Below are 144,179 nucleotides of genomic sequence, written 5' to 3' on the forward strand. Positions count from 1 at the left end.
TCTATTCCACAACAACCTGTAGATTCTTCCCTAATCTAAGGAAGTATAGACACTAAAGACTGAGTTTGCACTAGCCTCTAGGACGCTAAGAAGTACAGCATAAACTGTCATTGAGTGGGAAATGTTAAGGCCTTTATGTATCAACAGAACAAAGTTTATTTATATATTTTTTAAATTTTTATTGGAATCTAGTTGACTTAAAATGTTGTGTTAGTTTCTGCTGTACAGCAAAGTGAATCAGCTATACATATACATATATCCACTCTTTTTAAAATCCTTTTCCCATATAGGTCATTACAGAGTACTGAGAAGAGTTCCCTGTGCTATACAGTAGGTCATTATTAGTTAACTATTTTATATATAGTAGTGTGTATATGTCAATCCCAATCTCCCAATTTATCCTTCCCTTCCCCCCTGGTAACCATAAGTTTGTTTTCTACACCTATGACTCTATTTCTGTTTTGTAAATAAGTTAATTCGTACCATTTTCTTCGATTCCACGTATAAGGGATATCATATGATATTGGTCTTTCTCTGTCTGACTTGCTTCATTCAGTATGACAATCTCTAGGTCCATCCATGTTGCTGCAAATGACATTATTTCATTCTTTTTTATGGCTGAGTAATATTCCATCGTATATATGTGCCACATCTTCTTTATCCATTTATCTGTCAGTGGACACTTAGGTTGCTTCCATGTCTTGGCTATTGTAAATAGTGCTGCAATGAACATTGGGATGCATGTATCTTTTTGAATTATGGTTTTCTCTGGATACATGCCCAGGAGTGGAATTGCAGGATCATATGGTAGTGCTATTTTTAGTTTTTTAAGGAACCTCCATACCGTTCTCCATAATGGATTCAGTTGACAAATGTTTGCCAGTGTGAGTTGCTTTACTGCAGTTGCCCACAGGGAAAGCTCCAGGAAGACTACACCCCAGAAAGTCTATCCTCTGTTCTTACTGTAATTAGAAGAGTATAAGTGGCTTTCAGTATGAGGCAGGCCTTGCCTGAGCTCCTGGCTTGTACATCTTGTTTCTGGAGAGTAATTGTCTCTGCCGCTTTGGTTGCTTGTTTTGTTTTATTAGAAGCAACATGATATAGAGAAAAATCTGCAGGGACTTGGTTTCCTCTCTGTGTATTCTGAGGCAGTAGCTAAGGCTAGAAGTGGTGGGAATGAGGACCAGTAAATATAATCTCTCATTGTTAGTTTCCCTTAAAATGCTCCAAACATGGCTGTAACCAGACTCCAGCCTAAGTGTTCATCTCTGAACTTTTCAGACTGGCTATTCTGGAAAAGGCTATTACAATTATTCTAAACTCATGTTTAGAATTAATTATCCCCTTACTGAGTACCAGTAAACGTCCAACATTGTACTGGGGGGAATGTAGGGGTAGTATAACAAAACATTGCAAGAGATCATCCATCTACCAAAGATGCGTAAACCATGTAGTGGCGTGTATTAGACCAACCTGAATTTGAATCCTGGCTCTATAATTTACTAGCCATCGGACATCATTTAACTTTTCCTGGCTCGATTTTCTCTTCATTCATCTAACAAATATTTTTGAGAATCTGGTATGTTCCCAAAACAGCACCAGGCACTTTGAAACAAAAGTGGAAGTAAAATATCTATTTCATTAAGGTATGTGAGAATTAAGTGAGATAATTAAAATAATATGAAATAAAGAATTGAATATAATATATACTCAATAATGTTAGTGGTTATTATCATTATTAATTAACAAATATTTATTGAGAACCTATTAAAAACCAATCACTAGGCGGGGGCCACGGATGGACAGGTGAACAGTGACAGGCGATGAAGAAGCCATGATGGGCATTAGCAAGAGAGAAGACTGCTGAGAAAGGGAGGGTTTTGAGTGACAGGAGAGGACTTAGATGTGACCAAGGAACTCTCAGGAGGTGTAACATGAACATGGCGTTTGAAGAAGAGGATTCCAGCAACCAGAGTTGGCTAGACTGCCGTGAGGGAAAACTGGTTAGAAGCCCATCCAATAATCCAGGAATTCATCAATCCAATCTAGAACAACACTGAGCAAATTGAGAGGAAGAGACTGAACTTCAAAGGCATGATAAAGGAAGGAGGGGCTAATGAGGGTGAGGTTTGATGAGTGAGTGCGTATAAATGTCACGTAAACAAGCCAAGACTGAGACAGTAAGCATACAGCCTCAAGCTTTGAAGAATAAAGATACATATATGTATAAGCTACATTTTCAGTCGATACTGAGTACAGATAACACTATTCAATGATGTTTTTAACAACTGTTAACTATAAAAGTAATACCTGCTGAAAGTAAATAATAATAATATCTAGAAAGTACAGAAAAGTATTCAGAAGAAAGTTAAAATCACTTGTCATCCTGCTACCCAGAGGGTCATAGGACCCCCATTAATCCAGGCATAGAGTCAGTCTCCGGGGACAGAAGTATATGGGAAATCTCTCTCTCCATTTTGCCAAAGGGCAGGACATCACCCTACCCCAAACACTACCTTATGTCTGAAACTTCTTCCCATTGATCAAAACTGCAATTTTTAAAATAAGAGAATGAACACACCTATTATCTGGAGAAATTAAGCACAGGTGTTTACATGTGTGATTGTGGGCATGCATTTGAGTGGTATGAGTGTGGCTGCGTGTGCGTGTCACATGCACACTTGTTCTCCTTAGTGGAAGGGAAAAAAATGAAGCACTGTTTACCTTCTTGTCACCAATGAACAGAATTTTCATAAAATATTAATGATATTGTCAAGGCAAGTGTGCTGTGGCTTCCTTTTGGCAACGACCAAGGAACATAAGTTCAGGAGCCAAAGTTTAATGTATGAGAGGAAAACTTAGAATTGGGAAATGTAATCCATTAACTTGAGTTTCCTTTCGTGAGGGAGGACCAGTGAGTGCACCTTTTGAGAACCACTAACGTGGTTATATGTGTCAACCTGGCTACGCCACAGTACCCAGATATGTGGTCAAACTTTCTAGATGTTTCTGAGAAGGTATTTTTTAGATGAGATTAACATTTAAATCAGTAGACTTTGAGTAAAGCAGATCTCCCTCCATAAAGAAGGTGGGCCTCATCCAGTCAGTCGAGTCACTTTACAGGAAAAGACTGGTCTCCCTGGAAGAAGAGGGAATTCTGCCAGCATAGCCTCTTTGGACTCGAATTGCAGTTCTTTCCTGAGTCTCCGGCCTACCGGCCTACTCCACAGATTTTGGACTTGCTAAACCTCCACAATTACATGAGCCAACTCCCTAAAGCATATTGATCAAGAGAGGGATTAACATATACCCACTACTGTATATAAAACAGATCGTCAACAAGGACCTACTGCATAGCACAGAGAACTCTACTCAGTATTCTGCAGTAACCTATATGGGAAAAGAATCTGAAAAAGAATGGATATATGTATATGTATAACTGAATCACTTTGCTGTACACCTGAAACTAACACAACAGTGTAAATCAACTAGGCTCCGATATAAATTTTTTAAATTTATTTAGTTTTTAAATAAAAATTAAATTTAAAAAAAAGAGAGAGAGGAGACAGATAGGCAATAGATCCTGTTTGTTCCATTGCTCTGGAGAACTCTGACTAATACAACTGAGTTTAAATATTTATTCTGAGCTCTGAAAGAAGCTGAGGCCTTTACCAAGGTGTCATAAAAAGGAGCAGAGTGTGTGTTTCCATGGCACACCTTCATTCCACCCTCAAGGGACTATGCTGGGCATAGGATGAGGTACAGTCTCCAAGGATATATGCTTCCCAAATGGATCATTACCAAGGGTTCCCCCAGATTCTGTTTCTCCTCCTCAGTTGATTACTCAAACTTCTGTTTATGCAGGGAACCATCACGGGAAGCAGTCTGAAGTGTTTCTTAGCAGCCACCTTCAAGTGAAGAATCGAGGCTGGAGGCTATGTGCCCTGCTCTCAAAGAGCACAATAAAACTGCCTCAGTTGACCCACAGGAAGCATGGGATGTTCTGATGAACCAGTTTTTCCAGAAAGTTCAGGGCTCACCAGAAATAAGATCTTTTTGCTTCAACCCTTATTGTGGAAAATCTTTATCAAGCGTAATCATTTCGTTTTTCCATTAAAATTTACTTAACGAAGTACAAACACTACCATTAAATCTTTCAAAATGGAATCTCTGGCAAGATCATTGCGTGATCAATCTCCACCTCCGTTCTTCTTACCCAGCACTACTCAGATTGGCCTAGGTTATAATGTAACCCAGGTCTGCTGTTGCACATTTACCTTGAGGCACTATGCCATTCCCAGAATTAATCACAGATTCAGTTACATACAAATCTTTGTTTACAAGAGAATCGTGAGGGAATTAGACTGTTCTCCAGTCTTACAGCTCTGTGAAGGCTACTGATGGGGAAAGGAGAGACTAAAGAGCCTCCACAGTGCAGGAGTCTGAGAGCATGGCTGCAGCATTATCTCCCACATCACAACACTGGGAACCTCTTCATTCCCACAGAATTTTGTCCATGCTGTTCCCTCTGCCTGGAATAGCCTTTACTGGCTTTAAAGAGAATTAAAAATGGAACCCCTTCCACTCTTACATGATTCTTTAATGCCATGTCTTTGACCATCAGTGTTAAAGCCCACATTTTGAACACTGATGTGGAAGAAACAGTGTAGAATGGACAGGGGGACTGAATTTGAGCTTGGTTTGCAAGCACCTCAATTTGTTACATTAAAACAAGTCACTTTTCTATCCACCACTACCCCACCCCTCGTTTTTCTTATTTATAAAATGAAGACGTTGGTCATTTCACTCTCAGAGAGTTTATTATCTTTTTTATGTGAAATAGTTTACCTTTATCGTCATTTATTTTCCAGACTTTGATTCAACCAACAAAATGTTTGGAGCCCATACCAAGGTAAGCCCTGGGAGTAGAGCCGTGGAGACGCCATCCCTGCTCTCGTAAAGTTTATCATCTTCCTTTCTCCCCTTAGTACTTTCCCCTTTTTTAAAACTAGAGTGAATTAAATACCTAGCTTATTTGTTTCAAAAGATAAGTGCAATTTAAAGTATATTTGAATCCCGAGCTTTGCAAAACTCCCCACGCCTCCCAAATTCCACACATCAACGGTGAAGATTGCGGTGGCAGTTTCCCAGACGGCCACTAGAGGGCGCGCACATTTTTCGATTCCGAAAGAAGGCGTTCTTTGGGTACTTGCCCCTGACATTCGGAATTGGTGTCTCCTTTCCTCACTTTCTTTTCAACTTGGGGCAATTGTGGTGAGCCCTTAGGCTCTCTCACTCCACCACGCCATCCTCGCCCCATGCAGTGACTCCTCATCTGCCATTACGAAGAATTCTTTTGCTACCCAAACCACAAAAGTTTTGCTTCTGACTGTTCTCAGCATTTGCCCTTTTGACATTTTAGAAGAAATAAGATCCGAGTTTGATGTTGAAAAGAAAGCATTGATTTCTTTAGTGGGAGGATTTCTTCTCCCTATTACTGTTTTCCCTAGCTGTGGGGGAAAAAGCGCCTCTAAGGATTTAAAGCAGTTCCTTTGAGCTAAAGATCTTTCTGAGGGCTAACAGAGCTGCTTCTGAGCAGATCTTTTGGAGCTGACATTGGTCCCCTTGTTAAGCAGCCTGTCGTATTTTTGAGGCCCAGCCTTTTCCTCTGAGTTTTACATTCTGAATTGACCAGACCTTGATCTCAGACATTGGAGAATACACTCCCAGACCAACCCTCCTCACAAACTGTGAGCCAGGAGACAGGCCCAGTAGTTTACCCCAAGTTCTTTGCCTGGTGGGTGGCCCCAAAGCCTTAAACCTCACCCGTTATTTGGTTCCAAAGTCCTCTTACCCCCAGATATCCATCCTAAGCTTTTCGTAGGAGTCAGCACTGACATTAATGAAATAAATTGTAAGTCTGCCCCACTGCACATGGATATGAGATGAGCTTTTGAATGAGCAACTCTGCAGTTGACATGGGGAGGACTGGGAATGTGGCTCGAGCAAAAAGAGTGGGGGTGGGGTGGGGCTTCCCTGGTGGCGCAGTGGTTGAGAGTCCGCCTGCCGATGCAGGGGACACGGGTTCGTGCCCCGGTCCGGGAAGATCCCACATGCCGCGGAGCGGCTACGCCCATGAGCCACGGCCGCTGAGCCTGCGCGTCCGGAGCCTGTGCTCCGCAACGGGAGAGGCCACGACAGTGAGAGGCCCACGTACAGCAAAAAAAAAAAAAAAAAAAAAGAGTGGGGGACAGGGTCTTGCCCACCCCTTTCTGTGAATCTCAATCAGCAGCCTGCTCTTTAAGGAGATGAACGACTTTTTTTTTTTTTTTTAAGAAAGGTGTCAGGAGTCTTCTGAGACTGCAGCTTTATGCAAATACGCTACTCAAGAAGAAGGCTTTAGGGGAGAGTTATTTATATCCCTCAGGCATTACACATGCAAAAGGTGAAACTGTGAATCTCTGCATTTCCAGGAGTGGATGTCCTCATGCTGAGCACATCCTTGCTACTTTGGTGGCACATAATTCCCATATCTACCTGTCAGGTTGTTCCAGGCAGGAGACTACATAATCATTCAGTCATTTTAGAATGACCCTGTATGTTTCTCTCCAATGGGGCTTCTTGACCTGAACTTTTCCTAGGGATTAGATTTACTACCACCTTGGACCCTCTAGTAATAGGTGCATCCATCTCTTTTTCTCCTAAACAGGTGCAGGATCCAGTCATTACATCGTGTGGCACACTTATTGCCCTTTGGCTTTCATGTTGACTCCTGGAATTAGCCAAGAAAATGGCTATTTCCCTAGGAATTATTGCTCTGTTGCTGGCTCACCCTGCCCAGAAATCTAGACCATTCTCCATGTTGAAGTATACAGTAATCACTTCAGGAAATTGCTTTCCCTGTTGGAAACTGAGAGCTCACATCAGAATGTTTCCACAGCACAGCTGATGATAATTACGACTCACTGAAATTTCAGTTTTCTTTGATTGTGACATAAAAACTGGGACATAAATTAAAACCCAATTATCCTTTAAGGGTAATTGGGGTTATAAAACCAAGAGACTGTGAATCAGTGTGTCGATAGTGCAGGAGCCCACTGTCGGATGGAACGGTATGCATTCTGTCTCCTGAAGCAGCCTTCTACATGAAATGGTTGGGGATAAGGTGATCTGTTCACACGGCATGCCAAAAGAGCCCATCAAACTGGGGTACAGCCTTGGAGAGGGCAGTGAGCTCCTAGGACATCTTGGAACGATTAAAACAAGGGAGAACTGCAATGGGAAAGTCACAGCCTTTACCTGTGAAGGTGCCCAGCGGTGGACCCAGGCACCCAGCACCAAGATTCAGCGGGTACCTGACTCTGCACACGTGGAAATGGCAGATCTTTCTACGTGTGAGACAATCTACGTTATCAAAGTCCATGAGAGGAAGTTGGACTTTTTTTTTTTTTTTTTTCCCACGAAGGATGTGATCTGCCAAAGCTGTGGGGGAAAAAAAAACAGATCTTCGGTAAATCAGGTCCTAAGTTAAATGTGTGAAGGGGAGATAATTAAAGGAAGTCTTGGATTATTTTCGAAGTACAGGAATTGCCCACACTCCTACAGATGCCTCCCCGACCACCTCTTGATGGTGCATATTTGTAGACTCTTTAGGTCAAATCGCATCCACTGAAACTTCCCAACTTTGCACCCCAAAGCCTCTCATGACACACCCCTCCTCCCCCATCCTGGATTCTCAACAGGGTTTCACTTCCCTGTCTTTCCAGAGAAAGTGTGCACTTTTCGTATTTTTAAAAGAGCACATACCCTCCACATGACAGCAGTTTTCCTCTCTGTCTCTGCCACTTAGCTGAAAGCCCCTGTGGGGCCTTGACTGTGATGCATGTAACTGGGCACACAGTAGGCACTCACTAACTGATGCTGAATATACCGCACCATTAAAATGACATCACTCCGAACGTCTAACTTGTCTTTCTCGAAGGTAAACACTGCCACAAGTTATGAATCACAGAGAAGCCTTGAGCAAACTCAACCCCCTTTCAAAACCAATTGGGTTTTCCTTCGAGGGCACTCACCCCTGCAAACAACTTCCTGGCCACAGGACAACATAGAGACCCAGACAAGGGTTTCCAGCAGACCTCTGTTTTGAGTCGATGCGTCAATATCACTGGGTCTCCTGAGAATCACGAGAAAGAGAGGCAAGGTCCAGACTATTTCCACCGTCCCTGGGGAGCCATGCCCCGACAGACCTCTAGGGAAAGTGGGATGTCCGACCTGGGCTTTTGCAACCTTATTTCATAATCTACTTTCTTATCTCCTACTTCGCAAAACCGAAGAGAAATTGGTGCAAACTATATCGACAAAAGATCAGAACTTGATTCTCAGTGGCAAAGGCAAGTATACATTATAAATAGCAAAACAGCTGGCTTGGACCATGTTGCCGGCCACTCATCCAGTTGAGAGATTTGAATGACATCATAACCCTTGAGAGGGTATTGCTAGCCAGCTGGTGTTATTTAGAACACACAAAAACTGGAGAAATAAAATGCACTCATGTGCGCACGCGCGCACGCGCGCACACACACACACACACACACACACACACACACACACACACTCAGGTTCAAGTTATGCAGAAAAATATGAACGACAGGAAAATCATTTTCCCCTCAGGTGCCCTTCCCCTGGGGTGAGGTTGGGGGTGAAAGATTTTATTATTTCAGTTGGCTTTACAGCTCAGCAGAATCTTTGCCCTGTCGTGGGCAGAAAGCATTAGACAGTGTCCTAAAGGGAGCCAACTGCAAAGCTGCCCGCCCCTTTCCAGGTTCTAGGAAATGAGATCATTCCCCTCACTTGGCAACTAGGACGAGGGGTCATCCCAGTGCTGTCTTCCAATCTAGTTTACCCCAGACATTTGAGGGTTAAAATTGTAGGGTATGTTTGAGATGGTCTTTTTTTCATTTCTTCTTTTTTTTTTTTTTTTTTAATTTTGCGTTGGCTCTGGAATATAAAATTGCTTGCCCATCCTCCAAGTGTATTCCTTTCATACTGGTAAGGTGTATTAGCAGATGTGTGTGTCTTCCTGCCCAGTAGAAAGTTAATCAGAGGACAGCACTGGTATTTTAATGTCTGCTCACCCTGTCACTAACACGCATTCTTTTAAGGGAAAAAATGCTTCTGTGCTCTAGTTTTAAAATGCAAAGGTATGATGTTATTTGTCACCATGCCCAAAAAAGTCCTTACTCGATAACTTTGCCAGAAGAGGGAGAGAGAGAGAAGGCAAGCGTTCCCCCAGCTGTTTCCTGTCTACAGTGTCTGTGTTTTGTAGATAAATGTGAGGATTTTCTCTAAATCCCTCTTCTGTTTGCTAAATCTCACTGTCACTGCTAAACTCAGAGCAGATAGAGCCTGCGCAATGGAATCAAGTCCTCAAAATTGAAATGTGACATTGCTCTCAACATCTCCCATCTCCCTGGATTTCTTTCTGCCTCATTATTCCTGCTAACCAATTCATTTCCAGACTTTGCACTTCAGAAGCAATGGGAAAAATCAGCAGTCTTCCAACCCAATTATTTAAGTGCTGCTTTTGTGATTTCTTGAAGGTAAATATTTCTTACTCTTTGAAGTCATTGGGGAATTTTCTTTAAACTGTGTACTGTTTGCTTCTGCTTAGAGATGTTCTTCACTTTAGAATTTTCATTGTTTCGGCACTGGGAGTTATTTATAAATTGCTGAATATGCAATGCTGTGGGATCTGAAAAAATAGCTCCGGGAGATAAATGCCTTTGCACAGATATCTGTATGAGTAAAAACTATTGCAAGGTACTTACGCTAAATCCTCCACTTCTGCAGGGCTTGAGTGGTGTCATTATAGAAGATTCCTTTAAATCCTGTCTATGGTTAAGGGCTATAGAGCATGGATATGAACTTTTGGATTTTTTTTTTTGCAGGTGCAGATGTTTTATTTTTAAGACCATGTTCGTGTGTATGTAGGACTGTGTGTGTATGTATCTGTGTGTGTGTAACTTGTCAGGACTTTTATTACAAGGCATGCCACATATAAAGAGTTACATTTTAAATGATATTAAAGCTTTTAAATGTGGTCTTTGGAGCGAAGGTCCCGGAACTCTCTGCACTTACGCCCAGAGAGTCAAAGTTAGAGTGAAGTTTACTTTGCTCTTCTGAAAAAGAACTCCTTAAGAACTCTTGCTGACCTTGCACATTCGTATAATTTAAACAAATGCATACTGTATATGGAAAGCGGAAACTTTCTAGCAACTGCTACTCCAAGTTTTTTCTTTTGAAGAGGATTCTCAGGGGCGAAGTCTGGACTTGGGGTTTTGTGTTGTAAAACTCTGATTTTATACTCGGTGTTGTAAAGTCTCTTTAGGTAAATTTGGCTGGCGTTGTCGATGCACTGATTTCTCGTTTCCAATCACTGGCCCTAGTTCAAGTTTCCATTCTCAGCAAAATTATATCTCTCAAGACTTGTGTTTTTCCAATTTGCAAGCACTTTTAAGCCGCTGTCACTGGCTCCCCGATGCAATTGCCTGAGGGCTCAATTCATAAAACGTCCCTACCGCTTAGTACGGTAATCATTTGCTGCTTTCAAATACTCCACCACTAGGACTTTTCTTAGTCAAGTAAGTGGCTTAGGAGTTAAGGATACATCCTTGTCAGGCACCTGATTCTGCTACACTTGAGATGCCAAGATGCATGCCGGCTACCTTGCTTTTAAAAGAAATGAAGTCAGTATACACATATGCTATGTGGTCTGACAGCTGGGGGCTTCGTCTCCCTGCTTAGATGATCTTAAAAGAGGCTGTGGAGTGTTATCTCTGCATTAATTACAAGTTTGGAAAACTCCAAATGAACTTTCCATGTTGTGTATGCTGAACTGTTCAGAAGTAGAGCTAGCCGTAAGTTGTTGCTTTTTCCTGTACTTGGAGCAGGAAGTGGTTTGAGGGAGCTACGTGGTCTTTCAAACGTAATTCAATGAGTAAAGGTGTCTGCCAGGCAGAACTAGCAAGCTGATTGTACTCTGAGTCTCAAGATATTTCCAAGTGTTTGAATCAGAAGGAAGAGGGCACAGGAGAGGACTGAAGCTTGGGTCACTGTCCAGGGCGGCTACTATAGGCACACAGTGGAAATTGGGGGCTTGATTTGGAGGAAAAGATTGACTCGAATCCCAGCCGTGCAATTTGTTCATTGTCGGAATGGACAAAAGGCAGTTTACCCAGGCTCATAGCATACCTGCCTGGGTGTCCAAATGTAACTAGATGCTTTCACAAACCCCACCCACAAAGCAGCACATGCTTTTAAGTCCTCAGTTTATTCACATCAGTCTCATAATACCCACCCTGACCTGCTGTAAAAGATCTGGAACAAACAAAAATGGTTACACCTACAGTGAGTATTTTCTTATGACTATTGCCCTCAAATTTTGCTGGGCATTTTTATTGTAGCCCAAACATCTGGAATCAATTGATATTCCATGTATTTAAGATAAAAAGAAAGGTCTTTTAAATTTTGGATTTGTGAATGATTTTTGGGAAAGAGTGCTCTGCAATTTTTTTCTTTTTTCTTTTCTCTTTCTCGTTCTTCCTTCCTTTCTCTCTCTCAGATCTTTCCTTTCTCTCTCTTCATTTCTTTTGTGTTTGGAAAAATAAAAGGCCCAGGAAATGATGAACATATGGGGCCACTTGTTTCGAACTTTTAACTCCTAAGCCGGTTCCTTATTGTTTTCTTTCCGGGGAACATAATGTGATAAATTCTCTGGTTCTCTGTGGCTGTACTGGACTGTTCCCTGAACTAAAGGTGAATGCACTAGAGGTTCTATCTTGTCCTAGAACTGTAAGTGCTGGTATTTATCTTAGAACATAACTCAGCAAAAAAAAAAAAAAAAAAAAAAAAAAAAAAGAAAAGAAAAAGAAAAAAGAGAGAAAGAAAGAAAAAGAAAGGAAAAATCTGTAAAAAATAAATCTTAAATGCTAGAGATTTTTATGTATTGCTGGGTTTAAATGTGTCATATGAAATAAATAACTACTAAAATATAATTTTGACCTCTAATGAAGTTCTCAATTCACTAAGGCTATAAGCTGAGTACCTTTTCCCCTGGATTTCACAAGAACTGAAGAACTTGAAGGCATCTACAGCTGCAGGTGCTTGGCCTTAAGCATCACTATTAAATCAACAGAGAAGGAGGGATGGAGAAATAGGATTGGCAAAATAACATACATTCTAGAACTGACCCATTGCCAGAGTGTGGGGTATGTTCAGTGAGATCAGTTATGAATTTTCTCTTTTGAAAAGGGCAAGGAAGTCCAGTTGGGTTGGACTGGCTGAGATTTCCACTGGAAATACTGAAAGGGAAAACTCCCATCAATTATTATTTTATAAATAAGAAAGATAAGGATAGGATGACTTGTTTCTAGCCGTCTCCGTGGCTTTGGCTACATGGGGGTGGAGGGTTTCCATGGACAGGTCCTATGGAGAAAATGGAAGAAATGTTCCATCAAGCTTTCACCTCCTCTTCTATTTTATGTCCATTATTTATGAGGATTTGCACATAGAGGAGGCTTTTCACCTTCCACAGTTTTACAAGTATTAACTGAATATTTACATTGTGTTAACGAGAGTCAGGGGTTTAGGGGGTTTTTTTTCTCAGTTGCTGAGCTGAAAGCCTGGCCACAAAAATGGAAATCTTAATTACAATGATGGAGCAAACTTTGCCACTGATGTAGACAGCCATTAAGTTAAGAGTCCATGGAGGGCAAGGAAGGTGGTTGGAAAATAAATGACTGAGTCTGTTTCTCCAAAAGTGATGGGGTTAAATGGACCTGCCACCACTGGGAGGTTCAGAAAAGCCTCTTTTCATAATGATAGCTTCCAGCTTAACTACATGACCTTTTGATAGGGTCCCTCGCTTAACATCCTGTCACTGACTCTGCTGATGCTGCTGAGAGCGAATGCATCTGAAGGGGGGGGGAAGCTACTCACCTTGGGAGGCTTCCTAGAAGAAACCACATCTTGGCGCCACAAGTAGCAACATGGAAAAACTTAATGCTCACCTTCGCATTGTTTCTACTGCTGAGAGCGAGGACGGAGACCTGAGCCACAGGAATCCTGCTTCTGGCAGGGCTGCCATTTGGATGTCTATCATTTGCTAAGTGAAGCCAACCAGGGGTTCCTGCTATAAAACGGTTACAGTGACACATAAGTCCCTCCAAGAGATGAATTCCTGTGACTTAAAAAAAAAAAAAAAAAAAGGCTTTTGCAGGTTTTGAGCCCAGTGCCCTGTTCATGGAGGGCACAGTCCACACGTGTGTTGATCTGATATTAAGCTCACACGAGGGGCGTTAGAATGAAGAAGGCGTGGGGTCTACTTAGCATAAGCCAATTTCCTTCCTAAATTTCCTCACGTTCCTGATTTTATACTTCTACTTGTAGTTATTAACTGCTGATCTTCCCCAGGTAAGAAATCTCAGTCTCTCTTTCTCTGCCTGTGTTGCTCTCTGTCTCTGTCTCTCTCTCAAGTGGAAAAAAAAAAAAAAAAAACTGTGATGATATATAGTATTTGCACAAGTTCTTTTTCAGCTGCAGTAAATTCTCTTTAATCAGTAGCTGGGGAATGATGTTCTGGTTAATTTAATATTCTGGTCGATAATGAATGCACATGTTATCTGTGGATGGCCAATCTTGAGAGAACTTAAATGAATAAAACATATTTGGCCCCAAATCTGGACCGAGCACAATTTAACCTTTGATGATTCCCAAGGTTTACCAGGATCTCTGAGCGGTGTGGGATCCCACTGCTATAATAGCATCTTTCACATTCACATAGTAAATGTTTCTAGATATTTTATCTCACTGAATTGTAATAGGAACCCATAGAGAAGGCGTTCAGGAAGGACTTCCCCAAGGTTCCACAGTAGAAAGAGGATTAAACTCAGGTTGCTTGATGCCAAGACCTGCTCAGTCCTCGCTGCCCTGCGGTCACTCACACACCTTGTTGCACTTCGGAGCGGGTAGTTTTGATGAATGACAGGAATGGAGAGCTGAGGGTAAAGGCGCCCCTGCCTCACCCCCATCTCCTGGCAAGGACCCAGGAGGAAGCATGACCCTCCTTCTGCTTCTTCGGCAGGTGAAGATGCACATCACGTCCTCCTCGCATCTCTTCTACGTGGCCGTGTTCTTGCTTACCTTCACCAGCTCTGCCACGGCTGGACCCGAGACCCTCTGTGGGGCTGAGCTGGTGGACGCCCTTCAGTTCGTGTGCGGAGACAGGGGCTTTTATTTCAGTAAGTAGCCTCCTTCTCACTGCTCTGTGGATTTACAACCGCAGGGAGTATGTGAAGAACTGAATGACTGCCCACGGCTGGCAGCCGTCCTCAGCCTCCGAGATTCCTCACCTTAAAGCGAGCCTAGTGTTTCAGTGGGGCTGTGGCACGTTTTGCAGATTTCAGATGGAATTTTCCTCCTTAGCAGTTTGTCTTTTAACGACTTCCCACTGAGCTTTCCTGCAACTATGCTGCTCTACCCTCACTCTTCCATTCCTTCCAGTGGAAAGGTGTGACAAAATGGCCCTGGAGGATTAAGGTTTCAGTTTTTGAGATCTGTGAGTGCACGTAGCCACATATCTGAACATGTAGGGCTGTTTTAAACTCTAGGTTATTTGGAGGAAACTAGGAAGGTGGACTTGGGCAAAGAATGGAGGGGCCCTTCCCAGATGTCTCCATGCGATATGAAATCACCAGGAACACACAGAAGGTGAACCTTGCTGAAAGGCACGTTTGCAAATACACAGGCTCTCACTCAATGCAAACTGAAATGTTGAATTAATTCGCCCTCCATTCAAACTGACCTTGAGTCTCTGTTATTGCCTTCCCTTGACATCGCTCTTCTCTGGGGCTCTCCAGTGATGTCTCCATCTGGAAAAGGGTTTCTGACAAGTGCAAGGTCACTTATCCCATAAGTAGGTCTCAGGTGATTAAACAGTCAATAAAAAGTAGACAGCCAAGTCCACGCTTGCAAATAAATAATAAACACAAACAAGAGTCTGTGCTACCTAAGGGAATAGATCATTTAAAGAACCTACCTCAGAGGCATCTGTCTCATTGTATACTACAGGACACTGATGGGAAGCCAGACGCTCCTTCTGTGTAATTCTTTGGAAGTTTAGAGAGTTTCAGGAAACTGACTCTCAGGTCCTCAGGACCATGAATCATTCTTAGAGGTTCATATCGCTTAAGTGTAGACAGCTTACCTCAGTTACCCACTAGGCTTTGAATAGCTCCTGTGATGACTCACAAACTTCAAGTCTCTCTCATCTTCTTCCCAGGAAGGGGTGTGTGTGTGTGTGTGTGTGTGTGTGTGTGTGTGTGTGTGTGTGTGTGAGAGAGAGAGACTGGAAGGAGGGGTCTGTGTGTAGCAGTCCGGGATGAGTACGGAGCATGGGAAGGAAGAGGCTGATAGGCGTGTTGATGGTCTGTACTCATTGTAGATTTGGTGACAAATAGCTTTTCAACAACTAGTGACAGAAAGTGAGAAGTGCTTCCTACTCTTTGAATGGGCAAATTCCCACTCTCTGTTTCCAGCCAATGCTTTGAGTGAATTCATTTATTTTTCTGGCAATAAAGCGATTCTATCCCATCCTCTGTTGCTATGCAGATGAAAGCCTTCATTGGGTGAGTGCTTTTCAAATAGCAGGCTTGTTTTACCTTCAGAATATCTTGAGGAAGGCAAATGTGTCACATCAACGTCACCCAACGATGGGCTGTCATTATTCTTTACTTTTCTACTACTGATCCACATTTTAAAAGATGGATAAGTGTTTCTCACTTATTATGCCCAAGAGGATTTTTTTGTCTTGATAATCCATTTGTGCCATTTCCTTTTACCCAGTTCACTAAGTGATTGCCAAGCCCCCAAGTGTCTTGTGTTATGTGCCAGGTTGAATTGTGATGTTCAGTGTGACATGCTCCAGGATTTCCATGCACAGTGCATGGAAACTGGATCTTTTATGACTGTGATGCTTGCATTAAATGATTGAAAATGAGAATGGAAAGAAATAACTTGGTCCCAAGTAACCATATGATACTTATATATGTTCACACAGATAGTTAAGAGTATTGGACAACTGTGATGGAAACTGATTTCAACGCACTGAAAGGCATTCTGTTACTCCAAGGATCAAAGTTTAGCAAATGTGTTTTAATTCCATTTTAGTAACTTGAAAGGGGAAGGTTCTACATGGCAACTCTTAATGCTTAGAGTATGACTTTGGATAGAAAGTGGTTTTACAAATTGTGTTTTATTATTATTGAGAGTCTAGGTTTCATAAGTTCTGCCTTATAGAACTCCATGACTTAATGTAAATTATTTGTCTGACATAAACCCTCACGCACCAAAGTATTCTTATTAACTTTCTAGTCAACCGGACTAGCCTTTTTGCCCAAGAGAAGTTAACCCCTTTAAATTCTTTAATTCAAAACATTGATGGAGCATCTGCTATGTGTAAGACACAGTACGAGGCATGAGTGAGATACCTAGAAATGAACGAGAGATTAACTTTGCCTTCAAGGAACTCACAGTCTAGTTGGGAGATTAAAAAAAATAAGTATCAATATTAGCAAGTGTCATAGAGAAAACTAATCATGGAAGAATAGATTATAGTCCTTTATGCTTTTCCTGAAGACTTTTTCCCAGTTTTTGAAATCACCTAACCCAGATCTGCCCTCTCAATGGGCTCCTTGATACCAAAGGCCATATTTATTTACCACTGAATCCCAGTATCTAGCTCAATGCCTGGCTGATATAGCTGCAGCTCTAATTTGATTGCTGGACTGGCAGGACTGAACTGAACGGAATCCAGCTGAATGGGATGGCATGACTTGTTTGGGACCTTAGTCTTCAGAATCATCAAGAATTAGGTTCGTCAGGCACTTTGGACAATTCTCACCTCATATTTACCCACCTATTTGATAAAACTTTATCTTTTCTCAACTGAATACCGTGTATACTAACAATGACGTAGAGGCGGCATTTTGGTCCTCCCCAAGCTACGCTGATGGTCTGTTTTGTGTCTGAGCCAATTATTCTTACAGGCATTAACTGTTGTCAACAAATTTTATTGAGTTTCCTTTTTGTCCCCTGAGATTTACTGTGTGTGGAGAAGTCAGCTCTAAGCATTTACAGCCTTTGAAATACTTTTTAGAGGAAAGCAGTCTTCCCTACCTCTGTCCTCTGCCAATCGACTCTTATTATATTTTTTACCCTTATTTTCAAAGTTTTATTGCGGGTGTGTGTTTCGTTTTAAGCCACTTCAAATCCATTTTGAATGTATGGATTTTTTTCATAGTGGAAGGGGGTTTCTGATCTTAGTTTGAAACACAAACATCTAAAAGAAAATTGCCTCCATATCTATCTTTTTTATTGGGCTGGAACATCTAACAAGGAGAGTTTTTAACCCTATTAGAGACAGAACTGTTGTGAATAATTTTTTTTTGTAATGCTTAATTTGCATAGATTGACCCAGTGTTGTAAATCAGTTCCTATTTCTCTACAAGCCCAAGTTCCACTAGAGCACAGGGGAAGCCACCTTCTGGATTATTTGTTTTGTGAACATCTTCCCAGCATAAGTGAAATAGTTCCTCTATAATAATGCAGCTTCCCCAGACATTTTATGCAATGAAATTTGCAAAGAAGAGCTAACTACTGATTCTTCCCTACATATCATAGTAAGAGAGCATATCAACCAGTTTCATACTTTCATAGTCTTGGGAGAAAAATGGTGGCATAATGGAGCTGGCACACTGGGAAAGAGCTAGCTATTATCTTACCAGATTGATGGAACCCTCATAGAGAGCAGCTTGTTATAACCTCGCTGTGCATGGAACAAAGCAAGAGGAAAAGAGCTTCAAGTGAAATAGGAGAAGCTAAGCTTGCCATAGATATAATTTTTGACAGTCATGGTGATTAACCATTTTAACATGCGCTTTAGAGGCTTGTGGAATTTCTCTCCTTGAAGATACTTTAAAAAATGACGGACAACCAACCACCTTGGATGGTTTCAATTAAGAGCAACCAAAAGAAAGCGAGTTTCTGGGGTCCTTTTTAGTTTTAAGAGTCTATAAACAGTCCCTTAAATAAACTGTATATGCTTTACCTCGGCGGTCCGGGAAAAAGGAGAAGTAAATCAATTAGAAAGGAAAGTTGGATGCCCTTTTGGCTATTCCAGATTTATAGCTTTTGTAAAACATACCTCTAATGCATAGTTATTAAGAACAGGTCTGAATAAATGAATGGCATTCTTCATGTGTTAGAACATACTGTTTTATAAAGAGTTTAAGTAAAACTTTGCAATGAATTTCATTGTTATTGATTGCAACAACCTTCCTAGATCGAAGTTATTATTATTAACTCAAGCTTCTTTCATTTGAAATATAGTGCTCAGAAAACTACTCCCAGACCTGTCATTCATTAGCTGTATGACTTTGGCAGGCATTTAAACTTCCTGAGCCAAAATGTCCTTGTCTATAAAACAAGGGGATTTTGTTAAAGTAAATGACCTCTTCTAACTTTAACAGACTCATAGTCTAGGTTGTAATTAACAAGGATTTGGTGCTATTCAAGAAAGGAGAACCTTGGATTTAAACAGTGACCGAAGGACATTTAGACTCCTTTATCTTCTCCACATAGTTTCTTTTCCTCCCCAAAGATAGGAGATCCCACCTACTTAAAGAAAGAGGAGCCAGCTTCTTTGTTTTATTTTGTTTTAAGCTGGGTTCCAACCCCTCGGGGATGAAATTGAAGCTTAGACATGACCAAATACATGCAAGTCATCTGGCCAAAGGAGCACACACCTCATGAAAACAGATTGCCATTTTTCCTTACTAGGAAAGACGAGCTGACAGTTTTCATCTTTACATTTTCTCACTCTCCTGGACATGAGGATGGTAAGTAGTTCATTTTTTAGCTGCCCTTTATTAAATTAGAGGGGGCAAATTAGAATCTATAGGTTTCTAAACCTTGAGGAGAAGCCTTTTCCCAGCCTATTGAGACTGCCTTTCCGTTAAAGGGGAGTGCACCACTGGGGACACCCAAAGACACACTCCCCCACCATTAGCACTGCTGCCAGTGGGGCTGGATATGAGCTACACCATTTGCATTCCTTGGCTTGGCACCCCTGAGACAGCCAGCCGTGCATTTGTATGACAGCTGGTCAAGCTTTTCTCTTTGAAACTAACTGGAACATGTGGGATTTGACCTTGGCCCTGGCCTCATTAGCACCACTAAGCTAATAGGCCACAGATATTCTTAAAGAAAAACAATGAGTTTTTTTATTGACCCTAAGTGCTTTGCTACTATTTAAAAATGCCCAAGGGGACCAGTCTGGGCAACCAAGGGACTGCTAAGAAAGTGATGATTTCTGTGCAAATTCAGAAAATAATTTGCATTTTCCTGACATTGTAATGCTCTTTGAGACCTGTTCTCCCTGATGGATAATTACAAGAAGCAGGAGAGGGAAGGATTCAAGACCAAGCATTGGTCTCTGTTGCAAAGAATCCAGGGTTTGAATCCCGGCTCTGAAACTTACTTGGTGGGTGGCACTGAGCAAGTAACTTAACCTCTTTTTTCCTCAATTTGCTCATCTATAAAACGGGGCCTACCTCATAAAACTGGTTAATACATTAGAACATATTAAATTAGAATTCCGCCTGGCACATAGTAACCATCATAAACACATTAGCAATTATATTTATTTACTCTCTTCTGGCATCATTTGCAGAGTCTATTGCAAAGGTAGAGGTATCTGGGCAGCCCAATTCATTATACACTCATTTCTCTCTACAGGGGCAGCTGATAAAACCTGTTGCTAGTAGTAGCAGTTACATAGTAGTTTCAGTAACACAAAGGACGCCTTATGTTTGACTAGTATATTCACTTTTTCAAAATCCAGCTGTATCAGCTCTCTCCCTTTGTTTTTACTCCAGTCTTAGACGGCAAGAATTATTGCTTAATCGGACAAATGAGAAATGTGAGACACTGAGATTTTGTGACTTACCTCACTGGGTGGATCCAGAACCAAAGTCGAGGTCTCTTGTCTCTAAGAAGCACGTTCATCTGGCCATTCACATTGTTTAAAGGTCCAAAGTGTTATAGCACAGGGAGGTGCTTCCCAAAATCCCAGGCTTCTCTAAGAGATCAAGAGCAGGAACCCCTCAGTTCAGTGTGAATTCTGAACACTTCTTTGAAAGGAGGCTTGAGGGAGACATCCATGTAATGACGCTACATTTTACCTTCTAGAAAAACTTAGAAAATACTAATAGAATTTCCTCAGGGTGTACAAGAAAAGCTTCTTTGAGTAGAGGCTGGTGCTGTTCAAGACCCTTCACAGACTGGGCTGCCCTCAGACAGAACACTGCAGCTCACCTGTGAGGAGGAGGTTATGCCTATGGTCTGTGGGACCCTCTCCTCTGGCCGACTTCAAGTTTTCTTCTTTCTCTGCCGGCAAACCTCACGTGCTTTAATTCTAGCATCTATGAGTTCTGCTGGTTTTTCTCAAAGACCTACTGAAGAAAAGCTGTTTATTGGACCAAGGATCGTTCTCTGGGTGCTATAAGAGAGGTGGTAAAGGAGAGGTGGTCACAAGGCACCATAGGCCTGAGAGTGAGCCAGGCAGGAAGAGTCTTCCCCAACTTGGCCATGAAAGGAGCTGTGGGAGCAGCCAGGGGTTTGGATGTGAGGCCCCCATCTGTGCAGGTGCCCCTCAACCAGTTGCTTGAAGACCAATGGTATCAGAAGTTCTCAGATCTTCAGTGGTTGGCAGGGGCGTATCTCCATTTTGGATCCAAAAGATAGTGTTGGTGTTCTCCAAACCCTGTGGGCCTCCATATACCTAGTCCAGACATCACGTACCATGCCAGCATTCCTCAGGACCTCTGTAAAGAGCCGACCTCATCCCTCTAGCAGACTTTCTTCTGATTTCACAGCCCATACCAAAGAATTAGACACACTGCAAACAGGCACGAGATCTCTCCCAAGGAGATTTCTCATTGTTCTCAATAATGGGCTACAAAGCCTTTCCTCTTTTATGCAGCCAGAGTCTTTGACAACCAGAGTAGCAAAAAAATTGTTTCTGCACTGAGTTGTTGCCCTGGCAGAGCTCCATCCTACACCTCTCCATGAAACATCAGCAAAAGCTCTTACATCACAAAGAATTACTTTTGGTTGCCTGGAAAGTTCAAACCCCCAGGCCTTATTAGCTGTTAGACTAAGGAGATGACAACAGAGCATTTCACTTGTCTTTATCTATATGTGAGATCATGTTTAAAACATAGCAAAGAGCTGTTATTTGACATGCGATTCCGTAACTGCAGCAAGTCGTATGCCTATTTAATGCATTGTTTAGTCTCACATTGGCTAAAGCCACTTAAAGAAGCACTTGGCAAGCTCTGGCTCTTCATTCTTGGCATAGCTGCCCCTCTTACTTTTTCACTGAACCTTAAATACCAAGAAAAACCGTTCGCTTACTTTACATCTGGCATGTTGCTTTATGCAATTGGCCAGAACTTTTGCACGTGGCCCTCTGCATTTGTCCTAAGGTAATTAATGGCTTTGCAATATTTGATCAGCAACAGCATGGACACAAAGAGAAGTTGTGCAACCAGCAGAGACCACACGGTCTTTTAAATGAAAACCTTTTGCGTTAAATGCTCAGGCGTTCTGTGGGGCTAAGGGTTTCCATGCCCCCCCAAACAGCAACAATAACAACAACAACAGAAATGGGCAAGCTGAAGCCCCTGGGAAGACACCCAAGGAGCTGATTCTTGATCAAGTATACATCTCTCTAATAAAACTACCTAATTGTTTAAAGGAAGTAAAATTGAAGATTGTTGTAAGCTTGGAAGCCCTTGAAAAATAACCTAGTCAAACATCAGGAGTGAAACTGAGAGAGAAGGGACATGTCCAAGGCCAGGCTTCTAATTAGTGGCAGAAGTAGGAGATATTCTTGATTCTGTTTCCTGATTCCATGTGGTGTTCCACCTTTAGCTTCAATGGACCATGCCTATGTCTAAGCTACCTGGTAAATTTAAATGATCAGGAGAGGCCTCCAATCAAGCTCATCCAAATGAACACAGATCTTGGTGGTGCTCTCATTCCGATAAATTCACCTGAGACTGAAGCTCACACCGTTGTTCCCCTGCTGGAGAAATTTGTACAAACTAAGGGGATTCCCTGCCCGCTTCCCATACAATGCGCTAGGCCTTGCAATATGCTTCGGGCATTGCAAGTCCACTTCAGGTCATGATTTAGACTATTATTGTATGCTATATTATTCTGACTCTTTGGTCATTCTCTCCAATGTCAACTTGGGTAGAACTGCTTTGGAATGACTTAGCAAAGCTGTGCTCCTGGAAAATCTGAAACAGCCTGACGAGTCGTTGGATCAGCTTTTTTACTGGAGATTTCTCTGACAGCCCTAAGCCAAAAGAAATTTACACCTGATTTTTTTGCAGATGTCCAAGCAAATATTCTGTGAATCTCCTCAGATTTTCCTCTTTCACCCGTGGTCTTTTTGAGGTAGTAGAGAGGCTGTCGGAAGGCGCTTTTAAACTTTGAGAATCTGTTAGTCATGGAGTCAATTCTGTGAGTATTTCTGGGAAGATGGTCCTACCTCTGTGCCATTTACCTTGATGAAATGGGTCTTTCGTCAGAGGTGAGTGATGAAGGAAGTCTGTACTGAGCCAACCCACGTGCAATCAGTTCCTGATTATCCGTGAAACTGGGGAAAGGAACACCGAGGGTGAGAATTCTGGGTTCAGCTGATTTGGGGACACTGTACATTTCAGCCTCCTCATTCCTCCTTCCTCCCTGCCCCCAGCACCAGCCCTTTTGTGAGACCAAGTGGCATGTTTTAAAATTCTACTTTATTCTCCTATTCACCCCTCATGTCCCCCAGCAGTGTCATTGGCATTGGGATTTCTCCACCTCAGCACTATTGACATTCTAGGCCAGATAATTTTTTGGTGGGGGAGAAGGACTGTCCTGTGTATTGTAAAATATTTGGCTTCTACCTTCTAGAGTCCAGTAGTCCCCTCCTCCCAGTGTGACAATCAAAAACATCTCCAGACGTTGCCAAATTCCCCTGGGGAGTGGGGTGCAAAATTACGCTTCATTGAGAACTACTGGACTCCAGAAGAAAAGCAACTAGAGAGATGGGAAAGCCATGAGTGAAGGTGACACACAAACTAATTATCAGTCACTGGTTAATGGGGTCTATGGTCCATTGCCCAGAGTAAAGCAATGAGAAGAGTTACTAGGGTTTTGAAGCCTTCTCTATGAAAATAAAAAGCTCTTCCTCTAGGCCATCAAAAAAGGTGTTTGTGGGTCCTCCCTTTCATCTGATAGCTGTGGAACTCATTTATTTTAGTAACAGCAGTAAGGGAAGGCAGACATGATGTAGAGCAAAGCTGTGTGCTTAGAAGTTTGATTGTGACCACCTGGAACAAAAACAAAAAAAAGCTGGTTCTCTTTGACCTCAGTATTTGCGGCTCTTCCCTTCTTGGTCATATAATAAATAAGCTCTCAATTCAGAGTGAAAAAGCCTGGTTCAGAGGAAAGGGCCACAGTTTTCCTTTTCCCTTCTTGTGTCTTCCCTATCTGAGTATCATTACAGTCATGTTATTGTCTATAAACAGTCCCACCAGAAAGTAGAAAGAGAAGATCAATGAAGTTATTAGTTTGGAAATCAGAGGTTCCACATTTGGGCCTCGCCCAGCTCCCTCAACAGCTCTATGACCTTGGAGAAGCCACTTAATTTCCTTGGGTCTTACATTCCTCATCTGTAAAGTAGGAATAAAAATATTATACCTCAAGGCTTTGTTAAGGCTCAACTATAGAGGGGCTTGGAAACTGAAAGGGCAACCAAATGTGTTGCTATTAGTGGACTGAATTGAATACTCACCCTGCCTTGCCCCTCTAATCACCATCCACAAATTAGTTCAGTGGTTTGACTTCAACTTTTAGTGACATTGAACCATTAGTTCAATGGTTCCGCAATAATTTTAATCTAGAAAAGCTACTTTGGCAGTGTATCTTCTGAACCTTATTAACTAAAAATAAAAGAATGCTGGTATCTTCTATTCACCTATCACTTTGCATTTAGACCACCCAAGAGTCTATTAATGGATCTTCAGAATGCTTACGCAGTATTACTGTTTATGTCCTCATTGGAGGAAGCAGAAAATAGATGGGACCTATCACTTTACCACAATGAGCTTGCTTAAAGAGTTAGTTTCCACACAGTGGTGAGATAGTCACTGAGGTTATCACACATAAGCAAAAGATTTCCATTCTCCCAAGTCAGCTATTGGTGATTTTTGCTTGCCCTCAAAAAAGCAGTATTCAGCAGAGGGAATGTACTCACTAATCAGAAAAGTCTCTTTGTACTCTCAGGTTGCCCATCTAAACTGCTTCCTTAATCACAGCCTGACTTAGGGGAATTGAATTTTTTTGTTTGAGCATGGCCTTGATGAAATCAAAATTGTGAGTTTCATCACCATATGCACCCATGACCATGTGGTTCTTCTATCCCACAGGCTTCACATCCAATGGCTCCCAGAGATACATTTGACATAGAAATCACAATCAAATACCAGTTACTGCCACCATGAATTTTCATCCTCTCTCTTTTGAGCTCTTTCAGAAAAACAGAGACTAAGTTTTAAAAGTTGTTTTCTGTCCTCCGCAGCATCCAGTGTTGGGCACTTAATAAAACTTCTTGACTTGATGTTAAAAAAGGCATTCCAAAAGCTACTTCCTTCTACTGGTCCCCAGGATATACCCCATGACTATCCATTTGCTACTGCCACCGTTGTGGATCTGAGATTGAAGGTATAGAAGAAAAATGTCTATTTGAGGTGTCATCCCTTGGGACTCCTTCACTGTGGCCCCAGTGAAAACTTATCCTAGATCAACAATAAGCTAATTCTAGTCAACAGGGAGTCTTCAAGAGCTATTACACGAGCCCACACAATAGATTCCACCTATGAAAATGGTTCTGAGAACAGAACCTCCACTCAATTCCTCTCTCTTATTTCATCTGAGGCACTCACACTAAAAGGAAAAGTGGTAGGCAAGGGAAGGTACATAACAAATGGTACATCCCGGGTAAATAAGCCCCAAGGTAGGTATAACAACCAGAGCACCAGCCCTCAGAGAACACAAGTAGTTTCTATTTGCCAAAGTAAAATTGAAGAATTGGAGAGCTAGAAAGAACCATATAGAGCAATCTGGTCCAGTGTTCTCCCTTCCCAGATGAGGGAAGCGTAGTCCAGAGAAAAACGTGATGTGCATGAGGTCACAAAGCATGCTGGTGGGAAAGCCAGGACCGTAATTCAAGTCACCTCACCCTCTGTCTAGGGCTCTTTGCATAGCAGGACATTTTAAACTTAACCTTGATAAACTCATAGGAAGGTAGCATAGCAACCACAGTCCATAAACTCAAAGTGAACAGCTATGTCATATTCTTCTGGTGTCATGCATCGGAATAGTCTTTGAAAATTTAAGCCCTTAACCGTTCATAAGAACTTTTTTTCCAATTTTTATCACCCATTCGATAATTTCATCAAGTCTCTTTATCCCAAATCTGACCAACCTGACTGCAGGACTGTGGATCTTCATAGACTCTAGTAGTTTGATGGTTTGGAGATTTAAAACAAAGAAGGAAAGGACTAATTCCTTTCAGAGGCCATTTTAATTTAAAGTCATGTCAGCTGGTTGACCGGTTGATGCGTTTTGTATTGCTTGTTAACTCAAGAAGCTACCCAAAACAAAAGATATTGTCGATGCATTATTTCTGTCTCTAAACATTCCTGACTGACTAGTCTTCCATGAAGGCCTTCCATGAAGAAGCTTAAATTTTCCTACGTATTTTGAGTTTTATGTTTCTTTCCATTAAAGTTTCCAGCCGTTCATAGACATATTTAGTTTGGCAGAAGGTAGTGGTGACTCATGGAATGAAGAAGTTTGAAAGCAAAGCTACTGAAAATGGATCTAATTTCTTTTTGGGGTAATTTGGGAGCGAGCGATTGATAATTTGTCTAATTTTTCCTGGTTTCATCAGCTGCCATACTGCCAAATATTTGTTCCATATGGATGCTTTGTTATTCCTGAAACATGTAACGAATTTCAGCTGCAACTATATCAAATTTGGTCAAAGGGTAAGACTATTGTTGGCTCATTTTCTCATTGTTTTTGGCTGGACACCCTCAATCAATGGCTATTGAGTGAAAAAGCAGGATCATATTGAAACCATTTTCAGCATGTTCCTTCCTATGGATCCAACCATTTCACTCTGGGTTTGTCAAGCACAGCAAATGTTCCTTATTAAAGGGATGATTATGTTTTCGGCATAGACCCACTGCCAGCTAATTGCATTCACCTTATAATTCCACTCAATTTGGTATAGAGGAGATGTTTTTGGCTCTCCAAAGATTCCCTCTCCTCTGATCCTTGCCTCTCACTATGGAACAGATATTCGGGGATAGATTCTGAGAAGATCAATGACATACACCTACGGTAGGCACTGTTTCAGGTTTACTTTAAGATAGACAGCCTGTGGGCCCTGAGACATAAGAATCGTAAGACTTGTAAAAGGTATTCATGCCACAAATCTGGCTGGCATTTCTGTAGATTACTAAGTGCTTTGCATGCAATTATGGAGAGCTCCCTTACCAGAGAAATCAGACGAGGATTCAGTAACATTGCACAAAAACACCATCATATGTAAGTTATAGACACTGAAGGACTTACTTCTGGCTGGTTCTGAAGTACACACTGATCATTTAGCTTCAAGGTCATTCAGTGGGTAATTGGCTTCAATCAATAAAAATGATTTCAATGCTCCCCCATAAAAAAATTAGCAATAATAAAGAACAGAGAGGGGCTTCCCTGGTGGCGCAGTGGTTGAGAGTCCGCCTGCCGATGCAGGGGACGCGGGTTCGTGCCCCGGTCCGGGAAGATCCCACATGCCGCGGGGTGGCTGGGCCCGTGAGCCATGGCCGCTGAGCCTGGGCGTCCGGAGCCTGTGCTCCGCAACGGGAGAGGCCCGCGTACCGCAAAAAAAAAAAAAAAAAAAAAGAACAGAGAAGTCTATCTCTTAGAAGAAGCCAGATTTTACTGAAGGCCAGGAAAGTGTTTTGTGGCAAGAAATAATCTCTTATTAATAATGGGAAAATTGGGTTTGATTAACAAACGTTACAAGGGACACCCGTCAATGTCACGTAGTAAAAATCCAGGTTAGTGTAGATGGATCTAGAGCCCTGCTACTCAAAGCCAGCTGAGGGCTTGTTAGAAATGCAGAATCAGGGGCCCTACTCTCAACTAATTAAAAGAAAACCTGCATTTTAACAGATACCCAGGAGATTTGCATGCACATGTGGTTTGAGGAGCCCTGGTCTAGGGAATCGCAGGAGATAGCAGGTACCTGCTGATAGGTGTCTCTCATCTGTTAACAGAGAGAACGCAAAACAGTCAGAGCTGAACTTTCACTAAAGATTTGAAAAATGGTGTTGGGGCCAAACCTGCTTGTGGTCATTAACAACATATATGCTGATTCGACAGTATCAAATCCTGATTCTCTCAAGTTGGTGGAGTTTTTCCTCAGAGGAAGTATAGAACTGCTCCAAGCATAACCCCATGGCCTGACCTTCTGTGAACTGGAAATTGGAACTCCTAATTGCTGTGGCTGCAGTTTCCAAACCCATCACTGGGGCCAGGAACTGAGATCCAGGCCTTAAGATCTTGCCAGTTTCTTTTTCAATAGTTACATTTTTCAAGAACAGCCAAGCAAGAGTCCTTAAAAAAATTATTTCTAATTGCGTTGAGTGGAGAAATGCGCATTTTACTCATATCAAATTGCTTCCTTTGTCATCCTCAGCCAGGTTCTAGTATTATTTCTTATAACTCTGAGTTGATTAGTTCCATTAGGACTCCTATTGGGATTTAAGAGAAATGATTTTAAACTAAGAAAAAGTGGGTTTCTGTCACCTACTGGAACGTAAAGGGTAAACTTTAAATCTGCTTTTCAGAGACATCTGGTTCCCCAGTTGATAGCCTTCACTAGACCCCATTCTAGAACTGGGTGATTTCCCCAGGCTGAACCCATTAAAGAAGGTCTGGTCATTTGAAAGACACGGCTTCCTCAGAAAGACATTATCCTATAGCAGGGTAGGTAGAAGTGAGAGAAGCCCAGTTTGTAACTTCTCTTCTTTGAATGACACTAGAAAAAAAGGGGGGATCTGAACTGGGGAGTTAGGGAATCTCAGATTTACTCAGAGCTCTTCCACTAAATAACTTGGTAAACTGGGTGGTTAGTCTCATGGGTCTCCAAACCTGTTTCCATTGGAACAATGACATTAAGATGAACTAAGATGTTCCACTTCCAAAATGGGATTATTGGGGTCTGTTTTCACAATTTTCCAGGGGCGGGGGAGGGGAATAAGCCATAGATAGAGTTTTCATACTTTTTTCACATACATTTTTCTTAAACTTTAAGTACTTGCCACCTCTTAATTGTATTCAACTCAAAGATAAGGTAGTATTGGACTTAGCTCACAAATATATATTGAATTTGTTTAGACTTAATCCACTGCATTTTAATACAATGCCCCTGACTCTTTGGCACTCTACCCATTGATAGAATGTTGACAAGATAATTTCTAAGACCTTTCCAGAGCTATCATTTATTGTTGTTTCATGGAAATCTCTAAAATCCTTTAGGAAATCTAACTGGATGTGGAGCTTAATGTATGTTTCTTTTCTTTATTAGCATTTTTCTTTCATTACTTTTGTTCAGTGCTTTAGTAAAATATACAGAAGTAAAATTATAGCACTAACTAACCAGTTTAATTGTAACATCATCGGCTAGTCATGTGCTCTGTGCTAAAGCAATACCCAAGGGAGGATGTAGCCACGCCTTTAAAGAGGTTTCATAATAGCAATTAAGGACCCATTAAATATCAATCAGACAACCCCAAGCTTGACTCAGAAAGGAATGAGTAAAGCACAGCCCCTACCCTCATGGAGTTAATACTCTAGAGCAGATGTCACAAAATGGTGCCAGACCCTACTCCCACCCCACCTGAAGCTAGCCAACAAACATGGTTTGTTTGACCCAGTTTTAAAAATCAAGAGGTTTTTAAATCAAGACAAAGATTAACAGATTCTCTTGAAAAATTGGGTGATCTAACATTGCTGGCTGGCATTCCTGAATGGTAGCTATTGGCTAAAGCCTTTTATGTGCCCCTCCAGCTCACCACAGTGATTTACAGGCTTTCTTTATACATTTATGTACCCATATGGCCTCAGCGTACATTGATCTATGCCACTCATGTCCCAGATATGCAAGATCTCTTTGGATATTAATCATACACCCTCCTCTCTTATTCAGTTCAACACTCATTTATTGCCTTTGTACTATCACCCAGGCACTAGGCCAGCCACTGCCAATGCACATGAGTAAGACACAAATCTTATCTTTAAGGAACTCCACGGCTCTCCTCAAACATAGCAAGAGTATGGTTCAGGTAGAATTTAAAAGGCAACCAAGTCCTCCTGGTAAAGGAAAAGCCCAAATCTGAAAAACTGAACTAAATTCAATAATTTAGAGATTATCAAAGAGATATTTCTTCAAGAGCAAGTGAAGTTTTTGGTCAGTGACCTTGTAAAGCAGGAAAGGCCAGGTTCCCAGCCAGAGCAATGGACAAGTTATGCAATCACTCTGAGTGTTTAGGACAGTGGAGACCATCAAACCCAACTCTTCAGACAAAGCAAGTTGTAGCATTGTAGTTTGTTTTGCACCAAGATCCAGAACAGCTGTTACCAATTCGCTGGAAGATTACACATGTGTCCCTCCTTCCATTCCCATCATTATTTAGGTCCTCATCACTCACCAAAACTATTGCAACAGCTTCCTCAATGATGGCTCTGTGTCCAATATTGCTTGACACCAGCCATCCCACCCATGAGATTAATCTTCCTAAAGCACAGTCCTAATCACTTTATCCCTCTTCTAAACAATTTCCAGTGACCATCCGTGGCTAAGTAAATTGAATCCAAACTCCCCAATTTGACAGTAAAGCATTTTATACAAGGCCTCTATCTAACTTTCCAATTGTATTTTTGTTTGTAATGTTTTGTTTCTAATGTCTAACTAATGTTTCCCTACAGTGGTGCTCACTAGATTGGCACATGCTTTCTGCTTTACCAAAATCCTCACCACTCCCTACTACCTTACTCTGGCCCACTTTACTCCTTTATATGACTTGCTTGGCTCTGATAGGCATCCGAGTTTTCATATGCCCCCTACATATTCTAATATCTGACCTAGATGTCTTACTACCACATGCTTTATTTTCCAGGGCCTTTCCTTCTGTTCTTCTCTCAAATGTCACCTCTTCTGTAAAGTCTTCTACCAGATGTTAACTCTCTCTCCTCTGAGTAGCAATAATATTCCTCTAACCACACTTACCATCTAACCTATATTGTGTTTTTTTATTCAGCGTTCTTGCTTTATACCATCTGGCTGACTAGAAGCTCCTTAAAGGTGAGGGCTGTAAGGTCCCACACACTCCCTTGCACACAGACGGTACAGTCTGTTTGTATGAAATTAATTAAGTTATCCATTTTCCTTTGGCCTTCCAGGTCTAGATTAGTTGTGTGTACCCATAAGAAGGCAGTAACTCATCTGAAATGCAGACATGGCTGAGTCAGAAGGCTCCCGTGGACTTTCAGGCATTTTCAAGTAGGGAGTGAGAAATGCTGGATCTAAAGGAAACTACTGAGGGAATTTAGGTAAACAGAACATGATCCTTTTGGTTGGAAGCTGGCTGTGATCTTCAGATTAAATCATTATCGCACATCTCACAAGAAGCATCAGCAAACCCTTTAGTCAGAATTACAGGAGTCAATCCATTCCTGGGGGGCCCAGCTGAAATACTGAATTGAGCCAGCACCAGGTAGAGCACAAGTACCCCAGAAAAAAATGAAACAGAAGGAGCTCTGCACACTGCTTTCAGAAATGTCTATTTCTAAAGTTACCGCATGCCCAGAAAGGAGCTCTCATTCCTGCTTGCCCTGGCGGAAGAGCTGTCAACAAGTTACAAGGTTATGGAACCAAGACTCGGTGACTTCAGAAATAGATCCAACTTATTAGATTTTGATCGAAATAACCAGTTGTAAACTATGGACTAAAAAGAAGAAAGCCACTCTTCTTAAATGTAATTTAATTCAGCAATGTCTTATGGACAACTGTGTACCCGGGATAGTGCTAGAAATCAAGAGCTAGAAATAGTGCTAGAAATCAAGAGAAAACTGAAATAAGAAAGCCAGTGGAGACAGCTAGTATTAATGGGCACCTACCACATTCTCAAAGTGTGATATCAAACCTGTCTTAAGGTTGCCTTCAACCTGGTTAAGAATGCAACTCTTACCCATGTGTAGGAATTGTCATCAAAGCAATCTGATAGCAATCAAATAGATAATAATATATAAATACGGCATTCTTTTTTTCTATTCCTCTGGGACATGGCAGATCTCAATACATGTCTACAAATGAAGACCAGGGATTTTCATTTTCCTCTCCCTATCTACTATCCTGTGAGGTTTTCCACTGATGTTTAAAAGTAAGGTGGAATTTGTCACCTTCATGTACCTTCTGTCTGCCTGGGTCCTTGACTAGGTAGAGGTATGGATGGGTTCTGTTGCCAGAGAGGCCAGAAATACTGTATGAACAAGGTACTTTGACTTTGAGTTGATGGAAAGCTCATGAAAGAATCCTTCCTTTTGTGAAATTGCCAGGCCAATCTTTCCAACTGAAGTTCAATGACAATCCAATGACAATTCCAGTTCAAGTTCAATGTAAATCCTACCTGGAATTACATGGTTCCCCTCCCACCTGATCCTCTGTATCGCCCAGTACAGACAGGATCTGATGCAAAGAACATGGGCATCATTGGTTTCTTTTCTTTCAGCACAAGAAATCCTCAAAACAGAGATTTTTCTGAATTAAACGGAAATCCAACTATGAGTGCCTGGGTATATTTGAAAAATATTTATTTTGTTACCAAAGAGTTGTTAGGTATCTGAAGGAGCTCTGAATATGAGGTGAGGAGGCTAACACCCTGAGGAGACTTGGCTTTGTTGATTATAAGCTGGGTACCTTTGGGCAGTTCTCTTGCTTGTAAAACGGGTACAATCAGCCCTGCCCTGCTTCCCAAAAGGATTTTTTGTAAGTATCAGGTGAGATAATATCCAGGGAGTCATCACAAAATTCTCAGGGAATCAAGGCCAGCTACAGACTTCTAGAGATAATTTGAATGAGGCATTGTTTGAATTGAGGGAGTGCTAGGGCGGGGTACATTCTGAACTTGCAAGTGGGTTAGCCAAGATGGTACTCAATTCCTGCGTCTTCCTTGAGATCTTCCTCCAGAGCCATTCCTTTCTGGGTCGTGTATGCTTTCTGTGGACTGGAATTACAAGGGCAAAGGCAGAAGTAGCTGTATTATTGGTCAGTGCTTCCTATAATCCACCGTCCCGTGAGTAAGGATAAGAGGTTAATTAAATACATCTCTTGGGCAACAGAAATGATCAAGGCTGTCCCTGGAACACAGTTGCTTCAAAAAGTAGGCTTTTGTTTCAGGGAAAATCTCCCACAGAGAAACATGGAACACGAAAGAGAACTATAAATAGGACTATCATTTATGTCAATTATAAATAGATTTGTTCCCTTTTGATTAGAAGATTAATGCTACCTGAAAGCCAGTAGTCGAACAGAAACGAGGGAAAAACTCCTGACAAAACATTATGACATGCTAACAGTTAAATTTGATATCTCTTCCTCCCTGTGGTATTTTCTCTGATTTTCCCTAAATGAAGACTCTCTTCTCATTTGAGTTTAGCATTTAGTTGTTAGTCTTTGAAGTACATTTGCTCATACTTACCAGCTCCTCAAGATCTCTCCTTACCCTCCAGATTAGAACACACACACACACACACACACACACACACACACACACACACACACACCTTTTTAAAATGGAAAAATTGACTATCAGTGTTAGGAATTCAAAAAGGGGAAACTTTCCCGTCAGATGCTCCCAAGATGGTCACCATGACCTATGACAAAAGTTCTCCTTTTCGTGAAGGTGATTCTTTACCAAATTACTATGTACATGTAGATCCTTAGCAATTAACATATTAGCAGTGAACGTAATGACCAAAGGGATAAAGTAAAAGGTCAGTAAATGAAGGGCCACATCCCACAGGCTGCGGTTACTGAACACGTGGTCAGATATGCAGCCTTTTCCCTTTCATTCTGGAGGGAGCATCATCCAGGGGGATCCCAGCTCTGTAGGCCCGGTTAGCCAACTCCTTGTCCTCTACTCGTGTTCATGACTCATCTCTTCCCAGGGCCAGGGAGAGAAATGGCAGCTTCCCATCCAAGCTGTCTGCTAGGTTCATCCTGGGACGAGGGTTTGTGGATGGAGCAGCAGGGTGCCTCAGTCCTGTACCAGGCGCGATGGAATGCAATAGAATGCGTGTCTCACGCCTGCCAGGATGAGGTGATGGAAAATCTCACCTGAGTCCACCCACCTTGCTTCATGCAAGGTCTTGATTCCAGCCACCCCAGACTCAGCATTAAGGAAGAGGCTGTAGGTAGAGGTAATTGGGAGGAAAGGGCAGATGCAATCAGTAGGGACTGGTCTGAGAAATTCCTCCCCTACGTTAAATGCCCAATTCTGGTTTCATTGTGGGATATTTTAAAATGAACTTAGCTTGTCAACTGGAAATTCACTGCCTGACCCAAGATTCAGGGGGAGATTTCTGGAAAAACACTAATCAGGGATTTTGAAAGTTTGGTTCCCAACACGTAAAGAAATATATTGAACATTTTTAAAGATATACAATTCTTAGAACCGTTGGACAGGTTTCTGCGTGTGACCGCCCTCTTCCAAGTGGCGTTGCTCAACAGCCCAGCTCCCATCAGAAGGCTGACATCATGGTGTTGTGCAACTCCCAGCCATCGCAATGTGACTTTGCTCACGGCGCTTGCTGTGCGTTCACTACTGAGAAGCCAAGCGGCTTTAGGTTTTAAGTCAGAAGTTCTGAGTAAGATCATTCCCGTGAAACCCGAGCCCTCGGTTCTTCTAAAAAGTCAAAATACATTTGGATCTGCGAATCAAGAATGTCAGAGCCAATCATTTCTTCTTTAATCAAAACTCAGGAATGGCACGGTGGGTGGCTGGGGCCATGTTCTCCCTTCCTCTCGTTCCCTTCCCCCACCCCCTCAGCCAAGATTCTTCAGGCTCGAGAGAACTAAATAGGAGAGAATCTCTCAGTCCTGAACCTCTCTGCTAAGCGCTGCATCGTGCTGGACTCTGACACAGTGGGATGTGGAAACGTGAGCCTGAACGTCAATTTGTTCCCAGACTGATAGGTAAACAGAAAACAGAAGGGGCTTCTTCCCATGTATCCTTGCATTCCCAATCAAATATTTGGGGTTCTGTCCAACAGCCCAATTCTATAGCTAATGTTGACCTCTGACTCAGTTGACCCCTTGATGGGGACTCTTTTCACCAGTTGGATTATTTCTTGGCTTCAACCTATGGAACAAGTTTCAAAGTTGAGGAGGTGAGACTCTTTTCTATTCTAAAATAGGCTGGCCCAGAATGTTCTTGGGAGCCTCACGAAGAGCTCAGAGTCCTGGCTTATTCACAAAGGTGGCAATGGCCTTCAGATTGGGTTAAGTGAAACCCTTGCACATGCAGGTGGCCAGCTTGATCTTGTTCCTTCTGTGAGGCTGTCACCTTTCAGGGAAACCTAGGAATAGTAGAAGAATGAACCCGTCCTTCCCCCTGGTGCGTGCATTTCCTCTAGGGAGAAGGGAGGGAAAACCCTGACATTCCCTAGACCCCATGAATCACTCCAGAGGGTCAGTAGTAGCCTTGGTTAATGGCAAGTTTCAGAAAGGGAGCTTCCAAAAATTGGCCACAATGTCTGTAAAGGGTAATGAGGCTACTCTCATTTGTCTGGAAGTCATATCTAGTGTTTAACATAGACCTTGAATAGATGGGATTTTGATAGATGGAGAAATTCTAGGAAGAGAAACCAACTCAGTGGAAAAGTACATAGACAGCAGAATGTAGAGTATGTTTGCAGGAGCAGACACCATCCAGCCAGTTGTTGGGGGTGGAGAGTCATGCAAGATAAGCCCAAAAAGATAGGTTAGAGCAATATTTATATTGAAGAGTGATAAGAGCTAGCACTTTCTGAGCTCTAATTACACGCACAGTCCTGTTCTGAGCGCCGATATGTTTTAACTATTTTAATCCTCACAACAAACCTGTGAAGTGAGTTCTGTCATTATCCTCACTTTACAAGTGAGGCCACTGAGGCACAGAGAAGTACATAACGTGCCTAAGGGCACATAGCTTTTGAGTAGGACAAAACCGAGGTTCTCACCCAGGCAGCCATTCCCAGTGCCCATGGTCCCTGGCTGTCCTGACAGCCTCCTGCCCACAGCATGCCTTTATCCTTTGCTTTTTTTTTTTTCTCATTCCCTCTTCCCTAGCTGTGGAAGTACCGTCTAACCTCTGAGGACAAGTTCATATGTTCCTTCCTTAGTGAGACCTCTTCTAGCTTTCTCAGCAAGAATTTATCTTTCCCTATTCCTGGCTCCTCTATTTTACCTACAGTAACTTTCCCAAACTTACCTATGTTAGAGTTCAGTATGTGTTCATTCGCAGCCTTCTTCAGGCCAGAATTGACATCGTATTCCCTTTTATATCCTCAGAACCTGGGACAGTGCTTTGCATGTATCAAGTGCTCAATTCACATTGCCTGAATTGAACTGAATACCAGAGTCCACTGGTTGAGGCACAGAATGTCCCCTAATCATCCCACCACACCTCTTTAAGATCATCTTTCCAAATTCAAAACAAACGAAAACAAAACAACAACAACAACAAAAAAAAAAACCCAAAGAAATCTTAGAACCCACAGGGAACTCTCCCACTCCTGAACACCTACAACCCGTTAAAAAACCATTTGGAAAAGCACAACATGGACAATCTCAGGCCACAGGCCAAGAACACCATTCCAGGTTCAGTCCTGCTTGGCTGCAAAAGAAAAGGCTAATGGTAACAGGGCTTCTAAAGGCAAAAACGCAGCCACATGTGGATGAAGTCTCTCACCAAGGGCTGGGGGTTCCAGGATTTCTGAGAAGGCTCCTTCTATCCTAACAAAGTTCTGAGCTTCTCGACCTCCCAATCCCAACTCCCTGCAGGAGACTCAAAAGCACCCAATTTAATTAAAACCTCTTTTTCTTTTCACATGGAAGTCACAAGTTTTCACAGGGTGCAACGTGTTGCTAACCCAGCAATTCCCAGACTAGGCTGTTCAGCAAGGCAGGTGCTGTTTTCTTTCTAGGGCCCATGTCCTTAAATTGCTTTGCTGCCTAGATATCTCTGAGGGCCAAATTGCTCTGGCAGATTCCAGCCCAAGCTCTTCCTCCTTCACCCAACTCTTTCCTGGCCTGCAAGATTTCTTTCTCCCATATGCAAGATTAGCCAATAGGAAGAGAATTCTTACCTCTTTTTTTTAAAAAAGTATATTTTTAATGTTTGTCTTTAGTTACCTTGAAACTCAGAGAGTCAATAACAACAGTAAGCACAGCACTCTGCCTTCTGGAAGGATGTCAAACAAGCATGTGGAATGGTCTACAATTTTCTAATTGGCAAGACCGTTACACAGATTGAGCGTTATATTTCTGCAAATTCGAGTGCTAAAATAAAATGTGATCAGTCTGTGCGTATATATTTCCTGAGTACCTATTACACACCAGGCTCTGTAGCAGGTTCTGGGAATACAGTGTTGAACCAAAGTGACAGGGCTTCTGCCTTACGTGCTTACGTTTTGCCAGAAAGCTACAGACAGCTAGTGCTAAGAGAGAACGAGGCTTGGTGAGACCCTTGTGCCCTGGACTTGTCTGGGAAGAGACTGTATAGTACATTCTCCAAGTTTTCTTTCCTTCCCAACTGTGGGAATAACTTTCTAAGCAATCTCCCATCTTCCTTCCCCCTTTCCTTCTTCTTATTTCTCTCTACGGCATGCATTGTTGCATTGCCACTGTTATAGTCACTGGTTTTCGATTCCTTCTGGCAAGGAAGTCTCACTATTAGGTTCAGTGTGAGCTCTTAATCTTTCCTCTTAACCCAGCCAACCAAGGGAGGCAACTTGAATTGTGTGACTTGTTGGTTTCCATCTGGAGTCAGACTCATTGGTACTCTCTGTTTTCCTACACATATTGAGAAATTCCAGGTACACTGGAGTCTCTTGTCCTGGGAAGGCTCACAATTCCTGAGGTGTTAAAAAAAAAAAGACACCGTAAAATATCTATGGGCCTAGGAAGCTGGTGCTTCCTAGAAATTTATTACTCGCTCTGTAAACAAACAAAATAGAAAATGGTAAAAAAAAAAAAAAAAAAAAAAAAAAGGCAGTTCTCCAATTACTTGCTTGAGAAATACAAAAGTGCTCTGTAGAAGGGAAAGCAATGGTCCCTCTGATCCTTGAAGATCAAATCCATAAGGAAGTCACAACTTCATTGATGAACTCAATACACTATCTAGGAGCCAACTGGTCTACCTGGAAGTGTTCTGGGAATATCCAAGCTAGACTATGTGTGGGGAACCATTGATCAAATTCCAGATATGAAACTGTGACTTGATATGGCATTAGAATATATATTTTGACATTAGCTTATTTTCTTGCCAGTAACCTCTCTGATTTTCCAAAATCCTTTTCCTTGCTTTCCTCTGACGTTAGCAGATTAACTTTCTATAACGAGATCATCTGAAGCCTCTCTTATGGCTAAACCGCTGTGATTTTGTATCCCTAGATCCCAAATCCTGCAATTAACAGGGGTTTAGGAGAAATGACCCAAGACCCTTCTCCTGAAAATCTACCCAATTTATTATTGGAGTCTGATTCGCATTGGAAAGAATGAATCAAAATTAGATCCACAGATAGAAGAATATAGTATTGACAAACAGCATGTAGATCTTGAGAAAATGAAATTTAAAATAGCAAGAGAATTTAAGGGCACCAAATGAGTTTAAAAGAAAGCAAATGTGTCCTTTATCTGTATTTGCCAACACAGAGTAATAGCCATAGTCTCCAAATTAGATGGTGCATGCCCTTGGCCTTCAAATGAAGGGTGAAAATAAATTGAGAAGTCCAAAAACCTCAGTATTTTATCAGGTCTAATTTAGTCCTAGAGCTATCAGGAGTCCATTTGTCTCCAAATGGAGCATTGCCTGGTGGCTGTGTTTCCGTTCATGGCAGAAAGCTGCTGGGGCCATCAGAGCAAGGGAAACTTCACAAAGAAAGTCAGAAAGCAGGGCCAAAAGGCAAATAAGGTTCCTGTCACAGCCAAAATGGTTCACTTAGCTCTTGTGCTCCTCTCTTACTCTTTGTAATGGAGCAATTTCTATGAGAGTTGTGTAAAAGCAAGGAGATTTTTAGCTTTGAGCAGCAAATGAGAGAACTGGGCAAGGAAAGCATGAAATTTAGTGAGGGAAAGAAAGAGTGATAGGAGAATAATGTAAAATCCCTGGAAAATAGTGCTTCCTCTTTAAAGAATCTACTATGTGAAAATCCATGCCTGTAAAACAGATATACTCTGGATGGATTTTCTCAGTTCTGAAGAGTCCATCACTTTACCAAAAATGCTTTTTAAGTCTTCATCTCATGACCTCACATTCAACGTGGTTGAACATTTTCTTTTGGACACCTCTCTATCTACTCAGCTGGAAGAGATGAAAAGGAGAATCCATGAGGTAGGGTCCCTTGGAGGTCTCTGTGCCTACCCATGTTTGTGCTTTGCTCTGCCAAGTACATATAATATGACAAGACTTAGAAACCCTAGGTAGTCCAGAGGGGAGAGTTTCTGTTAAGAATGGAGGCAGAAGAACCATGGACTTACAGGGTTGGAAAAGACCTTCAAACTCCTAAAATCTCTCTGCTGAGAAGGCAATCCCTTCTTCAATGTCCTGACAGAAGGTCTCTGCTGAAATCCCCCCAAACGATAAGGACATCAGTGGTAGAACAACTCCACTGCCTCCCCTATTCTGCAAGCAGAAGACCATAGCAATGGGGTGTTATACAAGGCCATGAGATAGTCATCTGTTTCATGAGTGGAGGTCACCCGTTGGTAACTCAGCAGGGTTCCTTCCCTGAACCTTCATTGTATCTGTACCTGCTAAGGCACTTGACCTCACTCTGCTTTATATTATGGTTATTTATGGGTTATCTCATCCCCCTGCTGGGTCATAAACTCAGCAGGCCAGAGCTTTGCCTTACCCAACCATTTTCACATACTCCACAACACTTAGGACAGTGCCTTAAATATGGCAGGTAATCAATAGTTTTGTTTGCTTTTTAAAGTGATTTGTTTTTAAACTGGATTTCAGCTTTGCTCTGCAGAAGACTACTCAGATTAGAAATGATTTTGTCACCGTAGATTTAAATGTCCTTATATTTGATCCATAGAAAGTATGCCTGCCACACAATAGCCAGTAAACATGTTCGTTGTATGAATTTATGAGTGAATCCATCAATGAACAACTGCTTGCAGAGGGTGCTCTCCCTTTTTCCCTGCGAGGTTGAGGCTGTATTGGGAGAATGTTTTACTGTCTGAACGTAACTCTCCTGTTTCAGTCTAGTATTGCTGATACAATGGTGTCATCATCACTGCTTATCCAATATTGATGTAACCTGAACTTTTGCTCTGTGTAATTACGGATCTGGGTGAATTTCCTAGAAGAGGACAGCCCCTGAACTAAACTGTTATGTAGACAAAACACAAATTGGGCCTCTTCCACATTGTCAAGAGCGAGGAAGGCGCTAACTCTGCTCTGCCCCTTCCATCGCAGCCCCTCAACTCCCACAGTAGCACCTACCAAGGCCTTGCACAAAATAATAGGCCCCTTAAGCTTCCCTGCTTTAGGCCTCGTCCTGCCCCATTCATGCACCCTGGGTGTTATGTTACTTCCTTCCCAGAAGCTCTGTATAAGTAGACCCTAATCCAATGGAACAAAGCTATAATGGGGACATTCAAGGCCCCAGTAACCATTCACTGAACTTCAATGAACTTTGCTCATTCAAGAAGAGGTTGTCATTAAGAGAGTCTGCAAGTAACAGAGCTCTAGGTTTACATTGGCTTAAACAACATGGAAGTTTATTTCTCTCTCATGTAGACATCCCAAGATACATAGATCAGGGGGCTGCTGAACATCAGTTCTGTTCCACAAAGTCCTCAGGGATCCAGGCTTCTTCTAGCTTTCTACCTCATCATCCTTATATTTTGGCCCTCATCTGTATGGCCCAAGATAGCTGCTGGAGCATCGAGGAACAACATTCCAGTCAGCAAGAAGATTTTTAAAAAGTAAAGGAAGTATGCGGGTTGTCTTTTAAGGAAGGATCCTAGAAGCTGTCATGTTACACTCGCACTTGTATTCCATTGTCTAGAATTTCAGCAAAGGGTCACACATAGTTGTAAGGGAGGCTGAGAAATATGGTCAGCTGAAAATCAGTGTTTCTGTTATTACGGAAAGAGGGAAAATGGATATTGAAAAATGAGTAGGAATCCCTGCCAGAAGGACCACCTCAGAATGTAAGTCATATCACTTAGGTGCTCACCTATGCACTATAAAATCAAAGGTTGATCTAGTGTCAGCCACATCCAGATGCCAATCCTGGCAGCATTACTTGATGAGCTGTGTGATGCTACCAAAAACAGGTATAGTGCCTCCCTCTTTGGTTCCTATAAGATGATGTGAGATGACCAGCAGTGCCTAACATAGTGCCTGGCACATAGTAGATGCTCAGCTAACATTTATTATTATTTTTATCATTCTGCCTGCATATGAGGCTGGCTCTGCTCCTGACTGTAGACAAACTTGGGCATAAAAACATTAACAAAATTCCCAGTAGCCATGTTTCTTGAGCGATTTCATACGCTATTCCACTAACCAGTTGCATTAGAGCAAATGAATGGCTGCCCAAGAGAATGTCTTAATCCTCAGTTGCCCTTTCCTTTCTGTCTTTGTTGGATGATGTCAAACAGAGACAAAAGCAATTAACAAACTTCTCAGCAGCTTAAGAGATGACAATTAGAATCAGCAGAACTTGAAAAGGAAGCCCAGGGCTTCCCCGGTGATGCAGTGGTTGAGAGTCCACCTGCCGATGCAGGGGACGCGGGTTCGTGCCCCGGTCCCGGAGGATCCCACATGCCGTGGACCGGCTGGGCCCGTCAGCCATGGCCGCTGAGCCTGCGTGTCCAGAGCCTGTGCTCCGCAACGGGAGAGGCCACAACAGTGAGAGGCCTGCGTACCGCAAAAAAAAAAAAAAAAAAAAAAAAAAAAAAGGAAGCCCAAAATAATGGAGGGGGCGAGTAAATTTTTCAGAATGCAAAGATCATTCATTTTCACATCGCTTTATGTATCAGGCCAAGCAAACTAGTGTGAGAAGTCACTCTGAAAAAGGGTAAAGAAAACTAGATCTCTTTTGGCACTGTCTACCATGCCCTATCAAGTAAATAGATTAAGAGGTATACTGGGCTTTATTTTCTATTGTTTCATACTCACTTCCTCTTTGAAGATGCTCTAAGATGCACTCAGCTCTTCCCATTGGCTTCTGTCTAGGCAGGGAGTTTCTACTCAAGTTGAGAATTACTGTGGTAGAATGATTTAGTGCTTGGGCAGACCTGAGTCTGAATCCTGGCTTGCCCACTTAATAGGTGAGTGATCTTGAGACAAATTAATTAAGCTTTCTAACGCTCAATATTTTTAATGGTAAGACGGGGATAATAGTGTCCATCTCATTGAATTGTCTTAAGAATTAAATGATAAAGTGTATACGTAAACCAGATGTCCCCAAGTCTTCCAATCCACTTGGGTCACAGTTTTATCCAATATCTATATAAAATGTCTTGTGACCCCCTTTCCACATTCCATGGGAAATCCATGTACTTTCGCAAAGCTCTGAAGATTTGGGGTGCCATGCTTCTCCCAAGTTAGTTCACTCCGTAGTCTGTTTTCCAACTATTTCCCACTCCCACTTGTCATTCTTGACTCCTGAAACTGCTCTCCTCTGTCACCTGCCTCCTTTGCTCTAGCTCACCTGAGAGATAAATAAGGGTAGGAAAATGCTGGAAGCAGAATAGTCATGAGTGCCTGGAATTTTGCAGGAGCAGCAGGAATGGGCAGGAATAGGGAGACCTGGCAGCTATGATAAAGGAAGACTTGATACAAAATGTCGCCTGCCTGGATAAAGGGAAAGAGGAGGAGAAAGGAGTCAAAGCCGATTGTAAGATTTCGAGTCTAGATAAGCAAGAGAATGATGGCACAGACATGGGCAAGACCAGAAGAGTATTTGACTTTAGTTGACTTTAGTTAATGGCATTGGTTAATTAACTAATGACTTTAGTTAACTGACTTTGGTTTTAGAGATACTGAATAATAACGGAGGATTCAGAAGATAACCCCCATGGCTCATGAATGGTGGTGGTCCAAAGCTCTGGGAGAGGGCAGTCCAGAGCAATAGGTTTGGAAGTCTCTTCGTACAGATGACCGCTGAAGTACAACACCCTCCCGAGCTCCAACATTAAAACTTTAAGTTATATTTTAAAATAAAAAGAAAGGAAAGAAAATTGCCATTTTGGAGTCTCAAATAAAACTGCACACCAACCAATTACATCCCAAATAATCTCATTCCTTTAGCCCAGCAACCGAGTTTCTATTCACTATTATTTTTGTAACAAAAATTTAAAATCACAGAATCATAACACACTGCGGTTGTAATAAGCCTTAAAATGTTCCTGGTCCAAATGCCTCACTGACACAGGGGAAACTGACCTACTAGAGAGTACAGGTGACCTGTACATACTTAAGTTGAATGATGCTCCCAGGTATCCAGAACCTGCCAGAGGAATTTCTGCTCTTCCTTGCACATCTTTTCACCTACAGTTTAGCTCCTGAAGGTATGGTCTTAGACATTCTATCTGCATTTGAGATGTTCCTTCCAACTAAAGTACAGACGCAGGTAGCGAGGAGACACTGCGGAATGAGGAGCCAGAAGGCGTAGATTTTAGTCCCAAGCAGAAAGAACTGGCTGCATGCCCTGAAGACAGTCATTGAATCTCTCAAGGTCTCAGTTTCCTCATTTAAGCAGCAAGGGATTGATCTGGATTAGCTCTGAAATGCCTTGCAGCTCTGAGGTTCCTTGATTCTTGGAGGTATCGACTGTCTCCAACTGGATGCACATCTTCCAATCCCACACAAGATGGAGAGCAGGCCCATCCCAGTATTTGGGGAGGTCCATCAGGACAAGAGCTGGCCTCTCTCTGTGGGGGCTGGAGAAGGGAAGCAGCTGAAGCAACACTATCAGCTTCCTTCCTATTCAGGAGAGAACAATCGAGCTCCTCCCAGGGGAAGCCTTTCGGATTTTGACAGTGTGGGGTCTGTCTTGTGACGGGAACGGAGGATTAGTGGAGAATGGGGTGCTTAGCAGCCGGGATTCCGAACACAGCATCAAAGATGGAAGGAAAGCCAAGAGGTCCTTAGGTCCAGTCCCCTGCCTCTATCTAAGCCTTCCAAGGCACATGGTTGTCATCCTACATTTAAAGATCTCCAGGGCAGCTTCCCACAGTGCCCTGGGTCAGCATGTTTCCCCCTTACAATCAAGAAATTCTTCCTGATGCTTAAGTGGAAACACTTTCTATGTAGCACAAGTCTGTTTCCCCTCGTCTAGTCCTCAGTGGAGATGAGAATGAACACTCTGCGTAATGATAACACTTATTATACCTGGCGGCGAAGATTAAGTCGCCTCTTCGGCTTTTCTTTTCTGGGCTGAATCTTCACTCTATTTTCCACCCAGTTCATCATTTTTTTAGTCCTATCTGGATCCATTCCAGCTTCTCCAAATGAGTCTTAAAATAGGAGGATGAAATCTGAGTTCCCAGTCTAATTAAAACCTCAGCAATGCCAAGTTTTGTGGAGAGATTACTCTCCAGGCTTTCATTTCATAATTCTCGACATACGGCCGCATCATATTACAATTTTGTTGTAGCCCTTTCTCACTCACTTAGGGCCCACAGCTATCGTGCTATAATACTTGTCTCTGCCAGTTGGAGCCCATTTCTGTCCATTTTAAACATCTTCCTGTTTTTAATGACCACCCCCTTCTAAACTGTTAAAGGTCACTTTCAATTCTAATCCTACCTCCTAATGCTTGAAGATCTTTTCCTGCCTTAGCGCAATCTGAAAAACATTCTAGTCTATTACCTCAGTCCCTGAGAAAGGAATCTCAATTTATATCAATCCTATAAGAGTCTGAATACCACTCATTTCTCCCAATACCCACAAGCATGGTTTGAGCATGAAAAACAATGCAGACCACCCCTCTCCATTCATTTATTCAACAAGCACCTTTCTGAGCACTAATGACAGGCACTGGGGATACAACAGTGAACAAATCACAATTTCTCTATCCATTCGGTAGCACATCCATACGATGTAGACCACAAAAGGTATTCATTAAGCTCTTACTCTTTGCAGACCTGCGGTTGGTGTTGGGGCTAGAGCAGTGAACAGGATCTCATGGATCTCACGTTCCAATGGGGTGGGGAGGAGGGAGACAAGGTACAAGTCAACCAATAAATATGCGGAACCGAGTCTATCCTGATAAATGTTTTCAAAGAAACAATGGAATGATAGATATCAGGGCGGTGGCTATCTTAGATGTGGAGAAAGCTCCCCCATGAGGGGTCTCTGAAGACCTCACAGCTTAGCAGGGGTCTATTATTGCTATTCTGAACCAATCCCCTTTAGCAAACAACCTTCTTTATAGTCTATTCTCCCAGACCTAGACTTCACTTTTACTGGGATGTTGATGGCTGACAATGCACTGTTCCTTAGTAAATTATGGACATTTCCAAAGGACTCTTTCGTGTACTTTAATCAAAAGAAGTGATAAACGGAAGGAATTTTGGGATACGGTTGCCTTAGTTCCTTAGGAAGTTAATAGACATTCCTGGGTAACAGGAGTCCAGTGGCCCATTAAATCTGGGGAGAGTGGACTTCAGTACCATCAGATAGATTTCTTCACTATAAAACTTCTTACAAACTTGAATAGGCCGGTGAACTTTCAGACTCTCTAAAATGGGGTAACGTGTACAGCTGTTTCCTAAGTTTTTTGCATGGAACCTCTTGAGAAATACTCTTTGGTGAACACTGGGCTGAGGAGGTATCTTGGATCCTTTGGTGTCTTTTGACATCAGATGCGGCATTTGGGATATGATGTACAGGCCAGCTGGATGTTTGTGAAAGGTAAGATAGGAACAAAACTGGCTTCTCTGCAAGCCTGGGCCTGGACTTCTCTGCTTTCCTCAGATCGTGGAACATTTTGGGAATCTTTTGAGTGTCTGATCCACAAACACACACAATTACACACCACACAGAGGATTCACGGGCCTCTTATCAAAAGTCATCTATGGGCTACAGGATTTCTAAGGACCTGTTCAGTGCTAAAGTTCGACTAAGTTTCTGCTCTCAGGTTATGTTGATCTCTTGGTCCGTGTTTTTTATTAACTTATGGGTTTCTTGGGACCAGACCAAGTGTTTTACATCTTCCCAAGCTCCTTCAGCCTCGGTGAAGTGCTCAGTACACAAAGGATGCTAATAAGTAACAGCCAAGGAGGGTGGGGAGACCCCTCAACACAGAAGTACCAGCCAACCCTGGGGATACCCAATTGGCTTCCCAATTAGTGAATGAGGTCATTTTCCCTCTGATGTTTTCCAGAAATAGATCTGTGAAGAAGGCGTGCACTGAAATGACCTAGTGAGACAACGGGAAGGAAGTGACTAGAAAGGGAATCATTAAAAATCCAACTTCTTCTTTAAAGGGAAATGGAAACGGGGACCTGGAGGACGGTTATAATTGCCAAGCCAGCAGTGGCCCCTGCTTTCCTCCCCCTGCTCCCAATATGGATTTCCTGCCTGCGGGACACCATTTGATTTAAAGCTATGGGAGCCTCACAGACATTCTCATGAGAAGGGCTCGGCAAAGAAATAGAACAGCGTTTGCCCTCTTCCTGCCACTTCTGCATGGGAGCAGTTGGATTAATTAACCCTGTTTCCTCAGCAGGATTGATCCCGACACTTGCTCAAGAAACTTTGACACTTATGTGTAGCCTGACTGACAAGTAACAAATTATGATTTTCCTGTTTGCAAAACTGAATGTCCTCTAGTTTATATAACCGCCTGGTTCTATAAGCGATCCTCAGTGGCACATTTCCCTTTCACTTTCCTTTGCCATGAGTTTTGAATGCTCTGTGAAAAGGTGTTTTGATGATGTGGTCCTGAGGGTGTGCCCAAAACCCACCCCACCTGTTTGGCTTCTCTGCGTTAGCCTGGGAGGTTATAAAGGGTGAGGGCATAGAAAAGATAGATTTGGGTCCTTGGGAAGTCGGTCTTCTAGAACTAAGTTTTACAACTGAGCAGATTGGCTTGAATACCCACCTGACAATTTTGAAAGCCTAAAAATAAATTGAACCTGGTATTTAGAAAAGGCAGCTTTCAGTATCAGAGGACATCCCTGTGTTTCTAGTTTTCCATTTGGCCGGGGAATTTATTAAGGCTCTAATTTCCCTCCCTGTGACCTGGCTTATTGTATTCAGGTGCTAGCTGCAAGTCGGAACGACACAGACTGTGCAAATAAAAAAGGCAGGGAAGGGAAAAAGGTCAACATGTGTTTTTCGTTTCAGTGTAGTTTCTTACTTTGGAAGGTTATGATTTTTTTTTCCTTTTTGCAATAAAACTGGTTCTGCTACTAGACTGACATACGGTTGCCTTTATTAGGCAATTATCAAAAGAGGTAGGAAGTCTTTCTGGAGTTTTTCAAGTGTAAGGGGTCCTTCCCAGGATGCCTGTCCTCACTGGCCCTTTCCTCCTGGCCAGTACTCCACCACTCAGCCATATATTATATCCAAATGTTGGATGTCTATATCACACAGAGGCCAGAGACATGGGCATCATCTGAGAACTTGGAATTGCAAATTATCAAGCACCATCTCAGACTTACTAATACAGAAACTGAGGGCGGGACCCAATGATGTTTTAACCAGCCCTCTGGGTGGCACTGATACAGGCTCAGGTTTGAGAAGCTGTAACCACCCACTGCATGACGTGTAAGTCACCTTGGGGCCCGGCTGCTTCAGGAGCTCCCACAGGTTTATGAACCTGAAGTTTGTCTTCTCATGGGGGTTAGGAGGCAGGTATGTGGGTGGAGAAGTTTTACCATTTGAAATCAAAGGAACTTCCAGGTTTGTGACTCACTTAAGCTCTCAGTTTTCTCATCTATAAAATGAGGGTAATTCCATCTGTCTCACAGCGTTGTCGAAATGGCTGAAGGACAGAATGTGTGTGAAAGTGATGTGGAAATGGCCAGGTGCTGTCTGCAGTGAGCTCTGGAGTTAGCTCCGTGGATCAATAACACCAACATGCATTGTGAACTGCAGTCTCCTGGCTGGGGAAGGGACTGCATGTCTTCTGTCCTCATCTGTATTCTGAACCCCGAGTCCAAGTACATAGTGGCCATTCACTGACTCTTTGCTGAAATCTTGGAACTAAGTATTCACTCGTGCCGTTGTCACAAGTACCCTGTGAGGTGGATACTATTCACACCCCCACTTCTGGTCTGTGCCGTTGTCACAAGTACCCTGTGAGGTGGATACTATTCACACCCCCACTTCTGGTCTGTGCCGTTGTCACAAGTACCCTGTGAGGTGGATACTATTCACACCCCCACTTCTGGTCTGTGCCGTTGTCACAAGTACCCTGTGAGGTGGATACTATTCACACCCCCACTTCTGGTCTGTGCCATTGTCACAAGTACCCTGTGAGGTGGATACTATTCACACCCCCACTTCTGGTCTGTGTCATTGTCACAAGTACCCTGTGAGGTGGATACTATTCACACCCCCACTTCTGGTCTGTGCCGTTGTCACAAGTACCCTGTGAGGTGGATACTATTCACACCCCCACTTCTGGTCTGTGCCGTTGTCACAAGTACCCTGTGAGGTGGATACTATTCACACCCCCACTTCTGGTCTGTGCCGTTGTCACAAGTACCCTGTGAGGTGGCTACTATTCACACCCCCACTTCTGGTCTGTGCCGTTGTCACAAGTACCCTGTGAGGTGGATACTATTCACACCCCCACTTCTGGATGAGACCCGAGAGATTAAGCAACTTACCCACAGGCACAAAGTTAGAAATGGAGCCAGCGCCTGGACTCGGGCAAATTGGCTCCGGAGCCTTTGTTTTCACTAGTTCGCTGTACAGCCTCACAATTAATTCATTAATGGTGATGCTGAGGACGGTGATACGAGGTGACATTTCATGAATGCTTGTTCTATGTCACTCACTGTCCCAATCTCTCTATGTGCCTTAACTCACCACAACCCCACAGAGGGAACTGTTAGGTAACCACTGCTAGCATCGTTCAGCTTTAACAAGAAAGGAAACAGAGACACAGACATGGACCCTGATTTGGGGCCTCTTCTTTCCAATGTAAAACTTTCTTCATACTGTGCCTCTCTGTGTACTGTTGGTGCACTTGACATCAATCCACTAATCAGTGATCATTTATAAACTGCCTGATAAGTGCCCAGTGCTGTGCTTCTAGACACAGAAATAGGAGACACCATTTCCACCCTTAAAATGCCTCAAATCAAGTTGGGGAAATGGATTGGTCCTCATAAAACAGGAAAAAAAAAAAAAAAAGCCTAATATATATATAGATTAAGTGCTAGTTTGTGATGCACAAAATAATCATTTTGCACCTTCAGAGAGGTTAGTGGGAATGAAATCCTCAGACAAGAATTCTCACAGGAGCCTGAAGGAAGAAACTCCCTTGCTGGACTCAGACTCCAATCGCTCTGGGCAATGGTCACTGAAACGTTGATTTCAGCATCGCCACACTACAGTTTCCTATAAGGTTGTCATAGGAACCAGGGGCATGGAGGGCATGGTGACCTGTCATCCCATTTTTGTCTGTTTTGTTCACACCTCGTCCTCAGTACTGAGAGCAGTATCTAGAATATAGTAGGTGCTCAATGAACATTTGTGATTGAATGATTATAAGCAGGGAAGGAATAATGTGGTCAAAGAAGGGCAGATGTGGCCAAATGTGGGGTTAGATGGGGAGGTAGGTTGTCAGGGATATTACTCCCTGAAAGAAGGCTGAGAGACCCCAGGCTGGGCAAGAGGCAGGTATTCCAGGGAGGTCCTGAGTCCAGAAGGAGCACGAAAGCAGAGCCTTTGCTATTTAGAACACAAACTCCCCATCTCCCTGCAGGAGGTGTGATGCTGTTGGCAGCTATGCTCCTGGGGAATCCCCTCTCCCCACCCTGGAGAAGAAAACTTGTAGGTACTTGGTGATTTTGAAAATCGAGAACTAGCGTCTCTTGTCATCAATTTCATTTTTCCTGGTTTTTCTTCTACTTAGTAAACTTTTGTACACCAAGCCCAATTCTTGGTTACATCCCATGTTTCCTTCAGAGGAAACTGCACTTGTAATTGAAAACAGAAATTGGTTCTTTTCTCTAATTCATGGGATGCAGGTAAGATTCCTGTTTGTGCTCTACCTTGGCTCTCGCTTTTCTAATCCTGGGAGAAAATCTAGATATAATTCTCTGCTTTGGTCCTTATGAAAAATTATAGACTTTCACCAAAATAGGATTGTCTGATAATATTATGTGACTCAGTAATTCCATTCCTGGGAATTTATTCTTACAAATGATCTAGAAGTAGAAAGTTATGTGCACAAAGACACTTATTGGTGCATTAGTTAAAATAATGATAAAGCTGGAACTAGACTAAGCGTCTAATAACAGGAAAATGGTTTAAAAAATAAATGGTGGCAAATCTACTCAATAAAATATTCTTCAGCTTTAAAATTATAATTATAAAGATTATGGAGCAATATGGAAAATGCTCCCAATATAATGTTAAGTGAAAAAGCACAAAAATACTACCTGAAATTCAGGCTGTGACTGTACCTGTGTCAAAATGATGATGCATCTGGGTGAGAACTAGAAAAAAATACAGAAAAATGATGATATTATAATGTGTTGGGATAGCGAGATTATGGGTAAAATTTCATTTTTCAATTTCTGCTGAAGTTGTCATAATTTTGTGCAATTCAAAGGGATTGGAAACGAGATGGTCTGGCTGCCCTACAGAGCTGACTGCCCCTTTTGAAAGTGGAAAGAATCACAGTGTACTGGGTGAGATGTGAACATCCAACACCAGCCATGCCTTAAGCTGCAGGACTGCCCAGACTTTTCTCTCGAGGGCAAAAGCCATGCATGACATTCCTTCTGGCAGTCTCTGGAATACCTAGGCTACAACTGTGTCTACTGCACGTGCTCAGAACCTGGGGTTGGTTGGCTGACTTAGATAACCTCCCCCATAGCCTTCATGGATTTTAGCATTATGTGACTTTAAGAATCCCAGTAGTGGTATCCACTTCAGAATTTTTCCTCACCTGAGAATTCTCCCACTTTCAAGGTGTCCCCAGTTGAAGTGAACTCTCTTGGCAACCTACTAGCTATAGGATTTGGGTCAAGTTACTTAACCTTGCTAAACCTCAGTTTCCTCATATGTAAAATGGGTATAGGAATAATGCCTACTCCATGCGGTTGCTGTAAATGAGATGACATGAAAAGTAACATTTACCATACTAGCTTAATAGAAAGCACTCAACAAAGGGAAGCTATTGGTAATATATTACTGCAAAGGCACGCATTTGTTCTAAATGTCAAAGAAATTAGTTTAAACGTAAAATGAACTGGAGAATGAAATACCCCTTTTCAACCTCCAGAGAAACTTGGGTTTAATGGAAAAGCTTCAAACCTCATTTGATTACACCTTTAGGTCTTATTATAGTTCCTTCTTTCTCACTAGCTAATCAATATCCTCTAGGTTTGAGTCTTCTCAAACGTTCTTGAGGCATGAAGGTGTCGTCTGCACTACTGTGTTTAAATCAACGTAAGGGAGCTTAACTAAGCATCAAACCAGGTAGTACGGTCTGCATAGTAACTCTGACACTTGAAGAAATGCATCATTTCAGGCCAGATAGAAGGCTCGGAGAAAGAGCCCCAGTTGGTGATGCCACAGATGACTAACCCAGACGGGGGAGATGAGAAGGTTGGGAAGCCAAGAGCCACAGCCAAGGATGAGAGAAGAATCTGGTTTGAAAGGAGTGTTAAGACATCAACAGCCTGGAAGGGGAAGTCCAGGGTGATTTGTGGCCTGTTGAGTACCAGGAAAAAAGATGTGGCCAAAGAAGGCCCAGATGTTCTGAAGAATGCAAGGAATTTATGATGGGTCATAGTCTGACTGCAGGAAATGCCTGCTGAGGGCAGATCTCGGTGGACCGTGGGAGCACTGGTTCAATGAGAAGATACGGAAAGACTACGATGTCGCAAGTACCTTTACCAGAGTATCGTCCTGAACCGGAAGCAAAGGAGGAGGAAGAGGACAAGAAGTTGCTCGAGGAGAAAAATAAATAAATTAGCAAGTCGTTAGACGTAGATTAAAATATTTCTAAACCAACAGTCCCCTTCTCCCTGTCACTCTTCTTCGTAAAAGTCATTGTCAGTGACTTGAACTGACAGCTCAGAAATGAGAATGTTTGTAGCTCTCTCCACATTCTCTTATCAGAGCCCTTACTACGGGTTAAAAAGCTTCACTTCTCCTCCTATCCCTATTATACAGAAGCTGCTGCAAGACCTTGACAGTCATTTCCTCTCATCAACCTAAAGGTTTATACATGCAGTTTTCATATAAATATGCATCTAATTGACATAGTGGGGATTATGGAGACCATACCCATTAAGAGATCAATGGATTTTATATTCTCCTTTCTCGCAGGTGTGACAGGCTAGGTGTGGGGTTACAAGGAAGCAGGTACTTGCTGGAAGGCTGGAAAGAGAGAATGGAGGCTTCCCTGTTCAACAACTATGCATCAGAAGAGAGCATTTAGCCCCTGAACCTGGGCCCTGACTTCCTACTAGAGTTAGGACAGAGCTAATTATGCCTAAGTATTAACATCAGCAGTGCCGTCATGCAGGCTTCCCAAACCCAGATCTGAGCCAAAGAGAGCAGACAGAAGGTAAGTGTTGAGGGAAATAAAATATCCCACAAGCAGTTATCCTGGCCCAGTGTCCCTGCACGAAGGAGCCTCCGCAGCTATAGGACACATCAGGCCTCACGTTGCTTGCTTCTAATGAGGTCAACTAATTCTGCAACCACGGACAGGTTTCGTGATAAATTGGAAAACGACTTCTGGGGCAACTGTCTCCAGTTCTCAGAAAGAAAATTCACAGAAGTGAGTGAGTGGCTAAAAGGCCAAGAAACCATTGCCTCAGAGTGGGGTCCCAGAGCAGAGCAATGTGGCCATTCACAGTGTGTTTGAGTGTGTGACAAAGAATAAAAATAAAGAAGAGTTTGATTTCTCCAGCCAACATCACAAGCTGAAAATATTTTCCTTCAGTAAAATAAATAAAGGAATCAGAGATTTTTCTTGATTGATAATAATATTTGCTAAAAGCATTTAATGAGGTTTGGAGATGTAGACATGGTATCAGTCCCAGATGAAATAAAGATGAGAACAGGATTTAGCTTGGAGACGAGCTGCAACCCAGCCACACCTCTCTCTCCTTATTCATACTTCACTTGCTCAATTCAGAAAAATAATATTTGGGGGTGGCTAAAACTAACAGGCTCGGTGATTTTGCCAGATAACTAAGAGACTTCTTAGCTGACCTTGAATTTGCTCTCAGGTCCAAAGCTTTATGAAATTCTAAAATTTAATAATTTGAGGAAAGCCCTTAAAGTCTCTTGGTCATGTTTAAGCAATTAAATATTAAGGGGAAAGGGAGAAAATTATGTAGCAAAATTCTATAGAAAAAAAGAGATAAAGGATGGTTAGACAAGTCCAGATGTTAGCTGAAAGTTCCTGAGATAATATAATCTCTGTCTAAATGAACCATTTAGCCTCAGTCGGCATACCTGCTTAATATTTTGATGAACCATTCTACCACTTGCTTGAGAACTCCTTGTACAGATTTAAAAATTTTCATAACCTTAACATTAGTTTATCTTACCAAAAAAAGGTGTAGCATTTGAAAAAAACATGTATATAATGGTCTTCTAATTTTGTCCTCTGGGCAGATGTTGGTTCCCAATGGTAGAGATGATGACCTGTCTGGAAGCCCATTCACATTATCAGAGATGGGATCACATGTAATTGTAGATGGAATTTTCTGGGGAAACTACGTACCAGTCCCCCAGGAAGAAGCTGAATATCACACAGAGGATTCAGATACCATTGACCGACACTTAGGAAGCTAGTGAAATAAAAGGTTGACCACATTGAATACTAGGAAATTCAGCACTCTGGTCAACAATGTTAACAGCCCTCCTGGGACTGCTCACTTATCTTTTGAAGATGCGGCTTTGCAAAGAGTAATGTTAAAAGACCATGCCCCCAGAATGGCCATCATCAAAAAATCTGCAAACAATAAATGCTGGAGAGGGTGTGGAGAAAAGGAAACCCTCATACACTGTTGGTGGGAATGTAACTTGATACAGCCACTATGGAGAACAGTATGGAGGCTTTGTGACCACCTAGAGGGGTGGGGTAGGGAAGGTGGGAGGGAGATGCAAGAAGGAGGAGATATGGGGATATATGTATATGTATAGCCGATTCACTTTGTTTTCAAGCAGAAACTAACACACCATTGTAAAGCAATTATACTCCAATAAAGATGTTAAAAAAAAAAAAGTCACCAGAGGGGCTCAATAGTAAATTTGAACTGGAAGAAGAGGGAATCGGCAAACTTAAGGACTGATTGATAGTGATTATGCAATCCAAATAACATAAAGAAGGATGGAGAAGAAATGAACAGAGCTTCAGAGATGTATGGGGCATCCAATAAAAACGTTAAAAAAAAAAAAAAAAAAAGACCATGCCCAGGAGTTTCTAGAAAGACTCCTCTCATCCTCATTCTCATTTCCGGGTGCCCACACAAATGAGGCCACTTCCTCTTTCCTCAAAGCCTTTAGGATCCGTTTCCAAAATGAAGTTGGATTCTTTCTAGTATTTCAACAGCTCCAGCAAATGACTCTCTTATCTTTCTTATCCTCCTAATTCACACCTGTATCCTGCCTTGATCTGGCTTCTGCAGTCCTCACAAATGGTCTCGTCCCCTACCTGTACTCAAACCCTCCTCCATACTGGTCATTTTCCCAATTTTCCTCCATCAAACCCAATGCTGATCCCTGCTTTTCTTAAATTCAATCTGATATATCGATCTTGTTTTCATATAAAATTAAATCTGACAAAGAGGAAAGACCTGGCTCTCTCATCAAACTTCTCCTCACTGTATTTTTCTCTATTATTGGGGAAAAACACTGATGTGCCATATACGCATTGTTGATTAGAAAGCGGATCCCCTAGCCATTTAGGTAATGCTTAGAGTCGTGTTGTTAGAAGGAGTGCTTGCTGTTATCCAGTACTTTGTCTATGTGAGAAAACTGCATCTCAGAGAGTTTGGGTGACTTGTGAGTTTGCACAAAGGATCTGGGCTGGAATCCAATGTTGTTTTCAGTATACCATATTGCCTTCTTTTTTACTTCCTCTCTGCATATGGCACTGTGCTAGGTGCTATAGAAACACTCCCCAGGACCTTTCAATTCACGAACAACGCTGTTGACACACCAGCATGAAAGGTACCTCACACACAACCCAACTGGCACTGGCGTGCAGGATCTGCAGTTATTTATACCCTGTAGCGCTCTAACCCCCTGCTCCCTCCCTCCCTCCTCTCCTGTGTTCAACCTGTCGCTGACTCTGGCTGTTGCTTCTCTGCGCTAATGCCAAGGGCTGTCTCTGCTGCTGTGGAGGCTGCCCTCCAACGCCGCACTCCCTGATGCAGGCCCGGATGCCTCTCCTTATGGGGCCTACACCTCCCGACACTCTCCCTTCAGACACGCCAGACGGCCCTGGCAGCTGTCACCCCTTCACCTGGATCCTGACCGTGTCACACCCACCCCTGGGAAAATCTCCAGATGCACCCTGAGCAAAACACAGAGGCCTGAGTGAGCAGGGCCTGACGGGGAGCAGGGCCCCTGAGAACACAGGGCAGGTGCCAAGTTGCAAAGAAAAGAGAAATGATAGACTTTAGAGTGAAACTAAAAATAAAGAGAATGTGTTTTAATACCCCTTTGGCTGATTCATCTTTCTGTGGCACCAGAAAGAGGGGCGTTACCCCCTATTCCTGAATGCCTTATGTTTTGCCTACAAGGCCTCTCTTCCCACATCTGAAAGAGTAAACTGACAGTAACAGTGTAAGTACAGGAGATAATGCTGGTGGCATGGCTACAATCTCCACATTGGAGCCGGACTCATCTTACAATTTCCGTCACAGCCTTTCTCAAAAAAATGAGATAACTCAGGTCCATATGTGTGATTCCTCAACATCCCTTCTTATTCTCTCTTGTTTTGTCTGTCTTCATCTCATTCAGGCGTGGGTCCAAGATGGAGTAGTGATTAGTGGGTCTGGTGACATTGTATACTTGGTGGCTGTTTATTTCCAAAGCATGGTTGGCAGGAAAGGGAGCCTTAGATTTCAGTCATTCCAGAGAGGGAACTAAACTCTAATTCTTAGCCTACCATGAACTCTGCATAATATGAGCTTGTGCCCTAAAGTGCATCAGTGAGCAAAAAGAATGTCAATGGCTGTCAATAACAGGAGACAAGCAGATATAGAGGAAGAAGAGAAAAGAAAGAGGAGAGAAATACATATGCTGGTGGAAAGTGATTGGGGAACCACCCTGACCATGTATTTTGCCCACATCCCTCCCATGCCTTGCAGCATTGTTTTGAAATAAGTGAATAGATACTAATGCTGAAAAGCCAATTATTTTAGCCAGTGGATTATTTGGGAGAAATCAAAGGTAACAAGAGTTCAAGATAAGCCCATATCACTTGTGTGACTTAATCGGAGGATCTCTTCTCATAGAGTTCCTATTCCAGATTAAAAATATTTAGGACAGTCTATACAACATAAAGTTTGGATATTCTTTCAAAGGAACACATATTCATTTATTTTCATAGAGAACAGTCCTCCTTTATCTAGAAAGGCCATCTTTTCAACCAAACTTTGGAAAGGATGCATTTTTAAGAGGAAGAGAGGAAAAGGAGGAGACCTGCCCAGCTAGCCTTGCTGGCCAGCTAACTCCATAACAATCACAAGAACTAACATTTATTTAGAGTTTATTGCATACCAGACATTGTGCAAAACACTTTACATGCATTCTCACTTAACCTTCACAACAGTCTTGGGAGATACTCTCATGTCCATTTTACATAAGAGGATCTGAATCTTAGAAGAGTTGGTGCCTTGCCCAAGGTGAATAGTGAATAAGTGGCAGAATCCAGACCTGTCTGACTCCAAAACGTGTGCTTTTAGCCACTCCACACATTGCCTCCTTCACTGGTATGACAGATGTCACAGGCAGATCATACTCAAACCCTGCAATATGTTCTAACTAATCGAAACTATATAACTGGAAAATGGTAGCTAACTTATATAGCAGGCTCAACTGAAATAATTCAAACATAAAAATGACCTCCTGGCATTTGATTATCTTTTACCTTAGACGTTGATAAACCAAACCATTCCCTCAGGACAACATTTCTGTCCAGCAAAGCATTTCTCTTGCCAAAGTATAATTTTGTTGGCTACATCTATCTCCTCCAAGGCCTGGAATCAAACCTAAACTAGTAAATTGTGCTGACCTGGCAAGACGCTCGCCCTCCAGGGCATTGTATCAGGCTAAAGTAATACATCACGTTGCTTCCCACTCTGTCGGCCCATTTCTCCAAAGAGTCCTAAAACGGTAATGTTTCTCCTCTGAATCTCTAGTTTTCCTGCTCATAAGCCTTGCGCTTTAGCTCCCTGGCCTTTGGGACAGAGGCAGACCGAATAGCACTAGTTTCACACCTGCCCTTGAGTTGGGGCTTCCAAAAAAAAAAAATGGCATATTTGAAGAAAGGGGCAGCCCCACAGAGCGCTGCTTCATTCCTTTTAGGCCCAGAGATACACAAACATTGACTTGATTGGGTAACAGGAAGACTTTGGTCTTTGGGTGATGGGGATTTAGAAGCTGAGAAAGAGTTGCCGAGTGATGGGGGTGGTGGCAGGTCCAACAGAGCCGCGATTCCTAGAAAAGATGACCTCGTTCAACTGAGAAGTAGTGGGACCAGCAGACACTGGAAATTAAAAATTAACACAGGCTGAAGTGAAACTGATGACTGAATTTGATAGGTTTTCAAGAAAAGTTTATGACATGCCGTTCATAGAAGAGAGGACATTTTCTGTGTTCACTTTTATAAATGCCAAAGGCTAGTCCTACTTGGAAAGATCTTCTACAGAAAAGCAGAAATGTGCAGAGTCCACTAGCAACATATAAGGCAGGCAATAGGTATATATTTTCGAAAAAGTTCTTCACAAACAATCCTATTTTTAAAATGCTTTGACAATAGTTTTGATACTGACAGTCAAGCACTTCATTCCCCGATAGGTGGTCGAGTATGTGTGTGTACATACTCTCGTTATTCTAAATGCACAGTGATGTGGACGGTCTTACCGTAGTGAAGGCATCTTTCCATATCTTTACTAAGCACATGAACACATATATCTCAATATTTGTTTTAATGCAGGTTGATTTCCATAGAAATTTTTAAAGGTAAAATATCGATTCATCAAAAGGCTTTAAGTTAATGCAAATCTTATGAATTCAGGAAATATCAACCGTTCAATGTATTACATTTGGGGTCTAGGTAATGGTCCTATCACAATTTTCCTTATATTAGGAATTCATGATAGGAGTCCAGTTTTCCACATAAAGCCATAAATAGGGAAAGTGAGAAGTGATTCTCACTAAAATGGACACAAATTTAAGATTACTCACATTTTACCCAACTTTCCTACTAGTATCCCATGCAAAATTATGTCAACTGAATGCATTTTTATTAGACAAGGTGGTCCATGGAGCACTGCTGCCTAAGAAACTAATCATTCTGAGTTATTCTAAATTGTCAACAGGTCTGGAAGTTATGGATAGATAGTTGGTGTAGGAAACCTAACTGGCTTCTACAGATATTAACTATGGTATTTGATTGTGTGATCAATCTTAAGTTAATCAAAGTTAAATGCAACTTCGTTTTTTATTAGTTAATAATCCATTTGCGTTTTCTACCAGACACGTAATTGTGAATTTTCTAGAAATAACCCTGGAAATACAACTAGAACTGTCTTACTTCTTTTCCCCTGCTTTCAAAACACGATCAACTTTAGAACCTCCCCCGTTAGCAATTTCTAGAGAACTTTTAGTCCTTGGAACGCAAAGAGTAATAAGTGTATATCTTCAGAACTGGATATTTCCCTATTTGGAAAATGTTTTGCATTTTTTATTATTTAAATACTGATTCTTCAAATCAATATCTCCTGTTTCCAACAATAGAGTTAAAATAATTAAGGGAAGCTTTCTCAATAAGCAAGAGGGGAAGTTTCAAAGGAAATTAAAGTTGAGTATAATGTCCCCACTGTATCCCCAGAAATCTATAAAGAACACAAGCTTATGTGGCACCAATAAAGGTAGTACATATTTACCAATGATGAATGACCAGAGCTCTTTGCTCTAGAAGTGATGACCCCAGTTAAATCTCATTATTATGCCTTCTCCTTCAGAGATGGAGGGAAGCAAGTTGCTTGCATCCATGACAAAATGTGAGACTCAGCTAATTGGCATGGTTTTAATGATGCCAAAAGTCTGCCCCAAACCCTTATAACTAGCAAGTTTGCCCTGAAGATCATTGAATTACTCCACTGACCATGCATTATTTAAAGGGAAGTGCTATTATTATAGAAGCCAGCTGTTTAATCATTGGAATTCTGTCTGTTGGCCAACTTTCAAGATACAGCCATACAACTTTCAAGATACTGTGATGACACTTTATGTCTGCTCATAGAGGACTCAAGGCCTAGGTTAGGTGGTAGCCAACTCGTCTGCTAAGCAGTCTTTGTTTTGCATGCTCTGGAGGAAACCTACTGAAAAATAAATACACAAATATATAAATTTCCAATGTCAAGACTTTGTCAGCAAGGAGAATTCTGTGAAATTCTACCCATGCCTGTTCACCCTGACAGTTGAGTGAGTATATGGACACTTCATAATTGGTATGACAGAACTCTGGGACTATACCTAGTTGTAGAAAGGACTATCCCAGTCACCTGTCTTTTGTCATAGAATTGAGTACAGAAAAATATTTTGAGCATCTTGGGGAACTCAAGTGATAAACAGAAAACAAATTTTAACCTTCGAAGTTAGAAAATATTTGGTTTTCTTTCTTGAAGACAGTGTAAAAGTGGTTTCCAACCATAGTGAATATTTGGTTGGCCTAGGTGAGTTTTCTTCTCCATTTCTTTACTTATTGCAGAATATTTGGAATAGAAAGGACCATAGCAGTCAGACACTGTGTTCAATACAGGAATATGCTCTTAGGATCTCTGACAGGTGTTCATATAACCTTTACTTAACTGCTTCCAGCAATGGGAAGTTCATTACATTTAAAAGAAGTCAGTCCCATCTTTAACACTCTTAAGTTCAAATTGTTAGAAATTTTTGCTTATATTAGTCCAACATTTGTTTCTTTTTCACCTACCAACTCTGATTCTGCCCACTGGAGCATAATTACCTAGTGCTTAATGAGGAGTTTTTAAAGGCAAGGATGGAACAGTTCACTCCATCTCATTTAAAAATTACTCATAATGACAAGAGCTGCAATTCTGAGGTCATTAAAAATCCCTATTTTTCTCAAAATTGATACTGTAGCAAACTATTTTACTGCTTTCCTGGTAAACCACATTGCATCATGCTCCTAGTTTTAGCCCATAGCAAGAAATATCTTTATTTTGGTTCTTGAAAAATAAGAAATATGAGGCATTTGAAGATAAAGGGAAAAACTTTGACCTTCAACTCTGGCCTCTCAATTGTTGAGAAATGATTTTTTTGTTGTTAAATATCTTTATGTAGAACCAGAATTCAAGTCTATAAGACACTTCAAAAGATCAATTAAACTTTAAAAGGCAAGGTAAATACTTGTTATGTTCATATATTTTCAATGAAGTACAATTAGTCCATTGTAGACATCATGAATAGACAAAGAAAAACATCTTTCTAGGATTGTGGTGGCTAGAAATAACTGGTAGTTACATTTTTGACAAAATCCAAGTCTGTAATATTTTGACAACATTAAAAAAAACAGATATAGACATAAGGTAAACTTTCTTTTTAGAGCATTATGGAAGAGTCCTAAATTTCTCTGTTCCTAAAGTCATTGATCTATGGACTAAAAAAAGCACAGCTATTTTATAGACTGAACCATGGCAAACTCTGAGCTCATCTAAGAGGTGACAAAGCAGATGCCTGGTGTGTGCTATTATTGTTTGCTGTGCTGATGATTAGTTTCTATCTCTCAAGAGGAAATAGTCCTGTGGTGAGTTTCATGGCTGTTGACAGTCACCAAGAAGAGAATATGTATACATACAATGTTTGATGCTGTTCTGAGATGAAGGTTAGTGTCCTTCTCCAGTGGCAAGCAAGAAGCTCCAGAACCTATGGAGTCTCAGAAGGAAGATTACTTTAGAGATTCTTGAAACAGAGGTGCTAAATAGGTCCTGGAATCACAGAGCCTATCCCTCTCCATCTTCAACCCATAAGGATGAAATTAGTTGTTCCTAAGTTAGCCGAGTGTGAAGGTTTCTGGAACTACTCCTGCCACATTACCTCCAAACATCAAATTACTATTCCAAATTCAACAAATGAATCGCAATCATGTCCCATCAAGAAATGCATTGTTTTGGCAACGAGCAATCATTACCTGCGGTGGATGACAGGGACACTTACCTCAAAGTAGGCTGAGTCACCTTCCCCTCTCTCCCCACCCCAAGAGAAAACCAAAGTGTATCAGCCACTCTCCACTGGCTGACCCCTTCAGCCTCTTGAAATAGCCACTTAGCAAAAAGTATGCAGAAGTCCTTTGTGGATTACAAAGAGCCATGTAAGCCTATTTGTGTCTTTATTCTAATTTATAATTCCAGGAAAAGATTATAAAAACAAAAAAAAAAACAAAAAATATTGTTTACATTGCCCAAGGGACCAGATAAGTCCTGGCTTGCCAGGGCCCAGCTGGCGAGCAGAAGCAGAGAGTCTTCTGCACTGGTTGATCCTCCAATGGCAAGTGAAAGCACCATTGAGGCTCCAACTGAGACCAGCTGCCCGGTCCCTTCCAAATCCCTCAACCATGAGGAACCCACAGGGTTCACCCTGAACAAAAGCAGCACACCCCACCCAAAGAGACCACAATTGAACCCTTGCTAAGTTTCTACCCCTAGCTGCCCGAAGAAGGACAATAAACCTGCCTTACAGGGAGGAAGCATCCCCAGGTTCCTGTGCCAAGCATCAGGAAAACATTTGGATTCTTAGAGGATGCCATGAACAGCTGGCCCCTCGAGCCGCAAGGCAGCCAAACTAGTTTGGTAGCAGGCCATGACCATGGGTCTGATCTCCCCCAACTAGAGAGTTCAAAATATACATGGAGATTTTGACTTTCAAAACTCCATCCTAAAGTACAGTATCATTATTATGTGAACGTAAGACTTTTTATTTAACATATAATGTTGTCTTCTGTGTCAGGAATTTAAATTGAACATATGTCACATTGATTAATTGGATCCTCCTGGCTCAATAGTTCACAAATTTTCTTCCATGAAGCTTGGACATCAGTGGAGAAGACTCAGGCCCTCCACCTCCCAAGGGAGTTAAGGGAGACAGAGAAAGCCAAGATCCAGTCCCCTGCCCTTGCCCAAGCCACAGCAGTTTCACTTTTGTCTGTTTTATATACGGGTATATAAGCAAGATTTGGTGTAACAAAAGTTCTACTATGACAAAAAGTTTACAAAGAAGTCAAGTACGTTTTAAGTTCCATGTAAACTTGTTTTGCCTCCTTTTTACTTCTAGAGCCAAGAAAAGTGTGTCCAAATCAAAACAAAACAAAATAGAATCAAACTAAAACCTACTTGCCAAGTAAAGAGGCCTAATTGATTTGCAAATATCAAAAGAAATTTGATTCCTGGTGTTCCCTCTGGGCAATCAGAATGAAAAATGGACATTTAGTTCATTCTGTCTCAGTCTAGTGGTTATTCTATAAGAAAACAGAAATGATGGTTCTGGCCTCTCTAGGGTGATAGGAGAAGGGCCCTATCACATTGGTATTGTCATCAGTTCCAAGTTCCAAAGCTTCTGGATGCAGTCAATAGAGAGCCTGTCTCTTCACAGACCCTATATGATCCTGGAAAGCGATGTTCTGAGGAAACAAACCAACATTTATTTAGGACCTACTAGGTGTCAGGTGATATGCTAAGTACTTTTCATACAGTATGTCATATAATCCTCAAGCAATCAGTACAAGGAAAATCTTATTAACCCCACTTTACAAATGGGTAAACTGAGGCCCAGGAAGCTTAAATGACTTGTCCAGAGTCATACAACAGGTCTCCCAGGCTCTATGAGGCACTTGGGCTTTGCCAGGAGTAGACCCGAGTTTGAATCCTGGCTCCACCACTTACTGCATGAATGACCCTGAGTAAGTCATTCCCAACTCTGAGTTTCGGTTTCCAAGTCTCGGTTTCTGCATCAGTTAAGTGAGGAGAACTTTCCAGACTTAAAACCCCTTTAATTCTCAGTCTGATGTTATAACAGAAGCAGTTAAGCCAAAGAGCAAACATCTGAGCCATCCTGCAACAAAAACCATGCAGATTTTGCTAACAAGATTAAGAAAACATAAAACATGCTCTCTTAATTAATATTCCTAGCAGCCTCCCAATTAAGTCAACATATAAGGAAAGGTGAGGATTGGGTATAGACAAGATCCTTGACTACAGGTGGCTAAGAACTTGAGGAGAATTAACACAAATAAATGCACGATGAGTGAGGTATTGCCAATGAGTGTGGCACCAACTCCAGGAGACATACTGGAGTCCAGAAAGATCTAGGGGGTCAGGAATTGTTGGAGGAGCTTCAAGAAGAGGTTGACTCACAAAAGTGTGGGTTGACGAGGTGTGGGGAGAGGAGAGTCTTCAGGGGCTGGGTGGAACTGTGGAGATAGCATATTATCCCGCTCTAAAGCCAGGCCTCTCTGCGTTTGATTGGAACAGACAAGCCCACGGGGTATGGCTCGAGCAGTCGGAGGGCGCCTCAGACAGGAATCGTGGATGAATGCTGCTTCCGGAGCTGTGATCTGAGGAGGCTGGAGATGTACTGCGCGCCTCTCAAGCCTGCCAAGTCAGCCCGCTCTGTCCGTGCCCAGCGCCACACCGACATGCCCAAGGCTCAGAAGGTAAGCCAACCTTGGGGGGGGATGGCCACCTCTGCGAGATCTGTATCCTATCCATGTGGGTGAGCCAAACAGTAACTAGGTCCCGTAGTCTCCTGGCTCACAGGTCAAAAAAGCTCCATTCTCACCTGAGAGGTCCATACCTTACATCACTCCACATTGTAAACTCTCCCTTCCACTGCTCTGGACCATCCGATCATCAGAAGACGGTGGAGAAGAATAATTAAACTTGGGCTTTGGTATCAGACAAAACTGACATCCTAGGTTCGCCGATCACCAGCGGAGAGCCCTTGGCGAAATAATGTAACCTCTCAAGCCCTAGTTTCATCAGTAAAGTTGGGATAACGGTACTATCTACCTCATCAGGTCGTTAATGTGCATGCAATGCTTTTCACATGCCTGCACAAAGTAACTGTTGGACAAGTGTTAACTTCTGTCATAACTGCATGAATAAAGTATGTGACCTTTCAAGTCCTGGTATTCTGCAAAGGTGCAAAGAAAAAAAAAACACTCTAAAATGGGAACTAATAGAAATTCACATACAGTGGCAAACATAAAAGAAAATAAAAGCAGAATAGAAAGAACATAAAAACAAATAGAAACTTCTGTTTGGCTCTAAGAACACCAAAAAATTTCCAATGATCAAAATCTGCAGGTGCCTCTTACTAAGAGCTAGACTTTAAACAAGGCTTAGAGGTACTATCTATGCCATCAAAAGTACATAAATCATCTGATGCACATTGATAACTTAATACATTTTTGTTGAATGAGTGAATGAACAAGTGAACAAATGAATATACGTGACTACATTTTAGTGATTTAAGTAGAAAGAATGAGAACTAAAGAGAAGGTGAAGAAAATGAGGAAGGATGAATAAGGAAAGTAAAAAGCTCTCAGGTCTCCTTGGGGACTCTGTTGACAAAAAAAGAAAACAACTTGAGGTTTTAATCTTTGGAGTCAAAACTTTGGTATCAGACAGAAGGCACAAGATGAGAGACCAGGAAGTACATAATAACACCCTTACTGCTTCCTGGTCCTAATTTGCAGCTGAGGCTGGAACAGGGGGCTTAGCAGAGATGCGACCCCAGGGAGCCACCTTGAGTGATGCAAAGGGACTAGGCACAACCTGGTTCACAGAGAACACAGTAGCCAGAGGATGAATCAGGAAGCAAGCGCCACAGAAATAACTTTTAGGTGAATGTGGCTGGAAGGTGTGCTTGAGGGGGTGAAGGCAGGTTAATTCTTTCTCTTTCCAGGTGACACAGTGCCTCTCAATTTCTAGTTGGGGAGGGGGTGGGTGGTGTCAGAGATGAGTCCCAAAGTTCTGGAATATCAGGTCTAGTGACTGAGGTCCAGACACCTCTCCAGCACCAATGATGTCTTCTGCATCTATGGAGCCCAGGCATTCTGGGCTGACTCAAAGGCTCTGTCTCCCGGGACACCAAGGGGACCACCTGTTCTCAATGCAATTATTTTTGTGATGTTTACAGTATCAGCCCCCATCCACCAACAAGAAAAAGAAGTCTCAAAGGAGAAGGAAAGGTGGGCCAAAGAAACATCAAGGAGGGGAACAGAAGGAGGGGACAGAAGCAAGTCAGCAAGCAGATGAAAGGAAAGAAGAAAGAGCAGAGGAGGGAGACTGGAGCTAGAAACAGAAAACAGGCAAGAAAGGAAAACGGAGGAGAGAAGGACTAAGACAGAGGCAAGGAGGATGAGAGAAAAGCAGACAGCGAGAAGCAAGTGGGAGATGCTATAGAGGAAATGAAGAAAAGTAGGCCCGCTGGAGCTACAGAGCTCGTGTGACAGGAGGAGAAACGGAGAAATGTGGAGAAACTAATAAACGTGGAGAAATGGAAAAGGAAGATGTCATGCCCAAGAAAGTGCAAAGAAAGACGGTGGCAAGAATGAAAAAAGCACAAAAATTATGACAGAGGCAAATAAAACAATTCCCCTCCCCACCAAAAAAACAAGTAAAATAATTAAAATAAAAATCAAGGCTTTTATATGCATTTTAAATTTCTGTGTGAATTTTACAAGAATTTCCATGTCAATATATATCCAGAGTTAAATATTAGCTCCAAATTCTCAGCAAGAGCGAATTGTGTCATAAAAGTTCCCAGATTTCCTTCCCTACAGTGTCATTGGAGGCTGCATTTCTTAGTCAAGCTCGGGCCAAAGGGCACCCAGTATTTGCCTAAAGGCCCATGAGGCCTGAGAGCTTACCTATGAGAGGAGGTCACTGAACTTTTCTGTGTGCACTTTGGAATCAGACATAAAAGATGTATTAGTGTGATAGGGCTGCCATAATAAAGTGCCATAGACATTTTCACACATTTCTGGAGGCTGGAAGTCCAAGATCAAGGTGTTAGCAGGGTCAGTTCCTCCAGGGACCTGGGAGGGAAGGATCTGTTTCAAGTCTCTTTCCTTGGTTTGGAATTGACCTTCTTTTCTCTGTGTTTGCACATCATCTTCCCTCTATACAAATCTCTGTACCCAGATTTCCTCTTCTCATAAGGACACCAGTTATATTGGAGTAGGACCCATCACAATGACCTTATTTTCACTTAAATATCTGTGTAAAGACCCTATCTCCAAATACAATCACATTCTGAGGTACTAGGGCTTAGGACTTCAACATATGAATTTGGTGGGGGACACGATTCAGCCCCAAACCAAAGACTTCTGATGTTTGACTACTGCCTTGTGATTCCATCACCTATAAAATTCTCTCTCTCCCTCCCTCTCTCTCTCTCTCTCTCTCTCTCTCTCTCTCTCTCTCATGCACGCACACAAACACACACACACACACAAATCTAGATTTTTAGACTTGAAGTCCTATGAGTTTCTGCTCCATGGAAATACTAGGGCCATGTTATGTTAGAGCTGCAAAAATCATTTGCTTCAATCCCTTCATTTTGAAGATAAGGATACTGAGATCCAGAAATGGGTAAAGACAGGCTTGGGTTCTAAGCCACCCTCCTCTGGCCAACAGAGAACAGCACACAATCAACAGGGACTAAGAAAGAATTCCAAAAGGAAAAGATAGGGTGGAAATGGCCACATGAAGTCTGCTACTAATTTAATATTTTCCATCAGAAGGAAGGGGATGAAAGAGAGTAAGAGCAGTAGATTTTCCTGAGGGTAAAGAAAAGTCAAGTAGAATCACAGAATTTGAGTCTTAGAGATTTTTCTCCTTCAGCTTCCTTGATTTAAACAGTAGGGTTAGGGTCTTCATAGATAATAAAGCAAAAAGCCTCAAGATCATTCAAATTGTGAATTATAAGAGGTGAGAGAGGGTGCAAGAGAGAAGTGCTCAGCCAAGCAAACGATGACACTTGGAGTAAGAGGATGACAACCAAGAAACGAAGCATTTCATCGAAGTAGCCTACTTTGAAGATGTCATGGTATAAAGGAACATTCATTCTACCTGTCCTTCATGCCCCAGCCATGCTTTCTACTTCAGGATCATCCTTCCTCCATGGGTCACTGAAAACCCAGGATATATAATATATGGAGATGCCCAAGGCTCAAGCCAGGAAGGAGGAAAAGGTCTGATCACAAGCATGTCAAAGCACCACATGGGAGCCAAGACATTGCTGTTGTGGTTGCAAAATAGGTCCTGGCTTATTAGAACAGACAAAAGCCAGGCTGCTGCCTGAGCCCATCTGGCCAGCCACCTTATTCAGGAGATGCTCAGTTCTCCTTCTGATACATACATGCTTTGGAACCAGACTCAGGCATAAGCCAATACCTACTGTTTCTACCACCTGAGAGTAACCCCACAAACAGCGATGGCTTTTCAAGGGACCACAGTTTGGTAGAAGAATTAACAGTTCATGTCCTATGGAAAGATTTCTTAGAAGATTATCCCTTCCCTTTTTCCTTGATGACTGAATCAATGTCAGTTGTAACACAGGGCTTTGGATAAACTATAGTTATACCCAATGATGAACTTCATTCAAGAAAATGTAAGGCAAAGACTTTAAAAGAAAAAAAAGGAATAGAACTTTCTAGCTAAAGAATGCTTAGCTACCAGACTATTAGTTAAAACCCACTTCGTTTTGCAATGGGTTTTATCAACTCTAAAGCAGTCATATTGAATGCCTACATGTGATTTCTCAATAATATGAATTAAGTAAACAGGAAGAATCTATTGTTGTCTTTCCATCTTACCCCTTCTAGAATCAGTACTAAGCACCTAGTGATACATGGCATATAATGATGGATGAAAGGATGGATGGACATGTGAGTGATATAGGGAGGGGAATAGTATTAGAGACATAGACCATAAAAGTAAGTAGCACTGCTGAGATGAAATAATTCTTTTTGTCCTTGCATAAGACAGTGAGGCAAGAGCAGCGTAAAAAAGGGAAGGCGGAGGAATTGTGCTTGCACAAGTCTTGCATATTTGGAATTTCCTACTCTAGCCAAAATTGAAATCATTCAAGAACCTACTGCTAAAGGTGGCAACTGGTTGAGTACTTTATAGTGAATGTTACGTTCCTATTCGTCCCCTCAATGCTTTCTTGAAGTGAGCAGAGTATTAATCACCATTTAAAAGCCCACTGTTTCAAATGTTTCTTTTAGGGCAAATTGATGATTGTGTGTAAAACTAACAGGAATATGTAAGGAATCATGATCCTTAAATTATTGAAAATAGTTTTATTTAGTACCTATGATGTGCAAACCTCTGTACAAGGCAGGAAGGAGAATTATAAAGATTGGAGAGACAATAAAACATAGTGGTTAAGAGTACAGAATCTAGAGCCAGACTGCCTGGGTTCAAATTCTGGCTATTTCACTTAATAGCTGGATGGCCTTGGGAGAATCATGTAATTTACCTGTGCCTCAGTTTCCTCATCTGCCAAATGGGAGTAATCATTGAATCTACCTCATAGAGTTGTGAGGATTTATTGAGATTGTGTGCGTGTGTGCATACAAGTATATATTATAGTGTTTAAAATGGTGCCTGGCACATAGCAAGCACTATTAAAATTTTAGTTGACATTATGTTACTTAGTTCTTAAAATTAGAGCCATCTGAAAAAGAAATAGGTCTCCTCAAGTAGGAGCGAGCCTCCTATTAACAAAAACTTCAAGCTCAAGCTTACCAACACTTTCTGGTGACATGGTAGTGTGTTTCGAGCATATGATAGGAAAAGAGAACTCGATGACCTAAGAATCCTTCCAACCCATAGAACCCCAGTTCTGCGAATTATTCCAGCTTCGGTGGAATCTCAGCTGCCCCACGTGAAGAACCGTTAACTTTTATTTTGAGGTCATAGAATGAACTTCCAGAAAACCACCATTCTTCTCAACCAGTTAAAATCAAATGTAATATGTGTTTTCATTTCATGGTGCCTGAGGAAAATTTAATTGTAGCATGAACTCCAGCTCTTACTAGTTTAAAGTAAAATTGCCAAAATAAATAAAAATGTGGGATATTTCCGGGCTCACACAGCTTCCGGGACATTTCAGTTTCTAGGGCTGCCGATCCGGTGCCTCTCACAAACATTTGATCTTCCTTCAAACATCTCTTGAAAACAAACAAAACCTCATATAGCTTGTAATGTGCGTGCTGTTAGGATGTAAGGGTGGAAAAGAAATGAGCTCCCGAAGAGCCCCTCCCCTACTCTCTCCTCCATCTCCTGTCTCCCTCCCACGATCACCAACAGGAAACAATGTTTTCTTAAGTAAACTTTGCAATTTCTCAAGTCCACTTGCATCCATGGGGGAGGATGAGGTCTATTGTCTTTGCTTGTCTATGTGAAGGGAATAGGGCTTTTGGCAATATTTACTAGAAAACAACGAGCTGACTTTTAATCCAAGGGCAAAGTTGATAGTCTGGAGTTAAAGTGAAAGCCTTTGGTAGCAAGGAAAAGATAAATCATTTTAGAGGAAGCAGAATGCCATTTATGAGGTTTGAAATATCCACTATAGAATTCCTCAGTGATTAAAAGCCCAGCTACTGAATCCTTGGAAAATCAGTGACAATATGTATTGACCTAGGCAAGATAAGTTCACTTTTAAAGAAGGAACAGGCAAGGTTAGCAAAGGTTCTTCAGTGGCCACTAAACTTCCAGACCTGCAAGGTCAAAATCAGCTTCTCCATCCTCAGAGGCCTAACTGAAATCTGAGTACCTTTCCCTGATACCCATCTATTTGGGACTCCTTCTTTAATGGGATTCCTTTAACAGCCTTAGTGCTACCTCATTTTTATCTAGCAACCAAAAGAGATGGTTTAGAAATATATACTCACGTTTAAACTCAAGTAGAGAGAAATGGAAATTGAGAACAGCATGGAAATTATGAGAGATGTGGGACAACGGGTCTATGAGTCCATGTCTGGTACTTCTAGAGAGAAGAAACTTCTCACCGCACTAGGAACTCAATCATAGCTCAGTGGGCCATTGCTAGATAAGTAACAAGAACTAGAAAACATTTTCCAAAATTTCCATCTATATTTTATTCACTAATGTGGTTACAGTTTTAAGACCCATTGGTCAGAAAACTAACTCTTTTGAAAAAGTAGAGGTTTGATAGAAATAAGAATGCTAAAAGTCCATCCAACTAATTTTAATTCTAAATACCCTTGGTGGTAATTTACAATCTGTAGTTAACTACAGCAAATAGTTTTGAAGGGAAGGAGATTATTTTCTCTTCTTTGCTTTTTCTCTGTGTGTGTGTGTGTGTGTGTGTGTGTGTGTGTGTGTGTGCGTGCATGCATGCTGGGATTCACATGCCAAAATTCTTACAAAATTCTGTGTAAAATATATAAACATTCACGTGGAGCTTTCTGTCTGGACAGCTCCAAGAGGTCATGTAATCAAAGACCAACCAGCTCCGCCATCCATGAAAATATGATGCACTATTTTCACAGCTGTAGGTAACAATTATGGAAAGACAAAAATTCTAAATGATTACAAGTAAGACCATGGCAGGTTGAGGGTTCGGTAAAGATTCCTAATCAGTTGACGATTGTAGACTTGGGAACATGTGATATTTATGTCATGGTATGAGTGTGGCAAGCTTGAATCATTCATGAGGCATTGGAGGACTAGAAAAAATGAAAAGTATAAAGGAATCAATAAATATATAGCATTAGTTTGTCAGTATTGGTTGACCAAGGCCGCAATTGGATGGCTCTGGTTTGTCTCTGTCAATAATATTTGTTTCCTTCTTTAAAAAACGCTTGTATGGAAGTAAAAGTACTTTTGGCACAATGCAATGATTCTGATTTTTTTAAAACTGTATACATGCATGAATTATTCTTGCACCATTTTCTGTCTTGGAAAAGCACTGGCTGGCACCATGCATGTTTACTCTTATATGCTGAAGGCTCCCATCAACCTCAAACAGATGCAAATCACTTTAACTTGTCATTGTGTTATTTTGTTCATCCTAAAAGTTCAGAAGAGCCTTCCAAACTTGCAAAATTTCTCTCAATTCAGTGAGGAGGAAAATTCAGAGCACAGTATTTGAATGTTCTGCCCAGATTTGTCACACACACAAAGAATGAGTGGAAGAGGGCAACACCCTTTCCTACTAATCCTCTGAACTCATCACTATTGCGTTGAAATGACACTAAAAGGTAACAACCCTGAGCCTTGCATCTCCCCAGAATATTATAATATAAATTACCACATACATGAGTTTAAGTACTCCAGCATATGTTGTATGTCAGATGAAACAATGCCATTTTGGAGGCTTAAGAGAAAAAGAATAATCAAATCCAGTTTTTAGGTAAAAATGTGCTGAATCTTTAGTACATATCAGTGAAATTGCTAGAATCTGGTGTTCCACTTTTTTAAATACCACAACATTTGAACCTTTCAGCAATTCCAAAATCGACTCCCCCTGGGAAAGATACTGTGCTTAAAGTTTTTTTTCTTAATTTAAAAATGTAAAACAAACACAAACAGCTAACTAAACAGGCTGCCCATATAATCAACAGTCTAAGCAGCCCTGAAGTATTTTACAACATCCTTCAAGACTATTAAAGGCAACATAAATAACTATTGCCAGCAAGGGAAAATACCCTTCAGCTTTTTTTTCCCTTTCCGTTTTTTTTTTTTTTTTTTTTTTTGGCTGCATTGGGTCTTTGTTGCTGCGGGCGAGCTTTCTCTAGTTGTGGTGAGCGGGAGCTACTCTTCGTTGCAGTGCGCGGGCGTCTCATTGCGGTGGCTTCTCTTGTTGCGGAGCATGGGCACTAGGTGTGTGGGCTTCCGTAGTTGTGGCACGCGGGCTCAGTAGTTGTGGTTCGTGGGCTCTAGAGTGCAGGCTCAGTAGTTGTGGCACACGGGCTTAGTTTCTCTGTGGCATGTGGGATCTTCCCGGACCAGGGCTCAAACCCACGTCTCCTGCATTGGCAGGCAGATTCTTAACCACTGCGCCACCAGGGAAGTCCCTCCCTTTCGTTTCTTCTTTTTTTTTTTTTTCTTTTTCAGGCTTTTAAACCATTTTGGTAGTTCTTTCTTTTTTTTTTTTTTTTTTTTTTTTGAGTAAGTTATACACTTGGAATTGCATTTATTATTATTTTTTTAAACATCTTTATTGGAGTATAATTGCTTTACAATGGTGTGTTAGTTTCTGCTGGTAGTGATTTCTTACATCACAGATAGAAATACTTGAAACAGAGTCAGGTGGTATCCTTTGAAAAATAAGAAAGTTGCCAAGACAGAATAATCTGTGAATAATTATGGGATAAATACACTCCCTAAACCTGGCGATTCCTAGGGATGTACCAGTCACTAGAAAAAAGAGCTATACATCTGCTATCCCAGCACTCAAGGGAGCCCTGGGCACCCAGTAAATAACTACTCTTTCACCAGCCAGAGAAAGGGCAGCACCCAAGCATGGGGTGTGCTTTGACAACAGTAACTATTTTTTAAAAGGCAATAATAATAGCTGTTATTTATTAGGCATATGCTCTGTGGTAAGCACTATCACGAATCACCTCATTCAATCTTCAGTGTTAGCCTGTGCGGTAAATGCTATAATTACCCGCATTGCACAGATTAGAAAACTTGGGTTAAGAGCAGCTAAATGTCTTGCCAAGATCTTGCCCTAACAAGTGGTCAGACCAGAATCCAAACTCAGGACAGACTCTAGCGTTTTAATCATGCATTGTGCTCTCTCTTCTGCATTTCTTCACTGATATATTACTGTACTGCAACCTGCCAGTTGTAAGTTCCGAGACCGGAGTGGGCTCTGTGCACAGCAGGAAGTAGGAAGCCATGCAAGGCTTGCTATGACCTGAACTCTATCCCACCACTCCTGCAGGGGATTTAAATCAATTTAACAAGCATTTCCTGGTTTGCCACTTTGCTCAAAGCAACATGCATCCAGGGAGGAGACAGAGGTGCAGGAACAATGCTACCTGCCCTCAAGGAGCTTACTTGTTAGTGGGGAAGTGAACACTTACATAATTTATCCCACGGCACATCAATGCTCTAACAAAGGTAGACCCAGAGTGTATTCTGACAGCACAGAAGCCGGAACAGACTGGTGTTGCCATCAAGTTCACAAAATAGATCTAAACCAAGGGCCCTTGAAACAGTAGGCTCTCTTGCATACAACTCTGCCAGGTAAATGTGTAAGGGCGATCACATGCAATCATAACATTATGAGGTGGGTGCTCTTACCCCATCCTTTCATTTTACAAAACAGGAAACAGAAGGAGAGAAGAATGTAGTGATTGTCAAAGGTCACACAATTCTGTGCTGGGAGCTGGGAGCTTAGGTATGTAAGTCCAGGACCTCCGAGAAACATAAATGAGACTGGGTTAAAGGAGCAAGGATTTCATTAGGGGAAATGCCCGTGTGAAAAGCAATAGGAGAGGATCAGGGAAGCCTGAACAAGCCATCAGAATGCAATGCAAGTCTGACCCCAATGAAGCAGAGGAAGAGAGACAGTTGGGTGGAAGCATCCCAGACTGCTGAACAGTCTAAGCAAAGTTCAGCAAAGCCACTGAGGAGCCCTGGAGCCAAAGCTGGCCATTAAAAGAGTCTTGTGTTTCCCAGAAATTGGGTCTGCCTTGGTTTCCCCACCATACTCTTCTTGGGCTATGGGAGGGGCATGCCAGGCCCATCCACTATGGCCAGAGGAGACAATCATATTGGAAAAACTGTGCATTCCCACTATAACCACATAAAAGATAGGATGAGGTCTTTCCAGAAAAAAATAAGTAAATAAGAGGCTGAGCAGACCAACACTGTGCCCAGACTATACATCTCTCACTTTGTTAAAGAGGCAGTTACTCCACCAGGAGCATACATCTCTTGAAAAGTGCACTTTGTCCTTTGGTTTTAAAAGTCACATCCCAAAGCACTGAGTTGATTGCATGACACTCACTCTGCTTGGCTCCCAGAGATGAAAGACTGACCTCACTCTCCTGGAATTTGAACTTGTAATCCCCCAAAATAACAAGACATCAAAGTTGATGTTGAGACATCTAAATCATCCTCTACAATTTCACGTGTCTCCAGACCAAGCCAGAAAAATAGCTAGAGCACATCCTTTTCAACAGGTAAAGAGCTGACATCTGGGCCATCTCTTCAATCATACACTGCTCTTTCTTTTTTCCATTTTGCCCTGTTAAGGAGAAGGTCAATGCTCAGTTAGAACTTTATGCTGTGCAGTAGGCTGCTAACATTCCATGATGGACGGTATTTGCCTAGCCTTTTTTATACGGTGCCAGTCTTTTCTTAGAGTTTATGTCATACAATACCTAACTTGTTTGCAGTGGGTGGAGATGGAAACAGAGTCTACTGAAAACATCACTGCTCCCTCCCTAAAATGTAAAGGGCCTATTATCATCCTTCTTTTAGATTCTGTCCCTTGGGCAAAATCTCATAAAGATAGGCAGGGAGAAAGTAAGGGCTTATAACATCCACAGGGTTAGCTTTTGTTAAATGAATGCTGTGCTACTAGACCTCTATCACTAACCATAAAAACAGGAGTCAGCTCACATGTGATAAGGGAGGGCATCCACTTCCCTAGAGTCTTGCCTTACCCTCCAAACCAGCATCTACCACCATTTGGGATCATGGGCAGCTCATGACATTATCAGTTATCGTTACTGGAAAGAGAATTGGATTTTGAGGCACCAGATATTGTCTTATCTCTTAGAGAGGCAGTATGGCAGAGTGGCTAACTGGTGAGCTCCAGGATCAGAAGGGACTGATACAAATTCCAACCGTGGTCACGTCTTCACTGTAAGAAACTAGGAAAGTTGTTTAGCTTTTATAAGCTTCAGATGCCATAAAGGTAAAATGGGCAAGGCACTAGTACCCATCTCCAAGAGAACTATGAGAATTAAATAAGAGAATGTATACAATTAGCACCTTATAATACAGTGTCCAGAACATACAAATGTTCAAGTGATAGAATTGTTATTCTTTTATTAAAATAATAAATTATTTTACTATTAGTTCTAGGTCTATTGATTTGTTCCTATGGGACCTCAAGCAAGTCATTAAATCTTAGGGAGCCTCAGATTGTGAATGAGACAGATGCAAACAACATCATCTCACAACGGCAATTGTTGGGAGGGTTCACTGACTACTGTGTAAACTGTAAAGTGTGTGTAAATTTTAATCAAGATTACTAGTATTGCCATTGTCATTAGCTCTCAGCAGTCTTAATCCAAAAGTTTGTGGATAGCTTTCCTTTGGAAAAAACCAAGAGCTAGGATGTGCTAAGAGATAAGGGGGAATATGAATGACCCCTTCAGGGCATTTCCCAGCTTCCTAAATACCTGTGTACAGTACACACTGTGTAATAAAGTATATCACAAATTAACCCCTATCAAACCTATTTCCTCGTGGGTTGGTTAACCCTTCCTTCAGAGGGTATATTTCCTCAACCAACCCCAGTGAGCTAAAGGACCAGCATTTTTTTTGTAAATAATTTTACCTTCTCTGGTGTCAATAGGAAACAGTATTTACTCACTACTGTTTTCCTTACAAAAATCTGTCTAGTTACATACTAGAAACAGTTTCAGCTGGTTTGTTTGTCTTGGACAAGCTGTTGAAGTGAAATGTTTTTGCTTGGCTGAATGTGGGACAGTTTCCTAACCCCTTCAAGAAGTGCGTTGAAGGTGGGTGCCAGCTCCGACGGCTGCTTCTAACATGCCTCCACTTGCCACCCATTGTCAGGTGGCCCGCATCATTAAATTAAGACAATGAGCAAAGCAACAGATGCAACTGAGACTAAATCCCTGAGTGCTTTTGTTTTGTCACTGTCATTGTCTGCAACAAAGAAGTCACATGTGAGAGCCCGGGAAGAGAGCCAATGCAAACCAGACGACATCCCAGCTGGTTTTGAATGGCCTCCACCGTACGCCTGTGTGCATGGGAACCATGCTGCTTGGAGCAGTGTCAGCTTTATCGAGTGAGTTTCTGCCCATGACTTTGCTGCGATGCCGAAACAGACCCAGAAGAAATAGGCCAGAAGATCCCTCCACTCAGACTTTGCACTTTACACTTCTGCTTTGAGGGAAAAAGAATCTCTCTGTTGGGGAGAAGAATAAGATCTATATGGTTGGCCAAGCTAACCCCAATCCTTTTTGCTACAGCCCTCATGAATTTGAAGAGGGAAGCACAGAAGATACCTGAATTTTTTCTTCTGGAAATCTGAGATTAATTTGGCTTGAGAGGAAGACTGGAGATTAAATACCTCATGTGCTTTCTTTTTACTTTTTACCATCTCATTCTGGAGCATTTTCCTAGTTGGGGCTTTATCCATATTCTTAAAAATCTTCTTTTTCTAAGCTGGCATGCCTCTTAAACAGAAAAAGAGGTAAAACCCAAGTTAGGGTATTTTTAGACCTGTTGGTAAATTTGGTTACTAGTTTGATAGACTGATAGTGTCCTTAATAATAGCGATTGTGGGGTTTTGATGAGCCATATACAATCAGCAGGGTCTACTGAGAACTGAACAGGAATGCTTCAAGGAGTTTGGGACAATAGTGTCTCTACTCTGTAGCCCCATATGTATCTCTTCCATTTTCTGGAGAACTCCTTTAAGGAAGCAGATTAAAAGGTAAGATTAGGAAGGAATACAAACTTTACTGTTAGCTTAACAGCAGAGCAACAAATGCGTGTTAAGTGAACTTGGTAGAAGTTGTACGATATTTGGGGGGAAAGTGGCAGGATTTTAAATGACAGCATTTCAAGCTATCCTATACAAATGCCCAATTTCTCCCCACAAAGTTTTTTTCAGTGGCCACTGAGCTAGATATTTTAATAAACATTTTTACACAATGATCTTCCTTCTATTCAGTAGGTACAAGATATTTTGACCATCAACTTACATAGTGCTAACTTGCTTTTATAAAGGTCTTGGTGATAACTCTAATGTTCCAGGTAGAGCTGAAAAACATGTGTAAGAAAAATTATCAAATCCCTATGGGTCTTCGTGAACAGGTACAACTTCCAGGGACTGGTAGTTGATACTGCCCCACCTTCTTACCCTCTCCAGTTCTCAGGGCTAAGTGATCGCCAAGGTCCCTTACAATGATCTCTAAACTTCTAACAAGGATTGGGTGATTGATCATTTCCTTGGCCAGAAGGAAGAATTTGGAGATTCCAGTCACCATGGTGAGAATTCTTGGTTTTGGTCTTGATGGAAAATGTTCCCAGGAAAAAGGACACTGAATCCTTGAACCTCACTCTGTACCAATAATTATCTACTACATCCTTCTCTAAGGGCCTCCTGACTAGAAGTGAAATCAAGACAAGCAGCACCTGATGTTTATGCATGCAAATGTTATTTCCTCCCAGATTTTATTTTACATCTTATTTGTCTAAATTAATGTTGCTCTTTAAGTATATTCAAGGAGAAAATAATAATTACAGAAAAAGTATAATGACTTGATTCTTCACATTATCAGAGGTCCAATATATTCATTCATTCATTCAATTCATCCTATAGCTATTTATGGAGCACCTGAAATGTTCTGGGCACTGCTCTAGACATGGGGCTGTAACAGTGAACAGAGACAACTCCCTACTATCATAGGGCTTCTAAGCAAAACTCAATATTCCTTGGATAACAGAATTGCTTGTTGATAGGTGAATGGTAGCACCAAAGCAAGGAATCCAGAATTTTTAATCCAAGAATGGTTACTTTCCAATAAAGATGAAATCATAATAATAAGAGTAAATAACGATCGGTAATACTTACATAGTGCCTACCACGTGCCAGGCCTATTATAAGTGCTTTTATGTTCTAATTCTTTAATCCTTAATCCTACAATGTAGAAACTATTATTATCCTAGTTTATGGATGAAATTGAGACACAAGAGATTGTCACTTGCACAAGTTCACATAGCTAGAAAATGGAAGAGCTGGATTTGAGCACAGCTTAGAATGTCTGTGACTTTATAGATTCTAAATCAACTACAAAAATTCCCAATCTTCTAAAGCTCTGCCTCTCTCCAAAGGAGATAAAGAAAAAATGAAAAAGAAGTAGCTCCTTTTTACAAAAACTAAAACAGAACAAAATGCAATAAAACAACAGAGGATGGTCCCAAAATGTGATTTTTTTCCTCACTAGGAAAAGATGTTCCAGTCCAGAAGACTGAATTTTAAAGGCTCTCCTTCCTGTCAAGGAATCTGTGATAGTAGCTGATGAATAAAAACACATTTTTGTGTAATTATAAAGCAATCTGTGGTGCCCATGCCATCAAGGATAAATAGAAGCCTAAGTGAGGTTTGGCTAAACTAAAAACTACAGGCCCATCTACCTATATGTCTTTCTCAGAAAAACTTGGCCCAAGCTGTCTGTTAAGTTGAGTGGTGAGGCATAGATATGAAAGGTTGAGACCCAATGTTAGAAATAGATAGGTAGGATACAAAAAACTTCATCAAAGTAATGTCACTTTTTCTCCCTTATTTTTAGGAAGTACATTTGAAGAACACAAGTAGAGGGAGTGCAGGAAGCAAGAACTACAGAATGTAGGAAGACCTTCCTGAAGAGTGAAGAATGACATGCCACTGGCAGGATCCTTTGCTCTGCACGAGTTACCTGTTAAACACCGGAAGACCTACCAAAAAAATAAGTTTGATAACATTTCAAAAGATGGGCATTCCCCCCAATGAAATACGCAAGTAAACATTCCAACAATGTCTTTAGGAGTGATTGTTAAAAGCTTTGCACCTTGCAAAATGGTCCTGGAGTTGGTAGATTGCTGTTGATCCTTTATCAATAATGTTCTATAGAGAAAATATATATAGAGATCTTAGTCCCTGCCTCTCAAGAGCCACAAATGCATGGGTGTTATATAGATCCAGTTGCACTACATTTGTCTCTGAATCTTGGCTGCTAGAGACATTCATTCAGCAGCCTTATCTAAGTGGTTTATTAATTTTTTTTATTTGCACTTCTTTCTACGTAACACAGGCTGTTTGTTTTACAGTGTCTGGTAATCTTGTTCGTCTATCCCCCTCCCCCCTTCATCACCTTTTTATTTGCCAAATTTGGCCTCCTCAATAGCAGCAGCAAGCAGTCAAATAGAACACCAATTTTTAACCCACAAGGTTCCACCTGTGGCATTTGTACCAAACATAAGTTGGATGCATTTATTTTAGACACAAAGCTTTATTATTTCCACATCTTGCTAAAAAAAATTGCAAGTAGTTGCAACTTTGAGGCCAATCATTTTAGGCATATGTTTTAAGCATAGAAAGTCTCAAACTCTGAATGGTTCCTTCAAATGATGAGTGAGTGTGCGACCTAATCAGTACTTCTCTCTTTTTATTTTTTCCATATAAAGCACTATGTAAATTTAGCATGTCAATAATACAGGATGTATCAAACAGTATGTAAAACTCTGTTTTTTTAGTACAATGGTGCTATTTTGTAGTTTGTTATATGAAAGAGTCTGGCCAAAACGGTAAAAGGTGAAAGCAAATTAAAAGAGGAAGCCTGGAGCCAAAGGTGACACAGAGGGGAAGGGTACTCAAAATTTAACCATTTGGGAAAGAAAAGTTCCCCAATTACGCCTTCCAGAAGAAATAAGACACAAAGTCCACTGATGCAAATTTGATTGGCGAGTCCAGAGAGGAGTAGAAGAAGCAGAAGGCTAGGAATTTTAACAGTCCTGGTTTCTTATTCTCGCTGAAGAAACAAACATCTGCCGACTCTGTCACGGACTCACCACTCTGTGACCTTGGGCAAGTCACTTCACCTCTCTGTGCCTCAGTTTCCTCATCTGCAAAATGGGGGCAATATGTCATCTACCTACCTCACAGGGGTGGTATGAGGATTAAAAAGATAAAGCTCCAGATTTTTATCCTGAGTTGCTATGAGGGCGTCAAGATCAGAGCCCTTGAGTTGCTGGGAGGCAAGGAATTCTATGAACAACTCATTCACAGCATAGCTAGAAAATTGATAAGCTGAATGCTCCTGACATGCCAGTTCTTGTCAGTGAAGCTATCCAACTAACTAGTTGTTAAAAGCTAACAGCTCAATCTCTTTTAAAACACTTCAAAATAACCTAGAAACATTTGATCTGCAATTTGATTTTGAATTCTGCATTTGGATTTATGAATACAAAGTGAAAAGAGAGGAAAAGAAAAAAGGAGAAAAACAAAGATTTCTATCAGCGAAAGGATGATTATTCCATTTGCTAGCACTTACTGACTCTGCCGGGAAGTTACTAATAACCTAATAATACTTCTTTTAATATTATAAATGATACTCTATTCATTTTGAAAAACAGTTCTTTCCGCTTTTCAAGTAATCTAAAAGAAGTCCCAAGATTTCAAATATTGAAATAATAACTAATAAAATGTCACAAATTTACTTTCTTTAATGAATTTTGTTCTTATCCTTGGAGATACTGATATATACATATATTTTTGGTTAAAGTATGCTTGACTAGAGTTGCTAGTTGAAAGACAAACATTTCCTTCACAGCTAGAAATTTTCCCTCATGTCTGCTTAGAAGAGTGGCCTCTAGTCCTCTGTGGATGTGTCTTATCCATTCAACTGTAAACTGGTATCAAGAAAATCCAATGATGAGGACAGGTCCATGCTGACCTAGAAAATATTTCCTGTCTACATATCAAGATTTTCTTATTAAAACAATGAATCATCCATCATTCAGATCTTTTTATCTGCCTTAGAACTTTTTGGTGAAAAGCAACCAGGCTTGATTATTCCATGCAAACTATATCCCTTTTATTCTTGGAGAGTGTACATGCAAAACAAAAATAACATCTTTAGTCTTCATCCCACTGGTTCACCTCAAGGTTCAGAGGCCAGAAAAAAACAAGATTTCCTGGATCTCCGAACATATGCAAAAAGAAAGCCTATTTAATGGACACCTCTGGTCAGCCAACTAGTATTTTAACCTTAGTCCACAGTGTTATTTGAATTTAGCACCCCTGGCATGCAGAGCTATGTTCCGATCACTGTGGACAGATGTAAAAGAAACCATAGGTAATTTTGCCCTTCATCTGTCTTCTAGACATATGGGTTCTATGGAATGAGATGCTAGACCCATTTTCCCAAAATGGCACTCTGATTTTTATTTCTTATTCCTAGTGTGTACCTTTTAAAATTACTATGAACAACGCTTTACATGCAACCTTCTGCAGACCTGTAAGTTTCCAGACATAGTTGAATACGGTAATTCTAAGAGTGTCTATGACTTATTTGATTCACTTAATAATTCCGTTCACAGCAAAAAATACCCCAGTGAGGAAAGCTTAAATATGTGAAATCATATTACCCTTCTTAACTTTTTCTAGTACATAGTCCTTTCCAACTGTATCATAAATTAGCTAATTAAAAATTAACTAATTATACTAACCCACTATCTTATTTTCAAATGATTTAAAACTAGAAGACAAATTGCTGTCAACTCCATTCTACAGCAGAACGACCTGGTACTGACAGAAGGAAGCACATAAAATCTTACAACTCAAAACTTTATAAGCTTTGCTTTAGAATTTTGAGATGAGGCAATATCAAGACGTTTATGAAAGAGCTATAAATACTGGTAAGAATGAGCTTTTAATTTATGGGTTGATTTCCAGTTTAATTGACAACACTGAATACCTAGGTCAAATTTCCATTCCCACTTCCCCAAATAGTATAATTGTATTATTCGAACATTTTAAGATGAGGAAGCTCCACTGAAAAAGTTAAAGCATCTTTCCATCAGAATCCACTCTTCTAGAGATAAAGAAAAACTCTCCCAATACCCACCCTACACACACACACACACACACACACACACACACAGAGAGAGACACGTGCACACACACACTCATCCTAAGAGTCCAATGGAATACTGAGAAGAAATCACTTCCTTGAAAAATCTTTAAAAAAAAAAAAAAAAAAAAGCCTGGCCTCCCTTGAGAATCCTTCCCCTCCTTGGAATGTCAGTGTTTGTGTAGATGAAACCATCTCATGCACTATGACTTCAGGGTTTCTGTTATTAGTTTATGCACTTGGGAGAATGCTTAAAATGGAAGATGTAGCACATTTTGCTTTCCCATTTATTGTTTGGCCAGCTATGCCAATGTGGTGCTATTGTTTCTTTAAGAAAGTACTTGACTAAAAAAAAAAAAAAGAAAAAAAGAAAAAAAAAGAAAGCATAGACATATTTTTTTAAAGTATGAAAAAAACAATTCTTTAGATAGATGGCTTAAGAAAATAGCATTAGGTCTAGTCACCACCACTTTCAACTTTATATCACTCACAAGTAGTGTACTGTTCACCAAATTGTGAGTTTGGGGGTGCAAGGGCAGAAGAAGGAAATTTTTTTAAGTTAGAAGGCTCCATTATTTTGTTGGCTCTCAAACTCAATAAAATTAGCAATATATTATCCAATATGAACACCTTGATTCAAGAGCATGGAGTATAAATGGGAAAGAAAAAAAAAAAAAAAGACCTTATAGGCAAATGGCAGAACTGAAAAGATGATTAAGTTACTCATTGACTGTGTGTGCGCGCATGTGTGCGCGTGTGTGTGCATGTGTGTGCGCGCGCTCTCTGCTCTAAAACAGATATTCAGCAAGTGGAGAAAATAAAAACAAAAAGGAAAATGCATAGATTCACCTTCTAAAAATAGCTTCTGCCACATCCCCCTTGAGTAATTCTTTGGAGTTTACTGGTTTATAGAAGATATTCTCCCTTCACCTAAACATCTCAAAGAGCAGTAGCTCTCATAAAAAGCAATCACTGATCTCATTGGGAAGTGTTGGCAAGTATTTCCTTCTGAGATGGGGGTTATCTACTGATAAGGAAAGAGAAGAATTTATGAGAAACCGTTGAAAGAGATGGCTAACAATCTGTGAAGATTTTTTTGTTTTTGTTTTGTTTTGTTTTTTACTTTATACAGTCTTTATGAATATCTTAATGTTCAAAAATGACTTGTTCTTTTTCTTCTTTTTTTATATTGGAATGAGGGATGATAAGTTAAACCCACATAGACTCTTTAAAACTATAGGCTAGATAGAAATGTATGTTTGACTTGTTGAAGCTATAATCAGACTATTTAAAACGTTTTTGCTATTTTTAATCTTAAAAGATTGTACTAATTTATTAGAGACAGATCCTATTTGGTTCTCTTCATAAGAAAGAGCATTCCCACTCAAATCACCTGGGCTTTCCCATCAATGTTTTCGAAAGATAAATCTGATTTATGCATCATTATGGCATCATTTATTTTGAAATTTTAAAATAAACTAAGCGCGATTCTTTATGCCCCTCTCCTGCAATGCTCATAAAGTCCAGAATCTGAAGGGGCGAAAACAAGAGGAAAATTTTGTTGATTCTTTGTTTTTGGTTTGTTTGTTTGTTTTCAATGCTAGTGTTTAATCCTATAGTACATATTTGCTTATTGCTATGTTAATATTCTAAAAGACTTTCCTGTTAGGTATTAGAAACTGACACATAGATATCTTTTTTGTGTGATTTCTATTTAAAAAAAAAAAGGAGATGAGAAGACTGTCTGAGCTTTAAGTGCGTATGGTACAGGATAAAGATACAAATTTAAATAACCAAATCCTATCTGGAACAATACTTTTTGTAGGAAACCTCTCACAGATGAGACAGAGGCCCAGGGAGATTTTGAAACTGTCTTTTTTCCTCTTAGTCCTTGTTCATTTAGTATCTGCCTCAAAATTTTGTAGAGGGCTGACCAAGCTGAAACCCTAGAATTAAAGGGGCCTCTTTTAAAGCATACATTTCACATGTTCCTTCTTAATTTATGATGCCACGTTGATCTTAAACACGGTCACCGTTTCTCCCCATTCTTCAGCTGTCATTGATAAGGTCTTTCAAGAAAAAACAACTTAAAAAGAGAACACAAAAGTTCAAATGTTACTGCCCAATTGAAATGTAAGTTAAGATAGTTTCTCCTATTTAACCCCTGCTGAATCACCTGTCACCTTCCAAATGACCTTCACAATCCTTAGAATATTCCTTTTTTTAATTGTCCAGCCCTACTGTATCTAAAAATTAAACATTACTCATTTTCTTTTGCCCGAAATGCACTGATGTAAAAGTAGGAAAAATGAAAAAAGAACTCGAAAATCCCTTCCAAACCACCCATTGGCCCCACTCACCTACCCATAGCAAAGTCACTACTGTTAATCCCTTAATCTGATTTTGTTTGGATATTTATCTTGTACCTGCTGCTAAACACACTGCAGGAGGGACTCTGAAACCTCAAGCCACCTACTCACATCTCTTATCTGTGTCTGTGTATTATTAAAATGTCTATTCAAATATCAAAACCTTTCAAACATCATGTAGCTTGTATTCAGTTTATACAAAGGCCCCAAATACTATGTCAGATCTCTTTTTTGCTGAGAGAGCTAATGAAGTGTGAAAACTGGGATTACATCATGTGTTTTGCTTCATTTGTTTTTATCACATTTAGGCCAAGTGTGATAAACAAACTTACAGACACTGAATTAATCTTCCCTGCTACTTTGAAACCAGAAAATAATCATTGGTCATTGATTTTATCTGTCTTAGTTCAAAAGCATATTTTTTATTAAATTAACTCTGATTGTATTTGAAATTATTATTCAATTCATTTATGGCAGAGGAATATCAATCTTAACGACTTCTAAAGATGTAACTAACTGAATCATTATCTGACATTTACTGTTTAATAAGCATATTTTGAAAATGTATGGCTAGAGCGTCATAATAAAATGATATATCTTTCTTTAGTAATTACATTAAAATGAATCATGTTTGATTAATTAGTTCTTTTGGACAATGTTGGTGTAATGTGTCATTCCTTAAGAATTCTATTGTCATGTAGCATTTTTATTAATTAAGGTCATTGCAACAAATAAACATGAAAACTTACCCAGAAAATAAAACTAATCATACACCAGAATGGAGATATCTTATAGAATTTACAGATTGTATTTAAAAATAAATGTTTCAAAGAACTTGGACAAACTATGTAAGAGATGTATGAATTGTACAGTAGATGCATTAAAAATAAAGCAGGTTTAAGTAACCCATCCCCACTTACCATAACCCAACAGTGAGTTATAATCCATGACAAAGCATTTGGGAAAAGGTTTTCTATCACGTAGGGTACATAATATACAAGTAGCATTTAATACACTCCCAATATCGAGCAATGTTATAAGAATGTGATCTCTCAACACTGAATTTCTGTTTCAATAAATCTTTCTAATTCTTTACTGAATAGATACTGTGAATATCAAACTCACAGTAGCATTTGTGGAAGCACAAAGTGGAAAGATTAGTGATTTCCCTCTTGTTATTTGAAAGCATCTCATTCTATTTCCCTTTTCTTAAACTGTCCATGAGTTATTTGGAAAGCTACCTAAATGTAAAAAAGGCTCATGAGATTTTGTACTTGATTTTAAGGAACTAATAATATTACTAAAGTTTCCTGTATCATTTTCCCACGTAGGGCTCACCATCACGCCCAACTTCACTCACTCAAAGTATCCATGGTTCTCCCTAGGCCCAACAAGAGGACTAATCTCCTCGTTCTGTTTGTGCTCTGCATCGGACCTCCCGGGGCCAAAAGCTTCTAACAGCAGGGCGTGCACACGTGCGCAAGCTCATGGCTAGCCTGGGGACAGCCTTTTCACTAAAGGTTTTGTGGATGTTGAAGTAAGAGGGCAGAAAGATCTCAATCATCACTTTCATCTTAGTAAGATTCCCTTCCTCTCTTCTGCATACTCTCCCAGGAATTACTTCCTATCCAACCCTTCATCCTCTCTCCTAGAAAGAACTGGCAAGAAAATTCTGCTACTTCCTCCATCACAGCTTTGCCCGTAGTGGGGATGGGGGCAGGCCCGCTCACCTTTTATCATTGTATATGGCCGAAAGTTGTTTTTTGCTAAACAGAAGAGCAATTCTGTCCCTAAGCAATTCTGTCTTCCTTTAAGATCATCTAGGCCACATTACAGCCTCTTTTTGAAAATGCTATTTTTCCTTCCTGTAAGATCTGTGTGAGTGATAATTACCACCACCCCAGCAATGGTTAATATTTGCTGAGAACTTACCATGCGTCAGTCACTATATCAAATGGTTCACCTATGTTATCTCATTAGTCCTTATGAAAACCCTATGTGTCAGGCACTGCTATGAACCCTATTTTACAGATGAAGAAATGGAGGGTCAAAGACATTATTTAACGTACTGAAGGTCACAGCCAGGCAGGGTAGGCTTGAATCTGGGTTTGAAGACATGAAACCTGTGTTTTCACTACTTCACCATTCATGCCTCAATCCAGACACAAGGACAATTCCAGGTACCGACAGTCACCTTCTTGTTCAAATTTGGTTATACATGCTAGAAGCAGAAATATAGCTAACTTTGAGTGATAAAATATTTTTGAATATGGTATTATTAAGATAAATTTGAATTTCTGCTCAATAATCAATATATCTAACTGGGCTCTTAACCTTACCTACTGCCATTCCTCTACTGTTCACATCGCAATGTCATTTCGTGATAGTCCTTCGTATCACATATGTAATACCCAGTGGTAAGTCAATCTCAGTGAGAAAGGGTATGTCTTAAGCCCTTATACAGTCCAGAAATAAACCATTTCTGCATAAGTAAAACTAGAAGTTGATCATAAAGAATCTTGCCAAGAGCTCTGGCAACACTACACCTATTGTTCTCCTGACAGCTTGTCAAAGTCACTGTGGTCTCAAGGAATGTGGTTGAAGCAAGGCTTCCACGGACAAAAATGTGGACTCACAGAGTCCATGTTCCTATATCCCTGTCCCTCAAAAAGGCCTTAGTTATCCCACTCTAGGGATTCCCAATGGGTACAGTTCTAACCCTAGATGGCATTTTGGAAACATGCAGGGACATCTGCAGTTGTCAATCACCATGACTGAGGGGGGGCGCGTTATAAGGTATTTATTGGGCGGAGGTTAGAGCTCCAGACACTTCATGTAGATGATAAACCTATTTATAATTACCTAAGCCTAGAATATAACTCCAATTTGTTTATAAACTCAAAGCATTTTTGCATGATTTTTATATAAGCTGAATTTTCCAGGAATGCTACCACTGTCAGTCAGTGGTAGTACTGACTACCACTGTAGTCGGTATATATACCACAGTATAAAGGTGGGACTTTATTTCGTTTGGAACTTTACCAAGCATTGTCCACTGTTCTAGAAAAAACATCACTTATAGCAATGCTAATTGTACTATTTGAATCTCTCTACTCGCCACCTGTATCAGTAGCTGTCACATTCATAATTCTCCACATAGGGGTAAATTAGCTGACCACTTCCCTATGTTTTCCAATAGAGTTGGGCCTTAGCATTTCTATCTTGTATTGCATGTTATTTTACTATGAACTGTTTTCATTATACTTTATATTACAGTTCAGGCATCATTTTGATTTTTGTTGAAATTGTGTATTATCTATGAATTTCACTTTGGGATATTAAAGGGTATATCATAACATGTTTGCTATAAAAAGGGGAGCTTTGGGTCTGATAGGGCTGAACACAACAATTATGATCCTGCCTGAGTAATAATGCCAGATGGATGGCAGAGCCTTTGCCCTCTTCCCAGTGAGGCATTTAAAGTGTAAAGCTGGGCCGAAAGCTTGTATCTTCCTCACCTGTTTATGGATAGAGATTAAACCTCTTTGGGATCCAATAAAGGATAATGGTTATGGTTAATACAACATCTGGTTTCTAAATGTTCTTTCCTTCACCCTGTGATGGGATGAGATGATTTTGAAAAGAATAAAGCAATCACTAAAATCAGAAACAGATGTAAATTGGATTTGAGACAATACCATCAGTACATCAAAAGTAAAATTTGACCTTGGATTTCAAGCAAGGTTGGAAATGTGGCCTAGAAGGGAGGTTTCTCATTTTAATGGTTACTACCAGGAAAGTTAAAGATTAAGTAACTGTCCCATAACTTCCTAACTACACTTTGTTTATTGAAATCAGTGTCTCCACCTTAGTCTCCAACCTACTCCAGGGGGAACAGTGGGAGTCTCTCCAAACGGAAATTTGGGGGGTTCATAGTCTCTATTCATGGCAACTTCTCTATATAAGTGCTGTGGTTGAATCCATCAGTCCACCCCACAAACAGGGAACTCTCTTTCCCAACCCCAAATGTCTAAAAGATGTGATAGAGAGACAGACAGATAGACAGACAGAGATGGAGAAAGCGCTCCCCTAGAGAGAGAAGGAGACAGCAGTAACAGAGGCAGAAATGGTACCTAGTATTGTACTCTCCACCTTATTTGGCCCAGATCTTCTAATTCAGCCACCATTCTAAAACCTAAAATATTCAAAGATAGGTTACTCCAAGACCAATATTCTCTCCCTATTTTTTCTGTCTCTCTCTTCTTCAAAGGGCTTTGGGAATGGAAACATTTCCATTCCCCTCCTATAGCCAAGTAAATTCTCTTAGTCAATATTGAAAAGTCTCTTCTGGTATCTCTAGCCCTCACTGCAGTAATAAAAGATACAGTGAAATAATTAAATACATATTTATGCTAGAATGTACTGGATGTTTATCTGTTTGCTCTCATATCCATTTCCCAACATTCTACATTTTCCAGCCACCCCCCCTATTTTTTTTCTGATTTCCAGGTAGGCTTGGCTGTAGGAGACACTAACAAAAATGGAGGGCAGGAAGAAAGTAGAAGCCAGGGTATTCCTGCCTTTTCTCTCTGCTTCAAGCAGCATCTTCAGCAGTAATTGCTGTTCCTGCCCCCCCACTTGAAGCGGCACCCTGTCCCCTCCGTGGACCTAGACCCATCCAGATGGTTCTTCTCAGATGGGAACACTACTTCCTCTCTGTGTCTCTCGAGTTCTAGGGATGGTAGTGACTTCCTGATGTTGTTAATCTCTGGATTGACTCCCATCTCTTATTTGGCTACTCATCTCTTCCATCACCTGTACTAAATCCCCTCTGTTTAAAATACCTAGAATAGTTTCTGCTGCCCTCTCTGGACCTTAACTAATACCCACAGGAATAACATAGTGGTAAGAAGCGTGAGTGCTGAAATCAAGCAGATGTTGGTGTGTGTTGTGGCTCTGACACTTCTGGCTGTGTTCTTTAGACAAATTAAAACAACTTCTGGGGCTTCCCTGGTGGCGCAGTGGTTGAGAGTATGCCTGCTGATGCAGGCGACGCGGGTTCGTGCCCCGGTCCGGGAAGATCCCACATGCCACGGAGCTGCTGGGCCCGTGAGCCATGGCCGCTGAGCCTGCACATCCGGAGCCTGTGCTCTGCAACGGGAGAGGCCACAACAGTGAGAGGCCCACGTACCGCAAAAAAAAAACAAAAACAAACACAGCTTCTGTGAGGCTCAGCTTCCTCTTTTGTAAAATGATATTAATGACAATAACAACAACCACCACCACAACAATATCTACCTCATATTGGTATTTGAGGATTAAACATTATCATGTAATAGTTCCTAAATTTCTAGATTTCTCAAAATTGTAAAATTTCTAAAAATAAAAATAGAATTTTCAAGAAATTGAGATAGGGTGGCAAAATCTTTATTGGGCTAAAATAAGGACATTTTAAAAAACCCATCATATCATGTCATTAAAAGGGAATTCATTTTAATAACATGGCATGGATATAATCTCAGAATAAAGGGCAGTTTCTTAAATTTAATAAATTAAGCTTTATGAAAAACTTATCACATTGTCTTAATTTATCCCTTTCATCTTTTTAGTTTCTCTATGGCTAGATGAAAACAAGGGCACAGTCCTGCACTGGTCTGCTTCTCAGCTCTTGTTTATGATACTGTTGTTGTCACTACTTCTATTGTTATTATTAGGAATGAGAGTACTCATTAAGGATCTAAGATATCCAAGGCAAAATCCTCTCCATTGGCTTTGTCACACTCTTTTCTACGTACACTCTTTTCTCTTTTCTACGTACACTCTGATTCATGGCCCCAACTTTTCTGAGCAAGTGACCACCTCTTCCCTTAATTTGACTCTGACTTAGCAAAATCAGGGAAAAAGTACTGTTTGAGCCTAAAAAATCCTTATGCCACAAAAGCAAACATAAAAGTTCAAGTCCAGCATTTTCTTGCTATGTCACTATAATCCTTCCTCTTTCTTCACCTCATCCCAGCCCAGCCAGCAGAGCTACAGATTTTCCATATAATGATTTCTAACTGTTTATATGATATTTTCAGGCCCTCCCTATATAGTACCGAAATAATTATTCTAATTAATTCAAGGAAACAATGCAAATAAGTCAGTTGTTTGTCATTATGCACAACCTGAACACCAATAATTTTTCAACCAGTTTTACTGGCTTCCTCAGCACATAACTTCAGTTATTCCACCTTTTACTTTTAGTCGTATTTGTTCCACACCATATTCTTCTAAGTCATCACTGTTATTCTTAGCAATTGCTATTAAATGATATTTGATGGTCTGGCCTCTTACTCCTCAGCCTTTTAAATTTTCCATAATGTCAAATAATAGAAGTATCCCTGATGAGGCAAACATGTCCCTGAAAGAAAAGTGAACCTATTTTCAAGTCCTTCTTAAGCTGTGAGGATTTATTTTTAATCTTTCAATGTGTACATTACATTATTCCAAATTCTCTTTGGGGTTGCTCCTGCAGGACCCAGGGGTGTATCAGTCACTGGAAGAGCAATTTGAGAACCTCTAGGACTGATTTTTGAAAATGCAGTATCCACAGAAACACTCTTCAGACGCTATCCCAGCAAATGCTGGCAATTCTACGCTTGTGTGGAAGGTGGCTTCTGTGGGTTTGTCCAACTGCTGTTCTATGGAGACCATCACTCTTTTAAACACAGCACATTCTATGCTGTATCCTTGCATGACCATCACAAGAATTATGAACGTAGACTTGTATTTCCCAGAAAGAGTATGCCTCAAGCTAAAAGCAGCCGGATGAGATAAGGAAAATCAGTCAGTGAAAGGTTTGCTTAGAGTCTTTGGGGCATGTTCATGCTCTCCAGGGTTTATGTGTACAATATTAATAAGCCAATTCTAAAAGTCAAATAGATAATACTCCAAAACTTGTACGTAGACTCTTGCACCAAAGAACCACATACTCCTGGATCAGCACACTGCTTTTTACCTAAGAAGTAAATGAATGTGGGTCGCCATCAACAGGACAGTCCCATGTGCATTTGGTCAGGATATTATCTTTGAAAGTGTGATCTCTGTCCCATGAACTGAGGGAGGAAGGAAGACAAACTTCTTGAAGAAACAACCCAGATAAACCCACTTGAAGCCATTCTTCCAGTAGTTTTAATGGATTGCACACAACCACTCAGACTTTCTCGCCAGGCCCCCTTGGGACCAACGCTACATAGTTTAGAGACAAGCAGACAGGATTAAGGGTGAAGTCTGTGAACCACGGAACACAATTTTCCTCTCCATGAAACTAACTGGCCCTTCTGGGGACCAAACCCATGACCCTGGGCTCATTAGCACTCTACTCCAACCATACCCAAAACAAATACAGGTTTGAAGCCAGAGGAGCTTCAAACCACACGTAAGAATGTAATCAGCAGAGCCACAGGGAAACACATAAAGTAAACACTTTCTACATAGGCAAAAAGAACAGAAGATTTGGAAAGAGCCTACATTCTCTGAATCCCTTAGTCATCTGAAGGCTTACTGGAAATTTCCACTTGGATATCTTCCATCATTTTGACTTCAACGATTTTCCTCTCTCAGCCCCACCCCTGAAAGGAATTTACCATTTGGAACTTTCAGTTTATGGCACCATCACTCAGTCAACCAAGTTCAGAACCTTGGAGTTGTCCTTAGCAACACATTTGACAATCCAATGCATACTTAGTCCAAAAACAAAATTCATTGAGGACTTTACTCAGACATCTCTCATATCTCTCCTCCTGCCTATCCCCAAAAGCATCACCACAGTCCAAACCTCATCACCTTCTGGATATTATGATAACTGCCTACCAGTTTTCACCTCTCTGATCCATTCTGTATACCATTCTTAAAATTCTGCTTTGCACATCTTCTCAAAAACTTCAGTGGCTACTGTTCCAACTTGATATCTTACATTTTTCCAGAATCTATTACAACTAAACTGTTCATATTCATCCCCACCTTTGCATAAGCCCTTTTTTTCTAGATGTCCAAAGACTAGCCACCATTTAAGACACAGACCATATTTCAATTCTGTTTTTCTAGGCTACTTCAAACCCTTTGAATCTTTCTCTTTTGAACTCCTGGACCCCACATTAGCAATACTAGGAATCTGATTCTCTAATAATCTATCACTACTTTAATTTTTGCTCTATGTAACACTTTATCAATCATATTGTAAATTCTCTGAAGGCAGAGACTTGGCTTTTATCCCACGGGTATTTTTGAGCCCTAATGTGTGAGCGATACTATTCTGGGAATATAATAATGAATGAAACAGACTTACATTGTAGTAAGAAGGAGATGGACAGTAGACAAATACATAAACAAGGTACCTGCAAATAGTAGAGAAAACAAAAGGGCAACATAAGAAAACATGAATTGAATCACTATTATTAATTCATCTCTTTTCTGGGGCCAGGCAGTCCAATGGGGAAGTCAAACCCTTATAAAATGAATTATTACCCCATTCTGCCTTGGGTTCGCTCTTCCTCTAGCATTCTCTCTCTTACAAATTCCATCCTGTCATCTGGCTTTCTCCTCCATGAAGATGATGCCAAACTGATCTCTCTCTTCTGAAATTCAGTCATTATAATCCACCACCTGACAATCACCTCCACCTAGAATTGCACTGTCCAATACAGCAGCCACTGGACAGCTGGTCGAAATTGGGATATGCTGTAGGTGTAAAATATGTACTGGATTTCAAAGACTTAGCATGAAGAGAAAGGATATAACATAATTGGTATTTTTATATTGACCACATGTTGGCATGATAATATTTTGGCATTAAGTAAAATATATAATTAAAATTAGTTTCATCTGTTTCTCTTTACTTTTTTAAATGCGACTGCTAGAAAAATTTTAAATTACACATGGCTTACATTTGTGGCACTCATTATATTTCTATCAGACAGTGCTGACCCAGAAGTTTTGAGCACTTACTGTATACCAGGCATGATTCTACTCGATGCCCAACTTCTAGGATTGCTATTACTTCAATTCAAACTGAAGATGTCTTTTCTCCTCCCAAGGCTACTCTATATTTTGGCTTTCCTACCTTTGTCAATGATTCTGTTCCAACTTTCCAGAGTTACAAAATCAGACATCTTTATCTTTTTTTCAGTGTTCATCATTTGCCAAGTCTTGTAGAGTTTCCTCTGTAGCACGATCTCTCAAAGAACAATTTAGTAAGATCTCTGCTTTCATATCTCCCCACTCCAGTCTAATCTGTATGCTACTGCTACATCAGTCTTCCTAATCCAACACAACAATACCAGAATCAAAGAATGGCACAATTGAAGGAACATTGGGTATCCTTGTGGAATCTTTTCAAAATAATGAAATGAATAGATAAGATTTATAGAGGGGGTGCTGCCTGTTTGCCACTGACTCTTAAGTATCTCACATATATAATCACATTTAATCATCCCAACAACCTTATGAGGAAGATATTATTAATATACCCATTTTGCAGATAGGAATCTCAAGGTCCAGGCATATTAAGTAACATGCCCCAAAGGCACAACACCAGTTGTCAGCCCAGCCTATCTGACCCCAGAGGCCTTACTCTTAACTTCTATGCTATATTATCAGAGTGAATGGGAAAAGTCTTCATAATCCTGTCCCCCAAGACTTGTTATTCTATCCAGATCAGTAAATGATATCACTATTCACCCAGGGGCTCAAGTAAAAAACCTGAGTCATTCTTGATGTCTTTCTCCACATTCCAATCAAATCCATCAGCAAACCCCATTAACTCTCTATTAAAAATATATCCCAAGTTTGCCTTCCCACTACCTGCATACATGTATCCTTATCATAAGCCCTGTCATTGCTCACTTAAAAATTCTAATTTGGTTCCTTACTGCTGTAGTGGATTGGATTGTGTCCCTTAAAAAGATATGTTTGATTCCTAACCCACCCACCCCCAGTAGCTATGAATGTTGGTACTCTATTTGGAAATAGTCTTTGCAGATGCGATTAGTTAAGGATCCACAATGAAATCACCCTGGATCTAGGGTGTGCCCTAAATCCAACGACTGATGTCTTTCTAAGAGAAAGGAGAGGGCAATTTGGACACAGAGACACAGATTAGAAAAGGCCATGTGAAGATGGAGGCAGAGACTGGAGTTATGGTGCCACAAACTAAGAAATGCCAGGAGCCACCAAGGCTAGAAGAAACAAGGAAAGATTCTTCCCTAGAACCATCAGAGGGAGCATGGCCCTGTCAGTACATTGATTTGGGACTTCTGGCCTCCAGAACTGTGAAAGAATAAAATTTCTGTTGTTTTAAGCCACCTAATTTGTGGCAATTTGCTATTGCAGCCCTAATATACTGCCCTTTCATCTTCTTTAGTCTATTCTTAACATAGAGACCAAGAGTCGTTCATTTGACTGAAAATCAGATCAAAGCCCCCCCTGCTCGCAATCCTCCCTTCTGTGGTTTTTCATCACACTCAGAATACTATCCAAAGTCCTGCCCATGGCCTTCCATGTCGGATATGAACCTGTCTCTAGCTACTCGTAGACCTACTCCTGTCACGTCCACTCACTCTGCTCCAATCTTTCTGGACTCTCACTGTTCCTCAAAGGCAAAAGTATATTCCCACATCATTACCTCTGCACTTGTTGTTTTCTGTCTGGAAGGCTCTTCCCCCAGCTCTTCTCATGGATTTCCCTTGCTTCATACAGGTTTCTGCTAAAAAGAAAGGCCATCCCCGGCCAACCTACCTAAAATAGCATACCCTGTCCCGGGCTTTTGATCCCCTTACCCTGCTTCAAAGCACTTCCCACTGAATCAATATTATACATGTACTTTTGTATTGGCTTCCTTACTGTCTATCAGCCTCACTGATGCATCCCCAGCACCTACCATGGTCTATGATACATAAAGGCTCTCTAAAGATTCATATAATGCATGAATAAATGAATGAACACTTGAGTTGGAGCCTAAGAAAAATTTAGTATGACTGACTTATGGGCCAAGTATTTTAAGTCAGGGTAATAAAAATATAATCAATAGCAGCAGTAACCATTTCTTGAGGGATTTCTATGTGCCAGGCGCTGCATGAAGGGTTTTAAATATCTTATCCCAGTTAATCCTCAAAACAATTCTATTAGGTAATCATAATTATCTACTGAGTAAACTGAGCTTAGAAAGGTTAAATAGCTTTATATATAATTCTTACAATTCAATATAAAAATACAAATAACCCAATAGAAAAATGGGCAAAGACATGAACAGAGAACTCATGGAAATTAACATATGAATGGCTGATAGTCATTTGAAAAAAAGTGCTCAATTCCATTTATAATCAGAAAAATAAAAAATTAAGCATGAAACAGAATTTTTACTCATAATATTGGCAAAATTTTAAATTTGGTAATACCAAGTATTGACTACAGTGTGGGAAAACAGGTATTCTCATATCCTGCTTATGGATGTATACCCTGGTTCATTGGAGGGCAAGTGGGAAATAATAATTAAAAATTTAAATGCCTGTATCCTGTGATCCATCAATTTTGCTTCTGCCCTCACACATATGTACATGAAAGAAAGAACAAGGATATTCATTGCAGTATTGTCTGTTAGAGCAGAAACCTGTAAATAACATCAGTGTCCACAGTAGGGGGAACAGTTACATAACAGTGAATATATTCATGGTAATGAACACTATGAAACAGTTAAAAATAATGGGGTAGATCTCTATGAACTATATGATCAGATTTATAATGTTAAATTTAAAAAAGCAAGATTTAGAATGATATGTGTAATAACATCATGTATGCAATAGCAAAATAATATATTTTCTATGGAAATGATTGATAGATGATAGATAGATAGACATATAGATAGACAGGCAGATATCCGAGTTCATTGGAGCTGCTATAAGAAAATACCATAGACTGAGTGGCTTCCAAACAACAGAAATCTGTTTCTCATAGTTATGGAGGCTGGAAGTCTGAGATCAGAGTGCCAGCAAGGTCAGGTGAGGGATCTCTTCCAGGTTGCACACTTCTCATTGTGTCCTCACGTGGCAGAAGGGAGTAGGGAGTTCTGTGGAGTCCCTTTTATAAGAGCACTAATCCCACCAATGAGGGCTTCATGACCTAAGCATCTACTAAATTCCCCACCTCCTAATACCATCACATTGGGCATTAAGATTTCATCATATGAATTTGGGGCAGACACAAACATTTAGACCATAGCAATAGCTATAGATCGATGATTGATAAATCGGTAGATAGATAGATAGATAGATAGATAGGAAGAAGTGATGGTAGAAGGGAGAGAGGGAAAAAGGAAGATAATTTAGAGCAAGGAAATGGATGATATCATATAAGGGGAGAGTGTGGAAAGAAGAGAGTGGAGGGCCCAGGTCTAAACCTGAAAGAACTCCATTACTCAGAGTTTGGGTAGAAGAAGGGGATTCTGAGATGTTGCAATCACAAAGGCAAGAACACCATGGTGCCACTGAGTCAGAATGACAGTGTTAAAAGGAGATGTTTTACTATATTGAAAGGTGTTAAAATGTTTAGTAAAATTACTTTTGTGGCATAGCGTATATTAGTGGTCTTTCTTGAGTGGTTTTGGCGGATTAGAGAGAGCAAACACCACACTGAGGCTGAAGTAAAGAATGAATGAGAAGTGAGGAAATGAAGAAAAAGGTATAGAAAACTTTTGACCAAGAAAAGGTCAAAGACACAGGGGAATGTGGGCCCAAGAGTTATTTTTAATGAAAGATACTGGAGAAGGTATGTATGCTAATAGAAATGACCCAGTAAAAAGGTAAAGATTAAAAATGAAAAAGAGAAGGGGACTTCCTCGGTGGCTCAGTGGTTAAGAATCCACCTGCCAACGCAGGGGACATGGGTTCCAGCCCTGGTCCAGGAAGATTCCACATGCCACGGAGCAACTAAGCCTGTGTGCCACAACTACTGAGCCCATGTGCCACAACTACTGAAGCCGGCATGCCTGAGCTCATGCTCCACAAGAGAAGCCACTGCAATGAGAAGCCTGCACACCACAACGAAGAGTAGCCCCTGCTCGCTGCAACTAGAGAAAGCCTGCCCGCAGCAACAAAGACCCAATGCAGCCAAAAATAAATAAATAAATTTATAAAAAAGAAAATGAAAAAGAGAGAAAAGGGAAAACTTGAAGAACAAAGTCCCTGAGAAGATGAGAATATCCAGACCCCAACAGGAAAAAAAAAAGGTTTTTGACTAGAGAAAGGGTACTTGCCCAATTGTAACAATGGAGGGAAAAAGAAAGATAGAAGTGCAGGTAGGTTTGTAAACTTGATAGCAAAAAAGAAAGAAGGGTGTGCCTATTTGAGGATGTTTACATTCTCTATGAAGTAGGATTCAAGGTCATCATTAAAATTGAGGGCAGCATGGGATGCAGAGAGAGGGACAGGGTAGGTGGAAGTTTGAGAGGGTAATAAAAGGTATAAAATATATTCATTGTGGTTGGTAATTGGGGGATATCTATTTGTTCCAGTGGGTAGAAGGACATACAGTAGAGAAATGTATTAGCAGAGAATGTCTATTTGAGGTTGAGGGTTACAAATACATAGTGATGCCAGTATGACCGCTTGTCTCTGTGGCTATAGGTTGCGTGTACTAGAGAAAAAGGTCAAGGTCTTTGTTAAATACAGCATTAAATTTTACTTTCTTTCAACCACCAGTAAACTCCTTACAGTCAGTCAAAAAGTGTGCATTCTATCTGGTATTCTTTTAAGATCAAAGAATTATTTGGGGAATATTGTCTAGTGTTGGTTCATTAAAACAGTTCTGGGGACTTCCCTGGTGGCGCAGTGGTTCAGAATCCGCCTGCCAATGCAGGGGACATGGGTTCAAGCCCTGGTGTAGAAAGATCCCACATGCCACAGAGCAACTAAGCCCATGTGCCACAACTACTGAGCCTGCGCTCTAGAGCCCGTGAGCCACAACTACTGAGCCCGCAGACCACAACTACTGAAGCCCACACGCCTAGAGCCCGTGCTCTGCAACAAGAGAAGCCGCCGCAATGAGAAGCCCATGCAACGCAACGAAGAGTAGCCCCTGCTCGCCGCAACTAGAAAAAGCCTGCGCTCAACAACGAAGACCCAATGCAGCCAAAAAAAAAAAAAAAAAAAAAAAAAACGGTTCTGGAAGCCTCCCCATCACTTAAATGAGCAGTGTTCTTTTTGTTTTTTATAAAAGAACTGAGAACAATATATATAAACGTGTTATCTTTGACTCTTCTCTCTCCTTCATTCCTTTTGCCACCTGTAGCTGTCAAGCCCTCCCATTCTGCCTTCCAGGTCCATCCTTCTTCAATGTGTCCTCTTGTTCCATAACCACTGCTGTCGCTCTAGTCTGCACAGTAGTGTGGCCAAAGCCAGCTACATATGAGAATTCCCAGAGCTCTACCTAAACTGGTTCAGAACTTCTGGAAATCAGGACCCTAAAATCTCCATTTTTAACAAGTTCCTTATGAGGTACCTTTTCAGTCCACCTCAGCCCACATTTGGAACACACTCTCCCATATGCAAGGTGTATTTTGGTGTTTCCTGACTTTGAAAAGAAGCACCCGCCACCACGTAACCACTCAGAAATAAATCTGAGGAAGTGAAATGGAATTTCCATTTCTGAACCAATAAATTATCCTCAGAGATGACTGCTTAAGTGTAAAGTACACAAGGACATATTGTGTGTAAGAATTAATGTTTGTGGAAGGAATAAATGACTGGATAACAATTGAACCCAAGGTGGGGGTGAGGCGATGCTGCATTTCGTAGTAGTCTACAAGACTGGACAAGAACTTTGCACATTCTGTTGTGAAGAGCTGCCAGGGAGAAGAAATGCCAGGCCAAGGAAAAGTTGTGTAAGAGGAAAACTTAAAGAGGAGTATCGAAGCTTGGAAGGAGCCACATATGAAATAAAATGTCATTTATTCTTTTCTAATAACAACTCAGTTTAATGAGGAGATTTGGCAGGGAGGGGACCCTGGTTGGAATAAAGATACTCTATTAACCAAAGAAGCCAGTAGAGGCTACACAGCCAAATAAACTGTACCGGCCTTCCTTAATTTACCAGCTGTTTCCTTTCTGTTGAATGGAAATAGAAAAATTAAACCTTCTAAACTCAATATGAAAATGATTCCTTCAGACTCTAGAGAGCATGATCAGGTTCTTACAAGAGAAACTATTTAGCGGTGACTTAATAATATGTCTCCAGAATACAAATTCAAGGGACCAGACATGGAATGTTCATCAGCCTTTCTAATGACATTCACAGAGTTATTTTTATGCTTAATCAAATGAGTCTCAGACAGCTTTTGAATATGGAAAGGATGATACACAAATGTTTGTGCCAATTTCTGGTTATGTACTTTGCTTAAAAATTGACTTGGACTAGCTAAAATTTTGGCTGAAGGCTTTTCTTGGTAAGAATGCAGTAAAATATGTGGGCATTTCATCCGAGTTGGGAGGGTATCACTTCACTGTGGGTCGCAGCGTTGTAAAAGGTCAGTTAGTTGACAAAATGACAAATTCTCTTTACACTACTTAACGAGATTTTATAGATTACACATTGAAGTAGGCAATTTCCATTACCATTTCCTGGATGGGAATTACACTGATATCTTCTATTAAAAGGATAAAAAATGACTTAAAATGTAAACATTAAAACATGTACTCTTTATTTGTTTTTGCCTTAGAAAAACAAATTCATAATATAATATAATTTGGAACTAATATAGACATAAGAGAGCATCTAACTCAAAACATTTGTTTCAAAAATTAAGAGAAGCTGTCAGATTTAGTTCAAAATTAGAGCACCGAAGAGTTGATTGTATTTATGATAGTACTGCCAACTTAGAACTTAGTACGACCTAGAACCCTGCTTCTATATTCCACATGTGTACTAGAAATAAAATCAGGGCATCCTAGGGCTTCCCTGGTGGCGCAGTGGTTGAGAATCTGCCTGCTAATGCAGGGGACACGGGTTCGGGCCCTGGTCTGGGAGGATCCCACATGCCGCGGAGCAACTAGGCCCATGAGCCACAACTACTGAGCCTGCGCGTCTGGAGCCTGTGCTCCGCAACAAGAGAGGCCGCAATAGTGAGAGGCCCGTGCACCGTGATGAAGAGTGGCCCCCGCTTGCCACAACTAGAGAAAGCCCTCGCACAGAAACAAAGACCCAACACAGCAAAAATAAATAAATTAATTAATAAACTCATACCCCCCAACATCTTCTTAAAAAAAAAAAAACCAAGACTCCCCAAATAATTCCCCATGAATGGATGGTGGTCATTTCCCTCAAAATCCTTGTCTTTGTGGCTTTCCCACAATATGTTGGTTTCTAGGAACTACCTGATGGAATAAAGCAAAAAGGGGAAGGGAGACCCCAGCAAAATCTTACCAAAACTACTAATCCATGCAAAGAGAAAAAAATCATTTTTTCCTTGGCTAAAGTAATTTGGTTTGGCTTTCCACATGACCCAAATTCACCAGATAATTACCAGTTCTCTGTTTCTCTTCGTGCCGTTTTGTTTTGGTCTTTGAATCCTGAGTGTACCCACAGTCTAAGGGATTAACTGAAAATTTCCCCTGACATTATTAAACCCATATACCATGCATTTTATGGCCTGTTGCAGGACCCCAGATTGTCAGCACTAGGAAATGCACTCAGGAGATTGGCCCTGGCCCCCAGATCAGTTGAAGGGAAAGGGGTTATTGAAAGAGAACAGCTGGGGTGGCAAACTACAGGAGGACGGGGATATGTCTGTTTGATATGTCATTTTATCCTCAGTACCTTGCATAGTGCCTGATGGGCATATAGAAGGGGCTTAATAAATATTTCTTGGAAAGCATATTGAAGTGATTGAATAGAAAAATCAAGTGAACAACCCCAGAAAGCTGAGAGAGTGAAGATGTAAGTTCTCTCTTGGTTATTGTAAAAAACTATCAGAGCTTCTCAGCTCTATAACACACACACACGCTAAGCTAAACACAGACAGTAAGAGCAACCATAAGTGACAATTATTGAACTCTACTATGTATCGGGCATTGTTCTAACCAAGTCTTCCATGTGTGTTAATTCATTTACTCACTGAAAACCTATGTGGCAGATACTGTGATTATGCCCTCTGGCAGATGAGGAAGCCAAGAGTTTCATAAACTTCTTCAGTTTCCCAGCTAATCGAGGGATAGAACCAGGATATAAAGCAGGCAGCCCGACTCAAGAGACCACAATCCTAATAACTATGCTGTATTAATTCCTCAAAATTGAAATTAAACCTAAGTAACAAAAATGGTTCGGTATGAGTGCTAGGGGCTTTCCCTCTACTTTTCCATCCATCTTCTGGGGACTGTGCCTGTGTTTCATGGCATTTACTAGTGTCCTTGGCCATTAAAAAGAGAAATATCCAAATAGGTAGCTCATACAGAGTTTAGCAAAATCTTGGGACATTGTGGGGTATCTCTTCTGATGACAATCCATGGATAACATGCAGGCAGCTGTTTACAGAAGGTCCTCAAAAGAAAAGGCTGAAAGAAACAGCCAACATGGCCCTCCCTTAAATAGCAGTGCATAGTCTGCAGGGCACCCCATCCCTCGATGCTCATCAGCTCCCTTTCACCTGGTCCCCTCAGGCCTGGCCTGCTCATCCCAACCCTCAGCCTCCCACTTCACCTCTCCCTCTTCTAATGAGATGACCACCACCTGCTAGCCCAGAAAGGGGGCTCAGTAACCTGGTTCTTTCCCTATTCTCTCTTTTTTTTAATTTATTAATTTTATTTATTTATTTTTGGCTGCATTGGGTCTTCGTTGCTGCATGCGGGCTTTCTCTAGTTGCCACGAGCGGGGGCTACTCTTTGTTGTGGTGCACGGGCTTCTCATTGCGGTGGCTTCTCTTGTTGCAGAGCACGGGCTCTAGGCGCGCGGGCTTCAGTAGTTGTGGCTCACGGGCTCTAGAGCACAGGCTCAGTAGTTGTAGCTCACAGGCTTAGTTGCTCTGCGGCATATGGGATCTTCCCGGACCAGGGCTCGAACTCGTGTCCCCTGCACTGGCAGGCGGATCCTTAACCACTGAGCCACCAGGGAAGCCCTCCCTATTCTCTTTGTCACCTAATTTTATGTCATAGATTCTGTAGCCTGCTTCCTTAAGAACCTTCCTTTTGGATTCTCAAGCGCTCTCTCCTCTCTCAAAACCTGGCTCTTCAAATCAAAAGTTCTGGCATTGGAATCCATGCTTCTATTGTGGGCTGCAAGAACCTATTTTATTGGTTCCTTCCTTTTTGCTTTCCTGATCTAACAATTCTAACTCTCCTCAAATCAATACAGATGCCTCTGGCTGAACAGGGAAGAAATACTGAAACATAAAGAGAGATTTTATTTCAAAAGCAAAACCAAAAATCTTTCTTTCAAGCCAGTCAACTACAGGCCACTAAGTTTAAGAAATCACCAAAGTTTGGGACTTCCCTGGTGGCGCAGTGGTTAAGAATCTGACTGCCCATGGCAGGGACATGGGTTCGAGCCCTGGTCCAGGAAGATACCACATGCCACGGAGCAACTAAGCCTGTGTGCCACAACTACTGAGCCTGCGCTCTAGAGCCCACGAGCCACAACTACTGAACCCACGCGCCTAGAGCCTGTGCTCTGCAACAAGAGAAGCCATTGCAATGAGAAGCCCGTGCACCACAACGAAGAGTGGCTCCCACTCACTGCAACTAGAGAGAGCCTGTGCACAGAACGAAGACCCAATAGAGCAAAAAATAAATTAATTAATTAATTTTTTTAAAAAAAGAAATCACCAAAGCTTAAGAGTTCACCTCATTGAAGTGTTGTATTTCATGTCATTTTGTTTTGTTTTGTCTCCTCCCCAAACCTGCAGAAGCAATTCTTGGACATGGCTCCCTTTGCTCCAGAGTGGAAAAGAGTTCTGGGCCTTAGCTTTTGTCCTGAGTCTGTCATTAATTTACTGCAAAACTTGGGCTGGCCACTTCTCTGCACTCGGTGACTGTCTCAGTTGTACCAACTACGTAACAATCATTTCACCCACTGTTTATGAGGCAATTATTGTGGACAGGACCTCTCTGGGAAGGTGTCCATGCATTGCCTCTTTTGACTTCACAAGAATCCTGGGAGCAAGGAAGGTATTTTTATCCCCATGTCACAGATAAGGCAGCTGAGGCTTATCATCCAGGTATAGTGATAAATCCAGGATTCAAACCCAGGTTTTCGGGACTCTGAAACCCTTTTCACTCTACAACTATAGTATTTTATTTTATTAACATCTTTATTGGAGTATAATTGCTCTACAGTGGTGTGTTAGTTTCTGCTTTATAACAAAGTAAATCAGCCATACATAGACATATATCCCCATATCTCCTCCCTCTTGCGTCTCTCTCCCACCCTCCTTATCCCACCGCTCTAGGTGGTCACAAAGCACCAAGTTGATCTCCCTGTGCTATGTGGCTGCTTCCCACTAGCTATTTTACATTTGGTAGTGTATATATGGCCATGCCACTCTCTCGCTTTGTCCTAGCTTACCATTCCCCCTCTCCGTGTCCTCAAGTCCATTCTCTACATCTGCGTCTTTATTCCTGTTCTGCCCCTAGGTTCTTCAGAACCTTCTTGGTTTTTTTTTTAGATTCCATATATATGTGATAGCATATGGTATTTGTTTTTCTTTTTCTGACTTACTTCACTCTGTATGACAGACTCTGAGTCCATCCACCTCAATACAAATAACTCAATTCCGTTTCTTTTTATGGCTGAGTAATATTCCATTGTATGTATGTGCACATCTTCTTTATCCATTCATCCGTCGATGGACACTTAGGTTGCTTCCATGCCCTGGCTACTGTTAATAGAGCTGCAATGAACATTGTGGTACATGACTCTTTTTGAATTATGGTTTTCTCAGGGTATATGCCCAGTAGTGGGATTGCTGGGTCGTATGGTAGTTCTATTTTTAGTTTAGATTAGGGGTGTTCGTGTGTGTGTGTGTGTGTGTGTGTGTGTGTGTGTGTGTGTGTGTGTGTGTTACTACAGAGCTGCGAAGTCTATCGCAGAGGAAATGTTAATGGGAAAATACAAAGTCTGAAATACATTTATGCATAATACCGGAAAGGGAATACCAATAGTTGGTTACCCGAGTCAAGTGGCAGAGCCATGGGGATATCCTGGTCCAAGAAGATACAGGCATCAAATGTGAAGGAACAAGCAAATTCCCTTTGGTTGACCAATCTAGGTTGATTATGTTGTTGGGACAGTTTCTCAGCCTGCTAAGGCAAGACCAGAGTTACAAAATCTTAAAAAAGGGCAAGGCAAAGACCACAAGCATTCTGGCAAAATTCTGGTTTGCCGTGGCCTCTTATGCTGACTTATTTCTGCTGAAATGATAAGGATCCCCAGCAGGCTCTCTGGGCAGGAAACTCCAGTGCTTAGGGAGGGAGCCTAATTGGGAAAAGGACAATGAACCATATGCAGACTTTTGTATCCCTGACACAGCAAAACACTGTCTTTGCTCTGGATGGCAAAGTTGTTTTCCCACTGTGTGCGTGGGAGAGAGATGACGCATTCTGTGACAGTAACTGTGAACAGGTTGGGGGGAAAAACAAGGCTCACTTCCAAGAGGTCTGTTAAAACTTTCCCTTTTCAAAGTCTGAGGAAATAATAATGTGGCTGCCCAAGTGAAAATCTATCTGTTGCTATGCATTCAGTGTACACCTTGCTTATCCACTCAAAACTCTCAATTAAAATCGCAGCTGTTATTTGTGTGTTGGGTTCAGACATTCTCCCATGGCCATGGCAAAGGAACAAAGGAAAATACCCGTGTTGGTCGTTACACCTGCAACTGGGAAGAATGGGATTGATGTCAGCTGCATTCACATTGTATCTGGAATAATAATAATGCCTTTCATTTGCAGAAAGCTTTACAGTTCATGAAGCCTTCATGTGCATTTCACGCATTCGTAAAATTAAACATGGTGACTCCCTTATAGAAAATACAAAAGATACTTTTTTTGAAAAATCACCCTCTGCAACATGTAGATGACCAAATGTTTGAGTGTCTAAATATATTTTTTATGGAGTCATAGCACCCCAAGATTTCCCACTCAACAAATTTCTTCTGCATTGTAACAACAGTAACACACACACACACACACAAAGCATATTTCCTGTTCTTAATTGAGTGTATATCTTTTTTGCTTAATGATTTATAGGAGTCCCTTATACATTCCTGATATGAGTTCTTTGTCACATATAAGATTGTTACTCTCTTCCAATTGCTTATTGAGTCTGTGATTAGCACACTATTTGTTGAACTTTACAGTTAGAAAAATTGCTTTAGTCCAACTTCTTCATCCACAGATAAGGAAAACTGTCCCAGAGTGAAGTTTTCACATAGCTACTTAATGGTAAAAAATAAGATTAGAACCCAAGTCTTCTCACCTTTTCTCCTGGGCTGTAGCTAATATTCTACATTGGTGAATTCCTTTTTTTAAAAATTTTATTTATTCTTTTATACAGCAGGTTCTTATTAGTTATCCATTTTATACATATTAGTGTATATATGTCAATCCCAATCTCCCAATTCATCCCACCCCCCCCCCACTCACGCCACGTTCCCCCCTTGGTGTCCAAATATTTGTTCTCTACATCTGTGTCTCTATTTCTGACCTGCAAGCCAGTTCATCTGTACCATTTTTCTAGGTTCCACATATATGCGCTAATATACGACATTTGTTTTTCTCTTTCTGACTTACTTCACTCTGTATGAGAGTCTCTAGATCCAACCATGTCTCTACAAATAACCCAATTTCGTTCCATTTTATGGCTGAGTAATATTCCACTGTATATATGTACCACATCTTCTTTATCCATTCGTCTGTCGATGGGCATTTAGGTTGCTTCCATGACCTGGCTATTGTAAATAGTGCTGCAATGAACATTGGGGTGCATGTATCTTTTTGAATTATGCTTTTCTATGGGTATATGCCCAGTAGTGGGATTGCTGGGTCATATGGTAATTCTATTTTTAGTTTTTTAGGGAACCTCCATACTGTTCTCCATAGTGGCTGTATCAATTTACACCCCCACCAACAGTGCAAGAGGGTTCCCTTTTCTCCACACCCTCTCCAGCATTTTTGTTTGTAGATTTTCTGATGATGCCCATTCTAACTGGTGTGAAGTGATACCTCATTGTAGTTTTGATTTGCGTTTCTCTAATAATTACTGATGTTGAGCAGCTTTTCATGGGCTTCTTGGCCATCTGTATGTCTTCTTTGGAGAAAAGTCTATTTAGGTCTTCTGCCCATTTTTGGATTCGGTTGTTTGTTTTTTTAATATTGAGCTGCATGAGCTGTTTATATATTTTGGAGATTAATCTTTGGTCCGTTGTTTCGTTTGCAAATATTTTCTCCCATTCTGAGGATTGTCTTTTCGTCTTGTTTGTAGTTTCCTCTGCTGTGCAAAAGCTTTTACATTTCATTAGGTCCCATTTGTTTATTTTTGTTTTAATTTTCATTATTCTAGCAGGTGGATCAAAAAAGATCTTGCTGTGATTTATGTCAAAGAGTGTTCTTCCTATGTTTTCCTCTAAGAGTTTTATAGTGTCCAGTCTTACATTTAGGTCTCTAATCCATTTTGAGTTTACTTTTGTGTATGGTGTTAGGGAGTGTTCTAATTTCATTCTTTTACATGTAGCTGTCCAGTTTTCCTAGCACCACTTATTGAAGAGACTGTCTTTTCTCCATTGTATATCCTTGCCTCCTTTGTCACAGATTAGTTGACTATAGGTGCGTGGCTTTATCTCTGGCCTTTCTATCCTATTCCATTGATCTATATTTCTGTTTTTGTGCCAGTACCATACTGTCTTGGTTACTGTAGCTTTGTAGTATAGTCTCAAGTCAGGGAGTTTGATTCCTCCAGCTCCGTTTTTTTCCCTCAAGACTGCTTTGGCTATTCAGGGTCTTTTGTGTCTCCATACAAATTTTAAGATTTTTTGTTCTAGTTCTGTAAAAAATGCCATTGGTAATTTGATAGAGATTGCATTAATCTGTAGATTGCTTTGGGTAGTACAGTCATTTATACATTATTGATTCTTCCAATCCAAGAACATGGTATATCTCTCCATCTGTTTGTATCATCTTTAATTTCTTTCATCAGTGTCTTATAGTTTTCTGCATACAGGTCTTTTGTCTCTCTAGGTAGCTTATTCTTAGGTTTTTTATTCTTTTTGTTGCAGTGGTAAATGGGTGTGTTTCCTTAATTTCTCTTTCAGATTTTTCATCATTAGTGTATAGGAATGCAAGAGATTTCTGTGCATTAATTTTGTAACCTGCAACTTTACCAAATTCATTGATTAGTTCTAGTAGTTTTCTGGTGACATCTTTAGGATTCTCTATGTATAGTATCATGTTATCTGCAAACAGTGACAGTTTTATTTCTGCTTTTCCAGTTTGTATTCCTCTTATTTCTTTTTCTTCTCTGATTGCTGTGGCTAGGACTTCCAAAACTATGTTGAATTATAGTGGTGAGAATGGATATCCTTGTATTGTTCCTGATCTTAGAGGAGATGCTTTCAGTTTTTCACCATTGACAATGATGTTTGCTGTGGGTTTGTCATATATGGCCTTTATTATGTTGAGGTAGGTTCCCTCTATGCCCACTTTCTGGAGAGCTTTTATCATAAATGGGTGTTGAATTTTGTCAAAAGCTTTTTCTGCATCTATTGAGATGATCATATGGGATTTTGTCTTCAGTTTTATATGGTGTATCACCTTGATTGATTTGCATATATTGAAGAATGCTTGCATCCCTGGGATAAATCCCACTTGATCATGGTGTATGATCCTTTAATGTGCTGTTGGATTCTGTTTGCTAATATTTTGTTGAGGATTTTTGCATCTATATTCATCAGTGATATTGGTAATTTTCTTTTTTTGTAGTATCTTTGTCTGGTTTTGGTATCAGGGTGATGGTGGTCTCATAGAATGAGTTTGGAAGTGTTCCTTCCTCTGCAATTTTTGGGAAGACTTTGAGAAGGATGGGTGTTAGCTCTTCTCTAAATGTTTGATAGAATTTACCTGTGAAGCCATCTGGTCCTGGACTTTTGTTTGTTGGAAGATTTTTAATCACAGTTTCCATTTCACTACTTGTAATTAGTCTTTTCATATTTTCTATTTCTTCCTGGTTCAGTCTTGGATGGTTATACCTTTCTAAGAATTTGTCCATTTCTTCCAGGTTGTCCATTTTATTGGCATAGAGTTGCTTGTAGTAGTCTCTTAGGATGCTTTGTGTTTCTGCGGTGTCTGTTGTAACTTCTCCTTTTTCATTTCTAGTTTTATTGATTTGAGTCCTCTCCCTCTTTTTCTTGATGAGTCTGGCTAATGGTTTATCACTTTTGTTTATCTTCTCAAAGACGAGCTTTTAATTTATTAATCTTTGCTATTGATTTTTTTGTTTCTATTTCATTTATTTCTGATCTGATATTTATGACTTCTTTACTTCTGCTAACTTTGGGTTTTGTTTGTTCTTCTTTCTCTAGTTCCTTTAGGGGTAAGGTTAGATTGTTTATTTGAGATTTTTCTTGTTTCTTGAGGTAGGCTTGTATTGCTATAAACTTCCCTCTTAGAACTGCTTTTGCTGCATCCCACAGGCTTTGGATCGTTGTGTTTTGTCATTTGTCTCTAGGTATTTTTTGATTTCCTCTTTCATTTCGTCAGTGATCTCTTGGTTATTTAGTAACGTATTGTTTAGCCTCCATTTGTTTGTGTTTTTTACGTTTTTTTCCCTGTAATTCATTTCTAATCCCATAGTGCTGTGGTCAGAAAATATGCTTGATATAATTTGTTTTCTTAAATTTACTGAGGCTTGATTTGTGACCCAAGATGTGATCTATCCTGGAGAATGTCCATGCACACATGAGAAGAAAGTGTAATCTGCTGTTTTTGGGTGGGATGTCCTATAAATATCAATGAAATCTATCTGGTCTATTGTGTCATTTAAAGCTTGTGTTTCCGTATTAATTTTCTGTCTGGATGATCTGTCCATTGGTGTAAGTGAGGTGTTAAAGTCCCCCACTATTATTGTGTTACTGTCTATTTCCTCTTTTATAGCTGTTAGCAGTTGCCTTATGTATTGAGGTGCTCCTATGTTGGGTGTGTATATATTTATAATTGTTATATCTTCTTCTTGGATTGATTCCTTGATCATTATGTAGTGTCCTTCCTTTTTTCTTGTAACATTATTTTAAAGTCCGTTTTATCTGATATGAGTATTGTTACTCCAGCTTCCTTTTGATTTCCATTTGCATGGAATATCTTTTTCCATCCCCTCACTTTCAGTCTGTATGTGTCCCTAGGTCTGAAGTGGGTCTCTTGTAGACAGCATATAGATGGGTCTTGTTTTCGTATCCATTCAGTGAGCCTGTTTCTTTTGCTTGGAGCATTTAATCCATTCACGTGTAAGGTAATTATTGATATGTGTGTTCCCATTACCATTTTCTTAATTGTTATGGGTTTGTTTTTGTAGGTCCTTTTCTTCTCTTGTGTTTCCCACTTAGAGAAGTTCCTTTAGCACTTGTTGTAGAGCTGGTTTGGTGATGCTGAATTCTCTTAGCTTTTGCTTGTCTGTAAAGCTTTTGATTTCTCCATCGAATCTGAATGAGATCCTTGCCGGGTAGAGTAATCTTGGTTTTGGTTCTTCCTTCCATCACTTTAAATATATCATGCTACTCCCTTCTGGCTTGTAGAGTTTCTGCTGAGAAATCAGCTGTTAACCTTATGGGAGTTCCCTTGTATATTATTTGTTGTTTTTCCCTTGTTACTTTCAATAAATTTTCTTTGCCTTTAATTTTTGTCAGTTTGATTACTATGTGTCATGGCATGTTTCTCCTTGGGTTTATCCTGCCTGGGACTCTTTTTGCTTCCTGGACTCAGGTAGCTATTTCCTTCCCCGTGTTAGGGAATTTTTCGATTATAACCTCTTCAAATATTTTTTCAGGTCCTTTCTCTCTGTCTTCTCCTTCTGGGACCCCTATAATGCGAACCTTGCTGCACTTAATGTTGCCCCAGAGGTCTCTTACACTGTCTTCATTCCTTTTCATTCTTTTTTCTTATTCTGCTCTGTGGCAGTGAATTCCACCATTCTGTCTTCCAGATCACTTATCCGTTCTCCTGCCTCAGTTATTCTGCTATTGGTTCCTTCTAGTGTATTTTTCATTTCAGTTATTGTGTTGTTCATCTCTGTTTGTTTGTTCTTTAATTCTTCTAGGTGTTTGTTCTTTAATTCCTCTAGGTCTTTGTTAAACATTTCTTGCATCTTCTCAATCTTTGCCTCCATTCTTTTTCTGAGGTCCTGGATCATCTTTACTCTCATTATTCTGAATTCTTTTTCTGGAAGGTTTCCTATCTCCACTTCACTTAGTTGTTTTTCTGGGGTTTTATCTTGTTCTGTCATCTGGTGCATAGCCCTCTGCCTTTTCATCTTGTCTATCTCTATGTGAATGTGGTTTTTGTTCCACAGGCTGCAGGATTGTAGTTATTCTTGCTTCTGCCGTCTGCCCTCTGGTGGATCAGGCTATCTAAGAGGCTTGTGCAAGTTTCCTGATGGGAGGGACTGGTGGTGGGTAGAGCTGGCTGTTGCTCTGGTGGGCAGAGCTCAGTAAAACTTTAATCTGCTTGTCTGCTGATGGGTGGGGCTGGGTTCCCTCCCTGTTGTTTGGCCTGAGGCAACCCAACACTGGAGCCTACCTGGCTCTTTGGTGGGGCTAATGGCGGACTCTGGGAGGGCTCACACCAAGGAGTACTTCCCAGAACTTCTGCTGCCAGTGTTCTTGTCCTCATGGTAAGCCACAGCCACCCCCACCTCTGCAGAAGGCCCTCCAGCACTAGCAGGTAGGTCTGGTTCAGTCTCCTATGGGGTCACTGCTCCTTCCCCTGGGTCCCAATTACACACTACTTTGTGTGTGCCCTCCAAGAGTGGAGTCTCCGTTTCCCCCAGTCCTGTCGAAGTCCTGCAATCAAATCCTGCTAGCCTTCAAAGTCTGATTCTCTAGGAATTCCTCCTCCTGTTTCTGGACCCCCAGGTTGGGAAGCCTGACGTGGAGCTCAGAACCTTCACTCCAGTGGGTGGACTTCTGTGGTATAAGTGTTCTCCAGTCTGTGAGTCACTCACCCAGCAGTTATGGGATTTGATTTTACGGTGATTGTGCCCCTCCTACTGTCTCATTGTGGCTTCTCCTTTGTCTTTGGATGTGGGGTATCTTTTTTGGTGAGTTCCAGTGTCTTCCTTTTGATGATTGTTCAGCAGTTAGCTGTGATTCCGGTGCTCTCACAAGAGGGAGTGAGCACACGTTCTTCTATTCCTCCATCTTGATCCTGGTGAATTCTTAAGTTGTTGTAGTCATACAGTGTGATATACTCATATAATTCACATATAGCAATTAAAAATAAAAACTATCTACTGACATATGAAACAACATGGATAAATCTCAGATATAATGTTAAGTGAAAAAGTCAGACATAATAAGTTTATACTGTGTGATTCCATTCACATCTAGCTCAAAACTAGGAAAAACCAACCTATGGTGGTAGAAATTAAATCTCTATTCCTTGGGAGAGGATAGTGACTGGAAGAGGCCGTGAGGGACCTTCTCTGGGTGTTGAAATGTTCTATGTCTTGATGTGGGAGGTAATTGCATGGATGGCTACAAATGAAAAAATTCATTAAACTGTACATTTAAGATATGTGCATTTTCAGGGAGATCAGCTCAGTGCTTTGTGACCACCTAGAGTGGTGGGATAGGGAGGGTGGCAGGGAGGTGCAAGAGAGAGGGGATATGGGGACATATGTATATGTATAGCTGATTCATTTTGTTGTACAGCAGAAATTAATGCAACATTGTAAAGCAATTATACTCCAATAAAGATGTTAAAAAAAAAGATATGTGCATTTTGCTGTGTGTAAGTTATACATTAGTAGAAAACAAAGAAGAAAACCAAAGCAGAGACTTAACTATTTCTCATTAACTTGATGGATATTGAGCAAAAGAGAATAATTCTGGCCCTCAAATGATTTTTAATCTGAATTATTCTTCTTGGCTGACTTTCACTATTACACAAACCAGAAAGCTGCCAAATCTCTACTTCTTTGAATAGTCTGGCTCTGCCTTGAACAAGCTGTGGGTTGGGCTAACTGACCTTCAGAGTCACTCCTAGGTCCAGATTTCTGGGATTTTTGGAAAAAGAGATGCCAAAATATATCTCTGAGTGGAAAGGAACATCAGAGCTGTCTGATTCTTGTCTGTAAGTTTGTAGGAGAAAAGAATGAGCTTAGAAAATGGAAATGACTTGCCTAAGGTTTCCCTGATAGCAATTCAGCACAGCTCTGCTGACTTCATCTCAACTCAGGTCAACAAACATCCGTTGAGTGCCTGCTATGTGTCAGGCACTGAGTCAGACACCACATTGGGCTCTGAGGTTCCATAAAGCCACAGCTAAAGGTGGCATTGTGTTGCTCTGTGAGGGAAGCAGTGAGCTCATTTCCCACAACCTAGCGTGAGAGCACCAGCAGAAAAATTTAGAAGACTTCAAAAGGAAGCAAGACAAAGGTCAAAGCGCCAAAGTAATGTAACCATATAATGTCCTTTCCTGCACTCAATCACAGAACTATCAAAGTCTCTCCTTGTCCCAGAGTAGTGGTTCTGGGACTCTAAATCATCATAATGGTAAGCTATAATTCTGGAGTCTATTATATGAAAATTCTGGTCATATGGCTTAACATCCTGTGAACCTGAACTTCCCTATTTTATAAACTTCTACTTCCTTTCTGGTGAAGCTTGTATCTTTAAGCAAAGTTCTATTTGCCTTCGGTTGATTTAGCAAACATGAGGAAGTAATTGCTCTAGCCTTCTTACAAAGTGGCTGTAGGAACCCAACATGATGAATGTGAAATTCATCAGTCAAAGCATGCAAAACACAAGAATTCACCATTGTGACAACAGCTTAGTAAAGTAGACACAGGCTCAGAGAGTAAGCCAGGGACATGGGTCTGTCGTAATTGTACCACTGACTAGCTATGTGATCTTTGCCTCTCTGGGCAGTCACTCCACCTCTCTGAGCCTCTGTTTCTTCATTTACAAATGGAAGGGATTGGACCAAAGAACCGTACACATTTTTCTCAGCTCTGAGAAAAAGAGCTGTGACTCATGGGCTCATGAAAAAAACTTCGGAGTTTTGTGGGTTTTGCTGGTTGTCCCTAAGAGGACTGTTGGTAGTGAAGAGGCAGAGGGTTAAACAAGAGGGGAAAGGGTGAAGAAAATACAGAGGGAAATGAGAGGAAACTGAGAGGACTACAAGAGGGAGAGACTTTCATTGAAGGTCTCATGACCATTTGCTACAAAGGGCCTTCAGGTGGCTCTTGCACTGGACTTCTGACCTCCTTTCCATTTTTTTCACACTGGTACTCACAAAATTTCTGATTCTATCTTGATCAAATTGGCCCACTACATCCCCAAACCTCAGCCTGGGGTGATGACTGGCTGTTTTCCTAGACTTTCTCCTTCCCCCGCCACCTCTCCCTCTTCTATCCCATTGTGATCCATTCCAAAACTTCTCTGCACTCCAAAGTCACCATAACCCATACAACACTTTTCTTTCCATTCATGAAACTTAGGGACTTGGTTGAGGTTTATACCTCTAACCTCTGAGCCTAATGGAAACTATGTGAATGTGTAACCTCTACTACCAATCTCCCTGCACTCTTGCAGTCTTGCCTCCTTGAACTTGGCATGGCTCAGAATTCACCTGGGGTACAGATGGGGATTTTTCAACCACAGGCACAGAATAGGGGCTCAATGAATCTCTGAAGAAAGTAACAGGGGTTCTGAGGACTTGCAGCCCTGCCCAGACCCTTCCTACCTTCCCCGCCCACCCATTCCCCTGTGCTGGAAGCAGTTGTTAATTTCTCTGAATGAAGAAGAGCAACCTTTAAAAAGAAAAAGAAAAGGGCTTCCCTGGTGGTGCAGTGGTTAAGAAACCTCCTGCCAATGCAGGGGACATGGGTTCGAGCCCTGGTCCGGGAAGATGCCATGTGCCGCGGAGCAACGAAGCCCGTGTGCCACAACTGCTGAGCCTGCACTCTAGAGTCTGTGAGCCACAACTACTGAAGCCCACGTACCACAGCTACTGAAGCCCGGGTGCCTAGAGCCTGTGCTCCACAGCAGGAGAGGCCACTGCAATGAGAAGCCTGTGCACCGCGATGAAGAGTAGCTCCTGCTCACCACAACTAGAGAAAAGCCCGCGTGCAGCAACGAAGACCCAAAGCAGCCAAAATAAATTAATTAACTAATTAAAAAAAAAAAGTAACAGGAATACTCAGTGCCCAAGTATCAGGAAAGAACAGTTCTCCTGAGGGCACAGCTGAGACACTTTATGGGGACAAGTTCCCAGGAGAGTATCCCTTCCCAAACACAAAGGATGTACAAACCAGATTGGGTCTTGTTTCCTAAAAAAACTATTTCATAAGAGCTAAACAGAAGTATGAGCTTGTAGGAGCCACCTCTCCCAATCTCTCTCCACCTCCTACAAAATCAAAACCAAACTCCCCAAACTGGCATGGAAAGCCCTTCATGAATTTCTTACATCTTCTTCATAATTTGTAGCCATTCTCCATGTGTCTGCTTCACCTTCTGATGCTCTGTTTCTGTGGTTCTCAAGTTGGGTGAAGTAGTGCTCCACATTAGAATCACCAGGGAACTTTAAAAATTCAGATGCCCAGGCCACACCCCAGACCCATTAAATGAGAATCTCTGAGGGTGAGGCTGAGGCATCAGTATTTTCTTAAAGCCCCCTTGGTGATTACAGTGTACTGATGTGGAGAATCACTGCCTTAACTGGTTGAAGAATCATCGTGGGGGGGGGTGTCAAGAATAAAGATTGCTTAGGCCCCCACCCCTGAGATTCTAAATCAGTTACGTACAAGGTGGGGGGGCTTGAAATGTGCATTTTCAATAGGCTCCTAGGGGGATTACAGTGCAGATACCTGAGCACCACACTTGGAAAAAACATCGCTCTTGGTCCATCAGACTCCCCGTCCAAGTTGTCCGAGTGCAGTGAGCGCTCTCACTCTCCTTGGCTTTGAATAGGCTTTGCTCTCTGCCTGGAATGCCCTCCCCTCCCCCTGACCTCTGAGAGAACTCTCAGTCACCTTCCAAATGTAAACTCTTCTCTGTGACTTTTCCTGACCCTTCCCAGGAGGAATTAATTACTCCCCTGTATAAGTTTCCATAGCACTTGGTACATGCTTCTGCTAAAGCATTTATCATACAATATTATGGCTGTTTCCTTATGTGTCTGTCACACCATTTAAACTATGAGTATTTTCCTTTTTTCATCTCGCCAGGACCTAGCACAGTGCCTGGGACATAACTCAAGTCAGTAAATGTTTATTGAATTAATGAATTTGTTTGTGGAGTTCGTCATTGTATTAGATATCCATCCATCTATGTGTGGCATGACTACAGATGCTGGGATAGGGCACAGGAAGAAAGATGCTAGTGCCAGAGAGGAGAGCCAGCCATAACAAGGCCAAGAAATGCCAGGTTGCAAGGTTGCAAATGCAAGGTTGGAGAAATGCCAGCCCTAGGACCAGGGCTAGGGCATGACTCCTCCAGAACAGAGGGCATACAGACAGGTTCAGGTTTTCTTCCTAACATCAGTAGGGACAAGAAAAATACTTAGGATGGTAATTGCAAGTTAGAAGTAGATATGAAGCAGAAGTCCAAGCTCATGGATATGGTTGGTGACCCTAAGAATGATTGGGGTACCTAGCATTTATATTAAAAGAACACAAACATCTGAGCCAGAGTCCAGACCTACAATAAAAATCTCCATGAGACATGTGGAGAACCTGAACATTTAACAAGAGCCCCAAGAGATCTTCATGATCCCTCAGGTTTATGAAACACCTGGCCAAGAAACTTCAGGAAGTGCTGAGAATGGGTAGAAAAAGTTTTTAATGCAAAGGAAAGGCAGCATCCCCAGGCACATAATGACTTGCCGTGGTGGCATTAAGTCCATATATTATGGGGAGCAAGGGAAGTTTGAAGTTTAAAAAACAGGGGCCGAGGATCATCACTGGGTCCCAGGAGGCCAGAGACCTTTAGAGAACCTTAATGTGGGGCTGCACCAGTTGAGAGGCAGCTCTTCTTATCTATCCTACCTCCTTGAAGCCCTGGAATTGGGCAAGTCTGAGTACAAGGTGAGGGACGTTATGAAGAGAGGAACCAGAATCTGGAAAAGGCTGTAGAAATGAAGCCAGCAGAGTAGGCAGAAAAATAAATCAGAACACAAGTAAAGTACAGCCCTATCTCTCCCAAACTACAATAATGTAAAATTATTATTCCAGTCATGTTTCAAGCTCAGAGAGAGTTGGGTTGAGGGTTGTCATTACCAGAGTTAGCCAAACTACAGTCTCAGGGCACAGTCTCCCAGACTGCCCTTACTTCTGACACTAGCTGCTAGTTTGGGGGATTCCCAAAACCACCCCAGGTTTGATCATTCACTAGTAAGATTCACAGAACTCACTGAAAGCTATTATCTATACAGTCATGCTTTATTATAGGGAAGGGATTAGAACCAACAAAAGAAAAATTCACAAAGGGCAGAGTTTAGGAGGCTTCCAAAGGCAAAGCTTCTGTTGTTCTCAGGACACATTACCCTCCCAGCATCAATGTGTGACAATACAAACAGAGTATTGCCAACTTGGGAAACTCAGCCTCCGTGTCCAGAGTTTTTATTGGAACTTCATTACATAGACATGATTGATTGATTGATTGCCCACATTATTGAACTCAGTCTCTGGTGGCACTTCCCCTTCCCCAGAGGTTGGGCTAGACGCCTGAAGGGGAGAGGGTGCCTGCTCTTGGCCATATTTGAAATGGAGTTGATGTTGCAGAATCAAAAGTGGATTTTCTATGAAGCTGTAAGGCCCTCATCTACATTGCATAGTCATGGGATCAATCAAAGAACAGATTAGAACTAGTATAGCTTTACTAAAGGTTTGGAATAGAGGTAAAGATATTCAAATATATACACATAATGACTCACCTAAATTTCAGTGAAACCCTTAGTTAGACATCAGTCAAAAAATCCCAGCCAGGAATATGAAAATGTCCTTGAGGGTAAAATTAATTACCTACAATCAGCAATCTCTTCAACAGTGCCACCCTTTGCAGATTCTTGAACCCTCTGACCCTCATTGTTTCACCAGCAAACTAATGCTTTAAAACTATGGTTTTTGTGTTGTATCTGGCCTTCCTGGGTGTACTCAGAACATTACTAGAAGAGGAGTAAATCTATCAACAAACTCTAAAAAAAAAATCTATCAATCAATTTCTTTTTGTTGAAAACTATGCTTACTATGTGCCCAACACTATCCCAGATGTTAAGCTACTATTTTGGGGAATACTATAGAAACATGAGATACAATCAAGGATCACAGAAGTTACAAGCCAGTTGAGTAAGGTAAGTCAAAATACTGAAATAGGCAGAGGTTTTTATATAGAATGTAATGGGGCATGTGAAACTCTCCAATACTGATGATCACTGACAGGAGAGATATGTTGATGACTGGAATGTGTGGGCTAATAACTATGTGGAGGCAGAAAAGAGCTGGAAACTCCACTGGAATAGAATGTTTAACAGTATATTATTAAGGGCTTAAATGTCAGGTAGAAACTCTGTATGTGAAATGAGCTCAAAGGGAAAACCAGTGAGACCTGGAAGAGCAGCAGGAGTTTCTGGACAAATCTTGAAGTAGCAGATGCTTTGGACAGAACAAGTGGAAAAAGAAACCCACTTTCACTGCCTTGATGGACAGTAAAAAGCTAACTCAATACTACATCTATTTCACTACAGCCAGCCATCTGAGTAGCAGCGTGTACTTTCTGATAATGAAAGTATCTAGCAAGAGCTTCAGAATATCTTGCAAAACTTATACACAGAAGCAAATGGCACATTAGTCAGGATGCCGGGCCATAACAAAGATATAAGGCCCTTTCCCACCATCTTTATGAAGCAGCTGCTGAATAATCAAGATATACCACTTGGAGAAAAAAAGGTTTTTTAAAAATAGAAGTCAGTAGTTTGCTAGAAAAGGAAACGAGGGTACTCAGAGGGAGATTTGGGGGTAGTTACTGAAGAATAGTTATCAACATAAAAGCATTCTCAGGAATAAGCGATTGGCACAATTCTGAACAGCTAAAGAATTTGGAAGATAGCAAAAGTCCCTGAGCAATTTCAAAAACTCTCTAAAACATCTTCTATTTTATGCCTTATTATGCTGTCTGAACTTTGAGAGGTTCAAATATCTCATCTGATTTCTAAGGCTTTCCATTTCCTGTTAATAAATCTTATCTTTGTCATTACATGAATAATTAAAACACTTATTCAACAAATATTTGAGGACTTCCACTACTCTAGGTTCTATGGGTACAATAATAAACAAAAAAAATCTCTGTCCTCATGGAGATTATATTCCATTGGAGAGGGACAGACGATAAACACATATATGTCTAATATTTACTATGCAATATAGTTACTAGTTCTATAATGGGAGCTAAAGCATGTTTAAGGCAGGGGAAAGAGAGAATGGGGAGCAGGGTAGTACTGTTTATATAAGGTAGACAGGGAAAATTTCACTGGTAAGGGTGTTTGAGCAGAGGTCCAAATGAAGTGAGGGGTTAAGCCATGTGGATATCTAGGGGAAAAGCATTCCAGGTTAGGGAAACAGCTAATACAAATCCTGGAGGCTAGAATGAGCTTCACCTATAGGCTTTAACATGATGAGCAATGGGATGAGTGGAATGAAATGCAGTGGGAGAGGTAGGTAGCAGCCAACTCACGTAGGCTTTTGTAAATCAGAACAAACTTTGGATTTCATTCTGGTTGCAAAAGACAACCTCTGGAGGGTTTCCTTTATGTTCTTGCAAGTACAGATATTTCCTGCTCTTTTCATGTCTACTCTCAAACCATGACTTCCCTGGTAAGAAGGCCACAGTGAATATTTATTATTTCCACTCTCCACTACTCATCCTATGTTCCCTTTACTTTCTCTTCAGATGGCCAGTGTTCCTACTGTGGAGTGACCCAAAACTTTATTCCAGAGGGATCTGAGCTTTCAGGGGTTCCCAGTTATAAAGAATTGCTATAGCCTTCCCTTAATTTATGACTGGGCAGGGAAGACCTAGGAGGTTCCTCTGGATTTTATTCATATTCTTCTCTGACTACACTATGTATCAGAACCTTTGATAACCAGGATCAACTATAGCCTATATTTTCCCTACCTGGTGTTAAAAGGAGCCTGGAGTGTCAGGGTAGCAGTCTCTGTTGTTTCCTCTGGTGGAAGCATTTCTTCTCCAAGTACAATACTAAAGCTCCTATACAAGCATTACCCAAAGTCATAGGTATAATATGAAATGTAATTGTGAGAAGTGGCATTCCCATTTCTCACCTTGGTCCCTGGCTCCACGGTTTCCGCAAGGGCCTGCACCATATATCAAACACGGGTAGACACAAGTCTCACCTCTAAGATGACACTCCAACCTTTCAAGATGCTGAGTTTCAGTTGGCACCATAACTGATTCTTACTTCAGTCATTTCACTGTTTTTTAAAGCCAGCTGCTTCTAGGACACAGTTTACGATAAGACCATGAATTTCCATGGGCATCAGCACATTGTCTTCCTCTCCTAAAGTGTGAGCTTCTTGTTGAGAAGCAACATTGAGTGGGATACTGTGATAGTGAAAAAAGACATTCAGAATACCTACAGGTGATGGCTTTGGCAGAAGCACTGAGGGAAGGGAAGTAAATCTAAATCATGTCTATTTTAGTAAGGACATACTGCTTCTCCCTCCACAAAGGAAGGAATTAAATGCTATGAACCTGCCATCGTGTGAATGACTGGTCTCCTTGGAGTGCTATCAGTTGGGAAGGTCAGGGTTGGTCACTAGAGCTGGCAAGTTGGTGATGCTGGGAAAGCCTAGGTGAAGAGAAGTCCACATAATTGAGCTAGTATGTCAGTTCCTGCCACCATGGTCACTTAACTAGTAAGGCCACTGAGCACCATTGGCACAGCTGAGGATAAAGAGCTACTGGCTCTTCTGGACCAGTAATGGCTGACTCTATTGATCACCTAAGTATTACAGGCCCTTTTTGTGAATATTTACATGGAACTCAGATATTGTGGACCCATTTTGAGAACATATCAGATTAGAGCGCACCTGGGCACACTGAAGGTTATGATTTTGTGGATCAGAAAACACTGTGCATGGTTCCAATTTCTATACCTATTATTTAGTTATAAGCATCAGAAACTAATTTTTAATGATTTATGGGAAAAAAATGATATTGGGTAGCTCACAAAATCTCTAGGAAAGTCAGCACACCAAGCTCAGAGGCTACACATTCAGGGATCATGTTCAAAATCATGTTACAGAACCTGGTTGGTGAAGACATCACTGCCACAACCAATAACAGTAGGTGACCCACACCCCTATCACTGGACATTGCCAACAGCCCTGCACCACTACTGTCTCTAGAAGCTGGATGTAGCTGCCAATCACTTTAATGGATCTGTGGGGTCCTCGATGCTCTCTAGCTTGTTTTTGTGTTTGTTTGTTTTATTTAGAGGCTTGTCTCCCAACAGCAAAGTCTAGGGGGATGACATAGAGCTTATAACATAAGCCAAAGAAAAGAGGAGAATAGAGGATGAACTAAGAGTAGTTTTGGACTCCAAAAGAAATTAGTTTAACCAATGGGTGGGAAGCCAAAGACAACCTGAGGAAGCTTGACTGGCGTTTATATAAAGTAGGTCACTAAGAAATGACAAGCACCCTGTCTCCCTCGTAGGTTCAAAAGCCCACAGAGGTAAGTGACCCCAGGATATGTTCAGGGAAACCTGAGGGCTGAAGGAACTATTGCTCAGTTTCCCAGTGGATGGCCTGGGAGATGACAAACCTCACATGAGAGACTTAAGTCCAACATGAAGGTAAAATATCACTGACTGAAGGAGGTGTAGCCGTGAGAAGCTCATCAGGAAAACAGAGTCCACCCAAGGCATTTTAAACAGAACCAACTTAATATAGGGAATTGTTTACATAGGTAATGAAAGAGCTAAAAAGCCAAGAGAAGGATGGTGAGGCAACCCAGATATTAGCAAGAGCAGAAAGCCACCACCACCCCTAGGGCTGTAGGGACCCAGGGAGGCTGTCATATTACCAGAGCCAGAACCTGAAGCCACTGGTTGAGAGTTAGAACTGTGGCAGGGGATGCTCCACAGGAGCTGGGAACCCAGAGGATGGGCTTGACCAACAGGACCTGAAACTGCATAAACAAGCAAGCAAACTAAAGCAGACAGTGCTGGAAGCCTCATTGGAAGCAAAAAGGAAGAGAAATACTCTGGTTCATCCTGCCCTCCAGTCTTCCACCAGTACAACCCATTAGCCAAACATACTTGAAAGCCAGTTGGTAAGGGAACCTGGGAAATGTAGTTCCCTGCAATGCAGACGACATGAGCTCTTCGAGCAGCCCACCGAAAGGTAGTCCACACAAGGCAAACTGTGGGGCTCTACCCTCTGACAGTACCAATTCTGTAGGCCTGAGAAGGTCACAGCCAGACAGGAGGTGCTCAATCTCTCCTAGACCTTATGGCTAGAAGGTGAGTCATCATTATAGATGCACTTGTTTGACTCCTAGTGATTATTTTACAACCTGTGGCTAAAATAGAAATGCAATGTTGGTACAACCACGAGGTGACCACACTGAGTTCTGGGCTGATGTGGTTGAGGGTCAGAGACGTACCTAAATGTATCTTTTGTTAGGATTTGTGGGTTCCTGAGAAGCCATACTAGGCAAATGCCCCTATTTGATATCATCCCTAGGCTTGCTGAGACCTGTTTCCTTCAAACTGATCTTCAGTATAGTAGAACCCACATAAAATGTATGTGTACCGGCGCTCACTTTCACGAATTCTCATACCCAGTCCTCTGACGGACTTATGGAAGGGTTAGTGGCTCAGTCCTTCAGGCAGCCAGAGTTCCAAGAAGAGGTCTGCAGCTGGGGGATGAAAAAAGTAACAGGGGATTGTCTGTTGCTCAAGCCCATTCGGCTACTTAAGAGAAAGCTTCTCTTTTTGAAGCAGTCTTTAAGACTCTCACACAAATTTGGCTTGCTTTTTTTTCTGGGGCAAGATCCCCCAAGATTACTGGGACAAAGAAGATGAGCTAGATGCCTGGCACTTTGAGAGAAAAAGGAAAACATCTATTGGAGGACTTCTGTATGCCACATCCAGACTTGGCACCTTTCAAATGTACCATATCATCGGTTCACACAACAGCCCTATGTGGTAGTGGTGGTTCTCCCATTTATAGGTGAGGAAACTGAAGCTCAGGTAAGCAAGGCAAATTCCTAAGGACATGTAAATAATGAGTGGAGAACCAGAGTTTGAGGTAACAGCACCCGAGGCCATACTCCCAGAAAGTATTTGAGAAGCCCCCCTCAGAAGGAACGAGGCAAGTCAAGGGATTCTTGGGGTCTAGCTACCTAAACTGGGGGAATCAAATTCCCAAAGACTAAATTAGATGTGATTCACTTGGGATTCATAAAGATTGCAAGGGAAAAATAGGTAAGGACTCATAACACTGGATTGACAGAGGATTCTGGAGCCTTGTCTAGCACTGGTCGTTTTCAAAATGCTTCCTGTATCTGCTTAGGATTCTCAGTGACCCCCTAATGTAGACTAAACAATTTAAATGTTACAGTGAATTCCACAACATCATCATGTGAAAGCAACTTACTTAGTATCATGGATTTACTGGGGTTCCCTATTACTCACCTGATCTGAGACATGCAGGAAAGCAAAGACGGAACTGCCCCATTTGCACTTGCTTTTCAGCACAGGGTACCAGTACCTCTTCTGCCCCTTCTCTCCAGCCCCACTCACATCTGACTCAGCTTCCGAGTTGTCTCCCGCACATGGTATCCATTGGGCACCAAATCCAGACAAGGCACTTTACCACCTGGGAGGGAATTTCAGGATCTGAGCTTTTAGAGTTGAAGTCGAATGCCATGCTGCTGGTAAGCCCAGCTCAAGTTCAATGCTTCCCACTCCACATGCTCACTTACTTGATAAAAGAATGCTTTTAAAGTATGAGACAATGGCCTGTCCCTGCAGGCCCCATTAGTATGCTGGCCTTCCTGCCAGGCCTTCTCTGGCAGTCTCCTGCCTTGGGGACTCAGTTCTATCTCCTTTCAGACAGTTTGTCCCATTTCCACCTTCTAGCCTCAAGTTAAGCTATTATCTTATGAGAAGGGTTAGGGCAGGGATGAAGGGAGGGGGGAAGGAGGGACAGGCCTTGTTCTTTGGGTCCCTAGAGAAGCCGGGTTCTTTCCTGTTATCTATCTTCTCCATCCAGCCCATAACCTAAGTCCTTTGAGAGGATGTCCTTTTTCCTGTCTCTGGGCTAAACAAACTGGGATTCTCTCTGGCTTTTGGTCCTGAGGGCTTTGTCTGCTGCCCTGCCTTTATTCTGTATCCTCTCGGATCTCGTCCCTCTTCCTGCCTCAGTTTTTCTCCCCTCCCCCACCCCCGGCTCACTTTTCCTGCCTCTACTCTTTCCAGTCCCTGATCTCTCAGGCTATTGTCCCAGGAATTCAGCCATCCTTCCCACCACCATCTTTTTTACAAATAACCTTGGCGTTACCTGCTCACATCTGGCACAGGTCTTGGCCTTTTCCTCCATCCTCGACAATGCCATTTTCCTTGCACAGTCCTGTTCACCGGCTTCACAATCCACATCTGCATTTCAAAGCAATAGTCATTGATCCCAACCACACTAATAAAATTCTTAAGACTGCACTTTTATATTTGACAAAAGAGTTTTAGCCAAAGACGACTAGTTTTTCAGGGGACAATGCATTCTTTCCTAGAGAGAACACTGGTAAATAAACAGAGTAAATCAGAAATACTCCTGCAAATATGTGCATATAAAATATTTTGGCATGATGTGAAGGTCTATACGTGTCTAACAAGTTTTTCTCCTCTCCCTTCTTCAGCGTCTCTAGCATATCTAATACACTTACCATCAAAAACCTGCCCGATCTCTTGGGGAAATTTCCCTGACACAGTCCTGGGCTTATTTACTATATACATGGGGAAGTCTATTAAAAGGAAAATTTATGTTGTCCAGTGTCAAAAGCCAAAAAGAAAAATATATTTCAGAATGAGAAAGAAGCAAGAAACTACAAAGTCAAACAGAGTTCTGGGACAACTTCAAGAATGATGGAGTAGGAGAAGGAGGAGAAAGTCGAGGCAGAATAAATTGATTTTTTGTAGATACATTTCTCACTAAGCCAGCTAAGCTAGCATCAGTTCTCATATGCACCACAAAATCCAAACCACAACTACAGCTACTCTAAGGAAAGGTAGGGACCAGAAAGCAAGGTATTTCATGGAAGCATAGAGTTTTGGAGCTGGAAGGGACTTTCACAATCAGTTATCCAAACAATTAGACTGAAAAAGATAAGCTCCATAGTCATTGTCAAATGTACTGGATAATAATAGAATGATACCTAACATTTATTGTTTAATTATTATGTAGAAAGAATATTTAACCTGAGATCTATCCTCTTAATCAATGCTTATGTATACAATGTATTATTAGGTGCAATGGTGTACAGCAGATCCTGGAGCGTATTCATCTTGCCTGACTGAAACTTTATGCCTGTTGATTAGGAACTGTCCATATTCTCCTCTCCTCAAGACCTGACAAAGTATTATCATCCCTGCTAAGTGTTTTTTATACATTATTTTATTTCATCTCACAATAGTCCTGTAAGGTAGGTATTACTATTATCCTTATTTTCCAAATGAGGAAATTGATACTCAGAGAGATTAAGTAACTCATTCAAATCTTTACAGGTAGAAAGCAGCAAGGTCAGTATTTGAACAGAAACAGCCTGACTGCGCAGATCTCTTAACCTCTACGTTATCTCATTATTAGAAGGGTCTGGTCAATTCAAACCTCTGGTTAAACTATGCAGATAATGAAAGAAGGTACATTTAGGAAGGACTTTTTGGGTTTCTACTTTCTGGATGAATGTTAGAACCATTCTACATTAGTTAGAATAATCTAGGTTGTGCTACAGTAACAAACAATCCCCACATCTCAATGTCTTATAACAACAGAAATTTATTTCTCACTCATGCTATATTAAGTCAGTACTGAATTTGGCTTCACGTGATCCTCGCTCAGGACTCAGGCTGGCAGAGCCTCCCCATCTGAAATAGTGTTGGTCACTATGGCTAGAGAATGGGAAGGTGGGGACTTGTGCACTGTCCTTACAGGCTTTTACCTGAAGGTGATGCTCATCAATTCTGCTCACATTTCATTAGCTGAAGCAAGTTACATGGCCACACATAATTTTAAAGATGTGGGAAAATACAGTCTAACTACAAGGATTGCTTGCTAACGCGTTATATGGTAGAAGAGCACTGCCTGGAAATATTGAGGAATAATCCCAATGACTACAATAGTACCAAATCCATGAAACTGCCCTGTGAGCTTACTTCACTCTGGTTGTATTGACCAGCCCTAATTTTGTAATTTAAATTAGTGGGTGTACTTTAAATTTATTTGTGTACGTCATGAACAAGTTTAATTCCAAATTATTTCCTACCACTGTTGCTCTTCTAGAACACTAAATACACTTTCCCTCAAGCACAAAACTACATAGGTAATATTTTAGACCAAAGTAATAAAAGTAAGATTTGAATAAAACTAAATAAAATCTATATTCCAATTACAATCGTCCTCCGTTTCTGTAGGTTCCACATCCGTGGATTAAACCAACTGCAGATCAAAAACGTTCCCCCTCCAAAATTCCAGAAAGTTCCAAAAAGCAAAACTTGAATTTTCCACACATAGGCAACTATTTACATAGCAATTTAAATTGAATTCACAACTGTTTACACAGTATTTACATTTTATTGGGTATTATAAGTAGTCTAGAGATGATTTAAAGTATACTGGAGGATTGTGTGGTTATAAGCAAATATTATGCCATTTTACACAAGGGACTTGAGCATATGCAGATTTTGGTATCGCTGGGGAAGGTGGGGGTCTTGGAACCAATCCCCCACAGATACCAAAGGATGACTGTAATAAACAGAAAAATTGAGACTTTATGACATGAGATAATACATGCAAAAATTCTTAGCGTATTGCCTGGCACAGAGTAAGCACTCAGTAATTGTTAGCTTCCTTACACATACCAGACTTCAATTAATTTTTCTCCAAGAGACACATCTATTTCAATACCTCCCAAAGACTGCTTAGTAATATTTCTTAGCAATATTTCTGGCTCTAATGCTGATTACCAAGACACCAGGCATACTAATAGATTAAAAGATAAAAATGAATGACCTTGAGAGATACTGCCCCAAAGTGCTTCTTCTCAAAGGGAGTAAATGTTGAAGAAGAGTTAGATCTCTGGACCACAGTTATTTTCACATGAGCTAAATCTCCTAAACCATAGCTCTTTCTATGTTAACCAGAACAGTTTTCAAACATTTGCGACATATGCTGGTCATCGTCACCACCCTCTTTGACATGCAATTACATATTAGTGCAGAATACTGGAGGTAAAAAGAGGTGGAAGACAATAGAGGTTGTTTTCACAGGAAAAAACCACAACTGGCACAATGAAATTTCCCTATTAATTGCTGGAAAGAGAAATATGGGTATCCAAAGGCAAAACACAGAAAACTCCACATAAAACTGAACCATTTAAATCAGAATTGTAGATCTTGAGGGAAACCTATGGTATGAGAGCAATTCTCTCTGAGAATTTAGAAAACAAACAAGGGCAGTGCCAATCGCATAATTCTGCTCATCCCTTTTCTGATTAAAACCAGGGTCAAAGGAATGCCAGTCTACTAGAAAAAAAGAATGGATTTTTTTTACTGGTCTCACCCATGATAAAGATATTTTGATGATGGAAGATCTCCCCACTTTACTCTACCTTACTTGACCCCAGATATGAATACCTCCAACTGAAACCTTGCTTCTTCATTTTGCAATATGAAGAAATGCTTGCTGGGGGAACTTTCTAGCCGGATACCCTTGAATGCACTTCCTGATGAAGTGGGAGATGTGCCAGCTGCCACTACAGATGCTGAAAGAACTGGGAACAAGTGAAGCTGATTGTAATAATATGTTGCACAAGGCTGAAGGAGCTATGGTGGTGGAGAGCCCCAGTTCAGTGGTAGGCACCTTCCAGCTAAACAAAGGCCAAGGAAAAATTTGGCCCTTTGCTCTAGCAAAACTATTATGATCTCTTGCTAGTATGTTACATGGAACAGGAGAGCTGCAGAATATCCCTTAAAAAGAAAAAGAAATAGTAGCATCGAAGGAAATTATAAGTTTCTTGTTCCTAGAGATTATGATTGGCAATATAAGTAAGCTGTATAGTTGTGATTTCAGAAACAGGGAGAAGGCTCTCAGCCAAGAAATATATCACTTTATTACTTGCAAATGCTTTAATTTCCATTATGACAGATGTATTTCTTTGATCTGTTTTGTTCTGTTGTTAAAATAAAAATTCAGGCTGTAGTAAATCAGCATCAAGTCATTTACACCTTCTTACGAATTAACATATTAGAATCTTATCCCAGAGATTTGTCAACACCTTCTAGTAACAAAATGGGGGAGAAAGAAAAATAAAAGCTTGCTCCATGTCTGAGGGGAATTTTATAGCATACAGGAACAGATCACTTGAGACTTAAAAATCAGAGATTGAGAGCTAGGTTTCTGGAAATATGACAGGAAGAAGAAACAGATGAGGAAGGCAAAGGCAAAGTTAAATTTTACTCCTTCATTTGAATGTTTTAGTTTCAGTAAATTGATTAATTGAGCCATTTGCAAAAATGGGATTTTTGATGGCTAAGATATTCTTCAGGTCAAAGATGAAGTCCTGAAAGCTAGCATTGTTTTATTCTTTTTATTGTTTGTAATTGCCTTTTCACTGCCTAGAAAACCACCTGAACATGGCAGATAATAAATTTTTTTTCATGAATGAATAAAACTAAAACTTCAAATCGAAATAAATAGTATTTCCTTCAAAGTTATCACGTGGGAGGTTGTGTACTTATTCCAGTCTTCTCCATATTGCTCTAAACATATCCAGACACCATTCTGAGAATTGCCAAAGCAAATGACAAAGTCATTTTAAAATCATCAGTGGTGTCAAGTCATCTCCCTCTGGTGAAATATTTAGGGCTTCTTGTGTGTTTTTTTTTTTGTTATAAGTACAATAGCAGATGAATTTTCAAGCTAGTTTCATTTTTTTAACCAAAAATGAGATATAATTTTACGAAAAATTTAGGCTGACTTTCTTGTGTGGTGAAAGCTAATCTAAAAGGGAGCTCCCAAAAGAGTGGATATATGTATATGTATAACTGATTCACTTTGCTGTACACCTGAAACTAACACAACATTGTAAATCAACTATACTCCAATTAAAATATATTTTTAATTAAAAAAATAAATAAAAGGGATCCCCAATCACTCCAAGAAAGTTCTAAGCAATGGCAGCGTTGTTGGCCCAACTGGCTAGCCCTCCCATGTGGCTCCTTTGAAAGATAAGACTTATTTGAATATCTAATTTTTGGTCTGTTTGCTATTAAACAAACAAATGAGCAAAAAAATTGTGTTAAAGTCACACTCTGTGTTACCTTCTATTATTCATTATGCACATCATAAGAAAGATAACATTTTAAAAATCTCTTTTAGGGTAGGACAACGAGGTATACTTCCTTTATATCACCTCATCTCCCCACTTGCCCAAGATCCAGCTTAGGCAATAAATACTATATGTATACAGTAAGGACTCCCAAATAGACATCTCCAACTCTGACCTATCCCCTGAGCTCTAGATTTACATTTTCAGGTATTAGACGCCACACTTGTACGTGTAATACCTAACTCAAACTCAACATGTCTAAAAAAGTCTTGCATCCCTTAGTATTTCCCATCTCAATTTTTGCCTATAAAGTCTAATCTCAACTAGCATGATCTTTCTAAAATGTGAATCGGGCAATGTGAACCCTCTATGACCTACCATCACCTTAAAATTTAATCTTTATGCCATGGGGCACAGTCCTCTGACCTGGCCTCTGCCTTGTCTCAGCTCCAACAACTCTACCCTTTACTCACTCTCCTCCAGCCCCTCTGCCCCACCTGTTTTTCCCAGAACCACTAACCTCATCATAGACTCAGCCACTTACACTTTCTCTCCCTTACACCTAGAATTCCCTTCCCCGTATCTTCACCTGATTCCTTCTCACCATCAGGACCCTGTTCAATGTCATCTTCTGAAAAAGATATTTCCTAATCTGTCTAAAATTTCCCCACTCTGTTCCCCAACCCTGTGTTATTTTATTCACAGGACTAATCATACCTGAAATCATTATTTTATTGTTTGTGTATTGTCAGTTCCCCTATATCTAGAATGTCAGGGCCATGAAGGTAGGAATTTTGCTTAACTTACTTACTGTAAGAGTTTAGAACAGCACTTGGCACATAGTAGGCATGCTACTTTGAATGAATGAATGAATGTTCAATAAACCATACAAATTGTATAATAGTTCTAAGAAAGGTTTATGACCCGATTGCACTCTTTTGAAGGTAAAGAACTGCTAATGGAGCCAGTAGCCATCAGTTATGTAAACAAGTAGATTTAGAACTAATGCATCCACACGGGCTTGCCTAGGTTACTAGTTGTATAGTCCGTATTAAGTATTTGCTGGCAAACAAGGTATGTATCATTTCACACTATCTTCAGAATCTTTGAGTACTGGATAAAATGCTTCCTTGGGCAGGTGGAAGATGACCTGAAATAAATATGTGTGTGTGTGTGTGTGTGTGTGTGTGTGTGTGTGTGTGTGTATTACCCTGGCCAGCCTTGGCAAGGTGCAGAAAATGACCAAAGGTGGCATCGAATGGCTGTCCTTCTTTGTCCTTTTTGCTCTCTCTCCTTTTAAATTGTGGAGCCTGTTGGAAAAGAAGCATTATATGAATTCAAAGCATTATCTTATCAAATCCCCATAATTATTTTAACTATATGGCATAATCTGTGCACGGCCAGTGATTATGCTAAGCCACAATTAAAACAGTATCGTGAAGCTAATTACAAAGAGCTAGACAGACTGTGCTATCTTTCTGTTTGGTGTCCGAACGTTACATAGAAGAGTGTAATCCTACTGTGCAGACACCATCAAAATCTTCCAACATATTTTTAAATCCCTGGCTGTCTGAGGGGTGGGTGGGGTCAGGAAAGGATGGGGAACGACAAAGAGTGGGGAAGAATCCTGAATGAAGTTCGGGGTTTTAGATAAACCTTTCATTATGAGAGGAGAAAATAATTTAAAATGATTCTTAGGAAAATATTTTTTTCTCTTTATAAAAGCTGTGTAATCAGAAAGCCAGATAGTTTGGCCGGACTACATGAGCTATCTAGAAGTCAGAAAGACCTGGCTGATATATCCCCATTCAGACTGAAGCTACAATTATTTTCCTAGTCAGAGCAGGTGAGGGAAAGAAGCAAGAACCCAAGGGCTAATGTTAAATTCATCATTTCACATAGTTATTCATGCAAGGCCAATGGCAAGAGTAAAATACTTTGTGTATGCATCCCTCTGTTAACAAAACATTTACATGTTGCTTTCATTCATTCATATTATCATTATTCTTATTCCCAGTTAATGGTAGGAGATGCAGCCCATAAATAATGGGCTAAATGGTAAAAGGAAGATATCCAACATGAAAAATCTGCCCAGTCACTGACAAATGGCTACAAAATAATTCAAACTGATTTTTCTACCCCAGTCCAAGGCTGCCCTGACAAAAACCATACAAATAGAATCACTCTGTGGGGTTATATAAGAGAATGGGAGAATAAGATTTGGTAGCAGGTAATTGTTAGGGCTCACCTTAGATCAGCTGGTCCTGGACCAGAAGCATCAGCATTGTTTGGGAAGCTGTTAGAAATGCAACTTCCAGAATCCTAACCCCAACCTACTGACACAGGAGCTCTGGAGGTGGGGGCCAGAAATACGTGTCTTAATAAGGCCTCTTGGTGATTCTCATACCTGTTCAAGCTTGAAAGCCACTGCCTGTTGGTTATTATTGTTAACTTCTTGTTTTTTCTAGTTTTATTGAGATAAAATTGACATATAATACTGCGTTAGTTGAAGGTGAGGTGTGATAGCCCTCCACTTTTGCTACAGGATTATAAGGATCCAAACATACCAACCCCTGGGTGTTCCAGGCCTCCCTTCCTGCTCTAAACCTGACATTCCCACATGCCAAATGTGTGAATAACAACACAAAGAAAGTGCCAGTTAAACTCCCCTCTACACCTGAAGAGAGCAGGGTAGGTAGGCCCACCTATAAAACCAAATCAGAGAGAAGAACTAGAATTTCATGTCTTTTCTCCGGGTAGATCTATGTTATTAGGAAAAAATAATTTATGATAAGATTATACATTGGATCTTAGAATTAAATTGCAAGCTCTTTGATTTCTAGTCGTCTTGAATATTCTTCAGTACCTGGCACTAATGCTTTGGCTGTATTGGCAATCTACATATATTTGTTCAAATGAATGAAATGATATTTTTAACAGACTCCAGTTGCTCTACCATGAAAGGCAGTTACCTTCACTTCTGTTTTCTCTCTGCTGTCTTCCAGAGCACTGTCTCACCTAGCCATGTATACCATACCAAATAGAAAGAAATGGCCATTACCAGTTTCCCTGACTTAAAAGTCAGACCTTGGGAATTCCCTGGTGGTCCAGTGGTTAGGACTGCTCACTTTCACTCCTGAGGGCAAGGGTTCAGTCCCTGGTCCGGGAACTAAGATCCCACAAGCTGCTCAGTGCAGCCAAAAAAAAAAAAAAAAAAAAGTCAGACCTTATCAGAACAGCATGAACTCCATTCATTCACACTTCTGTTCATTCAACAAATGTTAACTGTGCATCTGTCACATGTCAGGCATGGGGTAAGAAACTAGAGAAACACACTCAGGTGTGATATCACCCTACACCTGGGAGCACACAGTTTAGTAGACGGTATCACATACGAATAATTAAGCCCAAAAGGAGATGCTAGTTGCTATGATGGAAGTGAGCACAGGATATGATACAAGACAAGAGGGTACATTCAAGTCTATTTCTAAGAGTTTGATGGGGTATCTGGTAGCATTGTACCTGAATATACTCTGCATATCCTTCTAACCCAGCAACTCAAAGTCAACTCTGCAGGGATTAAAAACTTATTCTGAGATCTGAGAGTGGTAATGGCCATTATTAGTCAGTTTAGAATTGGCCAAGGACATGAGGATTTGAAAAACATAATAAAACCTTTCCTTAGACGGAGCTGTCTGAATGTTCTTACTGCAAACTACTTTTCTGGGCTGTATACCGAATCTGCGTGTCAATTCATTTGTGCCTCCTTGACGACTGAAGTCAAGGCCTAATGCTTGGCAAAAATAACTTGAGCAGCATGCCACTCACTCTATTCTCTGCTGCCACAGTGATTCTAGACCTTGTGCAAATCTACCCTAAGCAACTAGGGACCATAACTAGGGAAATTGATTTCCTTCAAAAGCAAAGGGAATGGAGTTGCCAAAAGAGTTTCTAGGAGGATATGCCTGGAATTTGGGAATTTTGATTTGTGTTTCTACAAACCCTGGGCAAGCTGCCCTACCAAAATTACCATTAAGTTGAATTTATGACCAAGTAATGGTACATTTCTCTCATTAAAGACAGATCTTCTCTATCTGTCTGGGCTCAAGCATGACCTGCGTGGGAAAAAAATAAATCACCAGCCCCACATTGCTCTTTTGTGTGCCTTGGGAGTGGAGGGGGGATGCCAAAGCGGTTAAGGTCAGCCTTGTGACTTGTGTCCCAGGAGGGCAGACAAATCAGTTTGAGGATTTGCTAAAGGATCAACGAAATAATTGATAACCAGTACACTGGCATGATTCTGCGGTTGGAATGCCTTTGAAACCATTCCCAAATGGCACCAGGGATTAGGGAAGATTCTTGAACAGAGAATGAGTTATGTGACCTGGGGCATACTTTAACTCTGCCATCGACCTGGGTGTCGTTGTGAAGAACACTTAACCTCAGTGACCTCCTCCCCTGTCAAGGATGTTGAATAATGGCTGCAACCCAGATGGAGCACACAAAGCACCGAGAGACGCCCTCCAAAAGTGGTCAGTTGTATCTCAGGGCTTCCTCAAGTTTTATTATTAAAATCAGAGAAACAAAAACAGATGAAAATAAAACCTGGTTTCGATACTCAATTCCAAATTATAGGATACTAACACCTGGTATTCTTCGCTGAAATTTTCCAATGCTTCTTCACTTTCAGATTTTTTTTTTCTTTCTTAAGATTTTTTTTTTGATGTGGACCATTTTTTTATAAAGTCTTTATTGAATTTGTTACAATATTGCTTCTGTTTTATGTTTTGGTTTTTTGGCCACAAGGCATGTGGGATCTTAGCTCCCTGACCAGGGATTGAACCCGCACCCCCTGCACTGGAAGGCGAAGTCTTAAACACTGGACCACCAGGGACGTCCCACTTTCAGATTTATACCTAGAAGAAACAATAATGATAATTGTATTATTTAATATTTATTATTTGAAACCTTGGCCCAGGCACTGGACTAAGCCTTTTATCTGCATTTCATGCCATCTTCACCACTACCCCATGAGGTGGGGATTGCTAGCTCCATTTTGCAGATGAGAACCCTGGGGATTATGGAAGCCAACCCAGTGATAATGGGTTGATAATCTCCCACCCAGATTGGGCTGTTTCTAAAGTCTATGCTTTTAAGCACTAATGAGCTCACAACAGAGGAAATAACAAATGATGAAGGAAATCCTACCTGTTCTTAAATTTTTAGATCAAATTTTTCAAATGTTATATAAAAAGTTTAATATTATGAAGTTTAATATTGCTTGAGAATATCCCTTTTCAATTACTGTCACCATCCATTCAATATCCACTAGAAATCCATTCAATAACTTCCTTTCTCACCTAAAATTAACTGTATCTTCCTATTCTGTACTTAGAATATTTAGAGTGAAGCATTTTCAGGATAAACTCTCTATCATAACTTCACTCAGAGCTCTGACTCCATTCTTCAAAAGTGTTACACATTTTATAGCCTCAGGTTATGTCATAATATAAATTCTTTTATATTATCCAGGATTTAACTATATGTTCCTTAAAAACTTTATTCCCTTTGAGAACTTATATTTTATTCCAACAGTTTCTGAAATAAATATATAAATACTTATTAAATATATATGAATATATAAACTTTTGATGACTCAAGGTCTTCGGCAAAATTCATGCTTTTATTCTTACTGTAGCTATTCAAAATAAATCCAGACTTCTGTGCATTGTAGTTTTTGGATCTGTATTTTATCTCTCTCTCCTCCCACCATTGTAAACTGTTATTCCACATGCTGGCCTCAATGCTTATAATCTATCTTACTTTATAAATAATTGTCCGGATAAAGGCCTGAAGGAAGATCCATGTTTTTACTGTGGAGTAAAGTGCATTGGCATTGTGACATGTACTTTCATATCATCATTTAGCTTACATCTAACTTTGTAACAGTCTCCGTAATGGTTGTGTCTGACGAAAGACATAAGTTGAATGTGAACGCAAGTTATATTGTTTTCTACAAGCCATACATACATACAAGGAAATATAAGTAGACATGGATTATGATATAGGTATAGATGTATAGATAGTTTGCATAGGCTTTTTACCTTACACTGTTTGCAGACCAGACATGATACAGAGAGAACCATGAAAGTAAGGGTTTTCTCTAAACTGGAGAATGCTTCTATTTTTTTCTTTACTTTTTTAACATCTTTATTGGAGTATAATTACTCTACAACGTTGTGCTAGTTTCTGCTGTATAACAAAATGAATCAGGTATATGTATACATATATCCCCCTATCTCCTCCCTCTAGCATCTCCCTCACACCCTCTATATCCCACCCCTCTAGGTGGTCACAAAGCACGGAGCTGATCTCTCTGTGCTATGCAGCTGCATCCCACTAGCTATCTATTTTACATTTGGTAGTGTATATGTGTCCATGCCACTCTCTCACTTCATTGCAGCTTACCCTTCCCCCTCCCCGTGTGCTCAAGTCCATTTTCTACATCTGCGTCTTTATTCCTGTCCTACCCCTAGGTTTATCAGAACCATTTTTTTTCTTTTTTTTTTAGATTCCATATATATGTGATAGCATACGGTATTTGATTTCTTCCTTCTGACTTACTTCACTCTGTATGACAGACTCTAGGTCAATCCACCTCACTACAAATAACTAAATTTCATTTCTTTTTATGGCTGAATAATATTCCATTGTATATATGTGCCACTTCTTTATCCATTCACCGGTCGATGGACACTAAGGTTGCTTCCATGTCCTGGCTATTGTAAATAGAGCTGCAATGAACACTGTGGTACATGACTCCTTTTGAATTACGGTTTTCTCAGGATATATGCCCAGTAGTGGGATTGCTGGGTTGTATGGTAGTTCAATTTTTAGTTTTTTAAGGAACATCCATACTGTTCTCCACAGTGGCTGTATCAATTTACATGCCCACCAACAGTGCAAGAGGGTTCCCTTTTCTCCACACCCTCTCCAGCATTTATTGTTTCTAGATTTCTTGATGATGGCCTTTCTGACCAGTGTGAGGTGATACCTCATTGTAGTTTTAATCTGCATTTCTCTAATGATCAGTGATGGTGAGCATCCTTTCACGTATTTGTTGCCAATCTGTGTATCTTCTTTGGAGAAATGTCTATTTAGGTCTTCTGCCCATTTTTGGATTGCATTGTTTGTTTTTTTGATATTGAGCTGCATGAGCTGCTTGTAAATGCTGGAGATTAATCCTTTGTAAACTGCTTCATTTGCAAATATTTTCTCCCATTCTGAGGGTTGTCTTTTTGTCTTGTCTATTGTTTCCTTTGCTGTGCAAAAGCTTTTAAGTTTCATTAGCTCCCATTTGTTTATTTTTGTTTTAATTTCCATTTCTCTAGGAGGTGGGTCAAAAAGGATCTGGCTGTGATTTATGTCATAGAGTGTTCTGCCTATGTTTTCATCTAAGAGTTTTATAGTGTAGGCCTTACATATAGGTCTTTAATCCATTTTGAGTTTATTTTTGTATATGGTGTTAGGGAGTGTTCTAATTTCATTCTTTTACATGTAGCTCTCCACTTTTCCCAGCACCACTTATTGAAGAGGCTGTCTTTTCTCCATTGCATATTCTTGCCTCCTTTACCAAAGATAAGGTGACCACATGTGCATGGGTTTATCTCTGAGCTTTCTATCCTCTTCCATTGATCTATATTTCTGTTTTTGTGCCAGTACCAGACTGTCTTGATTACTGTAGCTTTGTAGTATAGTCTGAAGTCAGGGAGCCTGTTGCCTCAAGCTCCGTTTATCTATATCAAGATTGCTTTGGATATTCGAGGCCTTTTGTGCTTCCATACAAACTGTGAAATTTTTTGTTCTAGTTCAGTGAAAAATGCCATTGGCAGTTTGATAGGGATTGCATTGAATCTGTAGATTGCTTTGGGTAATACAGTCATTTTCACAATGTTGATTCTTCCAATCCAAGAACATGGTATATCTCTCCATCTGTTGGTATCATCTTTCATTTCTTTCATCAGTGTCTTATAGTTTTCTGCATACAGGTCTTTTGTCTCCATAGGTAGATTTATTCCTAGGTATTTTATTCTTTTTGTTGCAATGGTAAATGGGAGTGTTTCCTTCATTTCTCTTTCAGTTTTTTCATCATTAGTGGATAGGAATGCAAGAGATTTCTGTGCATTAATTTTGTATCCTGCTACTTTACCAAATTCATTGATTAACTTTAGTAGTTTTCTGGTAGCATCTTTAGTATTCTCTATGTATAGTATCATGTCATCTGCAAACAATGACAGCTTTACTTCTTCTTTTCCAATTTGGATTCGTTTTATTTCTTTCTCTTCTCTGATTTCTGTGGCTAAAACTTCCAAAACTAGGTTGAATAATAGTGGTGAGAGTGGGCAACATTGTCTTGTTCCTGATCTTAGAGGAAATGGTTTCAGTATCTCACCAATGAGAACAATGTTGGCTGTGGGTTTGTCATATATGGCCTTTATTATGTTGAGGTAGGTTTCCTCTATGCCTATTTTCTGGAGAGTTTTTGTCATAAATGGGTGTTGAATTTTGTCAAAAACTTCTTCTGCATCTATTGAGATTGTCATATGGTTTTTATCCTTCAATTTGTTAATATGGTGTATCACATTGATTGATTTGCATATATTGAAGAATCCTTGCATTCCTGGGATAAACCCCACTTGATCATGGTGTATGATCCTTTTAATGTGCTGCTGGATTCTGCCAGCTAGTATTTTGTTGAGGAGTTTTGCATCTATGTTCATCAGTGATATTGGCCTGTAGTTTTCTTTTCTGGTAACATCTTTGTCTGGCTTTGGTATCAGGGTGATGGTGTCCTTGTAGAATGAGTTTGGGAGCATTCCTCTTTCTGCTATATTTTGGAAGAGTTTGAGAAGGATAGGTGTTAGCTCTTCTCTAAATGTTTGATAGAATTCACCTGTGAAGCCATCTGGTCCTGGGCTTTTGTTTGTTGGAAGATTTTTAATCACAGTTTCAATTTCAGTGCTTGTAATTAGTCTGTTTATATTTTCTATTTCTTCCTGGTTCAGTCTCGGCAGGTTGTGCTTTTCTAAGAATTTGTCCATTTCTTCCAGACTGTCCATTTTATTGGCATATAGTTGCTTGTAGTAATCTCTCATGATCCTTTGTATTTCTGCAGTGTCAGTTGCTACTTCTCCTTCATCATTTCTAATTCTGTTGATTTCAGTCTTCTTTTATCTTCTCAAAGAACCAGCTTTTAGTTTTACTGATCTTTGCTATTTTTTCCTTCATTTCTTTTTCATTTATTTCTGATCTGATCTTTATGATTTCTTTCCTTCTGCTAACTTTGGGTTTTTTAATTTGTTCTTCTTCTTCTTTCTCTAATTGCTTTAGGTACAAGGTTAGGTTGTTTATTTGAGATGTTCCTTGTTTGTTGAGGTAGGATTGTATTGCTATAAACTTCCCTCTTAGAACTGCTTTTGCTGCATCCCATCGGTTTTGGGTCATTGTGTTTTTATTGTCATTTGTTTCTAGGTATTTTTTAATTTCCTCTTTGATTTCTTCAGTGATCTCTCTTGGAGGCTCATTGTTTAGCCTCCATGTGTTCGTATTTTTTACAGATCTTTTCCTGTAATTGACATCTAGTCTCATAGCATTGTGGTCAGAAAAGATACTTGATACGATTTCATTTTTCTTAAATATACCAAGGCTTGATTTGTGACCCAAGGTATGATCTATCCTGGAGAATGTTCCATGAGCTCTTGAGAAGAAAGTGTATTCTGTTGTTTTTGGATGGAACGTCCTATAAATATCAATTAAGTCCATCTTGTTTAATGTGTCACTTAAAGCTTGTGTTTCCTTATTTATTTTCATTTTGGAGGATCTGTCCATTGGTGAAAGTGGGGTGTTAAAATCCCCTACTATAATTGTGTTACTGTCAATTTCCCCTTTTATGGCTGTTAGCATTTGCCTTATGTATTGAGGTGCTCCTATGTTGGGTGCATAAATATTTACAATTGGTATATCTTCTTCTTGGATTGATCCCTTGATCGTTATGTAGTGTCCTTCTTTGTCTCTTGTAATAGTCTTTATTTTAAAGTCTATTTTGTCTGATATGAGAATTGCTACTCCAGCTTTCCTTTGATTTCCATTTGCGTGCAATATCTTTTTCCATCCCCACATTTTCAGTCTGTATGTATCTCTAGGTCTGATGTGGGTCTCTTGTAGACAGCATATATATGGTTCTGTTTTTGTATCCATTCAGCCAGTCTATGTCTTTTGGTTGGAGCATTTAATCCGTTTACATTTAAGGTAATTATCAATATGTATGTTCCTATTACCATTTTCTTAATTGTTTCGGGGGTATTTTTTGTAGGTCTTTTCCTTCTCTTGTGTCTCCTGCCCAAAGAAGTTCTTTCAGCATTTGTTTTAATGCTGGCTTTGTGGTGCTGAATTCTCCTAACTTTTGCTTCTCTGTAAAGGTTTTAATTTCTCCATTGACTCTGAATGAGATCCTTGCTGGGTAGACTAATCTTGGTTGTAGGTTTTTCCTTTCATCACTTTAAATATGTCCTGCCACTCCCTTCCGGCTTGCAGAGTGTCTGCTGAAAGATCAGCTGTTAACCTTATGGGGATTCCCTGTATGTTATTTGTTGTTTTTCCCTTGCTGCTTTTAACACTTTTTTCTTTGTATTTAATTTTTGATAGTTTAATTAATATGTGTCTTGGCATGTTTCTCCTTGGATTTATCCTGTATGGGACTCTCTGTGCTTCCTGGACTTGATTGACTATTTCCTTCCCCATGTTATGGAAATTTTCAAGTATAATCTCTTCAAATATTTTCTCAGACCCTTTCTTTTTCTCTTCTTCTTCTGGTACCCCTATAATTCGAATGTTGGTGCATTTAATGTTGTCCCAGAGGTCTCTGAGACTGTCCTCAATTGTTTTCATTCTTTTTTCTTTATTCTGCTCTGTGGTAGTTATTTCCACTATTTTATCTTCCAGGTCACTTATCCATTCCTCTGCTTCAGTTTTTCTGCTATTGATTCCTTCTAGAGAATCTTTTATTTCATTTATTGTGTTGTTCATCATTGTTTTTTGCTCTTTAGTTCTTCTAGGTCCTTGTTAAACGTTTCCTGTATTTTCCCCATTTTATTTCCAAGATTTTGGATCATCTTTACTATCATTACTCTGAATTCTTTTCCAGGTAGACTGCCTATTTCTTCTTTATTTGTTTGGTCTGGTGGGTTTTTACCTTGCTCCTTCATCTGCTGAGTATTTCTCTCTCTTCTCATTTTGTTTAACTTACTGTGTTTGGGGTCTCCTTTTTGCAGACTGCAGGTTCATAGTTCCCATTGTTTTTCGTGTCTATCCCCAGTGGGTAGGGTTGGTTCAGTGTCTTGTGTAGGCTTCCTGGTGGAGGGGACTAGTGCCTGTATTCTGGTGGGTGGGGCTGGATCTTGTCTTTCTGGTGGGCAGGGCCTCATCTGGTGGTGGGTTTTGGAGTGTCTGTGAACATAATATGATTTTAGGCAGCCTCTCTGCTAATGAATGGGTTTGTGTTCCTGTCTTGCTAGTTGTTTGGCAAGTGGTGCCCATCTCTGGAGCTTGCTGGCCATTGGGTGGAGCTGGGTCTTAGCATTGAGACAGAGATCTCTGGGAGAGTTCTTGTTGATTGATATTACATGGGGCCGGGAGGTCTCTCTGGTGGTCCAATGTCCTGAACTCGGCTCTCCCACCTCAGAGGCTCAGGTCTGACACCAGGCCAGAGCACCAAGACTCTGTCAGCCATGTGGCTCAGAAGAAAAGGGAGAAAAAAATAAAGAAAATAAATAAATTTTTAAATTATTAAAATAAAAAAATGTTTCAAATTATTACAATAAAAAAATTAAAAAGTAATGATAATTTTAAAAAGTAGAGAGCAACCAAACCAAGAAACAAATCCACCAGTGATAACAAGCACTAAAAACTATACTAAGATAAACACAAAAATCAGAAACAAGTCAGTCACAGACAGCAAACCCCAAGTCTACAGTTGCTCCCAAAGTCCACCACCTCAGTTTTGGGATGATTCATTGTCTGTTCAGGTGTTCCACAGATGCAGGGTACATCAAGTTTATTGTGAGGATGTAACCCACTGCTCCTGAGGCTGCACGGAGCAATTTCTCTTTCTTTTCTTTGTTCGCACAGCTCCTGGCGTCCAGCTTTGGTTTTGGCCCCACCTCTGCATGTAGGTCGCCCTCAGGCATCTATTCCTGCCCAGACAGGATAGGGTTAAAGCAGCGGCTGATTGGGGGGCTCTCGCACACTCAGGCTGGAGGGAGGGAGGGTTCAGTAGTTCTAATTGGAATACGGGGCGAGCTTGCGACGGCAGAGGCCAGCATGACGTTGCAACAGCCTGAGGCACACCGTGTGTTCTGCCGGGGAAGTTGTCCTTGGATCATGGGACCCTGGCAGGGGCAGGCTGCTCAGGCTCCCGGGGGTGGGGGCGGGGGCGGGGTATGGATAGTGACCTGTGCTTGCACACAGTATTCTTGGTGGCTGCAGCAACAGCATTAGTGTTTCATGCCCGTCTCTGGTCTCCAAGCTGATAGCCATGGCTCGCGCCCCTCTCTGGAGCTGGTTTAGGCGGTGCTCTGAATCGCCTCTCCTCACGCACCCCGAAACAATGGTCTCTTGCCTCTTAGGCAGATCCAGAGTCCTTCCCAGACCCTCCCGGCTAGCTGTGGTGCACTAGCCCCCTTCAGGCTGTGTTCATGCAGCCAACCCCAGTTCTCTCCCTGGGATCTGACTTCCGAAGCCCAAGCCTCAGCTCCCATCCCCCACGCGTCCCAACAGGTGAGCAGACAAGCCTCTTGGGCTGGTGAGTGCTGGTCAGCGCCCAATCCTCCGTGCAGGAATCTCTCCGCTTTGCCCTCTGCACCCCTGTTGCTGCGCTTTCCTCTGTGGCTCCAAAGCTTTGCCCCTGCCAACCCCGTCTCTGCCATTGAAGGGGCTTCCTAGCGTGTGGGAACTTTTCCTCCTTCACAGCTCCCTCTCAGAGGTGCAGGTCCCATCCCTATTCTTTTGTCTCTGTTTTTTCTTTTTTTCTTTTGCCCTACCCAGGTATGTGGGGATTTTCTTGCCTTTTGGGAAGTCTGAGGTCTTCTGCCAGCGTTCAGTAGGTGTTCTGTAGGAGTTGTTCCACATGAAGATGTATTTTTGATGTATTTGTGGGGAGGAATGCGATCCATGCCTTACTCCTCTGCCATCTTGAAGGTCCCCCCAAGACTGTTTTTAAAAGTTTGCTTTGGGCCCATAATTCAGGTTTAAACTTTACTTACAACTATGCTTATTTATACTACAATGCTTTATACAGAAAAGTCACTCAATAAGTGCTAACTAAAGAAAATTATACAAAAAGGCATTCAATGCCAAACTGTAGAATTGTTTGCTAATACCTTTTTCTTCCCAGATTCACCTATGCTCTTCTTTGAGCTTAAAAGAGTTTATAAAATAACTCACATGTGTTAAAACTCTCTTTCTCTTTAAGAGCATACTAAACATTAAGAGAATGAAAATATAAGCCACAGAGTAAGAGAAATTATTCGCAAATTATATATCCAACGAAGAACTGTTATTAAGAATATATATATATTTAAAAACCTCTCAAAACTCAGTAATAAAAAAAAGAAGCACAAAAGCTTTGGACAGACACTTTACCAAATAAGATATACTGATGGCAGATAAGCATGTGAAAAGATTTTCAACACCATTAGTTATTAGAGAAATGCAAATTTAAACCACAATAAGATACCACCATATGCTTATTAGAATAACTAAAATTAAAAAGAATGACCATACAAAATGTTGGTGAGGATATGGAAGAAATGGAACTCTCATATGTCCATACAAGGATTCATACATGAATGTTCATAGCAGATTTATTTATAATAGCCAAAAACTGGAAACAACCCAAACATCCATCAGCAGTTGAATAGATAAATAGATTATGGTATATCTACACAGTGGAATACTGCTCAGCACCTAAAATAAATAAACAATTGATGCATGCAACAACATGGCTGTATCTCAAAATAACTATGCTGAGTGAAAGAAGCCAGAAGAAGAAGAATCTATACCCTATGATTCCATTTGTATAAAATTCTGGAAAATGCAAACTCACCTATAGTAACAGAAAGCAGCTAGCTCAATAGTTGTCTGGTGGCTGGGTGAGTAAAGATGGAAGGGAAGGCTTACCAAAGACAACAAGGAAATTTGTAGGGATGAGGGGTATGTTTACTATTTTGATCATGGCAATGGTTTCATGGGTGTATTAGTGTGTCAAAAATTCTCAGACTGTATACTTAAAAGTTGTGCAATTTATGATTTTTCAATTATACCTCAATAAAGATATAGTGAAGGGCCAAAAAAAGAGAACATAGCAAACAAAAGAAAGAAATTAAAAGCAGTCTTCTTCAGAATCAAAAGTTCAGATCTGAAAGAAACTTAACAGATCAATCTATCTACTTATTCATCTTATGGATGAGGCAATTGAGAGCAAAACAGTGGTTACCCAATAGGTAGACTCATCAGGGACACCAAAAGAACAAAAATAAGCATATTTGACAATTGGTAATTCAAAAAAAAAGCATCAAGCAGACAAGTTGGAGAAAATCAGAATTTCATTGTATTTGCTGACAGTTATATCTGGGGTCATGCTGTCATGATATGCTCAATGCTTAGGGCTTCTAAGCATCTAAATCCTGCCATAGATCCAGAAATGTCAAATGACTATTCTCATAGTAAGTGGCAGAGCAACGACTCATGTCTTTAAACCCTCATCTCAGGGCTCTATCTCTTAGAACAGGTTCACAGAGCTGGAAGAGAAATCCACACCAGAAGAATTAGCAGTCACGTGACTTGATGATCCCTAACCAGAAAGCAAATGGAGCCACGCAAGTCAACATATTTGCATCTCACTTGCCAAAAGCACCCTTGTGAAAACTACAGATCGTGCAAACTTCCACTGGTGTTAAAGATGCTACACCCATTCCCTGCTTCAGCTTGGGTTTTGTCCGCTGTAGATTCTTGTCAGGAGAAGCCAGGCAAAGAGC

At 40.8% G+C, this 144,179-nt stretch overlaps 1 protein-coding gene across 6 annotated transcripts; it reads left to right on the forward strand.

Moving 5' to 3' along the window:
• Nucleotides 1-8,913: 8,913 nt before the first annotated feature.
• Nucleotides 8,914-78,777, forward strand: IGF1 (insulin like growth factor 1). 6 transcript variants are annotated; one of them, XM_065886753.1, is made up of 5 exons: nucleotides 9,523-9,602; nucleotides 14,144-14,300; nucleotides 63,473-63,654; nucleotides 65,142-65,193; nucleotides 78,556-78,659. In XM_065886753.1, exons 1-5 carry the CDS (start codon nucleotides 9,540-9,542, stop codon nucleotides 78,579-78,581), a joined length of 480 nt encoding a protein of 159 aa, XP_065742825.1. In that variant the 5' UTR covers nucleotides 9,523-9,539; the 3' UTR covers nucleotides 78,582-78,659. The 6 variants fall into 6 exon arrangements, with proteins under 6 accessions (XP_065742828.1, XP_065742826.1, XP_065742823.1 ...); XM_065886756.1 differs by lacking the exons at nucleotides 9,523-9,602; nucleotides 65,142-65,193 and adding an exon at nucleotides 8,914-9,051 and having other exon boundaries at nucleotides 78,556-78,777; XM_065886754.1 differs by lacking the exon at nucleotides 65,142-65,193 and having other exon boundaries at nucleotides 9,258-9,602; nucleotides 78,556-78,777.
• Nucleotides 78,778-144,179: the final 65,402 nt, after the last annotated feature.

This window comes from Phocoena phocoena, chromosome 11, assembly GCF_963924675.1.
Source record: "Phocoena phocoena chromosome 11, mPhoPho1.1, whole genome shotgun sequence".
Lineage (NCBI taxonomy): Eukaryota > Metazoa > Chordata > Mammalia > Artiodactyla > Phocoenidae > Phocoena > Phocoena phocoena.

What these genes read in the sequence shown, in the direction of transcription:
- IGF1 (XM_065886751.1), top strand. Translation starts at nt 9,540, where the DNA reads ATGGGAAAAATCAGCAGTCTTCCAACCCAATTATTTAAGTGCTGCTTT. An exon ending in GCTTTTGTGATTTCTTGAAG is followed by an intron (nt 9,603 to 14,143) that starts GTAAATATTTCT and finishes CTTCTTCGGCAG; the next exon opens with GTGAAGATGCACATCACGTC. An exon ending in AGACAGGGGCTTTTATTTCA is followed by an intron (nt 14,301 to 63,472) that starts GTAAGTAGCCTC and finishes TGATTGGAACAG; the next exon opens with ACAAGCCCACGGGGTATGGC.